Here is a 137,830-nt window from a genome sequence, read left to right on the forward strand (position 1 = left end):
ATAGTTCAACTTCTCACACATGCCGCAGAGATCTGTGCGCCTTTTCGCTTTAGAGAAGTTTGTTGTTAGCTTGTAGAAATGGGAAAGAGAAACTTTGATATTCGTTTCTTCTGAAAACTCTTTCCATAATTTTGTCTTGGGCTTGAAGATTAATCTTTTCTCATTGGGAGAAAAGATGCCCGTTTTCTTTTTTCTTTCATTTAGTGCTTCCAATCCATATGAAGATGTGATTGATGATGATAGTTGTGGAATGGAAGTTGTTGGATGAAGTGGAGTGATGAATGATGATGATGATGATGATGATGATGATGATGATGATGATGATGATGATGATGATGATGATGATGATGATGATGATGATGATGATGATGATGATGATGATGATGATGATGATGATGATGATGATGATGATGATGATGATGATGATGATGATGATATGTTATTTAAAGTGTTTAAATTTGATGTTTCTGAAGAAGAAGAAGAACCACCAAATTGAATAGTTGAAAACGTTGGTTTTGTTTTTTCTTTGGTATAGAATGAGAGTGATGGATTGTAACCTTGTGCGTAAAGATCCTTCCATGCCTTTGTCCAATTTTCTATGTTCAGTTCTGTCACATCAGCATCGTTGCAAATATTCCATGAGACATCGTTTCCTCTATTTCTTTTGATGACAGCGATATAATGACCATTTCTTTGATCCAACTGTTTGTGAAGAATTTGCCCAACAAAATGATAAAAATACACTTCTTTATAGTTCTTCAGGAGATGTTGAAAATTATCATTTGAAAATCCTTTGCAAAACGAACGCTGATTCACTCTATCGGTTTCCATGACGAAGGTTTTTGAAGGTACAGAGCAAGAAGTTTCAGTGCATTCGTGACAGATGGCTAGAACCTCTGGAAATGCAGCCATTTCCTCCCATCGAGCAGCACAGCATTTCTCTTTGCATTCATCGCAATAAACATTGTTCTTTCCATCCAAAATTTCTGTTGCAAAAAGTGAAGATAAACCTTTGTGAGGTGATGATGCATTGATGACAATATTGCAACAAGATTCATTAAAATGATTTGAAACTTTTTGACATTTTTGACATTTGAAATGTGTAATGAGCACTGGATTGAAGGTGTCCTTTTTAATTATCTTATCATTTTGAAGAAGTTGACGAAGATTTTCAAATGCCTCTATCACATTCTGTTGTTGCCTACTTCCGTATCTGCAGAATGATTCCCATTTGTTGATCAGTGATGGGGCCCACGAACGCACTAATGTTCCATCTTTTGCAAGTTGTTGACAAACACTCAAAACACGAGAAGATAAATTGTTTTTTGATGTTGTGTTTGTTATAATTGATTGTTTTTGTGAAGTTATTGAAGAGAAGCATTGAAGGAGAGAGGCAAGATAGCAAGTGTTTCCAAGATTTTCCAATCCTTTCTTTGTTTTTGATGAAGCAATTGAAGCGGTTTTGACACTTGAAGAAATTGATGGAGAAGGAGAACAAGTTGAAGAATAAATATCCATTGCGTTTCTGTTGTTCATGATACGCGAAGAATTTTCATGATTAGTAAAAATTCTATTGTCTTCGCGGGTTTTGTGTTGAGATGGAGAAGTGATGCTGTCTTTAACAAATGAAGACAGAAGATCTTGAAATGCATGTGGAGGAATTAGAGTGGGAGAAGAAACATATTCAAGAAATTGCTCGCTCACCCTCACATTTTCATTTCTATTGGATGAAGAAGAATTGCCAGTTATAATCGTATTTTTCGATATGTTTTGTTGCTTTTTGGATAAAGAGGAAGAAGATGAAAAAGAGGAAGAGGAAGAGGAAGAGGAAGAGGAAGAGGAAGAGGAAGATGAAGAGGAAGAGGATGAGGAAGAGGAAGAGGAAGAGGAAGAAGAAGAAGAAGAGGAGGAGGAGGAAGAAGAAGTTGATGATTTTTTTGTTTTGAAGAATTTGTGAATTGGGATGGGCGAAGGAGAAGAATAACGTTTATGACATGATTTGTTTGTTTTTCTTTTTGTTGACTCCCTTTCTCTCCTTATTGGAGTGCTGATTGGTGTATCAACAGGTTGAGAAGGTGAAGTATTTGTTGATGAAGAATTATTTTCTGAAACGACATTTGATTTTTTATTTTGTTTTGATGAAAAAGAAGAAGAAGAAGATTGTTTTTTGATTGAAGAAGAATTTTCCGTTATTATTTCATCTTCCCACGCTGCTTCATCAATAAATCTTGCGTAATCTGGCTCCGCTCGCTGCTTTTTCTTTGCTGATTGAAGCGAAGTTGAAGCTTCAGTTGAATGGGCCAACATCCAGTTGTTGCCCTTTTCCCAGTCCTGTTCATTCAAACCTAAACAAACAGAGAAAATTATTTGACAAAAAAATATAATAAAATTCAAACCACTTTTGCAAAACGGAAGATGAGGTTTTTCAGGAGGGATGATAAATCCTTGGTTTTTCTTTAATGTTTGTTTCGCATAAATAAATTTGCCTTCTGTCACATCATATCCATAGTTTTGTAAATCGGATAATGATGTGTTTCGAGACAACGCCTGCAGCATTGTTGTCTGAGTGTGCAACCGGGCGTTGTTATACACCACAGACAAGTCTTCAAGCAGCTTAATGTGATATTCTGTTAGAAAAAAAATAAATAATAAACAAAAAAATAAGAAAATGACAAGGATGACAGTTCAGAAAATTTTCCATATAAAACTTGAAAAAATTAAAATCAAACCGTTCAATGACTTCAGCAAATTGTTAATAACTGAAGATGATTGCCTGTAAGTGTAAAACAAATAGACAAGCAATGAATCAACGTCATCTCCACCGATGCGTTCAATTTCATTCCATAAAACTTTGCATTTTGAATTAAGAGTTGATTGAGGTTTCGAAAAAGACATAATTGGGATTTTTTTGAATTTTTAATGGGAAAAAGCACATGCAATTTCATTAATGACAAAGCGTCATTTTTGAGTGAAATTTTCAAATGCAAGTTTGTTGATTTCACAGATAAGAAAAAATGAAATGAAAAATCAATTATTCAGAAATTTATTCAATAATTTTTATAAATGAAAAATTATTCCGAAATTTCATCATCAGCAACAACTCCAAAGTGCCAAAGTCAATGTGTGAAAAAGTTATTAAACCATTGTCATTAAAAAATTAAAATAAAGAAAAACAATAAATTCAATTTTATTCATTTTCTTAATAATGATCACAAAAGTAATCACTAATTTTTCTTCGGATTTTGCAACAAACAGACATTAAAAGATGTGGGGAAGCTGTCTGCGTGGAAATCTGAGAAAAAATTAGTGACCACTTTTGTGATCGCCAGTCATTTAGAAAAACACTTTTATTAAGGTTCTCATCAGATTTGATCCGTTGAACGATCGGAACTATTATAAAACTGAAAATTGAAATGACTGGCGATCACAAAAGTGGTCACTAATTTTTTCTCAGATTTCCACGCAGACAGCTTCCCCACATCTTTTAATGTCTGTTTGTTGCAAAATCCGAAGAAAAATTAGTGACCACTTTTGTGATCGAGATTTTTAATTTCACATATTTTCAGGAAAATGGAACGTATTTATAATTTTTTGTATTTTATTGTGTCAAAAATAAATATGCATTAATTTTCATGTGGATATTTTTGTGAGCAAAGCGCAAAGCAATTAATGTGTTTGAACCATATTCTCATTTTATTTCTATTAAAAAAGCTGCAATAATAGCAACCAATACGATTTTTTTCATAAATAATTTGTCAGCCCGAGATGGAATATCAGTGAAAATGAAAGAATAATAATTCATCTTTCAGAAATGCATCTGAAACTGCATTTCTTTCATCGAATTTTTATATGGAGATTCATTGTGTTCAGTGACAGAACAACAATTTTGTTCACATTTCAATATATAGAACATTTGATGCTTATAACAGACGTCAAATATCAAATAGAATTTGAGTCTTCATGCTCTTATTCTTCTTAGTCATTTGAAATATAACTATTTCAATCATGCACCAGTTTGAAGCTTCAACATTTCATTCATCCACAACGCTGATGCGATATAATATTCTTCTTTTGCATCACGAGGATTTCACTTTTTCCTGTTTGCTGAGATTTTCAAATATGACTTATTCCGATTGCACCACAACAATGCATTCTACTCCTGCTGAAAATGTCTTCAAATCCATTTTTTGCTCGTATAATTCTTCTTCTTCCTCTTCTTTCATATTCGTTTCCTTCGTCTTTATCGTAGTCGTCTTCTCTTCCTTTCAGTCTTCTTTTTCTCCACAAAATTCAGAATGTGTTCATTTTGTTAATATGTTTCATCGTCTTCCTCATCCTCTTTGCCTTCCTATTCTTCGTCTCTCATCTTCATAAGCAATCACCTTATATGCTTGCTTTCTCAGCACAACGATTAAGCAACCTTTTCACATCATTCCGTTCGTCCGCTGTTTTCCGCAATCTTTATCTTCTCCTTCTCTTTCTTCTTCTTTTCGATATAATCAAAATTACCAACAAACTTCTTAAAGAAAATGATAAAAAGTCTTCTTTCACTTCTTCTTCTTCCTCTTCGTCTTCGTCTTCCTATTCTTCTTCTTCTTCTGTCTTCTTCTTCTTCTTCCTCTTCCAAATTTCTGGTTTTTTGATGAAAACAAACCTTCCTCCAATGCCTTCACGAAAAGAAAATGATGGAAAAGGTAATAACAGAAAGGAAGGAAGAAGAAGAAGAAAAGAAGAAGAAGAAGAGAATGCAAAGCATGTTGCAGCTCCGGAGAATTTCCACAACGAACTAACTCGAATGTTTGAGAAGACATCCACTAAGGAGAAAGACAAGCGGAAGATGAATGAAAAGATTCCCAGAGAATGAGCTGACTGTGGAGGCGAAGCGGGAGATTTAGGAAAAATGGATGATGGCTTTCTTTCAAGCAGAAGAGAGAGAGACGAAGGAGGTGAAGGAATATAAAATGCTTTGATTTCTGGTGGATTGTTATCTTCATAGGACAGCACGAGCAGAATGGGACCAAGCTTGTTAGCGATGGAAGTTGTAAAAAAAAAGCAGCAAATGCAGATGATACATATGGATCTTCCTCCTGGTCCAGTCACAAAACATATTTAGCTGAAGTTAGTTCAATTTTTGAGAACAAAAAATCCGAAATTGACAATATCTGCTAATTACAATTGCTGCTGAAGAAGAAGAAGAAAGAGAGGCAAAGGGTCGATAATTTGGGAAGAGAAGGAGAGGAAGGTGCGCTTGCAGTGCTTGTGGAGCAAAGGAGGTTTGATGGGAGCGATGTAGCAGATGCCGAAGAGAATAAAATAATCATCTTCCGATTCTCACAACATGTACAGAATACTTTGTGTGCTTTTCGCGACAGCTTTCTGTGCGCTCCATCACCGAGGCCTTCGTCTGACCCTCAGTTCGCGATAGATTTATTTCGGAGGAAGCAGTAGAAGGAGTGGGCTCCTGAGATTCCTCAGGTTAACATCGAATGCTCACTGTTTGTTTCGTGTGTGGTGTAGGATGTGAAAATGAATCTGTTCTATGAACAGAATGAGAACTCGATTTGGAATGGCCGGTCGTCGGTAACGGATGAGAAATTTGAGGCGAATGACCCGCTCATCTTATTCACAGGCACCATTGCGAAGATCTCTTGAAAGTGCCGCTTTCTGCGCTGCATGGACAGGCGCAATGGAAGAGAGTATGGAAGCTTCGTGTGGTTGGAATTTTGCGATAACACGGACCAGATAGAGAAGAATGTGGTGGAAGCAGCAGAGAAGAGGGGAAATGGAAGCTTCAGTGGAATCTACCAGTCTGAGTTGGATTTTTTGTTGTCTGATTCGAGCAGGGTAGAAACACAGGCGTAGAAGTTTATCATATAGCCAAAGAGGATTGCGAATGAAAAGCAGACTCAGTTCACGTCACAGAACAAGGAAACAGTCGAAGAGGCGAAGTTGGACGCGCCCAGTGCAGCAAGCTTTATGAGACTTGTAAATGAAAATGTCTATCTTTGGGGGAAATTAGCTATTAACATACAAGATTGACAAGATTTTCAAAGAAGAAAGATTTTAGGAAAAAGATGAGAGCCAAAGGCTGCGGATGTTCTGAGCTCGACGAGAGAAAAAACAGAATTTCAAACGGATCAATGTTGGTGATGGAGAAGATTGGAATAAATGTTTGTGTTTTTTTTTCTTTTTATTTAACAAAGAAATATTATCAATTTATAATAAATTGCTTATTTTTATTTTTATTTCATATTCTTTTGAAAATTTTGAACAATTTGCTTTTATTTTTCTCTTTTTCTTGTGAACAGACATTCTTGACAGGGATTTGTGTGCTGATTTCAACTGTCATTTTGTGAGTGTATGCATTGACAACCTGCATCGAAATGCCTGTCTGAACTGCCTCTGCATAATAATCATAGAGACGCCAAATCTTTCCACTCTGTTGTGACCTACACAAACAATCTCCATAAAACTCTATGCGAGAAACAATGAAGGCACAATTCCTCATTTTATAAGGTTTTCTGTATTATTCTATCATTTGTTATTTTTTGCTTTTATTCCATTTCTTGTTTGCAAATTAATTTTTTTCAATATTTTATTTCAATTAATTCAATCTAATAATATTCTTACATATGAATCATCTCTCATTTAATCACTTTTTTTATCAGTTTCGATCGCGAAGCATGGACTGCGGATCTCTTCCAGGATAGCTTCTCAGAGTTTCTGCTGCCATTGGAAACAGAACAGAAAAAAAAGACTGAACAATGTGCCATTTCCACCGCACCATTTGCTTCAACAGATATTTCGGTGACGCTGATGACTGCCTCCTTTCCACACACGCTGGCTTTCTCTTTTCAGAGTCCACTTTAGATATCTTCTCTTCATCATCAATACCTTCTTCTTCTTCTTCCTTTTCTTTTGCGTCGTTCATTTCCCAGTCCCCCTTAATTGTATCGTCCTCTGATGATGATGCTGTTAGCATCAGGTGGGTATTGGAAGTTGCATCATTCTCATCTCTTCCTCCTCATTCTCTTATTCTAATCCTTCTTCTTCTCTCTCCTCCTTCTCGACCTCCTTCCACTTTCAACGCTTTCTGCAAATTTCTTCTTTTGCTGGATAAGGATCTCTCCAAAAGAGAAGAAGAAGATGAAGGAGGAGAAATTGAGAGAGAAAGAAAGTGACAAAGATTAGAAATAGCATGTTTCAACTTTAATAATTTCTTATCGTATTATACACACAAAAACTATTCTGTTGCTTCAACTGCATCTTCCTCTTCACCTTCAGCTTCCTTGTCTTCTTTGTCTTTATCAAATCAACATTCTATTGCACCTTCTTCAGAAAACCCATCGCGTTGCGTGTGCTCTTGCAGGGCATCTTTGATGGCCAGCAATACATTTCTTTGATGCCAAGATGATCATTCGCATATTCATTGTTAGCTGCATGCCCGTTGAGAATTATAAACAAATCGACATTCCAATCACCAAGTGCTTCTGTTTTATCATGCACAACAATCGAGTTGTCATTCTGAGTGATGTTTCCCATGAAAGTTACCAAGGGCTTTTTCACGGAAGCGACAAGGGATTCGCACACAAAATACACATCTCTTCCGACGCTGGCCTTGTTGGCTGAAAACACGATATTGGTGATGGAAAAGGATGTGGATGACACTTCTGAATCATCCTTGAACTCGATCATGAGAGCACCGCCTCTTCCTCCAGAACTTGTATCCTCGCTCACAGAGCAGGTGGAGAAATTTGTGTCCCTCACAGAAAACGTATTGTCAGAGGCAGATGAGGCGAATGAGATGCATCCGCCATCTGTGGCTGTCTGTTGGCTCAACTGTTCTGAGTTGATGTTGGTGATGGTGCAGTTGGCGAGGGAGAGGGAGAGGGCAGGGGAGTTGGCAATTAATGAAGAAATGAAAGAAGAGAGAAGAAGAAACGAAGGATGAATGGAATGAATTCCATTGTATATAAAGGAGCGATAGAGGGCGTATGTTGAATGAGAAATACAAAGAAACAATAATGGAAAATTTTGGACGAAGAACAAAGAGGATGGAGAGAGAAGTCAATAAGTGATAAGATCAGGAGAAGAGAGAGAAATAGAAGAATTTGAATCAACTGTTGTTCTTAGTAATATTTACTTTTCCACAATTCCATCCAGTTTCTGAATCACTAGACTGGAACGGATAATTTGTTATGTTGAAACATAATAAATAATAGATAACGAACAGTTCTCTTTTTTTGAATATCAAAAAAAATAATAAAAAATAAAAAAGAAAAAATTTATACATATTTTTGACTTTTCCAATATCTTTTCATTTTTATTTTCCAATTATTAGTACTGTTTGGAAAGTTGAGAAACTTGACTTTTTCATTTTGAAGTTTTATTTATTCGTTTTTTGAAATTTTAAAAAAACTTGATCAAAAAATCCTTTTTCACGAAAAACATAAAAGAGGTGTGGTTTTTGCATATGAAAATAAAACAAATATTTATAACAGAAATAAAAGTTAAATACCTGCAAAAAATCAATTTTTCCCTATGATCAATAAATACCGTTATAAATTTAATTCTTTCGATTTTTGATCTTTTTTTATGATATCAAAAAAAATCACCCATATTTTGGGAAATAGTAATGAAGAAGATACTGAAGATGAACTTTTAAAATCAGAAAGCGAGGATTCAGATCCTTTTGGAGCTGGAACAGGAGAAGATTCCTCGGAATTTGAACCATAGATAATATTTTTTATTAAAATTTTGCGAAAATATTTTTTGATCTTTTTTCACGCACATCACTTTTCGCAAGATGTTACGAAGTGAATATTAACAGAATCATAAAACAGAACTTCCGTTGTTATTATATAGTGAAAAATTTTGGTACGCGTTTTGTATGTTTATGCCCTTTTGTTCTCTCACTCAATACTTAAATAATGATATTTGTTTGAAAATATTGAAAAATTAATAGACAATAATAGTTGTAAGCTTTTAAATAAACATGATTTTATGATTCACATCAAAAAATCAATAAAATATAAAAAATTAATAAAATCAAACATGTTATTGAATAATTCTTTCATTAAATCAGCTAAAAATAAAAGTTAAAATTATTCGAATACTTTGGGTAACACAGCAAATAAGAAAAACTAATAACAAAAATATCGGTTGAAATGAAAAAGAACTCAAAAAATCATCATGAAAACATATAAAAAATAAACGAATGATGAACGTATTAAAAATTTATAAAAAGCAAACTGTTATTTGATATGATACAGCTGAAACATTCAATTATCATGATCAAACTTATCACATAATTTTTGACTTTTTGAATTAAAAATAGATATTCTCAAATCAGTTTTGCTTAAGTCAAATCAAAAATATGTATTCAATTCGAAAAAGTTCAAATTTTGATATGCCCTAGTAGCTCAATTGGTAGAGTGTCAGACTGAAGATCTGCAGGTAGTTGGATCGAAACCGACCTGGGGCAAATATTTTGTTTTTTTTTCAACTCAAAATCTTTTGATTTAGTTCTAATTATTATTATTATTATTTTTTTTTTTGAAGCGTGTTTTTAATATTTGGTAAATGCAGAAGATTGCAGAACCTAAATCTTATATAATATTTTAAAAAATGTTTTATGTGACAAAAAAATTTTATTTCAAACATATCTCGTATTTAGTGCGTATAAGCAGATATTCTGTTTCATATTGAACAAGTGTTTCAAGAACAGCTGCTGTGAACACTGTTTCAAAAATGGATTTGACATTGGGAGGATAAGAATCCATTGTTGAAATAGATGAAGTCATTCTTCACAAACGAAAATTCCAAAAAGAAGGGCCAAACAACAAATATGGATCTTTGGCATGGTTGAACGAAAAACTGATAAAAATCAAGGAAAATGTCTTATTGTCCGTGTTGAAAACAGAAAGAAATAATCTTTGATACGAATTATTGAAAATTACATAAAAAAGCAGACGAAAATTTATTCTGACGAGTGGCACTCTTATTCCTGTTTAAATTCTTTAAGTTATAAGCATTCAACAGTTTGCCATAAGAATCGGTTTAAAGATATAACAACTTCCGCTTGCACGAACATTATCGAAGGGCTTTGGAGTCAACAATGATGGTTTTTGCCACGTCCAAGTTCAAGATAAAAATTAAAAGATAACTATTTGGCAAGTTTAATGACAGAAAAAAACAAACCTTTGCATTTTCATGAGTATGTTTGAATGATTCATGATTTTGAACATGCAAAGGAGTTCGAAAAACAAAAGGAGCAAATTGAAGATATTGTTGATGAAAACACAAAGAATGAAAGCGATATCACTCAAACAACAGAAAGATCATCAGAAGACGATTTTGAAGTTTGTGATGGCAACGATACTTCTGAATATGCTGAAAATTTGTTTTTTTGTTATTTTTTCACATTCGCAAAATATCTCATGAATTGTCTCTAGAAACTCATTCATTTTTTTTAAACAGCATAGAAAATGTTTTTGAATCTTTATAAGGACATTTTATATAACATTTCTGAAAAAAAAGAGGAACACCTATCTTCTGCTCATGCAGAATATTAATGAAGTGCTCTCGTTCAAGAAAAGTTAGATTATGGAATAGGCTGAGAAGATATGTGTGATTATTTTTAAAGCCATGTTTTTTCCGTCTTAAATGTATATTAAAAAATTTCACTATGAAAATTGATGAAAGTGCACTCTATGAAGTGTTCTATTTTTGTGTGATTTTGAAAAATTTGCAAAATTCAGAAATTTTTCTGAGATATGGCAAAAACTTTTTGAAAAGTTCCATTTGTTTAATTTTCAAATAAAACAAAAATTTTATATTTTCATCAAATTTCTGTTCCCACTCACGAAACTTCACAATAATGTAAATATTAGCATTGTCTTGATTTTGTTTTCATGAAAACATATTTTCATAAGTGGGAACAGAAATTTGATCAAAATCTGAAATTATTATTTTTGTTGAAAATTAAACAAAAGGAACTTTTCAAAAAAATTTTGCCATATTATCAAATTAAACCAGTGTCATAATAGTTTTAATCCCTCGTCACATAAGTCAAATTGGATTTCTCCCATCAGAGAAAAAAATATTTTGAATATTAATATTTTATCAAATGTGTTTTCAACTGTGTCAATAACTTTTTATTTAAAAAATAAGAATTTTTCAGAAATTAAAAATGGAAAAAATAAAAATTTTTTTTTGCAAAAAAATCTCATTTCTGTTTCTTTTTACGAGAAAAGCAAAGAAATGGACTTTTTCACATTTTTTTCATCAGAAAGTTATAATAAGATTATTGATTGTTTATTATTTTATATTTTTTATTATCATCACATTGTTTTTTCCTTATCAAAACTGTTTCTTATTAAAACTTAAAAATAGAGAACAACTCTATTTTTTTCATTGGTTAAGTGATATGAATTATTATTTTTTCACTAATTCAATTATATCTCCCAATATTTGGAAACATTTTGACATTCCATTTCAAAGATCATTTTAAATACATTTCATTTAACTATTTGCAAATTGTTTCTATCAGCTATGAAAATGAATATTTGTCATTAATATTTTGGCACAGGTGTGAATCTCACTCCTTTTTGTTTGCATTTTTTTCAAATATATAATATAACAGCGTTTGTCTGCATAATTAAACAAAGCAATTCAAGTGAGAAATTTTCGAAATTCGACCGAAAATTTTCTTTCAGTAAAATTTTTTATAGTCTGCCTGGAAATAAAGTTGACTTGCCCAAAAATAATTGTTTTTTCTTCTTTGTTAGCAGTTTTTGAAAATGTGGAAAAATACCTTGCTTTTGTTTTTGAGAATTGAAATAATGGAAAACATCCAGATAATTGATGCAAGAACGATGGAAAATATTGTCGAAGTTAAACAATCCACACCCTTCCTTGGGGAATATCTGGTTAATCCAATTTTTCTTCCAGTCATTCATCCAGTTGAATATCAACTTCACTAATCAATTAAATCAAAGGCGCATTTGATGGAAAAAGAAAAAGGAGAAAGACAAAGAAAAATTGAAGAGCTGAGAAATGGAAAAACAAAAAAAGAAAATGAGAAGAAAAATCCTCATTCTTCAGCAACATTTGCTTGAAGAAAAACAAAAGAAGAATTATGTAGAATTCATGGCCAACAGAAAACGGAAAATTGGTATGAAATCAATGCACATTAAATCCAATTACAACATCGAATAATTATGCAAAGCTTCGAATTGGCATCGACATATCTTTTCCACTTGACAAAAAAGACAGGACAAAACAGGTCAACAATGAGACCAATTAAATAAATATTTTAAGAGGAAATAAAAATAAAAAATATTTTTTTGCCAGTTGGACGAATTTCTAAAGAATTATCTGTCAATTCGCTTCAAAAAGGAAAAACATTCGTGAACCAAATACTGTCTGAATCCAATTTCAATCAATCAGAATTTCCTTTGTTTTTTATAGAAGAATAACAACAAGGCCTTCAGCATTCGATTCTGATGAAAATTAAAAATACGAATAGATTCTGTGAATCAGTTATTTCACTATCAAAAGGATGGAGCAAGAGTATTTGACATGAATTAAACTTCATGGAACATTGATAACATCAGATAATATGGTTGATACATAAAGGGAAAAAGACTCTTAACATCACATCCTTTTTGCACTCACTCTATAACAGCAATAACCTCAATATCACACGATAAGATGTGTTATTCTGAGCTTATTCAAGGGTCTGTCACTCATGAAATTTTCGAATCATATTTGAAAAAGTTTCTCATGACTGTAAAGGATAAAGATTCATCCATTGCTGTGATAAATAATTCATTGATTCACAATTTTCACCGAAGCTATTATTTAAGAAAAGTTGGGCATTTCGCTTTGAACAATGCAGCGTAATCACTTGAATAAAATCCGGTGGACAATATATTTTCTATTTGGAAGATAAATGCTGAAAAAATTTGCTCAGATGGGAAGGAGAAGATCGTTTTACAATTTCTTTATTGAAGGCAAAAAAGAAATATCGCCTCGCGTTGTGAGAAGATCAATTATGCACGTCGAAAACAAAGTCTGACGTTGAGTTCTTGGAAAAAAGGATTGATAAACATTTATGTTAATTAATTATTCTTTTCGAATTGATTTGCTATTTTTTCAATTCACTATTTTTTTGCAATAAGCCAAATGGCAGATATTTATAAGTTCTTTTTTATTTGAAAGAAAAATTATTTATAAAATGGGCACTTATTTTGGTAATCATATTATTTCATTCTTCATTTTCTGTTCAAAATTTTTCCTTAAGTACTAACAAAAAACACTGGAAAATGAAAAAGCTCATAGAAGTCATCTTCATCTTTATTTGGGTGAAAACATAAGCTTTTGAAACAGTTCTGATTATACCAACACATGAATAAGAATTTTCTTCACAAGGGAAAACAACCTATGAAAAAGCAACACCCCAAAAAAAAAGTTCTGATATCAAAAGGAATCACCCAAATGATAAATTTTTATAAATTGAAATATTACACAAAGATATTTTAATTCACAAATATGTAGGATGCCACTCTTCTATTGAAATACACCAATGTTTATGTTTCAACAATAAAATACAGTTTGTAATTTTTTGTTATTCATTATTATAAAAAAAAATTTCATTGAGATGTTTCACTTTCGAATTTGAATTGTGAAGATAACAAATAAAACTTAGTCAAAAAATTTAACAGTTTTTTATTGTTTCATTAAATTCGTTTTCCAAGAACAAACATGATATTAATTTAATCGAAAATAATTTGAACATTGTTAATGATTCCACAAAAAATGAAACTTAAATTACATCAAAAAAACACAGCTCTAAGGATTGACAAACTTCTGCAATAGTTTTGTTCGATGATGATACATCTTTACGTTAAATTAAATAAAAATTTCAAAAAATACATTCCAGAAAAGAATTCAAACAATATCAATCTTTTGAACATTTGCACATGATCGATTTCATTGTTAAAAATTATAAACACTGAAAAACTTAATGTTTCTTCCTTATGAAATTTCGTATGTTAAGAAATTGTTTGAAAAACATTGAAATAGAGTTTCTTTGATCGTTTCATTTCATTTGTTGATCAATTATTATTTTTGGGCAAGTCAACTTTATTTCCAGGCAGACTATAAAAAATTTTACTGAAAGAAAATTTTCGGTCGAATTTCGAAAATTTCTCACTTGAATTGCTTTGTTTAATTATGCAGACAAACGCTGTTATATTATATATTTGAAAAAAATGCAAACAAAAAGGAGTGAGATTCACACCTGTGCCAAAATATAAAGACAAAATATGAAACAAAATGATTTTTAATAACAAAACTGAAGCATAAAACATTTATATCCGTTTGATATTGAACGAAAAAATTTCAATATTTCATTCAAGAAAACAGTCTATTTTTTGATTGTTTGTTGTAAAAATACAGAAATTTAATAAGTTTTTTTACAGATATATCTTTTGAAAAAAAATAATGATGATTATATGTTTCAAAAGAAAAATATAAAAACTGAGAAATACAAAAGAATAAATTCTTTGAAGACTGAAAGAATTGTGACGTTATGAAACTTGTTTTCTGACAGATTGATTACACCAAATTGTTGTGGAAAAATTAGAAATAAATAGAAATAAGAAACGAAGAAAAAGAGAAATCAGCAAGGAGAGTAAACAAAAAAAGGCAATAAAGAAAAACACAGGAAAAATGATCAGCAAAAAGGAAAAAAGGCAAATAAGTGATATAAGAGCAAAAACATTACAATAAGACAAAAAAATGAAAGGAACAAGAAAAGTTTCTATAAATGGTTTCTTATATTGTCTATTCAACTCAAAAACCAAATATTCAGAACAATTTGAACATTGAATCACTTTCTTTTTCACAGTAATAATTAACCAACATCTGCAAAATGAAATTTTAATATATACGACCTTCATTTGCTTAACAATTTCAATTTTCTCTTCCACTGATTTATCCTCCTCCTTTTCTGTATTCTCTTCCTCATTTTCCTTTTCATTCATTTTGTCATCTCAGTCACAGCATTGTCACTCCAACACACATATAACAACCACTTCCGTCTTTGCTCTTCTCAACTTCTCTTCTTGCTCATTCCACAAGCGTGCGAAGATCATCGCGGAATTGTCAAATACTTTCATTTTCCTCTCTTTCTACAAACAACTATTGAAACTTTCAAAAAAATTGGAACTTCCACACATACCGAACGCTTTCTCTTCTTCTTCCTCTTCTCCTCCTTTTCTTCCGCTTCTTTTGCGTTCTTTGTCTTCAATGTTAATGCTGCATCGAAATGTGTGTTTCAAACAAAACAGCTACAAGAAGAAGCGAAACGAAAGAGAAGAGAAAGAAAGATTTGTGAAGAAACGGATGAAATATCCACAGAAGCTGATGATGCTCCACAGTGACAACTGCTTGAGAAAAAGCGATTGAGATCTTAGTGGCATCTCCAGAACGCTCCATTCCCCGTTTTTTCTGACACTTTCACTGACTCTCTTTCAAAAGAAGGAAGGCACAGTTCACTTTGAACCATTGCTGCAGGATGACCTTTCAGATGCACCGCCTACTGCATCTTCTCCAGAAATGAAAGATATTCTGCTGATCGCTGAAGATAAGATTATCAGACCAACAAAAACAGATTGCCTTTATCGATTTCCTGTTTCTTCAGCATAATCGATATCTTTTTCATCTTAAATATCTTTTTTTTCTAAAGAGTATTCTTCGTCTATTTCATCATCTTCTTATTCTTCTTAAAATTTTGATATGATCTCATCTGTAACTTTACAGCTCAATCTCGTCTCTGCCAGACAAAAACATTTGATCTTCATCACATTTCATATTTACGTTGAAACTATCAAAACAATCACTTTCACATCAATTTGCTTCATCTGCACATGGTTCTTCTTCAGCTCTTTCGAACTCTTCAGGTTTTTCTTTAACTATCCATCTGTTAAACTTATTCACAACCTTCGCTTTACAAAATTTCATCGCTTTTCACAAAGCTATTTCTTTGGAAAAAATACACACCAAATTATTAAGAAGATAAAAAAAATCGAATAGAAGCATTAACACAATTGTTAGAAACATTTGGAATATAAGTGAACCATCTGTCATCAACAGATAAAATGTTATCATTTTCAAAATGAACGAAATGCTTTATAGGATTGTCAATTTACTCAAAGAAGTGAAGAATTTGTGAGTGTCATCTTTCTGGAATTAATTTTCAACAAGTGCAAATGCCCAAAAATAACTTCTTTTTGGTACAAAAAAAATACAAACAAAAATATTTAGATAATTAAAATTTGAAGAATTTTTGCAAATAAAGGATAGAAACGTTTGAAAATCAAATATCAATAAATTAACTTCCAAACTGAAAGAAATGCATTTCCTTTGAAGTCGCGTTTTATTCCTGGATTGATATTAAAATTTCAAAAAAACAAAACTTATATATAAAATTGAAAATATGTTCTTGAAATAATATATTCAACAATTGAATGCTAAATGCATACTTATTATCTCCAAGAATATTCTTCATTTTCGAAATCACTCTTTCGCAACTCACCTCGCTGTATTGCGAAGAGAAAAGAGTCTGATTCAATCCAGCGAATATTATCTGAAGATCTTTATATGAGGCAAATGTATTGAAAAAAACTTCTGGGTCTTCTAAAATGATTAACGATGAGCTTCCTTTAAAAATCGTTGAAATAATACGCAGCAACCGAATTTTATTTTTGTGTCATAATGTTCAATTACTTCATTTGTATATTTCAAAAACGCAGACATTAATCAGGGGAACAAATCTGTCAATAATTGTTTTCCCATCATTTGAATGATTTCAACTTCTTTTTCGTATGATTGTTCAATTATTATAGGCATTTCACTTGTTGAAAATCGTATTTCTACCTCATATGTCTAAAAATCGTCAGTATTTCTATTTTTATCACTATCTGTACTATTGCAATTATTTCAATCACTGAGACTATCATTTTTTGATATTTTATCATCCATAAAAGTTGAACACACTTTATGATCTTCGATTTCAGAAGTGGAATTCGACAAAGATGAAAAGGAAGAAGAAGAAGAAGAAGAAGAAGAAGAAGGAAAATGAGAATAAATAGAAGTTGGAGAAGAAAAAGAAGACAAAGAAAAATAAGAGTAAGAGGAAGAGAGTGAGGATGAGGAACAAAAAAAATGAAATTTGTTAGTGTGAGAAGGTGGTTTCTTTTTTGTTTTACAAGTTGACAGTTTGTTGATCATGGAAAAAAAATATATATATATTTAAAATACGATTTCTTGAGTGCATTTGATCAAAAATGAAAATATCGAATATTGAATATTTTTCGAAGTGAAACAGTTTTATCTTTTCTTTTCATTTTTTTTTTTGAATTTTGTTGGTCAATCTCAACACTCATGATGTTTCTTTTCTTTTAATAAATTCTCTTTCCTTTTCATTTTTCATTATCTTCACTTGTCATTTTTTGAATTCACTGATCTTTTTTTTCTTATTTCATAGATTTTCAATTATAGAATATGTTTATTTCTTTTCTCTTTTTCCAATTCCAACAAAATAAAGTGTTCTTAACATATCACTTCAAATGCTTTTGTTTTCTTTTTTTTGTTATTCTTTGCTTGACAATCCTTGATTGCACTTCATCACAAACAATTCACTCCTCCAAACCCGTTTAAAAAGCAGATAAAAACTATCCCAATCTGCAGATGCAGCCTCCTCATTTTTCAACTTTATTAAATACCTTTTGAATACAGATTTTTTCCCATTAACATACGGAAAACTATGATTGAAGCTTTGCAATGAAATCATCTATCTCTTTTTAATTTTCATTGAATTTTGAATAGCACATAATTCTCCTTTCATGTTGCCACAAGTGCTTAACTCGTATCTATAATTAAAATTATTCGTTCATATTTAGAAATGTGTTCATTGTTCGTTTTTGCATTTGAGCTTTAAAAAAAAATTTGGAAACGTTCAAAAAGAATGAATGAAGTGTAAATGTTGAGAATTTATTAAAAGAAGGTTTAAAGTTTATTTTGATAAATACTTTCACTTCATCTTTTTTATGCATTGAATTAAAATTATCAAGTGGGTTCCTCATTCCATTTTCAAATCAATTATCACGTTTCGTTATTCCAAACTTTTCCAGAAAAGACAGAAAAATTTAAAAAAAAAGAAAAAAACGACTATCACAACGAAGAATAAACTTTTATCGAAATTCAATTTCTTTTTAACTAAAAGCCGGTGAAATTGCTCTTAGAACAAATTACTCCTTATTCGATATTTCTTCTCTCCTCGGAATCGCTTCCTTCCCTCTTATTGCGGTTTGTGATTTCAGAATTTTTCTTATCTTTTACTGTTTATTTTTCTTTGATCTTCATTTGAAATAGAGCATGTCAAAAGAATGTTGAATACTTCACGAGAATGCTTGGTTTTTCATGTTGAAGGAGTCGTAGAAGTTTTCGATTTTTCAATTTCTTTTTATTTGGATCGAAGAAATACAAGATGCTGAAAAGCATCTTCAAGTGGTATAATCAAATTTAAGTATTCCAATTCTTCAATAATTGCTGATGAATGAGATTTGTGATCAAAAGGCGAAGAAGAAGAACCCGATATGTTTTATGAAGTTAAATTCTCCAACGAAGAAATTTTTGTTGAACGAATTTCAAAAGTTTTCGATGAAACTTGGATTCTTTGCATTTATATTGGAGAATTGTTTCCGAAAAGTTCTTCAGTTAATCTTGAGATTAAAAATGAAGATTCTCTTTTTATGAAAAGGTTTCATTGGATGCTCCAGATACACGAGAGAGAACAGGAGCTGCTTCAATACACAAAACTCATTTCTTAATGAATGATGCTTTTATTGTTGGATGCACACAATTATACAGTGGTTCTTTATATTTTGTTGAAAAAATAATATATGGCGTAAAAATTAATGTGGAGAAAAATAATTATTCATAAATATAATCTCCATTAAATGTTTTAATGAACTGTAATCTCTATCCACAACTGTTAAAAACTAGAACATTCATTTCAGAAAATATCGATTGAAAATTTTTTCTTATTTCCATTACCAATTCAAATGAATAAGAAATGCTTTTTCCTTTCAAAGCCTGTTTTGTGATACCGAATAGAAAAAAATCACATCGGGCAAAATCAAAAGAATACTTCGTATGTGGAATAATATTCTGTTAATTCTCTTCTGCAAAATCCTTTGAGACTGAGGGTGTGAGAATGAGCGTTATCAAAATGAAAGTGAAAATCCATTAGTAAAACTGAAGTTTTTTCCTCATTGATTTGGCATATAGGTTTTACAATTGAATTCACATTATATTCTGCATTTATTTTTGTTTTTTCTGGTTGAATATTAAGAAAAAACAACACATGAATCGAAATAAAAATAATGAACAAGTATTTTTCATCAAAAAATGTAGTATTAGCAATAGTTGATGCTTCATATAATTCTTTTCTCCATTCGCATTCGAAATTATGTCTTCTGTTGAAAAAACCTCTTTTCCTGTTATTAGTCCTTCAAAATTTCTTTTCTGAAAATCTCGTTATTTCTCCAATAATTGCAAGCCTATTTGAACGTTAATTTTTTTCTGGTCCTCATTCATGTAGTATGGCACTTACATAATTTTGTGAGAATGAAAATGTTATTTATCATGAAGAACACTTAAAACTTTTGTTTTTGCAACACTAAATTGTTCTGACAACGCTCTGGAGCTAAAATGAGGATTTTCTTCCACTGCTTGTTGTATCTTCTTCATCAACACTTCATTAGTTGGCCTGCTGCGACTATAATGTCTCCTGTCAATTTCTTCTCGCCTTTGAATTCGAATGTTCCATGAACGAATAGTTCTGAAATCCGGAAGTTTTAAACCATATTCAATTTGTTATTTTTCATATATTTGTTCGGCATTCATTCCAATCAAAGTGCAGAAACTTGTAATTTCAAAAAGTTTTTGATAATTCATTTTTTATTTACGTATTTTTAATTCTTTGTGCAAAATAAAAAGGACCACCGTGTTGATGCCAATGCTTCAGGAAGAACATCTGAAAGTTGTGTTCTATTAGAAGGGAGTGAGAATGTGGATGGAATGACAAATTTGTTGTTCAATGAAAATTTTGGTTTAGAAAAAACACTAGAGTCACACGGTTAAAACAAGTTTGTCATATTCTGTGTAAATCGTTTCTTGATAATATTTTTTTTGCTGTTTATAAAAATAAATTCATTTTTTAGAGTTGAATGATTATCCATCGACAAAAGAGCGCGATGAAAGCCGATTTGTTTGAATTTTTCTTCGATTAACGAAATCCAACAATTGATCATGATGTATTTGTATATTACTTTCGTGATACACTCAGAAGAGGAATTAATATATCGGATATCAAATGATAAAAGAGAACGAAACTCTTTCGGGAGGGTTTTCTTAAGAAAAAAAAAAGATATCAAAGTTCCTTCAGTGCAGACACAGAGGCAAAGTGTGGAATTCAGCTCTTTTGGATGTGTTGAAACAGTTGCATGAGTTTGATATTTGAAGCAAATTACAAATTTTATTGAAGACTCCCCATATGTTATTGAAGATTTGTCGAAATTGGATATGTTTGATGAAGTGATGTCATAATTTGAAATTTCATTTGAATGTTTTGAAAGCCATCTGCTTATATTTTTTGACGACTGAGCTTATATTTTCGTGACGTCTCTTAGTCTTTGAGCAACTGCTTTTAATATTTCGCTGCATTGGATTAATTTTATTACAAATATCTTATTGATTATTGACAATTCATTTTTTCAATATTGACACGTTTTCAATTTTATTCATACACTGAAAAGTTCAAAAAAGTTAAAAAAAACATAAAAATAAATAAAACCAACAATGGTTTGCAAACCACGAATTCGAAAAATTGTCTGGTTTTGACAAAAGAACAAAAAAAATTGTCAATTTCTTCCAATTTATCATTCGAAATTGCCTGAGTGTGTCCATTCCCAACAGCTTTTCTGTTAGCTTTATCCAATTTGATCCATTGTTTCCGAACATTTCTTGTGACAACTTTTGCTTTCATTGAAGAATAATATAAAACTTTGTAAGTTCACAAAATAGCAAAAAGCTTTTTTGATGAGAATTTGAATTGGGATAATTACTTTGTCACTTGAACTCTGTGTCACTGAGATGATGAGAATTCAAGTTTTTCTATTATCAAAATTGGGAATAATCAAACTTGTAAATTTTTCTCTTGATATCTTTTTGATCCAATGAAAATGAAAATAAATTTCAGAGTCTGGGATTCTTATAAATAATACTTAGCAATAATATAAATGGGATAAAATAATTAACTTTATGAATTTTCATTGAGAAATTTTGCATCTGAGATGAACTTTTTGTGATCAAAAAAACTTAAAAAAATTGGTTCATTTTTTGAATTACATTTGAGGTCGCCATTCATTATTATATGATATCAGTGATTCTTGTTTGAAGATATGAAAATCACATTTTTTTGAAATCAGAGTCAGATTTATAATTTTGAGTAAAACAAAATTCTGTTGCAACGTGTGAAAAAGCTGAAAAGTTCGAATTTTCCACCATTTCATTTCTGTATTATATGAAAATTGTTGATTTATGAAACCCTGTGAATGTTTTTCTGTTTTTAATAATAAATAACAATTACAAGATATCTTGAGAAACTTGTTTTTTGAAAAAAAACCGTGCAATAAAGAAAAATGGTGAAATTAATATCTGTGATAATATTGAAAAAGAAAAAATAATAACATGTGAGTGAAAAATCATCATTTCATAACTTTTAAAAAATTGAATAAAATATTCACTGGATAGCCAGATAGTCTTTAATCTTGTTTCTTTAATTATTTTTATATTTGACTTTATAATTTTGTAAAATTTAATCAAAAAACATTTGTCACAATGCAGTGAACGATCAAGACAGAAATTGAAATATTTGTTTTTCAGAACGAACTTTTTTTAAAAGCTCAGAAATAGTTGCAGAAAATTCTGGAAAAAAAACTGTTATGAAAAAAAGAAAAGAAAAGAAAAGAAAAAGAAAAAGAAAACGGGTTGTTGAAAAAATCAGCACCATGTTTAAAAATTTTCATTCGAAAAGTCATAATTTTCTCTGTTAATAATTTTGATTGTTGTTATTTTTTCAAACGAGTTACAATGAACAAGTTTTCTATAACACTCACAAAATAAATGTTCAACTAATTTTTGCTGAAAATGGTGAATTTTCCAGAAATATGTTAGACTCAACGTTTGCGAAACGTGTGTGTGATTATTTTTGAAATTAATAGTTTTTTGAGGGTGTCTATTTTTCATATGGGTTTTGATACATATCTTCAAGCTTTTTTTGCACAATGTGCAAAAAAATTGTATCACAAATAACTTTACAAATCTTTCTCGGATTTAAGAATAAATTGGATTATCACATCTGTGGACAAACACCATTGATATTACAACATTGTGCATTGAAAACAAACACGTATATATATAAAATATTCCTTTTCATTCATATTTATTGATCACAAAAAGTCTATTAAATGTGCATATTATTTCAATGAAAAAGTTTGAAGTTTCATATTTTTTCTCTCTGTTTTAATCATTTGAAAATAACTATTTCAACAAATGATATGTGCATTCCAATAATAATAAAAATCAATAAAAGATACGAAAGAGAGACAAAAATGACATTTGAAGAATTTTCTTCTTAACATTGCTCAAAAAACATGATTTATAACAAAATTTCGAACTGAAATTTTTGGATGGAAAAAACATGGCTTTAAAAATAATCACACATATCTTCTCAGCCTATTCCATAATCTAACTTTTCTTGAACGAGAGCACTTCATTAATATTCTGCATGAGCAGAAGATAGGTGTTCCTCTTTTTTTTCAGAAATGTTATATAAAATGTCCTTATAAAGATTCAAAAACATTTTCTATGCTGTTTAAAAAAAATGAATGAGTTTCTAGAGACAATTCATGAGATATTTTGCGAATGTGAAAAAATAACAAAAAAACAAATTTTCAGCATATTCAGAAGTATCGTTGCCATCACAAACTTCAAAATCGTCTTCTGATGATCTTTCTGTTGTTTGAGTGATATCGCTTTCATTCTTTGTGTTTTCATCAACAATATCTTCAATTTGCTCCTTTTGTTTTTCGAACTCCTTTGCATGTTCAAAATCATGAATCATTCAAACATACTCATGAAAATGCAAAGGTTTGTTTTTTTCTGTCATTAAACTTGCCAAATAGTTATCTTTTAATTTTTATCTTGAACTTGGACGTGGCAAAAACCATCATTGTTGACTCCAAAGCCCTTCGATAATGTTCGTGCAAGCGGAAGTTGTTATATCTTTAAACCGATTCTTATGGCAAACTGTTGAATGCTTATAACTTAAAGAATTTAAACAGGAATAAGAGTGCCACTCGTCAGAATAAATTTTCGTCTGCTTTTTTATGTAATTTTCAATAATTCGTATCAAAGATTATTTCTTTCTGTTTTCAACACGGACAATAAGACATTTTCCTTGATTTTTATCAGTTTTTCGTTCAACCATGCCAAAGATCCATATTTGTTGTTTGGCCCTTCTTTTTTGGAATTTTCGTTTGTGAAGAATGACTTCATCTATTTCAACAATGGATTCTTATCCTCCCAATGTCAAATCCATTTTTGAAACAGTGTTCACAGCAGCTGTTCTTGAAACACTTGTTCAATATGAAACAGAATATCTGCTTATACGCACTAAATACGAGATATGTTTGAAATAAAATTTTTTTGTCACATAAAACATTTTTTAAAATATTATATAAGATTTAGGTTCTGCAATCTTCTGCATTTACCAAATATTAAAAACACGCTTCAAAAAAAAAATAATAATAATAATAATTAGAACTAAATCAAAAGATTTTGAGTTGAAAAAAAAAAACAAAATATTTGCCCCAGGTCGGTTTCGATCCAACTACCTGCAGATCTTCAGTCTGACACTCTACCAATTGAGCTACTAGGGCATATCAAAATTTGAACTTTTTCGAATTGAATACATATTTTTGATTTGACTTAAGCAAAACTGATTTGAGAATATCTATTTTTAATTCAAAAAGTCAAAAATTATGTGATAAGTTTGATCATGATAATTGAATGTTTCAGCTGTATCATATCAAATAACAGTTTGCTTTTTATAAATTTTTAATACGTTCATCATTCGTTTATTTTTTATATGTTTTCATGATGATTTTTTGAGTTCTTTTTCATTTCAACCGATATTTTTGTTATTAGTTTTTCTTATTTGCTGTGTTACCCAAAGTATTCGAATAATTTTAACTTTTATTTTTAGCTGATTTAATGAAAGAATTATTCAATAACATGTTTGATTTTATTAATTTTTTATATTTTATTGATTTTTTGATGTGAATCATAAAATCATGTTTATTTAAAAGCTTACAACTATTATTGTCTATTAATTTTTCAATATTTTCAAACAAATATCATTATTTAAGTATTGAGTGAGAGAACAAAAGGGCATAAACATACAAAACGCGTACCAAAATTTTTCACTATATAATAACAACGGAAGTTCTGTTTTATGATTCTGTTAATATTCACTTCGTAACATCTTGCGAAAAGTGATGTGCGTGAAAAAAGATCAAAAAATATTTTCGCAAAATTTTAATAAAAAATATTATCTATGGTTCAAATTCCGAGGAATCTTCTCCTGTTCCAGCTCCAAAAGGATCTGAATCCTCGCTTTCTGATTTTAAAAGTTCATCTTCAGTATCTTCTTCATTACTATTTCCCAAAATATCATTAATATCAGGAATTTCTTCATTTTCATCAACTTCATCATCATCAATTTCCAGTTCAAATTCATCTTCAGATTGAAAATTTATTACTTTTTCGATGAATTCTCCGTATGAAAGAAAACCTGATCTTTTCACAATGAACGTTGCAAGCACTCCAGGAATGAACCGCTCTCTCACTCCATATCTTGGAAAAAAAGATCGCAAATGTGCCCACATTCCTTCGATAGTGTTCGTATTGGCTTTTGTAACGGGATCAACGTAATGACGTTTGTGGCAGACGGTTTGGTGTGTGTAACCAATTTCTCCTAAGCAAGTGTATGCTTTCCACTCGTCGCTGATTATTGTTGTTCCTTCTTTGATTCTATTTTTTATTATAGGGATTAATGTCTCTTTTTTTCGATTAGGCACAATGACAACGAATTTTTTTCCTAATTCTTCTTCGCCTTTTCGTTCGACCGCTCCAAATATCCACATCAATTTTTTCTGCTTTCCTAATTCAAAAAATAGTTATATTCACAACAAATAAATTAATATTTATGAAAACAAAATATATATTCGATGTAAAAACCTTTTTTGTATTTCCGTCTCCTCCATGCTGCTTCATCAATTTCCACTATTTTGCCTTCCCCTCCAATTTTTTCATTTCTGTAATTTAAGTAATTTAACGCTGTCGACCTTGCAACACTTGTCCAGTATCCAATCGTCATTTGAGATACATTTAACATCATGCCAATTTGCCAATCTTTGATTTCAAGCCAAAACATCAAAAGAATCATCATCACAGTGGAAATAGGCAATTTTGAAGACTCCAGAGTTGTATTTTTAAAGCAGGAAACACTTTTCTTGCACTTTGGGCACTTCGGGAATCTTGAATGTCCCCTTCCTTTACAGATATATTTGACTTTTTTGCAGTGTTGACAAACTGCAAAAACCTTAGGTAAATATTGTTGTATCCATTTCCAAGATGATTCTTCAGATGAAAATGTTTCATACAGCGCATGACATTCCTTTTTGAAAGGTTTTTTCCAAGACATCTAATTTTTGATCCACAAAAATTTTGTGATCAAACCCATTTTTTATGTGATTTTGAGAAAAATTATATTTTTTATTTTGTCAAGTGGATGCAAAGCGCAGACAAAGTACAAAATATTATTAAACCTAATAAGCAATAGATTGTGAAAATGATTGAAAGAATCAAAAATATTTGGTATGCTTATTCTATGCTTATGCCAACAAAAGCTCTTTTGTTAATATAACTGTTTATTTTTTCACTTTTTTATTTTGATTATTTAAAACTTGTTTTATTATGATCAGCAAATTTTTTCTTATCATATCAATATATTTTTATGTGAAAAATAAAAAGAATTGAATAATTTTATGCTTTTGTGTTTTTTCCAAAAATAATTGATAAACAATAAAAATAAAAAAATTTGACAACATGAAATTCAACATGTTTCAATTAAAAACATTAATATTTTATTTCAATTTTTATATACGTCATTTGCAAATAATAAATTAATAAAAATAAGAGAAGAATGTACTTTTATTTAAATATGATCAATCACCAGGAATATTTGATATTTGCATTGACTCAGTCAAATCGATTTTTGTCTGGTTAATCGAATATTACTAATTTTTATCGAATTTCCCTCAATCTCACCGAGGGTGAAATTGTGATTTTTATGATCAAAAGTTGTGATCGTTCATTTTTTTGTATTGTTCGTATTTAACCTTATTAAAGTTATTATTGTTTAATTTTTTAATATGTTACTATTTAATTTGTGTTTTTATTCTCTATTTATGGTATTTTTTTTGTGTTTTTCAAGTTTGATTCAGGTTTTTGAAAACTTCACATTTTTGTAATTGTGACGTTGTTATCAGCTTTATCTCTTGAAATGATGAAAAAATAGAAAGTATTTTATATAATTAACGTTTGCGTATTATAATAATTATCACTTTTTCATTTTCATAAAATGCTTTCATTTTTCACTTTTTTTCTTGTGCAGATTGTTTTTTACTCTATTGTTTTTTGATGTTTTGATATTTTCGAACAACAAACAACAAATAAAAAGCTATTTATTCATATTATTCTCTTATTTGTTTTTTATAAGGAAATCTGAAAGATGTTTTCAAAAACATATGATTCTTTTTTTGGAATGTTCAATAGCGAAATGGGAATTATCAAAATCACATTTTGTATGTGACATTAATTATTTAATCTTAATTTAAAACGAATTGAATGAAAATAATTCACGAAAAAATCATTAAATTTGTTATTCTTAAAAATTGAAAAAACATCCAATTAAAACAATTATATATTATTTTAATAAAGCATTAAAAGAGAAATAACAAAGTTTTAACTTGAAATATTTTTTGTTCAATTAATGATCAGGAGACCCAGAATGGAAATGATCGGATGTGACTGAGTCACATCCAATTTGACTGCGTCTTAATGGCATTAGATCAATCTTATTGGATGTTGACCGATCTAATGCCACTTGACGCAGTCAAATCAATCAAGTTCTAATTTTTCGATCAAATAATCCATCCAATTCAAATTAGAACTGAAACGAAATGACTCAGTAATGCGGTATTCGATTTGACTAATACCAATAAGTGACATATAAAACCAAAAAGTGAGACTCAAAACCGTTTTGATTGAGTCAAGACCGATTGATTCAATTCTGGTTGTGAGATCACATGAAAATCAAATTATCAAAGTGTTATTTTTTTATCAAATTGTTTTTTGCATATGAAGATGATATAATTAAAATCGACATATTTTTGTTTTTTGATGGAAAAATTGAAAATTTCAATGTAAAAACCATCTCCAAATTTGACTACAAACATTTGGCTTAAATTGAAAAAACAAAAGACCAAACTATGAGTTATTTTTTATTTTTGTTACATGTTGATTGATTTGAAGTGAAAAAATGTAACGATAAAAAGAGAATTAGAAACATTCAACGAAATTTTTTAAATCACAAAAAATAAATAAAAGATATTCAAATTAAAAAATTCACATCGACCTTGCATTCAACCAATTCTTTTTTTGATAAAAAAATGCAAAGATAGCGTATTAAGTTGATTGTTCAGAAAAAGTTTCTCAAAAACAATTATTCAATTAAAAACATGTTTCAAAAACAAAACCGGAAATTTGCAAATAAAACAACAAACATTTTCTGCTACAATAACACAAAAAATGAGTGTTTTAACAATTGAAACACTTAACTGAATCCAAAACAACAAAGACAAATTAGAAACAAAGTTATCAACAAATTTTTCATAATTAACAAAAAACATCATCCAAGCATATTTAAAACATCATAATAAAATACCTATCAAAAATTTGCAGAAAACAAATTGTCTTTCAATGGATTATTGAAAAAACTTCTCATTATTTTGATCAAAATTGAAACATTATTTTTGAATTTTTGATCACAAAAAAGATTGAAGGAAAACCGAATTGATTGAGTCAAAACCAATGAAACAAATTTTAAACGTTTTGACTTAATCAATTCGAATTTACCCGCTCAATTCGTTTAAGTTTTATTATTAAAAAATGAATTATGATTGCGTGAAAAACACACACTTTATTATTAAACCGCACATCAAATATTTTTTTCTTCCTCGGCAATAATCCATTAATGAAAATAAATATTTAATGAAAACAATAAGTGGATTATAATGTGTTTACACTTCGAAATAATTTTCCTTGGAAAAATGGATAAATCGTTCTCGTTGAAAACATGAATTTTTTTTTATTGATTTTTCTCCATGATTATCTATTTATCTCATTCGAAAAGTTCAGTATCAATCTTGAGAACTCATCTCTATATAACAGAAAACCAGTTTCAAATACCAGCTAATAATATTAATGATTTTTAAATTTGCGTTCTTTTAAAGCTTGAAGAACAATAATCAATTATCGAAATACCGGTCACAAAAATTAATAAAATATAGAAATTCTCAAAATACTCACGAAATGAAAAGGTGTTGAATTATTAACAAAAAATATTTTATTTCCTTATGAACAGAAGCTAATAGAAAAGGTGAATGAATTCGACATTGTTTGTGAAATAAAAACCTGAAAAGAAACCAGAGAGAAGGATCTTATATCTCTAATTTTCATATTAAATGAAACATCTATCTATTATTCTTTATTAAAAAAAAAATATTATTATGGAAAACAATCAAAAATGAATGCCCAAATAAAGTGAACAATTTCTTTCTCAATTTCACCGGACAAGTTAAAGACAAACAAACTTAAATATAAATTAATGAGAAAGCATAACTTTGTAGAAAACTATTGATATGTCAACCAGAAAGAATCATAATTTTGAAACGAAATTTCAAATTATTTTTCATTTGATATTAAACGTTACAAACCACAGAGCATATTTGAAATAGTTGCAATAGAAGGTGTTTCTGCGATAAGTTCATAAGGTGCAGTGAATTAGGAAATTCAAGAAATTTATGTCAGATGAGTCAAAACGATCAATTTCTTTGTTCAATGAATTTGATATGCACATTAAGAAGGATCACTTTGTTATTCATAAACAAATAGAAAGTTAGTCCGATCGTTCTCAAATTTTAAACTTCTTTTTTTTTAGAAATTTATTTTGTTTCACCTCAACTTTTGGAAAATGATTATGTTTTAGTGAAATGGTTTTTGATATTTTGCCACTGCATTATTAATATTGATTTTAACAAAAAGTGTCTCACCGGGACGAGTGATGAAGTTCATTATTTCATTATATGCATTCAACACCTTCACGCGCTTGTTTTGTTTCACAACATTCAAAATGATCTTTTGGATATTGAAAATAGAAATCAATAAAATTGAAGATCTGTATCTGAAAGATCACTAGCTGTTGAAAGAAAAAGAAGAAAGTGAAGTTGAAAGAGAAAAACTTGGAAATGCGACAATCCAAAGAATAAATAGCATGAGAGGGGAAGGAGACAATGTTTCGAACAAAAAGGAAAAGAAGCGATTCTTCGAAGCAGGAGTTCATATTATTCAAAAGTTATGGAAATCAGGAAGGGGATGAGAAAATGAAAGAGAGTGAGACATCACATTAAGAGTTGATAAAGGCTGGATGTTCAAAATTAGAATGAGTGGAGTTTCAATCAAGTGAGGAAAATGCTGATCAGAGAAGTGGATAGGAAGATGGATGTATTTGGAGATTTCATCATTCTCAAGAGTTTTTGTGTCTGTGAAAGTGAAATTCGAAAACAACAAAAATATTAATTGTGTGGTTAATAACTATTTTCTAATATTTCGTTTTCGCTTCTGTAGTAGTTTGTTTTCAATTCGTTTAATTGGCATTTATCAATTTGCTTGTCTTTTGTAAAAAATTAACTCTTTGAAATGATGAATATTTCATTAATGAAATTTCATTAAATCAATTTAATCAATATTTCCTTTTGAAATGATAATTTTCCAGGAATATTTATTAAGCTATCTCCCGAATTCAATTTTTTGCACTCAGCTGAAAAAATGATCGTTGCAAAATTTACGAATTCTCAATGAACATGTTCCATTAATTTTCGGGAGGTCATCAAGTTCCTCCGAAGAAGCAGAGTCTGTTTTTTCTTTCTCATAATCAAAGTCACAATCATCACTTTTTCTTTTTATTTGAAACTTTTTCACTGTCAAAAGATCTGATTCATTTTCTGATTCAGAGTCATGGGATAAAAGTGATGCACAATTCTTCGTCAACACAGCTTCTTCACTGCTCTCTTCTTTTTCTTCTTTTTTTTTCTCAAAAAATTGGATTCTCAAATGATTCTTTTGATTCTCTGATCCCAAATATTGGGATTGAAATCACTGAATCTTCACAAGCTTGAGAATTTGATTCCTCAGAATAACATTCTGAAGAACCTGAATCGTATTTTTCCATTTTCTTTGCAACTTCAAAATTCTTAGAATCAATATCACTTTCTGGTGCATCAGAAATAACAGAGTCTTTCCTTCGTTTTTAATTCAAAAATTGTTTCTATTTTTTGTATTTCAGTTGCATAATACTCAGCTTTTGTTGTGTTTTTTCATCACTTTTTCTTGGTTTTTCATACTCTTCACATTTGTTAATCACAAAATCTGATGTTATGCATTTCCCTGATATGCTCCATCTGTTTCTTTGAGCAATCTTTTTCATTCCTGGAGGCAATTCTCGGATCGTTTTGTTTTGAACACATGGAATAGTTACAGAGGTTATTCCTGCTGCAAAGAATCGGTGTTTGATTGTCATGGGTACCAATGCCATGTTCCCACATTCTTTGATTGAGTGAACAAAAGGGAGGAATTGGACTTGCATTTTTCTAATGGTTGGCTAATTTTTCATATGTTTCAATTGTTTTTTCCATTCTGTGTTTGGGCCAAAATCCAATGGCTGAAGAATGTGTTATGTATGTGAAGGCAATCTGACAACATCAACTTTCGCTGTTGAAAATATTTTCAAAAGGTTGATATTATGCCTGGAAGCATGCCCATCCAATATTATTAGAGTAGGCGGATTATTTTCTTCTTCTTCTTCTTCTTTGCTGACAGTCATCTTTATTTGATTGAAACAAATTGAACAAAAACTGTTCTTCTTTGTTTGAGAAGAAAACGATTCTTCCGACCACCATTTTTCATCGTCAATAATTTCACTCTTCTGACGAATCACTTCAATGAAATAATCAGGAATGTCTTGAATTTTATTTGATTCTTCTTCCTCACAACCAACAAAACAGTCATGTTTTATTATTTAGAATGATGTGATCTCATTGTCTTCAATGATTTTTGATGTTTGCTTATAATTTGAAGATTTGTCTGCTTCATTGCATCGTTGCAGTTCATCTTTTGGTAATTCAGTTGATGCTTTTGTGACTCAAAGTGATTCGTCAGAACGATGATCTTAATGAAAATTAAATTCTTACGTTTTTAATGAATCCTGATGAGCATAACCTGACATTTAAAAGCATTCATTTCATTTTGTGAAAATTTCTTCTTCCTTGTTCATCACTGCATTCAGAGGTTTATTATCTTTTTGAGCGGTTTTAATTTTTTTCAAGTCGATTGTTTTTTGAATACGACTATCTCCTTCTTTTGTTTCAAACTTTTTATTGTTCAAATGTAATTAATTGATGAAAGATTATTGTTCAATTTAAATATTTCGAGCCTCTGTTTGAGAATTGAAGTTAAAACATAATTGATCATAATGGATTGAAAAATTTCTTTTGTCATCCATTTCTTTTGAAATGTGTGCAAAATATAATCTTCATCATTCCATTGTTTTCTAATTTCATTCTCATATTTTGGTGTAACTGAAAGATGCGAAGGAATGTGCTTTCCATTTGCAGCAACGAAAAAAAGCATTGTTTGATGTCTGAGAAGAGGTGATTCTAAGAGAGGGATATACGAACAATTGCTTGAAACTATATTCTTTCTTTTTTGTTTCTCATTCGATTGACAACTTGTCTCGTCAAGCTGCAAAATCAAAGAGTGATGATATTTTTTTGTCTTCATCAAGATTCTCAATTTTGATAAAAATGATTAAATATTCTCTGTAATGGATGCTCGGACTCTTGAAACAATTAATCGAACAGGATCAACTGGTTCAAGCTGTTTATGTCTTTGAACGAAATATTTAATGCGTTTCAAACTTGGTGCTCCAACGTTATCTTTTATTTTCAAATCTTTTTACAACCGGATATCAAGGAGTCAAAAACAAGAATAATAAAAAAATATATGGGTGATTATTTTTGAAATCATATTTTTTCATTCATAATTTTCGGTTTATAAATACCCCTTGAATATTAATAAATGAACATAAAAAAAGTCAAATGATATGTTTGAGACATCTTCATCTTTATTTCAGCAAAACATTTATTTTTGAAACAGTTATAATAGTTTTTATATTTAAATTCAAAATCTCTTCCCAATAACAAACAATCTTTGAAAAATCAACACACCGAAAAAAGATATGATATCAAAAATAATCACACAATTAACTATTGTTTTAACAAATTTCAATTGTTCATCATCTGTAAAATAATATGGTCAACCAACTTTCCTAGTATATTGTCCTTTGTCTTTCTTTTTTTTGCTCCAAAAGAACTGAAGTATGTATTTTGTGATCCTTTTTCGTAATCTTGGTTTCTTTTTTTTTTTTTTTTTTTTTTTTTTTTTTTTTTTTTTTTTTGGTGATTTTTTCTTCTGTGCTTTGAAATACAAATAGCTTTTGGTAATCATCAAATTTATAAAATAATGGTTATTGAATGAATCCCATATTCGTGAAAAAATAATTAATGAAAAATGAAAAAATAATCATTGTTAGTGATTGAAAATAGGTTTTTATTGTCATTTTTCATTTTTAAATTATTGTTTGAATCAAAAGATGCAGTTTGTGAAGATTTTATTATATGTGCGGATTTTTTCCCTCGACATTAGTTGTGATAAAATCTTTTTATTTTGTTAATTTTTGATTTTTTTTTTCTTTTTAACATTCTGATTTGTTGTAATTATTTTTTACAGAAAAAAAATTTGATTTTCTGTAATTGAATTATGTGATGATTGTTTTGGAATTATTTTGATTTTCAAAAAGACTCAGTGGTTATGGATTTGTGAGCATAAAGGATTATTTGCATTTATGTGCGTGCTTTAAAGAGAAAAGATATCACGAAATAATATTGAATTTATGTGTGTTGATTGGTTTGATTTTTTATTTTTTTAAAGAAAAAAAATATTGCAAAAAAAAAAATTATTTCATATAATGTGAAGATTTATAGTAAATCCAAAAATGACTGATCTGCAGTATCAAGAAGATCAGTGACGATATTCGTCAAGCTTTCAATGTTGCTCTCGTTTGCTGAGTCCTTTTCCAAATTCCTTGGAATGTTATTAGGTAATTGCTGCTGCTTGATAGAAGAGGAAGAAGAAAATGATGATGATGATGATGATGACGATGACGATGACGATGATGATGATGATGATGATGCATAATCATCTGAACTTTTTGAATAATTCTTTGAAGATCCAACATCATCAGTATTAATTGCTACCAAAGGCATTTCGGCTTTGCGAAGAAGAGAAGAGGAAGAAGAGGAAGAAGAAGAAGAGGAGGATAAGGAATAATAAGATGATGGCGGTGGTGGTGGAATCGCCTCTTTCATTCTTTCTTTATTCACTTCAGAGCGAAAATGTGTTGATGAAGAGTCATCTTTCAATGAAGAAGGAGTGTTACTTAGAGAAAACAATGAAGAATTGTGTTGCTTCTGCTTGTTTTCTGCTTCATTCATGTGATGGCCACGATGCAACTGAACAAATAATAAGAAACAAATACAGTGTTTAAAAAAAATTGAGAAATAATTAATTTGTACATATATGAGTGAACGCATGCACGAATGAATGAATGAATGAATGATCAAAAATTATTATTATTTAAATAGAAAATAATAATTATTCAAAATAGAATAAATGATTCAAAATAATAAACAAACAAATAAATAAATAAATAAAATTTAAAATTAAAAAGTCTGTAACAATAATTTCTGCAAACTTTCCCACTAACATGGCTTGCCCAATCGTTTTCATGCAACTTAATATTGCACAGCGAGCAAAAACGCATTTTCCCTCTTTCTCCTTCTGCACCAGCATGTTGATGAGAAGGAAGAGAATTTTTGTTTCTGTTGTTTTGTTGCATGCTGCGAATGTTATCTGAACTGCGTGAATGTCTTTCGCGGGGATAATCATTGTGTTTGGAGGAAGAGGAAGAGGAAGAAGGAGAAGAGGAAGAAGAAGAAGAAGAAGAAGAAGAAGAAGAAGAAGAAGAAGAAGAAGAACCTGGAGTATTTTTACTAATTGAAGACAGACCAGCAATGAAAGGCTCAGAAGCCAAATAAAGAGAAGATGAAGAGGAAGGCGAAGAAAACAACGAAGAGAGGGAAGGAAGATAATCATCCGTTGGAACTTTCTGTGATTCAAAGACAATTGTCGTTGTGGTTGAATTGCGATCATCACGTGAAGAGGAGGAAGAAGAAGAAGTAGACGATGATGATGATGATGAATAAGAAGAATAAGAAGAACTATGATGTTTCTTTGGAGAACGGCTTCTTGAATGATGCAAATGAAATGAAGAAGGAGAAGGGGAAGGAGATGGAGAATGAGAAGGAGAGGCAGAATACGAGCGAGATCTGTGTCTGTAATAGCTTCTGTGCTCTGAACGAGGTGGGGTGTTGTGGCGACGGTTGCGAAGAGGAGGAGAAGGAGGAGAATGAGAATGAGAAGAATGAGAAGAAGAAGAATAAGAAGGAGAATGAGAATAAGAATGAATAGGAGAACGATGAGAATAGGAAGAAGGAGAAAAAGAAGTAGATTTTTTGCGAAGAGCAGAAAAAGCTTTGCACAATCTGTTTGGCGAGTGGATGACTCGCAAATACTTTTTTGTTCTGGGAGGATGAGAAAGAAGATCAATTGTTGATTTCTCAGTCAGAAACAGAAGTGGCACATTGTCAATGAGAAAGTCTTCTTTTGTGTACAAAGCAAGTGACATGTCGATTTCTTCTTCCCATTTCGTTGATGATGATGATGATGATGATTCATTTATCCCTAAAATTTCGATTCCTTCTGTTTTTTCTGATCTTTCTGGTGAAGTTTGTTTTATTTCTGGTTTGTTCGTTAAATCTTCCATTGCAAGAGTAGTGGTTGTGGAAGAAAGCGAAGGAAGCAGAGATTCGTTAAATGAATTGCGAATAAATGAAATAAGAGAAAGTCTTTTGATTCTTTCAGCCAAGTTGTCAATATTCGAATGCGAAGAAGAGTGAAATGCTGATGATGCAATTGAATCTGAAGAACTATTCATTTTTGTGGCTTTTTGCAAAAAATCTGTGAAAGAAGCATCAAATTCATTTGCCTTTTCTTCTGCTAAACTTTCTGTGGAATGACTCATCAACTTCGTAACGTCGCCTTTTTGAAGAACTTCGTTCATTCCAATCAATTTTTCTTGCTCTTCCTTTTTTTCATCATTTTTCAGAGAAGAAAGCGATTGCAAACTTGAAATTCGATTTGGATTTTCAGTATCACAAATTGAATCATCAGAAGGAATTGCAAAAATGTTTGGTGAGTTAACAATTGCATAAATCAAAGTCATCACATGCCCACATATTTCTTCTCCTTCTCCTTTCTTCACTGCCCCAGAGCAAGTGCAATAGGACGAAATGAATGGCAAGAAGCTTCTAAGGAAAGAGGAAGAAGACAAGCGATCTTCAGAGGAAAGCGAGGACAAAGAGGAATAAGCAGAAGGTTGACTGTCTTTGCACAAAAGCCCAACATCTTCTGCTGTGCAAAGCGAATAAAACAAACGCGGACAAAGCTCCAAATGGAGAGTGCAAAATACATATGTGCTTTTTCTTTCTTTTCTTTTCATTTCGTTTAAATCCGATTTATTCAAAGATAACACACTTTGAGGGGCAAAAGAGCCTGAAAGAAAAGGAATGTGGAAAGCGCAGCTAATTCTGGCAGTGTTTTCAATGATGGAAGAGCGGAACTCGACAATGTGGTTTGACAGAGAGCGGAATTGGAAAAGCAAATTGACTGAGGAAAAAAGGCGGCGAAGCGGAGAAAGAGAAAAGGAGAGAGAAAGAGAAGGAGAAGGAGAAAGAGAGGAGGAAAGTGCTGTGTTCTGTTTGTTGTCCGTTTTATCTTGTCTTGACTGCAGATTCACAGAAATTGACTGTTTTTTGCTTGTTTTTTTGGGTTTTTTGGGTTCAACTTGAACAAGTTTTGAGTTGTGAATGAACTGAGGCAAAGGAATAAGAAGAGAAGGAGGAATAACTCCTTCCACAATAAAGCCAACAAATACCACACTCATCCACATTGGGACTTCTTCTGTCTTCTCTTCTGTCTTCTCTGTCTTCTCCTCCTTCTCTTCCACCTCCATCTTCTCCCCTTCTTCTTCTTCTTCAGCCACTTTTTCTTTTTCTTCTTTTTCTTTTTCTCTCATCATTTTTTCTACTTTCATCTGAGATGGACACTCAAGATGTGATGAATGAGCAATCACTAGTGGAATTTGGCTGTCAAAAAACATCGTTTCAACCGCATCTTCTTCCTCTCCATTTCTCTCTCTCTTTCTTTTCGCTTCATCATTCAATGAATCAAATGTGATTGTATTTGAGCAAGAATGTAAATTTTTATTGACATAATTATCAGTATTATTTTTTATATTTATATTAATATTATATTTATCCTTCTGAGTTAACCAACTTGGGGAATATTTGCGAACAACACGTTGTTCTTCCCAATTAGGGTTGTCAACTTCCAAAACAGGAAGTGCAGAACATAGAACTATGTATTGGTTTTTGAGCAAAGGAGAAAGAAGAATAAGTCCATTTTTTGCCGGAGGAAGGAGAGAAAGAAGAATTTGTGGAGAAGGAATGGAATTGAAAGAGGAATCAGAAGAAGAAGATGATGATAACGGTGAAAGAGAAGAAGAAGAATTTGATAAGTTAATAGAATTCATCCCATTTTCCATCGTCATCAACTTATTTGGCTGGAAAAGTGGGACAACAAAGCGAAGATGAGTGTGAATATTGCAATTTTGAATGATTTGCATCAAAAAGGATGAATGAATGGCGTAACAGAAGGACAAATGAGGGGGAAGAAGGAGAGAATAGAAGGAGCTGCATTGGGAAGAGAGGGAAGGAGAAAGAGAGAAGGAGGAAGAGAAAGGAGATGGGGAAGAAGAAGAGGAAGAGGAAGAAGAAGATGGATGTGAAGAAGAAGATGAAGATAGAGAAGAAGATGATGAAGATAAAGAGGAGGAGGAAGAAGAAGGAGGTGAAGAAGAAATTGATGATGATAATGACGGAGAAGAAGAAAATATTTTTTCAACTGAAGAAGACGAAGAAGAAGAAGAAGAAGAAAAAGGTAATGATGCTGATAAAGACAATGATAATGAAGAATCAGGAATTTTCTCTTTTAGTTCAATTTCCATTTCATTTTCTCCGATTTCTTCAGATTTTTCATCTTTTTTCTCTTTTTCTTTTTCTTTTTCCTTCTCTTTTTCCTTCTTTTCCTTCCTTTTTGAATGAAAAATTGATATTTTTTCCATCTTTTGAGGAAGAGGAGCGAGAAGAAGAAAAGCTTTTGCCGGCAAAAAAGACAAAAATGAAACCAAAATTTGTTTTTGGAGAAGAAGATGAGAAGAATTGGTGATTTCTATTTGAGAAGGGAAATGAAGATTATTGAAATTATAATTTGTATGATAATTATTACTATTTGAGGAAGAAGAAGAAGAAGAAGAAAGTGAAGAAGAAGAAGAAGAAGAAAGAGAAGAAGAAGAAGGAAGAGAAAGAGAAGAAGGAGAAGGAGAAGAAAGAGATTGAAGAAGACGATGTGAAAAATCAGTGACAAAAGAAGAATTTGAAAGAGAAGAGGAAATTTGGTTATTGTTTGAATTTGTTGGAGTGTGAAGTTGGTTGGTGAGAGAAGCAAGAGAAGAAGAAGAGGATGGGGATGATGATGATGAAATGGAAGAAAGAGAAGAAGCAATGGAAGGAGGAGGAGAAGAAGAAGAAGAAGAAGAAGAAGAAGAAGAACTTAATGATGATGATGATAAAGACAATGATGGATGACTCTTCAATAAAATTTCATCTTCTCCTCTGTTCTCCTCAAATTTCTCTTTCTCTTTCTCTTCCTTCTCTTCCCCTTCAAAACCACTCGAAATAACAGGATATAATTCTCTATAGAACAAATCATCTGAAATTGAATGAAGAAAAACTAAATTTTCTTCTTTTTCTGCAAATTTCGAATTCAAAAACGCTTCCGAAGAAGCCAAAGAAATCGCTAAATTTCTTTTTAAAAGCGAAAAATAATTTTTTTTATTTTTTTCATTTTTTTCATTTTTGACATGCCATGTCAAAATCGGATTTAACTGGAATTTCACACAAATTTGCAGTTTTTTTAATAAATTTGCTGAAAAATGCAGAAATTTTTGTCTTTTTAACCGAAATTTCCTTTTCCCCCGTTTTGGAGCTTGATTTGCGAAGGAAAAAAGACCCCAAACAAGATGAGGTTGATTCGGAGAGGGAGAAAAATGAGAAGGAAAATTTTGGGAAATTTGAGAAATTTGCGGAAGTTTTCGAAGATTTTGTTGATTTTGAGGAAGATTTTGTTGGAATTTTTCAGTTTTTTGTTGATTTTGTTGAGATTTTTGAAGATTTTGTTGAATTTTTGGAGTTTTTTCTGTTTGTTCTGTTTTTTGAGGGATTTTTTGAAGTTGAATGGAATCTTTTGATGAAACGTTTGAAAAAGGAAGAGAAGAAGAAGAAGAACTTGATGAAGAAGAAGAAGATGATGATGATGATGATGATGATGATGATGAAGCAGAAGAAAAAGAGGAGGAGGAGGAAGAAGAGGAAGAGGAAGAGGAAGAAGAAGAAGGTTGTTGAAGTGAAGAAATTGATGAAAGAGAAGATGAATTAGAAGAAGAAGAGGAAGAAGAGGAAAAGGAAGAGGAAGATGATGATGAAGCAGAAGCAGAAGAAGGAAAAGGAGAAAGAGAAGGAGAAGAAGAAGGAGAAGGAGAGAGAGAGGGAGAAGGAGAAGGAGAAGGAGAGAGAAAAGGTGAAGGAGAACGAGAATGAGAATAAATAGAAGTTGGAGAAGAAGAAGAAGATGATGATGATGATGATGATGAAAAAGAAGAAGAAGAAGAAGATAAAGAGCCAACAGAAGCTGTTGAAGAAGAAGAAGAAGACAAGAAAGAAGTGGAAGAATAAGAAGAGGAAGAGGAGGAGGAGGAAGAAGAAGAAGAAGAAGAAGAACTTTCTTCTGATTCATCTTCTGATTCTGAAAGTGAAGAGGAAGGAGAAAGAGAAGGAGAAGAAGAAAGGGAAGAGGATGATGAAGAAGCAGAAGAAGAAGTTATTTTAGAAGCATTATAATCGCTAAAAGAAGCAGCAGACTTCCTATTTAAGGCTGGTGAAACAAAAGACTTTGACTTTGGAGTCGTTTTCAAGCGAATTTTGAATGTTGTTGATTTTTTTGATTTTGACATGTCTGTCAAATTGACATTGGAAGAAGAAGAAAGAGAAAGAGAAGAAGAAATATTTGAAGGAGAAAGAGGAAGAGAGGAAGAAGGAGAAGAAGAGGAAGAAGAAGAAGAAAGAGAAGGAGAGGAAGAGGTAGAAGATGATGATGATGAAGATGGTTTAGTAATTGAAGACATAGCAATTTTGCTTGCTTCCAAAGAAAGCGGAACAAAAGAAGTGGAAGAAGAAGAAAGAGAAGGAGAAAGAGAAAGAGAAGAAGAAGAATTAAAAGAGGAAGAGGAAGAAGAAGAAGAAGCTAAATGAGAAGAAGAAGAAGAAGAAGAAGAAGAAGAAGAAGAAGAAGAACTTTTCAAGCTTTCAAATGTGATTAGAGGCAAAGCAGCTGAATAAAGAGAAGGTCTTTTAGCTTTAACAATATTTTCTTCTTTTTCTTCTTTTTCTTCTTTTTCTTCTTTTTCTCTGTTTTCTTCACTAATTCCATGGAATTTCTTTAAATTTTCTATTTTTTCGCTTTCTTCAACGTTTTCTTCGTTTATTTCATTGTTTTCTATGCTTTCTTCTTTATTTCTTTCTCTTTCTTCTTCTTTTTCTTCTTCTCTTTCTTCTTCTTCTCTTTCTTCTTCTTCTCTTTCTTCTTCTTCTCTTTCTTCTTCTTCTCTTTCTTCTTCTTCGTCTTTGTCATCTTCTGCAATTCGCATCTTTCTTCTCTTCTTCTTCTTCTTCTTCTTCTTTTTCATTGTCGCTTCCATCATCATCGTTTTCTTCTTTTTCTTTTTCTTTTTCTTATTTATTGTTAGATTTTCTTCTTCTTCTCTTTCTCTTTCTCTTTCTTCTTCTTCTTCTTCTTCTTCTTCTTTTTCTTCTTCTTCTTCTTCCATCATCATAACTGCATCTAACTTATGCATTAAATCCCGAATCATCTTCTTCTTCTCATTTTCCCTCATTTTCATTCGATTTTCTCGAATTTCACTGATTTTCTGCTGAATTTGCTGGATTTTCTTGTTTTTCTTTGTTTTTTTGCTTTCTTTTGTTGTTTTTGTGAGTTTTGTTGGTTTTTTCTTGTTTTCTATTACTTTTTCTTCTTCCCTTTCTCTTTCTTCTCTTTCTTCTCTTTCTTCTTCGTTTTCTTCGTTTTCTTCTTCTTCATTTTTCATTTCTTTCAACATTTTTCGGTTTTTCTTTTCTTTTTCTTTTTCTTTTTGAAGAAATTCCAACAGAAAATGATGTGAATGCGGAGGGAGAATAAGAATAAAACCAGAAAATGAAGAAGAAAAGGAAGAAAATGGAAAAAAGGGAGAAGAAGAAAAGGAAGAAGAAGAAAGAGAAGAAGAAGAAGAAGGATAAATAGAAGGAAAAGGAGAAGAGGAGAAAGAAGAAGAGAAGGGAGAAGAGGAAGAAGAAGAAGATGATGATGATGATGATGAAAACGCTAAATCGAACGCAGAAGAAAAAGAAGAAGAAGAAGAAGAAGAGGGAAAAGAAGAAGAAGCAATTGAAGAAGAAGAAAAAAATGTACCATTATTATTATTATTATTCCTCCACAATTCATCCCCAAAACTCGTTTTGTGCCCAAAATTCACCGAAATCCCTGTTTTGTGCTGAAACAAGTGCGAATCTTCTGAAGGCGCCTCTTCTTTGATCTGAAAATGCCTCAGAAAAATCATCCTTTCCTTCTCTTTTCTGCTAATTATGCGAAGAAGATGCTTTTGGAGCTCTTTATTTGGCGTGAGCTGGCTGACAATTTTCTGTTTGAGGAGGTGAATGGGGGAATTTGAGGGTTTGTTTGGGGTGGGGGAAGAGGAAGAGGAGGAAGAAGAGGAAGAGGAGGAGGCTGAGGATGGAAAGAAATAAATAAACAAAAATAAATAAATAAATAAACGAAAAAAAAAAAAAGAAGAAGAAGAAGAAGAAGAAGAAGAAGAAGAAGAATTAAAGAAGAAAAATGAAATAAAATAAAATAAATATCAAATTAAGAAAAAAAAATTCTCAAAAATTATCAAAAAATTTAAAAATTTAAAAATTTAAAAATTCCTTTTCAATTTCCATTTCTATTTCCCTTTCCCCTTTCCATACAATTCGCCTGCTCAGCCCCCGAATACCAGAACGCCCCGTCGCTCGCATCCCACGTGTCCTCGCTGCTTCTCACAGGGGCAGCCCATTCGCGCGGAATCTGCTTCAGAAAGGCGTTCTGCCCAAAGAGATGCTCTGGAAGCTGCCGCACGCTCACCAGCCTCATCATCTGCTCCACCCCTTTCGCCAGCCTCGCTTTCCAGTCCTTCTCTGACGGCAGCTGCTTGTATTGCCCTTTGCTCTCCCGTCTCAGCCGCTTCTGCATTCGGTTTATTTCCGCCATCTTCATCTTCTTTTCTTCTTCTGCACTCAAAGGGACACCAAATATTTTGTTTAACGTGATTTCTGCTTTCCCCTTTTTTTCAAGCAAACCAAAGTGATTCATTAAAGCGTCTTGAAGAGAAATTTCTTTTCCTTTTTCAGTCTTTCGATTTTCTTTTGCTTGAGAATAATTGGGTGGTTCCGAAAAAATAATATCTCCTTTATCCGCAGGTTCCATAGTGTTTGTACGTTCATTATTCAATATATTTGGTTCCTCCTCTTGATCATTAATAGCATTTTGAAATGGAATAGAATTAAATTGCTCCAGAAGTTGATGAAATGAAAGGATAGGAAAGAGAGACTCATTAGCAGATTGACAAATGAAATGGTCCTCTGCTGGGGTTCGATGCGTCTCGCTGAGATATTCTAATTCATCATCATTTTTCCCTTCAAAATAACTCTCAACAAAAAATGACTCAAAATCAAAGCCAGATGTATTTGAAAAAAATGTCTCGATGTCCAATGGTTCGTCTTTTCCATCAAAATTCATCCTTTGAACATTTTTCATAAAATGTGAAGCAATAAAAAAGAAAGTCTTTTGAACAAATAAATAAATTCACATCAATGAAATCTGCCGAGTTGAATGAAAAATAATCCATACAGTAATTCACCTTTTCAGTTTTAATTTGTGAAAATACCAGATTTGGCGCTTAATTGTTTATATTATTTTTTATCAAAATTTTATTATTTACTATGGGAGTATTTATTATCTTTGTGAATGAAATCTCTTCATTTTCATACTCATTCATTTTTCATTTATTCATGCAAATAACATATTAAACATTTCAACTGAAACTGAAGAAAAAAAAAAAAAAAAAAAGACAAAATAATAAAATTTATCGTATTTTCAAAAAATGCACTTAAACTGATAATACATGTTGTTCATGATGTTGTTATTGAAGAAACAAATTGTTTTCAAAAATCCCAGTGACTGGAAAATTTCGATCAAAATTCGAACGAAAGAATGATTTCAAAAGGATCAGATATATAAATGATTATTCTTGAATCCATTTTATTCATTCAAAAATTAAGGTTTGAGAATTCATATTGAAATATAACAAATTAGCACTGAAAAGTCTTTTTTTTTCAAAGATAATGTTTTGATGAAAATAATCTCAAACATCGTAATTTTCAACATTACCACACTTTTTTTCTTTTGAATGAATAATTCCTCTCCAAAGAATAAAAACTTTTGGAAAATTAACACACCAAACAAAGTTATGATTTCTTAAATAATCACCCATGCAAAATATTGATCATAAAATAGGGTGGTTTTTTTATCCGGACAATTTTTTTATCCGGACAATTTTTTTATCCGGACATTTTTTTTAATTGGCGTATCTCAATAAATGAAAACTGAAAATAGAAATAGCATATTGAACCATGTTTGAATATGTATTAAACGTTCATACAAAAAAATTTTTTGTCAATTTTTGTTTTTGATGAAGATCTTTGGAATTTTTTATTTATTTTTGATCATTTGTTTTGCTTGTTTAAAACCAGCACTCTTTCTTTGTTTATTTTTAATTACAATGTCATAAAACATGCATATGTGTCATTATCTTTGAAATCATATCTTTTTTCGGGGAATTGATATTAAAAAGATTGTTTGTCAATGGGAAGTGTTTTTGTATTCAGATGATAAAATTATAACAACTGTTTCAAAAACAAATGTATTATCTGAAATAAAGAAGAATATGTCTTGAAAATGTCTGTGCACTTTTCAGTGTTCATTTTCTTGTATTCAAGAAAAATTTTTGAACCTAAATTTTTGAATGAAAAAATATGCTTTCAAAAATAATGACCCATATTGACCTTTAATAATTCCAAATATTTTTTGTTTTTACTTATTTTTTCGATTGTTTTTAACATTTCACCATTTTTGTCAAAAAATTTGAAAAAGTGAAAAATATGAACTGTAAAATATTTTTTGCATATTAAAAATGATATGCATGAAAAGAAAAAGGTTTGCATAAAGCATTCACCGAGTTAAAATTTTATGAAATGTTGTTGTTTTCATTACACACATCAAATATTGAAAATGATAAAAATGTTCATTTTACGTTCATTTTTATTTAAAATGACTAATTAATAAGATCACAAATGCATTATTATTATTTTTACACGATATAGAAATATATAATCCTTTTAATAAAATAAAAGTTCGGTAATTTTCATTTTTTCATATTTTTTGTCAAAAATGATGAAATGGAAAAAACAATCGAAAAATAAGAAAAAGCAAAAAATATTTTGAATAATAAAACTTCATTATGTTTGTTTCATGGCCTTGTAGTTAAAAATAAACAAAAAAAGAAAGATAGTCCAAAATGGACAAAACAAATGGGGGAAAATACGGACTTTCAAGCTTTATTTGCACAAAGCATTGAAAAATTGCTTCTCTCATAACATTATATAACTTTATCAAATTTTGAAAAAAATTTGATTTTCAAATCAATTTTCAGGCTTCATTTATATCAAAACATAAAGTGTTGTGACATTTCTACATTGTTGAAAAATGGACTCATTTATATTGTGGGCATAATGATACAATATGGAATGAAAGGAAAATGAAAATAAACCACACACGATGAAAACACATTGTTAATAATTTGCATTTGTGCAAGAAATTCTGTGCGGAAACGTTTCATTGATGAAATAAATAATTTAAAAAAATCTATTGATTTCACATATTTATGTGTTTTGATCAAAAAATATTTTAATGCAAATACAAGCGGAAAATAAGGATCTTGGTATTTCAAAGTTGAATAAGCTCTTTTACGAATAGGATATGACGTGGAGCTGGTTTTTGGAGAAAGTGCTGCACAACGAAGTTCCGAAATGTAGATATCACACAACACAAAAAATATGTTACACTGTTTTCCCCAATTACAGATACTGGAAATGTCCCAAATGTATTGAAAGAAAATCAGTTTATCATGGAACAATATTTGCATACATGAATATTTCCTTGGGCTCAACTTTGTTAATTTGTTTGTATTATTGGGTGAAAATACCAATAAAAACAATTTCTTCTTTGCTTGGAATATCTCAAAAGACTGTGGGTTTTTGGTGCAGCGTTATTAGAGTCTGTTGTGCAAAAGAATGGAATGACAAACAGCAAACAATCGGAGGCGCAGGAAAAACTGTAGAAATCGACCAAGCTGTGTGGCGGAAGAGAAAATACGGAAGAGGAAGGAGAAAAGACCACGTTTGGATATTTGGAGGAGTGGAGCTTCTCGACGGAGGAGGAGCAAGCAAAAGATATATGACAATTGTCCCTAATAGAACCAAGAAAACATCACTTCCGTTGATTCAGCGTTTTATTTTTCTTGGAACGACCATTATCTTGGACGAATGGAAGGCATATGCTTCGTTGGAGGAACTGGGCTATCAACATTTAACCGTCTGCCACAAAAGAAATTTTGTTAATCCAGAAACTGGAGCATGAACGAACACAATTGAAGGATTGTGGTCACATTTGAGGTCATCTTTTCCGCGGTTTGGTACAAGAAAGAAATAAATTTTGGATCATATTGCCATGTTTCTAGCCAAAACCTCTCTCAAACTATCTTTTGAAGATCTAATAAATAAAATTGCAGAATATAAACCAGAAGAGGAAAAAGAAGAAGAAAATGAAATGAAAGAAGATGAAGAATCAGAAGAAATTGATGAAGAAGTGCCATTTTTTGAAGATATCATTCCCAACGAAGATAAATTGCTCGAAGACGATGATTTGGGAGTTGGAGACTGTGAAAGCGCTTCAGAATATACACCATAGAAGACGTTTTTTCACATTTGCATTTCAAAAATTTTTTGATCATGAAAAAAAAATAATAAAAAATTTGAAATTTTTTATTTTTTAATTTTTGCTCTAAACGCATTTCCGCACATTTTTTACAAGCCACACGTTCATTAAACATCATATGCAACGTTAACATTGTGTTATTTGTTAAGTTTGAGAAATGCTATATTATACTATTATGCCATATTGTGTTTTTTGATTAAAAAAAATTAAATGATAAGTGCATAATTGTTCTATGAAAATGTTTGAAGTCAAATATTTTGTCCCAAATGATCAAAAATAAATAAAAAATTCCAAAGATCTTCATCAAAAACAAAAATTGACAAAAAATTTTTTTGTATGAACGTTTAATACATATTCAAACATGGTTCAATATGCTATTTCTATTTTCAGTTTTCATTTATTGAGATACGCCAATTAAAAAAAATGTCCGGATAAAAAAATTGTCCGGATAAAAAAAATGTCCGGATAAAAAAAATGTCCGGATAAAAAAATTGTCCGGATAAAAAAATTGTCCGGATAAAAAAACCACCCTATGTTGGAAAAATTATAATCCATGTCTATTCCAGTGTGTCGATAGAGTCTCCTGTCACAGATTTTACTCCAAACATGACACTATTTTCGATAATTTCGAAATATGTCAAATTAATTTTTGATGGTTCAAATTATTTGTTGGTTCGATCAACAAGAAAAAAAAGATTGGATTAATTCTTTTTTGCAGCAAGCAAATTCATTTATTCTTCCTTTTTCATTTTTGCATCCGATTAATATAAAGTGCAGCATTTGTCGTTGAATCTATTAGCACTCTAGTCTGGAGATTAATAAAGATGTTTGTATTTGTCGATTATCTTATAAGAAAAATTGGTATTGTTTTTCAAATACCCAGAACACATAATGGACGAAGTGAGTGTAGTCAATAATGTTGGGGAAAAAGATTGTGATGGAGAAGAAGAAGAATTCAAGACAGAGCTTGCAGAAAAGTTCACAAGTTTGAGAATATTTTTCTTGATTGGACTTTCAAGTTTGATTATTTTTGTGATTTAAAAGAATTGCTTGATGAACTGGAAGATTGTGATGGGAATGAGCAAAAACAGATAATCGATGAAATGAACGGACTAATGGACAAGATGGACGAAGAGGAACTCAGATCTGTATTCACAATTGAAAATTTCGACAAAATCGATGAAATGATCGAAGAAAGTAAATTGACTTTTAAAAATGCTATTTTGCTGATGAAACGTATTGGATATTGGAATGAGTTGAAAGACATATTGCGTTATCCTTTTGAAAATTCTCTGTTGAGCAAAAGATTTGAGAATATGATTCTTGAAGAAGACGAGAAAAAAGAAGAAAAGGATGAAAAGCTTCTTATTGATCTTTGTGAATGCTATATTTTTATCAGCTATTTCATATCATGGAAATTGCTTTCAATTTGCATACACAATTTTCTGAAAGCAGCATCAAACAAGGAAGAAAACGAAGAAGCAAAAGAAGAAGTGGAAATGGCGTTATTTGTATTGAGAAGTGTTAATGTTTCTGTATGAGCACTTCTTTTTCATTTTAATTCCATTTATTCATATGAATATAATTTTTCGTTAGTACATTAAAAACGAATCTTATTTAAATGAGATCAAAGAAATCATCAAATATCATCAGGAACATCGTAACTTGACGCAACTTGCGTATCAATCAGTATGGAAGTTTTTGATACACGGATTATTTCTTAAAAGAAGCTTGGAAGAAGTTATTGTGAATGAACTGCATTTTTCAAGAGAAGCCAAAAGCGAAATGGAAGCTTTGATAAAATGTATTGATTGGAGGAAGAAAGAAGAGGAAATGAGCAGAGAAGAAGCAAAAGAAGCAAATATTGTCAAGGGATGGACCAGAACATTGACGTTTTTCTTTAATTTATGCCAATTGTTTAATGAAGAGATCTTCGATCTTATTGAGACTATTGTTCGAGTGATCAGAATTGCAAAGGATAATTTTGGAGATGTGATCAGCTGGTGCATTTGTTCCTTGAAGTATGCAGCGGGAAGAAAACATGTGATAATTGAAGACTTGTTGAAGAGCGGAGCGGTTGATATATTTTTGGAGGAAATTCAGCAAATAGCAATTGAAGACTCCAATGCATGTTATTGTTTGGAATTCTTTGTTGCACTTTCCAGAAGATTGAAAAGAAATACAAATGATGAGATCGACGAAGCGAAAAGAAAAGAATTGAAAAGGAAAATGTTTGAAAAGATGGAAGAAGAAGGATACGAAGATTACATTCTCAAATTTCAGCTGTCCAATGTTAATGAGATGTTAGGAGATGATAATTTGGTTACAACATATGAAGATTTTTTTGTGCGTGCATAAAAAGAATATTCTTTTCGATTCTGTTCGTTTTATTGAAGTCTCAGAAAAGCAGAAGAAGAATGGAGTGAAATGGAAACATGATTAGAATAGGAGGACCGCAGAAAATAAGCAAACGAAAGAAAATGAAGAAAAAAGAAGAGAAGAGATTTCATTCTGAAATAATATCTTCGTTTGAACAATAAGAATAATCAACACAATTTGTGAATTCTTCATTCATTTCAGTCGGTCTTCTCATTATCGTCTTCTTCATCTGCTTCCATCTCGCTCAAACAATCATTCACTTGCACAACATCAGTGGTCATTTAATCAATCAATCCATCTTCTTCTTCTTCTTCTGTTTCACTCTTATCTCCTCTTCCTTCTCAGAATTAACCATCCAATTCCATTTCACGCATCGATTCTGAGAATTCGTCTGAGAGTCTGCAAGATCAGCTTTCAACTCACCTTTCTAAGCCAAAAGGCAAAACCGATGAAAACACCGAAAAGGAAGCCTGGAAAGAAAACAGCACATCTGATGGTGAGACATCTGCATCTGCATTGCCTGCTGATCTGCCAACTGCAAGTCAAGAATTAGCAACCACTCCGGCCACGGAATTCAAGAAAGAAAATGCTCTGAATCTGATAAACGAACTGGCAGAGTTGAAGGGTCTTATTAATGGGTTCTCGCTGTGAAATTTTCCTCACATCAAAATTATAATTTTTACAAACATTGTGTATGTAGAGAAATCTTTCTAATTTGTGTGAAAAGTTCCATTGTCTTATTTTATGTGTGATTATGTTTTCATATCTTACAAAATTTGCACCTCACTCAATTATATCTTTGCAAAATATTTTTTCTTCGCAATTATTTCAATCGTTGTTTTTCATCTGTTATTGAAACACTTGTTTCTGTGAAATATTGACTTTTGTCCATTTTTTCCAACGTTTGTTTCCATTTTGAGCAAATTTGAAAACAAGCATTTGAAAATTGATAGCAGGTTTGATTCAAGAGTCAAATTAGCAATCCAAGTGAACAAAAGATGAATGAAAATTGAGATTTTTTTAATGCAAGAAAGTGCTCCACACAAATTGAAGATTGCATCTTCATACTCTTTCTTTTCATTATCATCCTCTTCATCTTCTAATTTCTCATTATGATTTGACTGAAAAGTTTCTTGTGAAAAAGGCAAGAAGAAGTTTATGAAGAAAGAAAAAAGCTTTCCGAATGAAAGAAAAAGAGGGAATGAAAAATGAAGTCAGACTGAAGAGGAAGAGGAAGTGGGATTGTTTTTTGTTTTTGAAGTTGAGAATCAAGAATTAGTCACAAATAATCAAAAGAAAGTTTTTCTTTTTCGTGTTCATCTCAAAAAATCTCTTATTCATTTTCTCTCTTTTCGTTTCTCTTCATCTGTTCAGAAAAAACATTTGTGTTTCAAAGAAATTAAAGAAGAGGCAAATGAACCCAACGAACAAGAAAGAAAATATCATCAATTCTTGAAACTTGTGAATAGATGGGATATTAAGAGATAATTATTTTTTCCAAAGAAAAGAAGGAATTGAATGTTGATATTTCATATTTTTTTCGCTTTACAGAATTTCAAAGAAATGAAAAAGAAAAAAATATAAAACAAACTTTACGTTTGTTGAATGTGATATGATACTGAATGAAAAATAAACAAAATTTTTGAGTTACAGAATAAATAACTTTTCATTTTCTCAGGCATTTACACCAGTTGCTGATAATTCATCAGGCAATCCAATAAAAAATTTCAATTGAAGAAGGCTGCAAACTGCTATTTGCAGATGAAGGAAATAATCAAAATACAAAAATTGAAAATCAGAGAAACAAAATGTGAAGCATCTCATTTTCTCAAATATTCACAAAATAATCAGAAATATTCAATGATAACATTAAATGAAAATTTGCGTTTTGAAAATCAATTGTTCCATAAAAGCTTGCGATTGTATCTTCGTGTCCTTCTTCTTCCATCTTTTCAAATACCTTTCTGTTCATCTCTTTTCTTTTCACTTCTTCCATTTCATCATCCGTCTTTCCTTCCAATCTTCCTGAAATTGCTAAAACAGTATCCAAGCAATAACGCACATTTTCATCTTCTAATGTTGGCTGATAAAGTTCTTCAAAAACAACATCAATTGCCCCTCCTTTCAACAAATCATCATTTTTCACAGGCTCGCTTCTTGCTGCAAATCTAAGGAAATCAATGCATTCGCCGCAAATTCCTCTATGAATATCCTTTGCTGCTCGATATAATTCAACAATGCTGCCTATGAACCTAATAAATTCTTCATTCCGCAATTTGCATTGGGATATGTTTTCCATAATTATATCAAACCATCTCAAGATTACAATCTCTTCTTTCGCTTCTTTTCCTCTTCTTTCCTCTTCTTTCTCTTTCTTCCAATTCACATTTCTTGTCAACTCTTCCAGTTCCTTTATTGCCTCTCTCACAAAATGCAGCTCATTCACAATTACAGCTTCCAAATTTTTATCTTTATCAAACCTGTTCATCAAAAACTGCCAAGCAGACTGATAAGCAAGTCGTGTCAGATTGTGATGTTCTTGGTGATGTTGGATAATATCTTTGATCTCATTCAGATACAATTCCTCTGATATTTCCTTGTAAAAAAAAATAAAAATAAAAACCAGAAAATTAAATAAAATTGGACAATAATCACATACACAATATCCATAGCCGTTCAATGCAAGTAAGGCCATTTCCACTTCTTCCTTTGCTTCTTCGTTTTCTTCCTTGTTTGATGCTGCTTTCATAATACATGGTAGGCAAATTGATATCAATTTCGATGATGTGGAAAAGCTGACTGAAAGACACCATTTGCAAAGATCAATTAGAAGCTTTTCATCCTTTTTTTCTTTTTTCCAATCTTCTTCAACAATCATCTCCCGGATTCTTTGGCTCAGTTCAGAAAATTCAAAAGAATAATACCAAGCGTTTTTCAACTCTATCCAATACGCAACACGTTTTATCAACATCCGAACATTTTCCATTCGGATTTTCTTCTCTTCAATCATTTCATCGATTTTGTTAAACAGTTCTTTTGTGAAAACGGATAGAAATTCTTCTCTGCGCATGTCTTCCATAATTTTATTCATTTCTAGGATTTTCTGTTTCTGTTCATTCTCATTGCAATTTTCCACTTTATGAAATATTTCTTTAATAAAAATTGAAAAAGAAATATAAAAAAAAATTTTTTTTTCCCCCAAAGTATTGAAAGTTCAATCAAGAAAAAAAAATGCTCGAACTTGTAAACTTTTCTGTAAGCTCTGTCTTCAATTCTCCTTCTTCTTTGTCATCACAATCTTCTTCTTCTTCCTTTTCTTCTTTAACGCTACAGACCGAACTTACTTCGTTCATTATGTGTTCTGGGAAAATGAAAGGAATGCTAAATATACAACAAGTTAATCAACAAATACAAACATCTTTATTTATCTCCAGGATAGAAAGTTAACAGTGCTGCAACAAATGCTATGCTTTATATCAATCGGAAGCAAAAATGAGAAAGGAAGAATAAATGAATTTGCTTGCTGCAAACAAGAATTTATCCAATTTTTTTCTTGTTGATCGAACCAACAGATAATTTATGGGAGATAATTTCTGACAAAAGTCATTTTCTTTTTGAAACAACATCTTTCCAATTTTGGAAATATTATTTCTATTTCATTGAAAAGGATAAATGTTCGGCCACTGACATTTTAAAGAAAAAAAGGTGTTTTTTTCTAATAGCGAAGCTGATTTTGATTGAAGGCAAATACAACAACGGTTTGTTTGCTTTAAGAATTTTGCAATTATTTTTATCCTTTCTTTTTCATTTCCAATTTTAAGATCATTCACAAGCTTACAGAAGAAGAAAGAATTGATTTGGCTAATATTAATACTGATTTTATTCAAAAGAATGCGATTCAACAGCAGGTGAAATACCAGAAGAGAAAGGAAAATCACTTTCAAAGCGAAACAAGCAATAAATGCAAACATGCGAAGGATGGCTCCAGCACCAAAGATTTGCAGATTCATAATTGATGAAGCAACAACAACAACTGCAAACCATTTTCTTTGGTGTTTGTCAAAAGCTTTTAATTGCAAAAGCCATTTGATTTCAATTGAATGAAGATTGGATGTGGAAGTTAAAATAACCAATCTTCCAAGATGGATTCATCTTTGATTCAAAAGAGCAAACCTTTTTTTTTTCCATTCAGTTGCCAACGGTGGTGATGATATGAAAAAGAAATAAAATCAAGCGGATAATTCGTGTTGTTTCCATCAGAACGAAGAGAGAGATTTTCTCATTTTTTATTGCTCAAAATGCCCTTCAGTGTCAAAGTAATCTTCTTTGAGCCAGTCAGAAATTCTTCTTTGGACTTCAATGTCCACATCTGAAATCGATTGCATTAAAAAAGCGAAAGGATACCCATTCAAATACGTTATCACTCCTTTATTTTTCTGAAAGCTTCATAATTATTGAAGCGTTGTAGGTTCATATGCCTCAACTGTTAAGACGAGAAAGAGATGCAGAAGCGCTTTTTGAAGAAATACCAGAAGCAGATTGATGTTTCATTTTTCTTCACATTTATCGCATTCATCCAATTCTCGCGGAGAAATCAAATACAAATATCCTCAAAAACCATTTCTTTTTATTTCGAACTCAACATTCTTCTAGTCAATCAACGGAAAGATTCCATTCTTTTTTCCTCAGCCATTTTTCACCAAACACTCATCAATAACATTGGAATCAACTTCATTCGTTTTCTCTCCTCTTTTTCTGTTTCGAAGAAAGGATGAGAGAAAATACAAATAGCAGAGAATAAAAGGCATAAGCCAATTTGCACAAGATCATTATAACTGCAGAAATGAGGACGCATTGTGAAAAGTTCATTTCTATCGGAATCTTTTGAACATGAATTATTTTCTGCTGTTATGGAAATGAACGAAGCATAGAGTTGGTTCCTTATCTTCAGCATTCTTTCAATTTCTTCTTCCTCTTCTTCTTCCACAAATTTCATAATTCCTCTCTCTTCCTCGAGTTCCTCATTCATCTCCAAACCATCTGTCGATATTTGCACCTGTTCCACATCTTTCCTCACTTCATCTGAACAACCATCTGAAGTTATCTCCAAAGACCCATCTGCTGCTTCTTCTTCTGCTCTTGATATCTCCTCTTGGATGCCATCGGATGGAGAAGAACTACACAATTCTGGTTCTTCTGAATGCTGCTTGTCTGCACCCGCCTCAGCCTCTGCCTTCACAAACCTCAGCCGACTCAGCCCAAGCGCCTCCACAGCCAGAGGTGCCATCGCTTCTTCCAGCTTCCCCTGTTTCTCTTTGATTCTCTCCACAAACTTTCTGTGCGCTGTCGGATACCAGCCTTTCTCCTCATTCCCATCACCTCCCTCTCTCCCTCCATCTTTGCCTCCATCTTCTTCTCCCTTTTCTTCTCCCTCTTCACCATTCCCATTTCCTTCCTCCACCTCTTCTCTCCCATCTAGCATCGCCAGAGCAATCGCTTCTGGAAATAGAACCACATCCTCCATCCTCAGCCCCGCAGCCAGCATTCCCTTCTCCACAATCTCCCCCGCTTCACACAATGCAACCATTCGCCCCATCACTTCGTCTTCCAGCTTTACCACCACACGCATCGAATGCGGTGATAGTCATATCTGCAGCGACGGGCCAAACAGGTTACAGATCGAGAGGAACGCATTCACATCTGCCGCTGCAAAGATCCGCTTGCTCCCCGACTTCGTGCCCACCGACGCTGCAAGCGAAGGAAGCGGCGCCACCAGCGGAACCGAAAGCATCGCCGAAAGCGCCACATCGTATGCACACACAACACCCCCATACAGCACCCCCCGCCGAGCCACAACATATCCCCGCAGCGTCTGCAGTGCCCGTGGCGACAGCAGCCTGTGCCGCCCATACACCCCAGCTGCCTCTGGCACCACAATCCGCAGCCGCCTCTCGATATCGTCCATCGCTCCTGCCGACGAGTATGATGCAGCCACTGCCGAGGCATCTGAATGGTCAATTGAAGTAGCTGATGAAGAAGATGATGGCTGATCATCTTCTGCTGCCTTCTTCTCTTCACTTCTCCGCCTCCGGAATGGCGAAGTTGATCGGAGGGCTGCTCCAGTTGAAGAAGACGATGAAGACGATGAAGACGAAGGCGCCGAGCGAAGAAAGAACTACTGTACTTCGAAGGAAACAAGAAGCTTTTTCAGACACCCCACCACGTCTGCAGGCAGCTCCATCGGTGACGCAAACGCAATATCCATATTCGGATCAGAAAGATCAACCAGTAGAGAAAGCTCGCTGTTTTCAAGTGGAGGGAAAAGGATGGAAAAAAGTTTCTTCAGGTGAGGAGTTGAAATGAGAAGAAAAAAGGGAAGAAGGAGCAAAATCAATGAAAACTAAATTAATCGATTCGTCAAGCATCAAGCGAATTTATTGAGAGAAAAATGAAAAGAAATATTTAGAAATGGAGTGTGCTGTAATTACTATTATTTGTTCATTCTGTTGGATTAAGGCAAAAAATCCACAGCTGCCTTGAGGCATCAGAAAATTTCACAAAATGTTTGCCATTCCAACCTCAAAATCAAAAGTCTGTGAAGCTCCAATTCCAGATGAAAGAAACATTCGCTGGATTTGGGTAAGTTTTATTTCCTATCTTTATTTTCCATTCGAAAAACAGACATTTTCATTTTCTGAATAAAACATCATTGTTCAACAAGTTTATTAGTTTCTTCTTCGTTTCCATTTTCATTTCTGGATCAGATGCAAAACGCGAAGAAAATTAATCAGATAACGTGAATGAAGAAGAGGATAATGAAGATAAAGAGGAAGAAGATGATGATTGATGGGATTAGAACTGAAATCGAAGGCACAGCTGCACGAAAACATAAAAGTCAATGAATTCCTTGGAGATGAAGATGAGAGTGGACGAGAATGAATGGAATGAGATGGATGTGTTGATGCGACAATTTAGAAGAGGTGCAAAATTGTCGATGTTCATTGGAAGATGCTGATGTCGCTGGTGATGGTGAAGCTGCAATGGAACCTTTTACAATTTAAATAAAAAAACCGATGTGAAATGCGAAAATAGAGAAGCGAAGCACTGCAATGAATTTGGAAGATGGCACATGAAGAATATTCGAATAAGTGAACAATTTTTAGTTAATTTGATTCCTAACTTGATCCTGAATTTGACAAACTTCGAATGATAATCATATTGTTTGCACATAATGGATAGAACTTCGAAGAATGAAACCTAGATGTAACAGACCTTAGTGTTGTTTAATTGCCAAAAAGCACTCGATAATTGGAGAAATCTTCGATGACGTTCCTCATTTGCTTTCATTCGAAAACGGAATTGGAAACAATTAAGTCGCTTTCCAGGTTTGTCTGGCTCGAATTGAGAATCAGGTGAGCTAAAGAAAAAAATGGTGTTTGTTGGTCCGTTTTTCATTTTCTCCTTCCTTTTTTTCAACAAATATCCAGATTTCCATATTTCCAACTTCTTTCCTTGCCAAAAATACTTCTCCACTGCATTTCCTTTTTGAATGCTATATAATTTTGATTGTTCCAACTTTTTCATTGAATTCCATCCATAAATCTTCATTCAATAAAATAACATTTGAATTTGTTTTCATCTCTTGTTCCAAATAAAAATCGTATATCTTGTGTAACTTCATTTGTCTCCAAATTGCTATATAATAACCTGCCCCATTCTCATCGTGTTGCACTCCAAAGCGGAGATTGGCCATTTCAACAATAATTCATATTCCTGGCCTTTGGACAAGTTGCAGAAGGAAACATCTTCGCAATCAATAGAACAATAAAAATAACATGCATTACGTCTTTTGCGTTTTTAATAAAATTGTTGTTTTCCCGTTGGCCATCCAATTACCAAATATCATCAGACAGAATTTCAAATCCAATGAAAATCTATCATTGCCAGCTGTCATCACAGGAAATTATATTTTCAATTAAACAGAAAATTTTAACTCAAAGATCTCTCATCCAGCCTGTTGTCATTCAGTTTCAAATATAATTAATCGATCAATTCATCCATAACAACAAAGAGAAAAAACAAAGCGTTCTTTATCTTTGAATTGCAAATCGAAAATGTCAACACAAGATTTTACAGTTTGAATGAATTTGTATTTTAAAGCTTTTTTGAGTTTTTATTTTTCATTTATTTCTTCCATCCAAACCTGTATTCGTTCAATGTGAATGTCAAAATTTTGTTGTACTCTGAATACAATGGATTTTCGTAAATGTAGGGACTAAACATATGTTGCAAATTCACTGGTTTGCAGTTATTGTATCGTTTGAATTCTTCTTAATTGCATTTCTTTTTTATTCTTTTTCAGAATTATTTTCTGATCTGGAAGATTTCAATGAGAATGAACAGAAACAGAAAATTGAAGAAATGAATGGATTATTGGAAGAAATGGATAAAGAAGAATTCAAATTAGTTTTCACGAAAGAACTGTTTGATAAAATAAACAAAATGATTGGAAAAAAGAAAATGTCTTTGAACAATGCCTTCCTTCTGTTAAAGCATGCTGGATTTTGTCGAGCACTTTTTAAAATTCAGAATTATGATTTTAATGATTCTTCATTATCGGAAAGATTTGAGAAGATGATTATCGATGAAAACAAGAAGAAAAAGGAAAAGAATGAAGTGCGCTATCTTGATCTTTGTGAATGCTATTTTTTGCTCAACAAATTGTTTTCTTCAGAATTATTATCAATTTGCATTCCCGGTCTTCTGAAGGTTGCACTAAACAAAGAGAAAAGCGAGGAGACTCAAAAAGAAGTGGAACTGGCTTTGTTGGCAATGGGCGTTATTGAAATAGATCAGGTTTGAACGACATTTTTATCAATTATTAACATTCATTGGCTTTAATGTGTATGTTCAACAGAAAATTGAAAAAGATCTGTATTTGAATGAGATGAAAGAAATCATCATATATCATCAGGAACATCACAATCTGACACGACTTGCTTATCAGTCTGCTTGGCAGTTTTTGATGAACAGATTTGATAATGATAATAGTTTGGAAGCTGTAATTGTGAATGAGCTGCATTTTGTGAGAGAGGCAATAAAGGAACTGGAAGAGCTGATGAAATGTGTGGATTGGAAAAAGAAAAAAGAAGAGGAAAAAGGAAAGGAAACGAAAGCACTCACTATTATTTGGAGATGGATAGATACCTTAGGTATTTTCTTCGACTTATGCTCATCGAGGAATGAAGAGTATTCTGTGCTTGTCGAAAGCATTGTGCAGGCATTTCGAGCAGCGAAGGATAAAAATAGAGAAATAGGCAAGGAATGCTTTTATATATTTGAATCCTTAGCAGAGAATGAAGCTATAAAAATTGAAGATTTGATAGAAAGCGGAGCTGTTAGCCTCGTTTTGGAGGAAATTCTTCGACCAACAATGGATGACGAAATGACATGCGATTGCTTGGTATTATTTGTCACATTATCAAGTCGATTGAAAGAAGAAAAGGATGATGAAAAGGAAGAAGAGAAAAGAAAAATAACAAAAAGGAAAATGTTTGAAAAGTTAGAAGAAGAAGGATACGAAGATATCATTGTAAGCTTTCATGAACCATTTGATTTTCTAGAACAAAAATTTTATTATGAATTATCGTTGGATATTTCTGATTATTTTGTGAATATTTGAGGAGATTGGATGCAGTTCATTTTGTAGCTCAAATAATATTGATCTTTTTTTCATCATTTCGTATTATTGTGGGGGAAAAAATATAATTTGTAACCTTTTTAATAAATCTTATTAATTGTTTCCACTTCATTTTGATGAAATGAATAAATAAAGAAATAATTAAAAAATAATACTTTTTCTTTCTTTATTCGTAAATTTACCAAAAATAATTTGTCTGCAAAGCTGTATCATGAGAAAAAAACAGATACAAACAGATTCACACAATGTTATAAACGGCGTCATTTCTGATCTTTGAAACAACTTAACTTTCAACCAGCATCTTTGCGTGTTTTTCTTTTGCACTGCATGTAATTTCAGTTCTCAGAAAAAGAGAAATCCTAATTCTGTGAACAAATTTGAAGATTTTAAAGATGAATGTGAATTGGACATAGATCTGTATCGAATTATTTTGTTTAAGTCAATAAAAAGTATTATATTTACAAATTATTAACTGTTGTAATTTGTAAAAGATGATATCTCGTGGAATGAAGCAAAAAAATAATGTTAAAAAAAATTAACAGAAAAGAAAATTATCAAATTCCCATAATATTTTCTTTTATTGAGTTAAGTTTAAAAGTCAATTTATTGATTTTGTGGAGTTTGAAGCGATTTTTCAATGCAATTATTGAAGAAAAGGTAAAAATCTTTTTGTTGAAATTGGAAAGTCAAAACAAATACAGATATCGCACAAAATACAGGACAAGATCGATTTCACAATAACCGCAAGAGGAATAATTCTGATAATTTTCCTCAAAATATATCTCATTTTTAGTAACTCATTTAATATTCAAAACCTTCAAAATAGCTTCATTTGTGCTCAGAGTTAATTATATATAAAATCTCAGAGAAACTCAAAATCCTATTTCTCCGAAATTTCAAAAATTGATATTTCTGAGCACAAATGAAGCTGTTTTGATAGTTTCGTGTATCAAATGAGTTTGTATTGATGAGATATATTTTGAGGAAAATTGTCAGAATTATCACTCTTGCAGTTATTGAGAAATCGATCTTGTCCGGTATTTTGTGCGATATCTGTATTCTTTAATCTATTTTTATTCATTCTGAATCAAGAAATGCGCGATATATCCGCTTTCACAAAATAACATAATTATCAAAATGGGCTTAAGAAAAAATTCAAGTTGACAAATACATATGCAATCGAAGGTTTACAAATATTTATTAATGTTAAAAATTATAATCGAATTCATTATTTTTCTGTCTGAAAATTTTTTGTGTTATTATACAGTCTAACCGGATATAATCACATCGAATATAATCACATTCGTTTATTATCACATTTTTCGATACACAAACATTTTTGGCATATTTTTCATTCTTTTCCCATCACATTTTGTCACAGGGCTGAATAAACACAATCACCTTTTTTTTCATTATGTGTGGATTTTTCATTGAAAAATCGATTTTTTGATCAAAAATTCCTATTTTTCAATTTTTCAAAAGAGTGTTCAAATTAAATTTAATAATGTGCATAAATGATAAAAATTGTTTTCGCAAGTGAAAAAAACCTGTTGTTGTGAATGATTTTCAAAAATGGAAAAATTGACCCAAAGTTCATTAATTTATAAATAAATATTTGTTTTTTTCGGTGAAATTTGACATAGGAAATAATCACAATCGGATATAGATACAATAAGTTATGCATAAACCGATATGATTATATCTGATTTGGACTGTATTGGATAGGCACGCTTCAAGGTATAATATCAACCTTTTGAAAATATTTTCAACAGCGAAAGTTGATGTTGTCAGATTGCCTTCACATACATAACACATTCTTCAGCCATTGGATTTTGGCCCAAACACAGAATTGAAAAAACAATTGAAACATATGAAAAATTAGCCAACCATTAGAAAAATGCAAGTCCAATTCCTCCCTTTTGTTGAGTCAATCACAAAATGTGCGAACATGGCATTGGTACCCATGACAATCAAACACCGATTCTTTGAAGTAGGAATAACCTCTGTAACTTTTCAATGTGTTCAAAACAAAACGATCCGAGAATTGCCTCCAGGAATGAAAAAGATTGCTCAAAGAAATAGATGGAGCATTTCAGGGAATTTCATGACAACAGATCTCGTAATTCAAGAATTGGAAGAATATGAGAAAGCAAGAAAAAATGATGAAAAAACACAACAAAAGCTGAGTATTTTGCAACTGAAATACAAAAAATTGAAACCATTTTTGAATTAGAAACGAAGGAAAGGCTTTGTTATTTCTGATGTATCAATAAGTGATATTGATTCTTAGAATTTTGAAGTTGTAAAGAAAATGGAAAAATACGATTCAGGTTTATCAGAATATAGATCTGATGAATCAGATTCTCAAGCTTGTGAAGATTCAGTGATTTCAATCCCAATATTTTTATCATTGAATCAAAAGAATCAATCTGAAATCCAATTTTTTGAGACAAAAAAAAGAAAAAAGAAGAAAAAGAAGAGAGCAGAAAAGAAGCTGTGTTGACGAAGGATTGTGCATCACTTTTATCCCATGGCTCTGAATCAGAAAATGAATCAGATCTTTTGACAGTGAAAAAGTTTCAAATAAAAAGAAAAAGTGATGATTGTGACTTTGATTATGAAAAAGAAAAAGCAGACTCTGCTTCTTCGGAGGAACTTGATGACCTTCCAAAAATTAATGGAACACGTTCATTGAGAGAAAGCAAATTTCGCAACGATCATTTTTTCAGCTGAGTGCAAAAATTGAAATCGGGGGATAATTTTTCAAATACTCCAAAATAATTATTATTTCGAAAAGAAATATTGATTAATTTGATTGAACGAAATATCATTAATGAAATATTCATCATTTCAAAGAGTTAATTTTTTACAAAAGACAAGCAAATTGATAAATGCCAATCAAACGAATTGAAAACAAATAACAACAGAGCGATAACGAAATATAAGAAAATAGTTATTTTCCACACTCTTTATATTTTTGATGTTTTCGAATTTCACTTTCACAGACACGAAAACTCTTGAAAATGATGAAATCTCCAAATGCATTCATCTTCCTATCCACCTCTCTGATCAACATTCTCCCATCTCTATTGAAACTCCACTCATTCTAATTTTGAACATCCAGCCTTTATCAACTCTTTATGTGATGTCTCTCTCTCTTTCATTTTCTCATCCCCTTCCTGATTTCCATAACTTTTGAATAATATGAACTCCTGCTTCAAAGAATCGCTTCTTTTCCTTTTTGTTCGAAATATTGTCTCCTTCCCTTCTCATGCTATTTATTCTTTGGATTGTCGCATTTCCAAGTGTTCCTCTCCAAGCTCCACATTCCTCATTTTCATTCACCAGGAAGTGATCTCTCAAATACAGATCTTCAATTTTATTGATTTCTATTTTCAATATCCAAAAGATCATTTTGAATGATGTGAAATAAAACAAGCGCGTGAATGTGTTGAATACATAAAACGAAATAATGAACTTTATCTCTCGTTCAAGTGTGACACTTTTTGTTGAAATTATTATTTATTATGCAGATGCAAAACATCAAAAACCATTTCACACAGACAATATCATTTTTTTAAAATTTGAGGTGAAACAAAAGAAATTTCAAAAAAAAAGAAGTTCAAAATTTGAGAACTATCGGACTATCTTTCTATTTGTTTTTGAATATCAAAGTGATCCTTCTTTATGTGCATATCAAATTCATTGAACAAAGAAATTGATTGTTTTAACTCATCTGACATAAATTTCTTGTATTTCCTAATTCACTGCACCTTATGAACTTATCGCAGAAACGCCTTCTGTTGCAACTATTTCAAATATGCTCTGTGGTTTGTAACGTTTAATATCAAATGAAAAATAATTTGAAATTTCGTTTCGAGATTTTGATTCTATTTAGTTAACACAACAATGGTTTTCTATAAATATATGGTGCAAAATATTTTTTTTCAGGCATTTTCATTGAAAAATTATGCACTTTTGATAAGCTTTTTCATGTTCAGAAAATTTTATAAAAATTGGTTCATTTTTTCACATTGATGGAATGTCACAATTCTTTTCGTAATTACATCAATGATGGCTATTTGCAGATAAGAAAAACCAATTTATTTTGAAATCTGAGGAAGCAAAATATAGTTATGAGTGAATAGATTTTTTTATTCTTTGTGCATAAAAAGCTTGAAAGTCTGTATTTTCCCCCATATGCTTTCTCATCAATGAATATTTGAGTTTGTTTGTCTTGTACTTGTCAGGTTGAATAGAAAAAGAAATTATTCCCTTTATTTGAGTTTTCATTTTTGATTGTTTCCCATAACAATATTCTTTTTTTTTTTTTAATATAGAATAAAAAATAGATGCTTCATTTAATATGAAAATAAGAGATTTAAGAAGTTTCTCTCAGGTTTCTTTTCAGTTTTTTTTTTCATAAATAATGTTGTTTTCATTCATCTTTTCAATTAGCTTCTGATCATAAGGAAACAAAACATTAGTTATAAATAACGCAAAACATTTACTTTTGATTAGTAATTTAAGAGTTTCTAAATTTAAGTAATTTTTGTGACTGGTTTTTGGATAATTAATAATTGTTCTTCAAGCTTTTAAAGAACGCAAATTGATAAATCGTTAATATTATTTACTGGTCTTAAAAACTGGTTTTCTGTTATGAAGAAATGAGTTCTCTAGATTGATTCTGAACTTTTCGAATGAGATAAATTGATAATCACGGAAAAAAATCAATAAAAAATAATTAATATTTACAACGAGAACGATTTATCCATTTTTCCAAGGAAAATTATTTTGAAGTGTAAAAACATCATAATCCACTTATTATTTTCATTAAATATTTATTTTCATCAATGGATTATTGTCGAGGAAGAAAAAAATATTTGATGTGCGGTTTGATAATAAGGTGCGTGTTTTTCACACAATCATTATACTAACAGAAAAAATCAGTTTTTGGTCATATTTTTTGAAATAGATCGGAAAATACTAATTTCAGCATCTTTCATTGTTATTCAAATGATTTAATCTTTTAAAGAAGAAGAAATATTTAGCTAATTTATAACCATTTTCGGTTCAGAATTATTTTTTTAATAAAAAAATAAGAGGATGATAATGCATTTCGCTGATGAATATTATTCTCTCACTTATTTAAATAATTGAAAAATATTTTTATTTAAAACAAAAAAAAAAAAAAACCATATTTTAACATTGCGAAGAAAAAAAATGTCATCGGCGGTATGTTATAACTTATTTTTGTATTATTGGTTGATAAAATCGTTTAGGATGAATATTTTGATATCCCAAGACTTCCAGATGAAGCATCATTTCCAACTTTTGTAGGAGCTGGTTTGATAAAATGATTTCTATTATATCTTTTTCCTTGAAAGTTCAAATTAATCTTTGAAAAATTTTCAGTTTCTCCTTTTGCACAGCAACAAGGTATAAAAAATCATATGGTTTAAAATTTTAGCGTTGTAAACCTATCATTTTTTTCATAGAAGATCCTGTTAATCAATCATCCAAATCACCTGCAGCGTCTTCTACTCCTTTAAGCAATGCAATTCCAGAAGGTCAACAGGAAGAAGCAAATTTGAGTTCTGCACTCGAAGAGGGCAGAGCAGATTCTCCGAGTTCATCAATATTTTCTGTGGATTATTGGCAATTTTATTTTAATGTTACGACTGCTCAAGTTGGTTCCAGAATTAAAGCTTCATTTATGCCACAAACATCTGAACTTGAAAGGCTGTTTTCAACTTCTCCAGTGGATTTGTTTGTTTTTTTTTGATTGCTTTCTTAAACAGTTTTACAAGTCTAATGTTAGATATGGACCTTTTTGGATAACAATTACAATTGTTTTCTTATACTCAATAATTGGGTATTTTTCTTCATCTGAGGCTTCATCTGGAGTTGTTGTTTGTTATTTTATACATATTTGCTGTTCTATTTCACCAATCAAACAATTTTTGTATAATTTTATCATGCAATTCTTTTTTAATCAGATTGCAAAAGCATCAACACTGTTTTTGACTATGCTCTATCTTGTCCCGCTGCTTCAAACAAGTTTTCTTTTTGTATTGCGAGTTATGAAAAGGACAAACGTGTGCAATTTCAATCTTCAAGATAGTATTTTGTTCATCTTTTCTTTTCTATACAAAAAAATTTTTTTTGAAGAATGATCCTGCAAACAGCCGCTACACGAAATTATCGTTTTTACAGTTGTTCTTAACACTCATATCTTATTTTGGATATACTCTTTCTCCTTACATCTTCTCTGCAATTCTGTCTTCATTTCCTCTCTCTGCATGGCACTGGATCGTTAATGTGGCTGCTGCTTTGCTATCGAGCATTGTTTATTTTGTAAACTCTCAAACATTCTTTGAAGCCTGGCTTGACGGATTGTTTTTGGGTTTTGCAAAATACAGTATATTTGCGTTTCATGCAATAATATCAATCTGCGCTGTACTGATAATCCTTCACTCTTGAAAAATTTCTTTTATTTTTTATTTTCATTTCAAAAGACATAAGCATTCATTTCGTTTGTAGAGTAACTGCGTATGAAAAGATCTTTGTGAATTTTTTTTCAGTCAATAATTTCTTTTATTATTATTATTTAATTGATCAAATGGGATCTATTTTTTCGACTATTTCTTGAATGAATTGAACATAATTGTAAACAACTAAAATTTCTTCTTCTTCTTCTTCTTCTTTTTGTAACATTATCCCCTTACAAATATCAGTATTTTGCAAAAAAGCTGAAAAGAAGAATATGTTTTTATTTTTGCGAATGCAACACTCCTGCACCAAAACGAAAGCTATCAGAAAAAAACTTAATTTTTCATATATATGAAAAACATGATAATAGGAACTTCACTTTTGGAAAGCAATCTCTTTTTGAGTTCAATAATAACTTTATTTTTTGCGCTGCTGATCTTCATTGGAAGCTTTATTTTCCATATTGATAAGCTGGTGGTTATTTATCCTTTATCTATTCTTTGCACATGTATTACTATTTTCTCTCTGTCCCAGCATGTTTCATTTCACACGGTATGAATATTTTTCCACATTAAGTATATCTAAGTTATCATTCGTTATTCAGATATTAGCATTAACTTTAACCATTATTTGTGCTATTAGATTATTTGTGCATTTGAGTTTAAGAATTTTTAAAGACAAAAAAGATCGTCGTTTTAATGAAGTCAGAGACAATGTTGTTTTGCGTGGAGTTTTTTCATTTATCGTGTGGTTGTACTCGATTTGCTCCTTGAGCTTTGTTTGCACTTGCTGTTCATTTGAAGAAAAGAAAACGTTATTCAACGGAATCGACATTACTGGACTCCTTCTCTGGCTCGGAGGATTTATGCTCGAAACAATTGGAGATTTGCATCTTTTTGTGTTTAAGCATAAAGTGATGAATTATGGTTTGATCTGCAATCGAGGGCTCTTCAAAGTGATGAGACATCCAAATTATGTTGGAAGCACTTTTTGGATGACTGGGCTTGCGCTTGCTTGCTGGAATGGTTGCAATGGGAAAGGCTGGATTCCGCTCATCTGCAGTTTCACATTTTGCATCGGAACAAATTTTCTGACAGGCATTCCGCCTGCTGAGCGGGCATTGCACAGCCATTACGGTAATGAAATCCAGTATCATCTTTATGTCTCCGCGACGTCTATCTTCATTCCTGTGGTCCCTGTGATAGAGCATACCATGCAATGGATCAGAAGACGTCCTCAGAATATTCCACCGCCTGCTGAAGCGGCGGCTCATCCAATCTCTCCATCGTTATCGTCAACATCACCAATTTTGACTCCAACTCATCTACAAGCTGAAAGAGATTTGCAAAATTCTCCTCCATCTCTATTTGATAGTTCTTCGTATTCTCCTGCTCCCCCTGCTGATGTTAGCACTCCACCCGAAATAAACATTTCACCTTCTTATTTCAGACCACATGATTCAATGCACAGACCCAATGAGATGAAATATCCTCCATCCAATAACGAAGATCAAAAACAGGATCCATTTGAAAACAAATTTCAAAAACAAGATGGAGCAGGGTTATCTCTTCTCAATCCTTAAGTATTATTTTTTATTTCAAAAAATGATAACAAATATTTTTCTTATGGTTTTTGATCTGTCATTTGTATTCCCAGATTGACTTTTCTGATCTTGAACAATAACTGTTGAAAATGTTCTTTTTTTTGATTGCATCAGTTTTTGCTGAATCGATTGTTGAAACAGTAAACAATCATCCAGGTGCCACATGGGTTGCTGTTGAATACCCACCAGAGGTTATCACAACTGCAAAACTTAGAGCTCGTTTGGGTGCAATTGATCTGAATGAAGGACCATCTAACTATGTCCCAGATACTTCTTTGCCAGACAACTTCGATGCCCGTGAACAATGGCCAGGAAAGATTCTTCCAGTTCGTAACCAAGAGCAGTGCGGATCATGCTGGGCATTTGCTGTTGCAGAGACAACAGGAAACCGTCTTAACATCCTCGGATGTGGACGTGGAGACATGTCACCTCAGGATCTTGTTTCGTGCGATAAAGTTGATCACGGATGCAATGGAGGAAGCCCCTTATTCTCGTGGGAATGGGTGAAACACAGTGGTATCACAACTGAAGAATGCATCCCATATGTTTCTGGAGGTGGAAGAGTTCCTTCATGCCCCAAAAAGTGCACCAATGGATCTGCCATTGTTCGCACAAAAGCCAAATCTGTTGGACTCGTGAAAGGTGACAAGATGCAAAATGAATTGTACTCTCGTGGACCATTCGAGGCAGCATTCAGCGTGTATGAGGATTTCAAGTCATACAAGAGTGGTGTCTATCATCACATTACTGGAAAAATGCTCGGTGGACATGCAGTTATGGTTGTTGGATGGGGTGTTGAAGATGGAACTCCATACTGGCTCATTCAGAACTCATGGGGAACCACATGGGGAGAACAAGGTTTCTTCAAGATTCTTAGAGGCAAAAACGAATGTGGAATTGAAACCACTTGCTTCCAGGGAACATTCGCTTGCTAAATTGATTATTGATTGTGACTCCTTGATGTAATTTTTTTATATCTTCTTATTATTTCTGGTTGTTTCTTGTTCATCTTACTTGTTTGAATTTTTTTATTTTCTTCCCTTTTTTTAATTTGAAACAACTGGGAGATTTGAAATAACATAATTGTATTTTTTCCATAAAACAAAGATTAACAAATGAAAAATTGAAAGAAGAAATGAGAAGAAGAAAACATAATTTAATAAAGAAGTCTTCCTTTTAAACCGTATTGCCATCTCACACTGTTATCCATGAGTCGAAATCTTTGCTCTTCGTCTGGCGAAATTGCGAGGCAGAGGATGATATCCTGCAGTGCTCTTTTGGCTTGCTCGACTTTCAGCTTGAAATCTTCCATGTTGTCAGCCGCATCGACTTCTGGCTGGAAGAGCAGAGGAGCAAATGTGTGTGCCATTTGAGTGACATTCGTAATGAATATGACATCAACCTGGTCACTTGCCATCTGTATAGTCAAGAGATTCAGATAAAAAATATTAAAAATTAAATAAAATTAAAAATTAAAAATAAAAAATGAAAAAATAAAAAAGCCACGTTTCATATAAATATAATAACAAGATTTCAAAATAAACAAAGTCATGAAAATTCATAAATTAATTAATTAATTATAATAATTATCATAAAATAATCATCCGCACAAACCTTTCTAAAGAACCTCACCAGATACTTAATCGTGTAGAAATTCATGTTCGCTGTGTATTTTTCCAGCGCATTGCACGCTTCCACAGCAGACGCCGCATTCAACAGCTGCCCGTGGATCGCCCTGGGTATCAGCGGCTCTGTCAGGCCCTTCAGCCAGCTTTTCACCAGCGCCGCCACACAAACAGGCGGAAATCCCCTCAAATCCGCAGAAAGCTCTGCGTTGCTGTATTCGTAGCACTCCCCCGCTGCCACCGCTGCTGCTGTCCAGTCAGACACGAAATAGTTCCCTTCGTTCGCCGTCTGCTTCACCTGCGCAATAAGCGCCGTGTTCGCTGGCGCACTGAAGAGCGCTACGACTTCCTTCGAAAGCGTCTTTGCCGGCAGCTCAAACGCATTGCACAAGACACACACGATCTGCGGCACGAGGAACGAACAGAGAGGGACGTGCGGAGGCTCCGGCGGGAGGGGAATTTGCCGTGCGCCGGCAAGCGAAGGCGCAGAGGCGAGCAAATAGGACGAGTGCGACGGATCCGTCGGGTCTGGGAACGGGCTGTCGGATGCTTGCGACGCAAGATCTGCCACTCCAATGGCTCCTGACTTGAGATCAATGTCCTGCTCGGGCTCGGGCTCAGGCCCTGGTTCTTGTTCATTCTCTGTGCTTTGCTCGTGCTCATGCGCTTTCTTTTGCATTTGCGCTACTTCTGACCCCGTTCCTTGCTGAAGGGTTGTTTCGTGTTCAGCGTCTGCTCCATTCGTCGCGTTTGCTGCTGTTCCCTGTGAATTCTGCGAATTCTGTGAGTTCTGTGTATTTTGTGTCTGATGCCCCTGCTGCAGTCTCGCTGAGCTCCTGTTCTCGCCACACGCACTGCACTCGCTCCTCTCCCGCGCCATCTGCTCTGCCCTCTCCTTGTCATACACCTCGTCCGTGTTGATTTGCCAGCAGTAGATGTCGTCGAGCCACGTGTCAAACACCCGCGGCAGCAGCCCGTCAGCCGGCACCACATCCAAATGGCTCTCCACATTTGCACTCAGGTTTCCCTGGCTCGTTTTCGCAAGCACTGCTGCTTCTTTGTCCTTCTTCGCCTTTGCAGCAGCGTCCGCATGCTGCAAATCAGCGCTCTCGCCAGAGGCCACTCGCGGATTAGTGGAAACACTCCATCCTCCTATTGAAAGAGCAGTGAATAGTTTTGAAAGGCTCAGAGTGATTAAGTAATATTTAAGAGAATATTTTGGCTTTTTCATTGGTGGCTTGCTCGTAGAAGACGAGCTTCCAGAAGATGATTGTGAAGTGGATGAAGATGAAGTCTCTGACATGAGAAGTCGTTTTTCAATTTGCTGTTGGGTCTTTAGAGCATTTATAAGGCATGGCTCAAGAGCAGAAGATGGTGAAATGCAAGATAAGAGTAAAGACATTAACCTCCACCCAATTAATACAGATTCTTGAACTGGGTTGTCGGAAACTTGTTTTAAAATTTGGCAAATTGATTCATCTCGAAGCTCTGGAATAGTAACCGCTCTCGTTAAAAATGTTTTTGTATATTGTTTTATTGGAAATTTTGCAGGAGAATCTTTCATTATACATAATAAATCTAAAAATTGAGCTTTCCCCTCATTCTTTAAAAATTCATGGTTCGAATCAGGCATTTTTAGCAGAGCTTTTTTCAAAGGTTCAGAAGTATGTGACAAAAGTTTGTCAAGAGGTATTGTTTTGTTGAAACCTCTTGTATGTGTTGTAAAATATTGTTTTGCGTAAATTGCCAGTGAATGCTCACTGACCTTTTCATCAAATGATTCATCAACTTCACTTAAAAATATTATGTCTGGTCTGTCTGCAAAGATACTTTGTTCGAGACATCTCCTTCCTGGCTGGTCGGAAAACGAAAGAGTCGGCGCAACATATGAAATGTCTTTATAAATTATTTGCGCATTTGGGGAGAGACAATACGCTTCATCATCCATGTTTTTATTATAAGTCGTTTTGATCATTTGATCAACATTTTTTGTTGAACAGTCAGATATAAAAAATGTCACGGCAAGTGTTTCAATCTCCATCAAAATACGTACAAGGAAGAAATGAAATAGAGAAACTTCCTGAACATGCTTCAAACCTGGGCAAAGCTGGAGCCTTTCTCATTGTTGGTCCGAGAGTAATTACAAAATATGAAGAGAGACTCACCGGTTGCTTTAAGAAATCTCAACTCCCAATGAAATTGTGGGAATTTAAAGGTGAATGCTCGAAAGTTGAAATCGACAGAATTGTGAACTCTGTGCAAGAGAGTAAATTCGATGTTATTGTTGGAGTTGGAGGAGGAAAAGTTTTAGACACAGCAAAAGCTGTTGCATACTTCACTTCTTTGCCTGTGATTATTGTCCCAACAGCAGCATCTTCTGATGCTCCATGCAGTGCACTGTCCGTCCTTTATACTGAAGATCATATATTTGACAGATATTTGATTTTAAAACAGAATCCCGATGTTGTTGTGATGGACTTGGACCTCATAGCAACAGCGCCTGTTCGCCTTCTTGTAGCAGGGATTGGAGATGCATTGGCTACGTATTTTGAAGCGAGACAATGCTTTATCTCAAAGAAAAAGTCAATGGCAGGTGGAGAATGTTCAGTAACGGCGCTTGCACTTGCTAAAGCATGCTTTGATACGTTGCTTGCAGATGGCCATCAAGCTGTTCTTTCAGCAACGTCTGGAGTTGTGACTCCTGCATTTGTGAATGTGGTGGAAGCAAATACTTTGCTAAGCGGATTAGGCTTTGAAAGTGGAGGACTTGCAGCTGCCCATGCTGTGCACAACGGAATGACAGCTATTAAGGAAACACACGAATTTCTCCACGGAGAAAAAGTTGCATTTGGTACTATTGTCCAGCTTGTTCTTGAGCATGCACCGGAGCAGGAGCTTAAGCAAGTGATTGAATTCTGCAAATTGGTTGGGCTTCCAACCACTTTGACACAGCTGGGCGTAAAAGAAGTGACAAAGGAATTGCTTATGCCTGCAGCGCAACTCGCTTGTGCAGAAACAGAAAGCATTCACAACATGACCCGCAAAGTGACACCTGAAGATGTTGTTGCTGCAATGATTGTTGCCAACGAGTTGGGGAAATAAGCGTGTAATATTTTGATGGAATGGAAAAGAATTGACTAATTCCATTTTATTTATAAGTTAAATTGTAATAATAAAAAATGCATTATAATTTAATTTAATTTAATTTTCCTATTCTTTTGTTTCGAATTTTTCTATATTCATTTTATTTATGTTATAATAAGCTTTAAAACAATGGAATCAGCCATTGATTTTTTTTTAAAAAAAAGAAAATAAAAAATAAAAAATTGTAAATTAACTTGCAAATTCTGTTGTTTTCACAACGATAAAACTGCTTATATAAGGTGCGTTAAAATGAATTATACGATGCGATTCATCTTCTTATTAATTGAAAAAAATCCTCTTTCCAGAGAACATTCGCAATGCAGCACATACACATCGATGAAGAACATTATCTTGCTGCATTAGGAACGCGTGATATGATTCATTTTTCCGTCCAAGTTACAATAAATATATTGTAAAAGCTTATTATCAACTAATCCAGTTATATTAATTTTTGTTTATTTTTTTTTCCCCCAATGCTCGAACACATAAAAATTTACACTTTACAATTGTCAAATTTTCCTTTCATTGTAATTGCTTCCTTCACATCTTCTCTTGCACTGCCCACGTGTATTGGCGAATAGAGCGAATTACGGTATTGTCACTCAGCATGGTCAATGCCCAGAACGCCACTAACAGAAACCAGCTTATGTTCAAATTCCCCATTTCCATGTGATTGATCAGAGCGCGAAACGCAAAGGACAACAATGCACAGACACACTGAAGAGGGAAAAATACAACAACGGAGCTCATGCTATCTAAGAGAGAGAGAGAAAAAAAACATTCATAAAATATTTGATTCAATAACATTAATAAATTCAAATAATAATGGAGTTTGCACACAATTCATAAGATGAGGGCATGCGAGGTACATTGTCAACGGAATGACAACATCAGAAAAAGTTGATTGAGAAGAAAAAAATACAACTAACATCTCCAAAAGAAGAGTAAGTTCTTTCGGAAATTTCCTGAAAAAAAAATAATTTCCAATTAAAAAAAAATATGATTATTTATCAAATAATTTCCAAAATTGACCTGAAAACAACCACACCAATATCTGATGCACAAAGGCAGAGCAAGGACAAATGGAATAAACTGCATGCAAAATATTAGAAACGGTTCGTCTACAGACACAAGAGCACGCGGATACCACAGCAAAGAAGAAGAAGGTCGATAATCATCAACTCCACAAATAGGTGAAACAAATGAAGATTTGAGCACTGAATACAAAAATGGAAAGAAGGTCTCTAACGAACATTCAAAACGTGTTCTTAGAAGAAGAAAAATGGTTGATGCAACAGTAATAGCAGATGTAAAAAGAAGTATTGCAGAGAAATTTATTAGCATCTTCAGAATGAGCTTCATATTATATTTTGAGCTTATGTGAAATGAAGAGCAGTTGGAAGCGCTAATAACAACAGGAAGAAGAAGTAATATACAATGGGGATCAATGCATAAGAGAACAGATGCGCATATCAAAGGTGCAATTTGCCCCACTTTCAGAAAGAATATAACAATTGAATTTACATTTTCAAATCTAAAATTTACGCAAACCTTTGTTAACCTCAAACAGAAAAATTAATATGAGACAATATTTAACTTGGAACGAAGCATTTGAACCACATGAAATAATCGAAAATGGGTTAAGATAGAAGAAAAGCGAGGATAATTCTGCCTTATTTTCATCTATAAATGCTATCATGTCATTAACTTTATCAGGTTTGTATTCTTGCCCATTTGCATCTTTATTATTTTCTTTTTGAATTTTCCAAAACATTAAAAATGTCAATGCATCAAATATTGCTCCACATATAAAACAATTATGAGGATTCTTTGGTAGAAACGAACTCAACAACAGCATGAGTGGATGTATCTTAATATCTGCACGCATATACGGTATTATGCCACACTTTAAGAGATAAAGAGCTTCGCGATGACGTATATCTGAAGTTGAAGGAGCTGAAATTTCTATAACATCACTTTCCGCCCTTTTATATAAAAAATGTGATGCTAACCTCAGTAGCGTTCCTATTATAATTGTACAAAACATTTTAACACAGAAAACATGCAATATCCCATTGACCATCCCTTTATAAAAGAATTTTGGATTCTAAAAATGTAACTTTTTTTCATAACCTATTGAGTGGTTTTGAATAAAAAATCTTTTTGTTGTTGATGAATATTAATTGTTATTAATATTATTATTTTGATGTTTTGATAAATAACTGTTTTATGGAGTGTTAATAAACGCTCAAACTTTGCTTTTTGTGAGAAAATGGAAATCCTATTTTTTTTAATTTTTTTCTTCAAAACATATTTATTAACTGTTATATGTCTATATTTGCTCATTTCGATTCAAAAAAATTATTCATCATGATTAATAATGTTGAATTTGGAGAAAGAAAGAAAGAAAGAAAAGACGAACTGACTTCTTTGAAGATTCCTTTGCTTTTCATGGAACGAAGACTGAAGAAAGCGGAAGGAAAGAAGAAGACAGAAAAGATATCAGGTTTGGGAAAAGAAGAAGAAAATGTCTGGATGGATTGTTGTTTTCCGGCTGCCAAAAAAGATCTGCTGAAACGGGGAATTTGAATGGAGAGAAATGAAAAAAGTTGAAAAGAAGAAAAAGAAAGAGAAATATTAAACAAAAGCGGGGGAAATCAAACGAAAGAGAAATATTTCTCCGTCTCAGATAAATCTCGGACGGTAGTTCTTTGATATTTACACTTGGGATTTTGAGGGAATCAACAGAAGAATAAAAGAAGCGAAGAAGCGAAGGAAACAAGGAGAAAGAGGAAAAATGAGAAGAAAGTTATATCTTGCACCAGATGATATGAGCGAATAGGGAAGAAATTCATAGGAAAAAAGAGATGGAGAAAAAAATGGATTGTGAAAGAGGAAGAAAGAAGGGGAAATTGAATTGAAAAAGATAAAGATAAAGAAAAGGTGTTTGGACAGATAAATCAGCGAAACAGCAACAATACGCTCAGATAAATGTATTTATTTTCTTTTTTCAAATTATTATTATAATTATCATCATCATTGCATTTTTCTTTTTCACCTTCTCCTTCTCATTCTTCTTCTTCTCAATCATTAACATTACCATCATCAACATCATCTGCACAATCTTCTTCATCATCTTTATCTTCCTCCTTCTCTTCTCATTAAAATTCTTCTTCCTCTTCTTCCTCTTCCTCTTCCTCTTCCTCTTCCTCTTCCTCTTCTTTATCTTCTTCTTCTTCCTCCTCCTCCTCCTCCTCCTCCTCCTCCTCCTCCTCTTCTTCTTCTTCTTCTTCTTCTTCTTCTTCTTCTTCTTCTTCTTCTTCTTCTTCTTCTTCTTCTTCTTCTTCTTCTTCTTCTTCTTCTTCTTCTTCTTCTTCTTCTTCTTCTTCTTCGTCTTTCTCTTCTCCTTCTCCAACATTATAGGCTGCGCTCACTTCGTTCATTATGTGTTCTGGATATATGAAAGGAATGCAAACATTACAAACAAGATAATCAACAAATACAAACATTTTTGTTTATCAAACAAGTGCTGCGAAAGCAATTATAAATCAAACAAATTCACTTGACAAGTATTTACCATTGCAAGAAAATAACTTAGAAAAAACTTGTCAAAATGTGTAACCTGGGAGATCAAGAAAATTCTTTTTTCTTCAAAGAGATCAATCCTATAAAAAATTCAAAAAAATAGGTTGTTATTTGGTTCTGAATAATTTGCTTTCAATATTTTTTTCCCATTCGGCATTTTTGAATCTTTTTCGAAATACAACAATCCACAATAATTTTTTTTCACCATTATGTTTGACTTATTGTTCCATGGCATCTTTAAAAGTTTGGTATAAATCGTTGGTTTCTTCTGAAAGAGAAAAATTATTTCCATGTTTAAACATTTCATGTGCATATTATGGTTTGTTCGATCATAAAACGATTGTTTTTCAAAATACTTGTATGTAACAAACAATTACAGCTATTCCTAACTTTCATTTTTGCTTCTAATTTAAACAAAGCATTAAATTTGAAATTGAAGTTGTAAAATTTCAATTTTGTGAGATAAATAAAGATGTTTGTATTTTTCGATTAACTTTTTTTAAATTTGCTTTCGTTTCGTTGTTCAGAATATACAATGAGAAGAATTAGTAGATTTGATCATATTGGGGAAGAAGAAGAAGAAGAAGAAGAAGAAGAAGAAGTAGAAGAAGAAGAATATTATGACAGTGATTATTATTTTTATTGTGATGATGAAGGGGAAGAAGATTGCGATGAAGAAAAAGAAGAATTCAAGACAGAGCTTACAGAAAAGTTCACAAGTTCGAGTATTTTTTTCTTGATTGGGCTTTCAATACTTTGATTATTTTTGTGATTTAAAAGAATTGCTTGATGAACTGGAAGATTGTGATGGGAATGAGCAAAAACAGAATATTGAGGAAATGAACGGACTAATGGACGAGTTGTGCGAAGAGGAATTCAGATCTGTATTCACAATTAATAATTTCGACAAAATCGAAAAAATGATTGAAGAAAAGAAATTGACTTTGGAAAATACAATGATGCTGATGAAACATATTGCATATTGTAACGCGCTTGCAGAAGTGTGGTGTAGCAATTTTCACAGTTCTGAACTGAGCAAAAGATTTGAGAAAATGATTGTTGAAGAAGATGAGAAAAAAGAAGAAAAGAATGAAAAGCTTCTTGTTGATCTTTGCGAATGCTATATTTTTATCGGCTATTACATATCATGGAAATTGCTTTCAATTTGCATACCCAATTTTCTGAAAGCAGCATCAAACAAGGAAGAAAACGAAGAAACACGAAAAGATGTGGAAATGGCTTTGCTGGCTTTGACTTCAGCGAAAATGTGCGAGTTGTTTTGTTTCTTATTTATGCTGTTGTTTCTTTATTATTTTTTTCAGGGACTCAAAAAAAAACTGTATTTAAAAGAGATTGAAGAGATTGTCAAATATCACCAGGAACACCATAATCTGACACAGATTGCGTATCAGATTGTTTGGCGCTTTATTATCACCCAATTTAAAATTGATTACAGTTTGGAAAATGTCATTGTGAATGAGCTGCATTTTGCGAGAGAGGCGACTCGAGAATTGAATGAGCTGTCAAAATGTGTAGATTGGAAGAGAAAAGAAGAAGAGGAAGGAGAAAAAAAAACTGAAGAAGAGAACCGTATGAAAAGATGGATCAGAACGTTGGGGTTTTTCAATCAATCGTGCGCATTGTGGAATAACGAATTTATTGGGCTCATCGGGAGCATTGTTCAAGTGTTTCAAGCAGCAAAGAAAAATCATAGAGAAAGTTGCAAGGAATGCATTTTTCTATTTAGAAATGCAGCGAAAAGCAGAGCTGTGAAAGTTGAAGCTTTTTTGAAAAGTGGTGCCATTGATGTTGTTTTGGAGGAAATGAAGCGATCAACTTTGGAAGATGAAGTGGCAAATGAAATCTTCCATTTCTTTTTGAATGTTTCAAGGAAATTAAAAGAAAAGAATAAAGATGAAAAGGAAGAAGAGGAAAGAAAATCAATTAAAAAAGAGGTTTTTGAAAAGATGGAAGAAGAAGGATACGAAGATACCATTGTAAGCTTTCGCAAAAAATTGAGTTTTCTTTACCAAGATTATAATTATGAATTATCGTTGGATATTTCTGATTATTTTGTGAATGCTTAATAAAACATAACTTGATGTTATGTTTCTCAAAAGTTCTGATTTTATTTTTTTATCATTTCACAAAATCAAAAACAGAATTCCCCATGAAAGTGTTTTTGAAATAATCGTATTTTTATTTTTATTTTTATTTTTATTTTATTTTATTTTATTTTATTTTATTTTATTTTATTTTATTTTATTTTATTTTATTTTATTTTATTTAATTTTATTTTATTTTATTTTATTTTATTTAATTTTATTTTATTTTATTTTATTTTATTTTATTTTATTTTATTTAATTTTATTTTATTTTATTTTATTTTATTTTATTTTATTTAATTTTATTTTATTTTATTTTATTTTATTTTATTTTATTTTATTTTATTTTATTTAATTTTATTTTATTTAATTTTATTTTATTTTATTTTATTTTATTTTATTTTATTTAATTTTATTTTATTTTATTTTATTTTATTTTATTTTATTTTATTTTATTTAATTTTATTTTATTTTATTTTATTTTATTTTATTTAATTTTATTTTATTTTATTTTATTTTATTTTATTTTATTTTATTTTATTTTATTTTATTTTATTTTATTTTATTTTATTTTATTTAATTTTATTTTATTTTATTTTATTTTATTTTATTTAATTTTATTTTATTTTATTTTATTTTATTTTTATTTATTTATTTATTTATTTTTTTTTTTTTTTGGAATGGAACAAACTACAAAATTGACAGTTATGAAAATGCTTGGCCTCTCACTTATTCCTTTCATTTATCTCGCTTTCTCGTCTTTTCGTCTTCTCGTCTTCCCTCTTTTGAAATTCAGCATTCTCATAAATGTTTTTTTCATCCGCAAAGCACGGAAATGCATAAGAATAATGAAACTTTCAGAAATTATAAAGAAATTTTCGAAATACAAAAATCAAATATAATCTTCCATTTTGTATATAGGGCCATTCCGAGTGTCGCATTCACTCAACGCGTTTCATCAAAGCAATTATGGATAATACCATTGGTGCTTAACCCGCACCCTGGTGCCAAACACGCCCCTTCTCAATGATGCATTCTCTTGTTTTTCATTACAATGAACAATTGAAACAAAAACATATCAAAAACAATCGAAATTGTGTTAAATAATGAAAGAATATTCATTATTCTTCTTCGTCATGTCTTCTTCCAGCTGAACGTTGCTATTTTTTATTTTATTCACATGTTTGATTTACTGCAGAATTTTGGAAAGTTGATAATTTCAATGTTTCAATAAAGATATATATTAACATAATATCAAACCATGCATCTGAAAAGGATTGCCTATGACAGAAACATTAATTTTGATAATTCTGAAGAAATTGATCATTCCCTATTTTGATGACTGAAAAACCTGAATTATCATCAACTCAGTTACACAGAGTTCTTACAACGAAGGAATATCGCGTATTCAAATCCCCCTCGAAAAAGCTTTTCGCGATTCGACAAAGTTTTAAAGTGAAATATTCAACTGCCATCAAAGCAAAAGTTGTGTCAAAAGATGCATGGAAAAGAGGGATAAGAGCGGAAAGAGCTGGCAGAGAGGCTGGAAGGAATGTGCACCCTCAGGCAATTACGAACGACCAATTGGAAACAATAGAAAACCAAGTTTTGGTTCTTTTGTCTAACCAAACAATTGTTCGAATTCGTGATGTGCAAAACATGGTTTGCAATATTTTTTTCATGTTTTTTCTAACTTTTTTGAATGTTTCAGTGTGTGGATCTGATTGAAAATGAGCCAAAATCAAAGAATGAATTGAAAATGATCAATAAAAAATATGCATCCAAATTAATTAAACGAAGCGAAATATTGAAAGCCGCTATCGCTAGACCAACAGATGTTGCAAAAATCAAAGCACAGTCACCAGATAATATTAGCAGATGGTTTACTGAACTTTCAAACATAATATCAGACTATAACATTACATCATCCGACATTTTCAATTTCGACGAATCTTCGATCACTTGCGGGGAATCTTCATCAAAATTGGTTGTTTGCTTCAAAGATCAAACTCCTCCAGCTGTTCCAGCACCTCCAAAAGTACCGAATGCCACAATTTGCTTCTGTGTCTGCGCCGACGGATCTTCGTTGCCTCGTTTTCTTCTTTATCCTAAGAAAACACTCCCAAAAGAGTTTCGTTTTCTGTCATCATTTGATATCAGATATATTAATTCCTCTTCTGGGTGGATTACGAAGGAAATATACAAACACATCATGATCAATTGTTGGATTCCATTAATCACAGAGAAAGAAAAACCAACCAGCTCCGATCGCGCCCTTCTGTTGATGGATAATCATTCAACACATAACGATGAATTTGTAATTGAAGCCGCAGAAAAAAACAACATCATTTTGAAACGATTCCCACCCAACATGACATACTTACTTCAACCATGTGATTCCTGTATCTTTTCTCGACTAAAATCTACATTGAACAACAAGTTTATCATTCCATCTCCATTCTCCCTCCCTTCTTATAGAACGCAACTCGCAGAAGTTCTTCCTGAAGCCTTGGCAGCTGCTTGTACACCTTCAACAATAAAAGCAGCATTCATAAAGACAGGGGTTTGGCCTGTTGCAGCAGCTCCTGTGCTCTCTAGAGTAGCAGGAGCACCAATAGAAACATCTGCATTGAAAGAAGATCTTCATTATTCGTCTCAAGATTGGCGTGAAGAACTATTTGGTGATTATTCTTCACCAAAAAGACAAAGCGTTTCTGTTTCATCAAAATCATTAGATATTCATTCTGCAGATAAAGCAAACTCAACAAAATCAACTTCGCCGAACGAATCGATCTGTTCTTCTCCGTCGAATGATCACAAATTAAATCCTACAACAGTTATTGAAAATTTGGACATCTTTGAATTGAAAAAGCAACTTGAAGATGCTGAAAAGCATCTTGCATTTCTTCGATCGAAATATAAAGAAATTGAAAAATCAAATGTTTCTTCGACTTCTTCAACTTTGAAAACAAAGCATTCTCGAAAAGAATTTAACATTCTTTTGTCAAGCTCTTCTTCAAATGAAGATGAAAGAGAAAGAAAACAGAGAAAGAAAAAGAAAAATTATGAAATTATAGACGATGATGTTAGTGGAGGGAGCGACTCAGAGAAAGGAAGAAATATGGAAAACGAAAAGCTTATTCAAAGAGCAGTTTCACCTGCTTTTAGTGAAAAAGAAATTGAATTTCGCAAGAAATATTATTCTTCGTTGTCGTTGTAGTTTCTTTCTATCTATCTTTCTTTCAATAATGAATAAGTTTGGAATCGCGAATCGTTGAGATCAATAAAGAAATACAAGTGAATATTGTTTTTGCTTTTCTCACTTCTTTCAACAATGGAAAATACTTTGTTCCAAGTTTATTTGAAGATGGATATTTAACTGTTTATTAACTTTTGCACAGCGTTTGTATACAGTCATTTCATTAAAATCACATATTCAATTTTTTTTTGAAGCTATCATGAAGGAATCTGAAAAAATAATAACAAAAATATATGTGTTTAACAAAAATCTGAGCGGGCGGGTATGGCACCAGGGTGCGGGTTAAGCACCAATGGTAACAGTTTTTTTTTACTGTGTATTGACAAATAATAACACAAATCAGTAATTTCAAAAATGAAATATTGCCGAGAAAGAACAATATTGATATATAAAACAGAATTCATTCTCATCCTTTATTCAGGTTTGTTTCACTCAAATAGAAAGTAAGCTTCAGAAAAATGATTTTTAAAAAAATTTAGAACAAACAGCAATGAATTTTAAAGCGATAGGTATTTCTTGTTGAGGACCATCTTTTAAAACTAATATGAAAGGATTCTACAAAGAATAATTAGTTGACAACAAATTCATTTTTCACATTTTTTGTTAATTATGCCCATATTTTATAAATATCACAGAATAGAAAAAAATATTTTCTTGAGGAGCAATGCTGACTATTTTGATTTATTGCCTGTTATGTCGTCATGCAATGGAACTTGATAATCCAAGTTTTCAATTGTCGAAAAACATTAACGAATGCAGTGAAAAAGACAATCAATTTATTGTTTCTGACAAAGAATTAAAATCTCCATTGCATCCAAGTGCAGATCAGAGTGAACAAATGAATGCAACGAAGAAAGGAAAAGAAAATATCGAAAGTATTGCAATGACTGAAACGTTGAAGTCCGCAATTGAAAAATCATCAGACTATTCAGAAAAAAATGCTCATGACTCGGAAATAATAACCAAATGCAGTGAAGATGTTCTGCATGAAGATGATCCAATAAGTGGCAGTACTCAAATGAATGATGATTTGTTGAATAATGATGAAAAAGAGGAAGTTTTCTTAAATGGAGAAGATGGGAATGATGATGCAGAATGCGGAAAATCAGAATCGAAACCCTGCAAAACAATAAAAAGAGCGGTCGAGAAATGCATTCAAAAAAAATCAATAATTTTATGTACGACCGAGGAAAGTAACAAATATGATGCTGAGCCAATCACATTTGAAGATCGGAACGTTGAGATCAAAAGCAATGACAACTTCTTCATTACAATCATCACTGCTTTAGATGAATCAAAGGTTCAACAGGGTGATGCACTGCTAAATATAAAGCAAAACGGACGTCTTACTCTGGAAAAAGCATATGTTCACGTGAATTCTTCACGAGAAAGTGGTCGAAATCAGGGTTTGACTCTTGTAGAAGGAGATAATGCGACTTTTAAGGCTAGTCACACGCATGTAACGATTACTGATTACGAGAAAGGGTTGAATTGCGTTTTATTTGAATGCAAATTAGGATCATTGCATTTTTTTGAAACAGAAATTTCGCACTTTAGATCTTCTTTCGCCTTTATACTTGCAGAAGTTTCAAATGCAGTTATTTTCTATTCTTCAATGTTGAATGGACTCACAACAACAAGTGCAACACAATCAGTAATTACGATAATGAGCGGTTGCAAGTGCCTGACTGTGTATCGATCTAATTTTTCGGATTGTAGCTCGACAGAACATAAACTAGGAGGGGTATTATATTGGGAAATTGGAAGCTGCAATGATTCACACGATATATCAATTTCAAACTTTTGCAATTGCTCTTGCAAGGGCAAAGAAGCAAACGGGTATCAAAACGAAGAATCAAAAGGTGGAGCAATGTACATTCGTGGAAATGATGGAGTAGTTGATGCATTGAATCTTTCTTTGGAAAGTGTTGCATTCTCCGATTGTTCAGCTGACAAAGGTGAATATATATTTTTGTCTTTGGCATCTGGCCGAGAACAAATACCGGAAGACAAATTATCATTTGACATGGAAGAGATTTATGGAAAGCCAAATTTCATTTTATTGGAAGAAAGGAAAGATGGAATTGGCAACATTATTGACCTTATGAACGATGGGACAAAAAGGCTTCCATATTCTGCACAAAATATCTATGTTGGAGGAGAGACATCCAGCCAGGAAAAAACTTGCGGAAGAAAAGAAGAACCTTGAGATTTGTTGAAAACAGGTAAAAGCCACATTGTCAAAGACGGTCATGCTATGATATTTGTGATTGGAAGAGTTGCTGTTGATGAACCATTTATATATGATGAAGCTGTAACATTAACATCTGCCATAAATGATTGCTCAATGCCATTTTCTGAAAATGAACAAAAACGAGGAATTCTACGTGTTGGAGCGAAGATTGAAGCTAAAGAATCAAAAGCTGTTTTTGAGATTCAATATCGTGATACAAAAATTGAGCATATCGATTTTGAATATCCTGATGCCATTGAAGGAGATGTGCTGGATATAATTTATGATAAAAACAGCTTACAAATATTTGACGTGGTGTTCAGACCTTGGAAGACTGAGCTAAAGGGAGAAAATGTTCTTGGCGGAGAAGGAAGACCTTTGCCATACAAGCTGATTGTTAAAGAAAAATCAACGGGCGACATTACCAGGTTGGTTGTCCATGGAAGAAATAGCAATGATAATGGGGAAAATCATCGAAACAACAATCAAATGGAAAATTTTAAAAGACTAAGTGAAATGGAAGAAATCAAACACAATTCCGGAATCGTTGAAGAAGTCATAGAAGATGGAAATCCGTTGTGTTCTTGGGATTCTGGACTTATATTCATAAATCAGGGTTATTATTCATACATCAACGACAGTTCATTTATCGATATCAGCGAGGGTGCCATTTTTGTGGAATCATCTAGTTTGAATATGAACAATTGCAGCTTTGAAAATAACCATCCGATTAATGAAGGTTGGATGAAATTTCCTTCTCTGCATCACAACTTCCGTGTTAAGGGGAGAAGTACCGATAAATACATTAGTATTAATTCTTTGAAAAAAGGAAGTGATGGGACAGAGGGAAAGCCATTGGGAATGATTTCTTCTGCTAATGTTGGCGGATCTGCTGTGGATAACGCAAGCTCACTTTTTTTCATACCTGTTTTGTTGAATGTATCTCTGGAAAAAGGGGATCAGAGGAATGTAAATGGAATGGTTTATCAAACAAATGACGAATCTGTCATTGCGGTTGTGAGCGGAGAATATTTATTTCCTTGCGGTTTGACGTTTGAAGCATCAAAGAAAAGAAAAGACCAAGAACTGAAATGGATTGATTGCCCCGTTTCAGAATATGTTAACGAAACAAGAATGAATGTTAAGATCCCGAAATCGGTTCTTGATGTTGATGACTACACATCTGTTGTTTGCCGCTTATCTTATCCAAATGGCATGATGGATGAAAAAAAGAGCAAATCAAAAGAGTTTGTTTTCGTAAAGCAAAAGAAAGAAGAAACTGCAAATGACGAACCTAAAGACAAGAAATCTTCTCAAATAATAATAATTGCTGTTTCCGTGAGCGTTTTTGTTGTTGTGGTGGCAGTGGTTACAGCTATAGTCGCAATTTACATTATGAAAAAAAAGAAACCCAATCGGTACAAGTCGATTTACAGCGTATCGAAACAATAAAGAAAGCAAGGAATTAACAAAAATGAAATGTAAAAAAGAGCTTGCTTCTTATTGTCATCATTTTAAAAAAAAATAATGAGTGTTTATTTATTTTTTTTTTTAAATAAGCAAATTAATTTTAATGAAATTGTTTTTATAGGAGATCTGTTATGTACTTCCAAACTGTTTTCTTTTAAGATTTTCATTTCCATTAAACAGTGTCAGCTTTTTGATGGAACATTTTTGTTTATTGGATCTTTTTTTTAACTGCCCAATTGCTGAAAAGTGCAAAACATCCTTCAGCATTAATATAGACAATTTTTATTAGTTTTATACAACTTGTCTATGGTTTATTTTTTTCGTTTTGTTTGTTTTATTTTGTTGTTGTTTATTGTTCACTTTGATATTACGATTTTTGTCTATTTCTAAAATGCTTTGTACAGTCAACTAAGCTTTTCTTGAAATTTTATTTAGATATTTCAAATACTGCTGGTTTGTATATATTCACATTTAAATTGCTGATTTTTGCAAGTACTTTTTTCATTATAGTTTTTCAACAAAATCTTAAACGAAATGAAAACCAAAATTTGAAAATTTTCCTTCAAAATAAAATGAAGCATTTTTTTATTATAAGAAATAAAAACAGATCTTAATTATTATTAAAATTTCTCCTTTCTTTATAAAATTGTTCTTCGGTTGACTTGTTGCTTCTGTCTTCTTTGCAATTTTTCAATCTGAATTGTTCTTTCTTTTTTTCATCATATCCACCAGCCACTTCTTTGCTTTTTCTGAAATATCAATGTGTTTGTTGAGCCGCAATCACAAAGGAAATGATTGCATAAATAAAGAGGATTGATAGAAGTGAATGAATAAAAAGAAAGTTAAGCTTTCACTTGATGATTGCAAAGTGAAGTTCAACTTTAACTATCTCATTTATTTCTTCAATCATTTCTTCAATTTTCTGTTTCTGTTAATTCTCATCAGTATATTTCAGTTCATCCAGCAATTCTTGAAAAATCAGAATAAGATGTTCAAAGGATTGAATGCTTGATCAAAATATGAAATTCACATACTTGAAAATTCTTTTGGAAGCTCTTCCTTTCATCATTGCCGTAATAATAGTTATTTTCTTCCTCTTCAAAAAATTTCAATAACTCCGTCAAAATCTTCTTCTTCTCCTCCTCCTCATCTTCTTCTTCTTCTTTATCTTCTTCTTCTTTTTTCTTGCATTTGCTTGAGTTCCTATCCTTCTTCAGCAATTCCACATGAGAATGAAAGCAGTCATTCTACAGAATGGTGGATTCTGCGAACATGTTTTTCCATCCTTTTTATTGAAGAGCAAAACAGAAATGCTGACTCAAACTATAACCGTTCTTTTTCACTCAAATAGCGTCTGCATTCATTCTCTGGCTGTTCTGTCGCAAGAAAGTGCATAAAGTTTAAATAGAATTGAAAATTCCTTCTGGAATTTGTGTGCAAATGCCAACAATGAGCATTCTCATGAGTGAAACAGCAGATAAATCCAAACCAAACACGATAAAATCGTTTCTCTTCTACAAATCTCTTCAATTCAAAATCCGACTCTCTATAATTGCTTCTTCTGCTCGGTTCAATCAAAAATATCAGAAGAATTATCAAATTCAAAAACCATCTTTTATGCTTCTGTTGATTCCTTTTCATTCTTACTGTGACAAGCCCTGGCTAATATCTTTCCCTTTTTGGACTCTCTTTCACTTTTGCACATAAGCCCCAAGAACAATCATATTTCTTCTTTAACTTTTGATCGGAGAATTCTTTCCTCTTCTTGTATCACAGCTGCTTGCTCCTTCTAAGATGCAACTGAACGCACAATTCCATCGTATCGACAATTGTTGAACGTGAAAGCAGGTCAATAAAGTACAAATACAAGAAATATAACTGCAAAACGGAGGAAAGATTTTTGTACTGATAACATATCAGTAGATTTGAATATAGCTGAACAGTAGAATGAATACGATCAAAGAATAGTAATGTTGCTGATCGAAATAAGAAACAACGGAATTGATTGAAAATAATATTTCTTCAAAGCAGCATTTCGTGGCATTCAATGGTTTGTGACGTAACAATCGGAAATAAACAAAATAACTGCTTGAATCGATAAACTTTGACGTTCATTTGAGAAAACATTGCCGTCTTGCCAAACATTAATCAAAATCTCGGAGAATCCAAATTGAAGCAAGTAAATCCTCCTTCTATCAAATCTGTGCAAGAGTGATTCATATGGGACATAATAACAAATTCTATGGATGGTTGCACTTGAAGAGGCAGATCACAAATATTCTTCATTTCCTGATAATGTCTGGCGCATTAAATAAAACAAACTTCAAATAACAATCACCTTTTTACAAAATAAATGGCGCTTCGTAGAATAAAATTCTGATTCGATTGATCTGAATGCTTTTCGATTGCTAAAAAGCAATCGACAATAGGAGAAATCTTCGATGACGTTCCTCATTTGCTTTCATTCGAAAACGGAATTGGAAACAATTAAGTCGCTTTCCAGGTTTGTCTGGCTCGAATTGAGAATCAGGTGAGCTGAAGAAAAAAATGGTGTTTGTTGGTCCGTTTTTCATTTTCTCCATCCTTTTTTTCAACAAATATCTAGATTTCCAAGTTGCCAACTTCTTTCCTTGCCAAAAATACTTCTCCACTGCATTTCCTTCTTGAATGCTATATATGTTTGATTGATCCTACTTTTTCATTGAATTCCATCCATTTATCTTCATTCAAAATATTATTAGCTGAATATGTTTTCACTCTTGCAACAAAAAAAAATTATGAAAATCATGTGTCTTGCGTAACTTCATTTATTTCCAAATGGTTATATAATAATCAGCTCCATTCTCATCTTTATGCTCTTCAAAAGGAGATTGGCCATTTCAACAATAATTCATATTCCTGGGCTTTGAAAAGGATATAGATGATAATATCTTCACAATCAATAAAACAATAAAAATTACATACATTATATCTTTTTGCGTTTGAAATAAAATTGTTGTTTTCCCGTTGGCCATCCAATTACCAAAAATCATCAGACAGAATTTCAAATCCAATGAAAATCTATCATTGCCAGCTGTCATCACAGGAAATTATATTTTCAATTAAACAGAAAATTTTAACTCAAAGATCTCTCATTCAGCCTGTTGTCATTCAGTTTCAAATGTGATTAATCGATCAATTCATCCATAACAACAAAGAGAAAAAGCAAAACGTTCTTTATCTTTGGAATTGCAAACCGAAAATGTCAACACAAGATTTAACAGTTTGAATGAACTTATTTTTTAAAGCTTTTTTGAGTTTTTATTTTTCATCTATTTCTTCCATCCAAACCTGTATTCGTTCAATATGAATGTCAAAATTTTGTTGTTCTCCGAATGCAATGGGTTTTCGTAAATGTAGGGATTAAACATATGTTGCAAATTCACTGGTTTGCAGTTATTGTATCGTTTGAATTCTTCTTAATTGCATTTCTTTTTTATCTTTTTTCAGAATTGTTTGATGAGCTTGTGTATAGCGACAAGGATGCGAAGAAACAGAAAATAGGAAAAATGAATATACTGATGAGCGAGATGGATGAAGAAGAATTCAAATTAGTTTTCACGAAAGAACTGTTTGATAAAATAAACAAAATGATTGAAGAAAAGAAAATATCAATGGATAATACACTGGTGCTGTTGAAACGCATTGGATATTGGATAAAATTGAAAAGCATATGGTGTTATACTTTTAAAGATTCTCTGTTGAGCAAAAGATTTGAGAAGATGATGATTGAAGAAGAAAAGAAAAAAGAAGGAAAGAATGAAAAGCTTCTTGTTGGCCTTTTTGAATGCTATACAATGATACTCGATGACATGATTCCTGGAAATTTGCTTGTAATTTGTTTGCCTTATCTTCTGAAAGCTGCTTCAAACAAAGAGGAAAACGAAGAAGCAAAGGAAGAAGTGGAAATGGCCTTGCTTGCATTGACCGGTTTTGGGTATTGTGTATGTGATTATTGTCCAATTTTATTTAATTTTCTGGTTTTTATTTTTTATTTTTTTTTATTAGGAAATATCAGAGGAATTGTATCTGAATGAGATCAAAGAGATCATCCTGTACCATCAGGAGCATCGCAACCTGACACGACTTGCCTATCAGTCTGCTTGGGTGTTTTTATTAAACATATTCCCTGATGATAAAAGTTTTGAAGATACTATAATGAATGAACTGCATTTTGTGAGAGAGGCAATAAAGGAACTGGAAGAGTTGACAAGAAATGTGAATTGGAAGAAAGAGAAAGAAGAGGAAAGAAGAGGAAAAGAAGTGAAAGAAGAGATTGTAATCTTGAGATGGTTTGATATAATAATGGATAACATATCCCAATGCAAATTGCGGAATGAAGAATTTGTTGGGCTCATCAACAGTATTGTTGGGTTATATCGAGCAGCAAAGGATAGTCTTGGAAGAATTTGCGGTGTTTGCATTTTTTCCATAGCACTTGCAGCAAAAAGTGAGCCTGTGAAAAATGTTGACTTATTGGAAGGTGGGGCAATTGATGTTGTTTTTGAAGAACTTTATCAGCCAACATTAGAAGATGAAAATGTGTGTAATTGTTTGGATGCTGTTTTTTCAATTTCCAGAAGATTGGAAGGAAAGACAAATGATGAAATGGAAGAAGTGAAAAGAAAAGAGATGAACAGAAAGGTATTTGAAAAGATGGAAGAAGAAGGATACGAAGATACCATCACTAGCTTTTATGAAACAATTGATTTTCTTAACAACAAATATTATTATGAATTATCATTGGATATTTCCGATTATTTTGTGAATATTTGAGGAAATGAGATATTTCACATTTTGTTTCTCTGAATTTCAATTTTTGTATTTTGATTATTTCCTTCATCTGCAAATGGCTGTTTGCAGCCTTTATCAATAGAAATTTCTTATTGGATTGTCTGTGAATCTTCAGACGATGATGGAATTGTTTGAGGAAATAAAAAGTTTTGTATTTTGTAACTCTAAATTTTTATTTATTTTTCATTCAGTATCAGATCACATTCGACAAACGTAAAGTTTGTTTCACATCTTTATTTTCATCATTTCTTTGAAATTCTGAAAAGCAAAAAAATATGAAATATCAGCATTCAATTACTTCTTTTCTTTGGAAAAAAAACTATCTCTTAATATCACATCCATTCACAAGTTTCAAGAATTAATGATATTTTCTTTCATGTTCGTTGTGGTCAGTCGCCTCTTCTTTGATTTTTTTGAAACGCAAATGTTTTAACTGAACGGATGAATAGAAATGAAATGAGAAAAAACTGAAAGAGGAACGAGAAGAAATGAATGAACACGAGGAAAAATAGATATCTTTAGATTATTTGTGAACCAATTCTTGATCCTCAACAACAAAAACAAAAAATTCTACCATTACCTCTTCCTCTTCAGTCTGACTTCATTTTTCTTTCCCTCTTTTTCTTCCATTCGGTAAGCTTTTCTCTTTCATCATAAAATTCTTATTGCCTTTTCATCAAGAAACTTTTCAGCCAAATCATATTGAGAAATTAGAAGATGAAGAGGAGGAGGATGATGAAAAGAAAGAATATGAAGATGCAATCTTCAATTCTTGTGTAGCACGTTCTTGCATTGAAAAACCTCATTTTTCATTCATCTTTTGCTCACTTGGATTGTTAATTCGACTCTTGAATCAAACCTGCTATCAATTTTCAAATGTTTGTTTTCAAATTTGCTCAAAATAGAAGCAAACATTGGGGAAAAATAGATAAAAGTTAATATTTCACAGAAATAAGTGTTTCAATAACATTTGAAAAACAACGATTGAAATAATTGTGAAGAAAAAAGATATTTTAAAGACATAATCGAGTGAGGTGCAAATTTTGTAAGATATGAAAACATAATCACACATAAAATAAGACAATGGAACTTTTCACACAAATTAGAAAGATTTCTCTACATACACAATGTTTGTAAAAATAATAATTTTGATGTGAGGAAAATTTCACAGCGAAAACCCATTTATAAGACCCTTCAACTCTGCCAGTTCGTTTATCAGATTCAGAGCATTTTCTTTCTTGAATTCCGTGGTTGGAGTGGTTGCTAATTCTTGACATGCAGTTGGCAGAACTTCAGGCAATGCAGATGCAGATGTTTCACTATCAGATGTGCTGTTTTCTTTCCAGGCTTCCTTTTCGGTGCTTTCATCGGTTTTGCCTTTTGGCTTAGAAAGGTGAGTTGAAAGCTGATCTTTCAGACTCTCAGACGAATTCTCAGAATAGATGCGTGAAATGGAATAGAATGGTTCATTCTGAGAAGGAAGAGGCGATGTTTGAGAAACTGTGGAAGAAGAAGAAGAAGAAGAAGAAGATGATGATGATGATGAATACGAAGAAGGAAGAAAAGAAGGAGAAGACAATGCAGCTCTTGTGGAGGACTGCTTTTCTGGAGCTGGAAAAGCAACAGAACTTGTTGGAGGTGCAGAAGAAGTTAAGTTGCATGAATCTCCAACACGCGCTGCAGGCGCCTGCTCTTCAATTGTCGATAGTCTGCCACTTCCAAAGACGTCCTTTGACAAATTTGGGTGAATTGCAATTTGTGGAGGAGAGAAAAAAGAAGGATGAGGAGATTCATCCTGCGGCAAAGGCAGCACAACCTTTGGCTCCGAAGTCATTTTTGGAGAAATCTGAGGCGATGTTGTGATGTTGCTTGAAGCAACTACGTTGCCAGCTGCCATTTTATTCTGCGGCGTCATCGAAGACGAAAGCGCAGGCAGAGCAGAAGACAGCGTGGCAGACAAATTTGCGGAGTCGAATTCATGCAGCGTCGACAGAATAAACGCTGTGGGAGAAAGAGGAGGAGCAGACGAACGGGGCGAGGCAACAGACCGATATGATGTTGGTGTTGTGCTCCAAGCAGCTGAGTTCTGAGAGGAAGGCGATGGAGTGAATATTCTGTCTGAAGCATCGGCCTTCTGCTTTGATGCTGCGCGTGTTGTTTCAATTGGAGCAGGGCGAGAAGGATACAATGATGCGTTATTGTTCTGATTATTTGGAGAAGAAGAAGAGGAAGATGATGATGATGATGTTGGTGCACCCCATTCGTGTCTAACTCTTGAGCTTGACGAATGGGCTGTTGGTTGATGGCTGGTTGATTGCGTTGCTTTCAGCTTTGCATTTGCTGCTAATGCTGCTCGATATTTCGCATTCAGCTCATCATACAACAGCTCCAATTCATTCAGCAGCTTAATTTTCGATGCCAAAAGTTCGTTCGACTCTCGCAATTTGCTTTCCAGTTGTATCATTTCTTGTCTCAACTCTGCATTTTCTGCCTCTCTCTCGCTGCGCACTTCATTCAGCTGCTGCTTCAAGCACTCCTTCTCCGCTTCGCACAGGGAGAGCCCGTATTTTGTGGCTTCCAGCTCATCCACAGCAGTTATCAGGTCTCTTTCGAGCCCGTCTCTCTCTTCTTTTGCCTGCGCCAGCTCCAAACGCACCGCCCGGGCATCCGCTTCAGCCAGCGAATATTTCTCTCTTTTGTCTGCCAGCTGTTTGTTTAGTGCCTCCCTTTGAGCTTTCACTTGCTCCATCTCCTGCTTCAACGAAAGAATCTGCGCAGAATCGGCAGTTTTGTCTGATTTGTGCTGCTTCGTGGCCTTTTGGAGCGCTTCTGTCAAACTTTCGAGCTCTTTCTCTTTTTCCTTCATTTCTTTCTCAAATCGCTGCTTTTCTGCCTCAAAGCCAGCTGAATCCTTTCTCATTTTCGAAATAAACACTTCCACATCCTTTTTCAGATCCTTTATTTGAGCCACATCTCCCTTCGATTTCTCCATTTCCTTCACTTTTCTGTCAATTTCCTTGCGAAGCTCTTCGTTTTCTCTCTCGGCACACTCAAGTCTGCTTCTCAAATCACAAATAATCTCTTCTTTATCTTTCTCTTCTTCTTCTGCTTCTTCTTCTTCTACTTCTTCTGTTGCTGCTTTTGTTTTTGTCTCAGAAAATTCATTTGCCGGATCCGCATAAGAAAGCACGCCTGTAGTCATCAAATGCCTCTCTTCCTCTCTTTCTTCTCTTTCTCTTTCCAGCTCATTTTGCAGAAAATCCACTTTTGCTTCCTCCTTTTGAAGCTGATTGCGAATAACAATGACTTCTCTTTTAGCTTCGTTCAACTCGCCTTCTTTCTCCAGAATGGCTTTGTGATGCTCCTTCATCAAATTCTCGATTCGGCTCATGTTTTCGCTTGAATCGCAGCTTTTCTCGGCTTCTCTTGCCAAACTTGCCATTTTCTGTGTATTTCTCTTTTCCATCTCATTTATTTGCTCTTTTAGCAGACCAATTTTTGCATTCAAAGTTGAAATTTCTACTTTTTGCTCGTCGATTGTGTGTTTGAGCTGTGTCGAATGCTCCTCTGCTTCATCCACCTTCGCTTTCCATTCTTTGGCCAAGCTGTCTTTATCCTTCTTGTTTTCAATGAGTTTATCTTCGATTCCGTGTATTCTGTTGATAAATGACTGAATCGCTATGTTCGCTTCTTCTTTCTCCTTCTCGTTCGTCTTTTGCTGCATTTCATACTTTTCAGTCAAATTTTCTATTTCCTTTGCCATTTTCTCCTTTTCATATTCCAAATCTCTCATCTTCATCAAGCTTTTCTCCTTCTCTTCTTCCAAACTCGCCACAATTTCCTCTTTTCTTCTTCTTTCTTCTGCTGTCGCCGCTTCCTTTTCCTGAAGCAGTTCAATCATTTCTCTGTTTTTCCTCTCAAGTTCCCCTTTTAATCTGTCGTTTTCTGCTTTGAAATACGAAATTTGCTTGCTCAAAGTCGATTTTTCTGCCTCAAAATCCTTCTGAATTCTGGCTTTATCCATCTCCATCAGATCTTTTTCGTTCGTCATTTCATTCGCTTCAGTCTTCGCCCCTTTTATTTCCATTTTCAGCGCATGAATTTGCTCATTCAGCAGTTTTCGCTCAATTTTGTGGCGATCTTTCAAACACCTCACTTCTTCGTTTGCCTCGTCCCGCTCTTTGATTGCTCTTAATTTCGCTTGCTCTTCTTCCTCTTTTGCTTCCTCAAATTTCATCAATTTGCTTTTAAGCGTATTGTTTTCCTTTTCAATGGCACTAAATTTTTCCCTTTGAATCATCAGCTCTTCTTCTAAATCAATGACATGCTTTTCTTTCGCCTTTATTTCTTTGTCTCTTCTCTCATTTATCTCTGACATTTCTTGCTCATATCGTTTTTTCTGTTCCAAAGTAATCCTTTCTTGCTCTTCCTGTCTAATTCTTCTTTTTTCTTCCTCTTCGCGCTCCTTGTTCTCTCTAAGCTCTAATTCAAGCTGCTTTTTCTCTTCTTTTGCCTTTTTCATCAGTTTTTTCTCTTTCAACAGCTCTTCCCTCGCTTCCTCCAGTGCATTCTCTGCACGCCCAGCCTTTCTTTTCTCGCTTTCAAGCTGCTCTTTTGCGGCTGAAAGTTCCGTTTCTGCCTTTTCGCGACTGTTTTTCGCATCGAAATGCGCGCTGAGAATGTTTGACTGGATCGTCAGCGCCTCTTCCGCGACTTTATCTGCCTGCTCAAACTTTTCTTTCACCTCCACCAGCTCTCCTCGCAAAAGGCTGTTTGAGGCTTTTAACTCTTCAATCGTTTCTTCTCTTTGAGACAGGCTGCGAGATAAATCCTTGATTTGTTTTTCCAATTCGTCTTTCTTTTCAAGAGCTTCATCTAAACTCTGCTTCAATTGACATTGCTCTTCTTTCAAATGTTTCTCTGATTCTAAAAGAAGATCAATTTTTTTGTTCGACAAAATAATTTCGTTTACTCGCGATTCCGCCTGTTCTTTGAAAAAAATCTTTTCTTTTTCAATTTCTTTTAATGTTTGTTGATTCTGTTGATGCGTCTTCTGCAGTTCGTTCAACAACTGAAAAGTATTTTGGAAATCCTGAGTTTGTCTATCTCTTTGATCCTTCGCATCCATTAGATCGAATTCCATTTTCTTCATTTTAAGTTCCAAAGATTCCAAATCCATTCTCAATTTGGAGTTTTCATTTTTAGATTCCAAAAATAGTTTTGCTGTCTTCTCACACTCTTCCAGATAATTTCCCTTGCGTGCAATAATACGGAGAATCATTAAAAATCGTAAAATGATTAATTTAAAAGTATATGGATTTTTTTAAAAATAAAAAACCTTTTTTTCGCCAAGTCCAATATTAAAAGCTTTTGAATCAAGAGCTGCTTTGAGAACGGATATGTACGCGCGAAGTTCTTCGTTTTCTCGTGTTATTCTCTGAACAATAAATGATGTTGACGTTTTTAAATCAATCCATGATTGATCAAACGTTTGTGATGTTGTATTTTTCTTTCTCGAAGTAAACACAATAATAAAAAGAAATTTCAGTGACAAATTGCTGGATTTGTAAAAAGATAATATACTTTAAAAGAACTTTGGCTCATTTAGAAAGAATGAATTTAATTTTGAAAAAAATTCCCATTATTAAATTAAAATTCGTTTTTCATGATGGAACTTTTCCTAGGTTCAAATAACAACAAAAAATTTTAATTACAAAGAAAATAAAAATAATTGTGAATAAATAATTTATTGGTGAACTTCCAAATGTGTTGAAACAACTTTGTGAAACAACTGTGTTATGAATTTTTTTATATTTTTTTATTAAGCAATTTTAAAAAATGAAAATTTTTAAATGTTTGAATGAAAAAAGTGCAGCTGAAGTATCAGAATATTTATTCATGTTAAAAAAAAGATGTTTCATAGGTTGATTTTGGTTTTTGAGGGTTTTAATTAAGAAATATCTTCCCGTCAAAATAACTTTTTCGGGTTTTGTCCACCTGTTGGGATTGTAGCTTCATGAGAAGAACAACTGATCTTCTTCACATTTTGATTACAGGAATTAGCAGTATTATGGGAATATGATAACTTATCGTTGAAGTCGAAATGTTCACAGAATTAAAAAATGAAAAAAAAAGTGAATTATAAGAATTAATAAAACACATCTTGTATTGAATTTTTGGTTTTCAAATATTCACAAATTATTTGAAGAACAATGATAAAATTGAAAGAGAAAATGGTTATTTCACTTCCTTCTCTTATATTTATGAGAGCGCCACGTTATGGGTTAGTCACCCAGCTGATCAAAATGGCACTTAATGAAATGGTGAACAAAGGAGCAAATGAGAATTTTAAAAAGAGAACTGACACTTGGCAAATTGAAAATTATTACAAATGCAGTGAAAACACATGTTTGAAACAAGAAAGATACAATTTAATTGAATTGAAAGTTTGAAAATGCAAACAATAAAGAGAAGGAATTATAAGTGTTGAATCTTTTCCCTCATTGTTATTCAGCAATGACGAATTCATAAGGGGATGGGATGTCAAAGTTGTGGAGGGAGTAAGAGAAGGAAGTGAAATAACCATTTTCTCTTTCAATCAAAACACAAGCGTTTTGATTACAGAGAAAACATTTATTTCACTTCCTTCTCTTATATTTATGAGAGCATCAATAATTGGGAAGGTTTGATATTGTTAATTAGTTCGGAATAATATTCTTTTCTTCATATTGTTTCTTTTCCAATTCTTTTCTTCTTTGAGATCTTGTGCGGATTATGAATTCAATCTTAGCCTCGCTTATTACTGTCTGTGAAGCATTGTATTCTTCATTGTCCTCTGGTTCTTCAACTTTATCTGGGTATGCAAATTCTGTTTGTTGTTTTTGATCTCCGTTTTCACATATTTCCCTTGTTGGTATTTGCTCTTCTGATCTTGAACTGGAATTTGTTTCGGAATCGGATTCCGCCTCAGAATCTGAATCGGACTCTGACGCAGACCCACTTTCTTCAGGTTGGAGAACAGTTGAATTGCATCTTGCTATCACGTGGGCCAGCTTGCTTGATACATCTGATTGGACGTAATGCTTTGTGATGGTGTTGCTTCTAGGAGAGAGTCTGGCAAACTTAGCAATTTGGGCTAATGGAATTCCTGCCATCGTTAGCGCAGTGATTGACGCATGCTTCAATGAGTAAGGCCCGAAACACTTTGGAATCCCAGCATCCTGTAACATTTCAGCTGCATAATTACGAATTTTTCTTGCAGAGAGGGCAAGATGGGTAGTTTCATCTATAAATAGTGAAGTTGCATTTGGCTGAGATTCTTTGATTCTGTTCCAAAGTTCCTTTACGGAAGCTGCTGGGCACACAAGTGGCTGTTCTTTTAGAAACGGGATGATAATATCTGTACGTTCTGTTGATGTTTTTAATGATGAATCAAGTTTTATTGCATCGTCTCCAATTGTTGAATTATGTAGGTTTATCCTTTCCAACTCCGTAAAGCGACAGGCGGAGAACAACATACATGTGCAAATGGCCTTTTTTGTCAATTCGTGAAAATCAAGGTTCCTGTTCTCACCTAATGATGTTATTTTCTGCAGCAGGAGTTGCGGGTTCCAGATGTCTGGTTTGTCTCTTTTCTTCCTGTTTTCTGATCTTCTGAATGATTTTAATAGCCTTTGCATGAGAGCAGATTCTCCAAGGCCTCTATTGTACAGTAATTCTGAAATAAGAGATAGTGCGGCACATGTTTGTTTGAGCGTCGAAGCTTTCGTCCCTTTGTCCTTCAGGCTTATGAAGATGTGAGCACATTTTTCAACCCAGTTACTCCAAGCTTCCTGTGGGTCTCCATTTCGATTATCCTCCCATATTTCACTGAAACGCGCATAACTATATGAATATCCTTTCCATGTGTTTTCAGCAACACTATTTTTGCATTCATCGATTACCCTTTCGGAATATCCCTTTGAAAGAAGCATTCTCCGAAACCATTCTTCTCCTTGTGATTCTAAGGATTGATAAGGACTATTCTCATTCTGCCTGGTGGTAGACTTGCTTCCATCCGTTTCATCCATCTTCCTTCCTTCAAAACCTGGTTCTGTTCTTTCCATCTCCATTCGCAGTGTCTCGACATTCTTATCAGTGGTTCCCATATCTGCCCTCTCCAATCTGGCATCAGAAGAAGAACATGTGCATTTTCCTCTATTGATTTCACAATCGTTGGGACTATTAACGGAATCGGAGGATGGGCTAAAATAACGCCTCTTTGCCATGATTGATGGAGTCCGTCTTCGTTGAGTGTGCTTCCTGGGCCGCACCATCTGTCCGCTTTCGTGTTCTCGTTCGTTGCGAACGCATCCAACGTTATTTTGAGATTGAGGTTTTCCGTGATCTCGTTTAGCTCTTCTTGTTTTATGGAGTAATCTCCCCCTCTTTTTAGCCTGGATAGAGCATCTGCTCTGACATTCTTCGTCCCTGGCAAGTGTTGGGCTTTTATCTGAATGTGATTGTTCTGAACAAATGTCCATATTTTCATCAGCAACATCCTGAGGTTTGTTCCTGCATTCCATCGATTGATATTGAAAACCGCTGTTGTATTGTCTGATCTGATTAGCAAGCTGCAGACTTTGTTCGCTTGAAGAATGTATCTGAAATGGTTGAGTGCTCGATTGATTGCATATAATTCCCTGTAATTCGAGCTCTGGCATCTCAATTTCCCTGGCAGTGATTGATGGAAATCGTATTTCTTGTTGTTCATTTGAAGAACAGCTCCCATAGCTCTCTCTGATGCATCTGTCGTCAAGGTTGCTTGCGGCAGGAATAATGGGCAAAGCTGTCTCGGTTTGTTCGCATTCAGCCTCGATATCCATTTTTGAATGTTCGGAAGGATTGATGGGTTGATTCTCATCCTTCCTTTCCAACCCACCTTTCTAACCATTCTGTTCAGCAGCATGAACATCGATGGAAGAAGGAGTGAAGCTTCCTTGAAAACGAAGCGAGTTGCGCTTAGCTTGCCAATGTACGACGCGAAATCTCTCACTCTTGTTTGCTTGCATTTCAGTGCTCGGCGCCTCCATCTGTAGCATTCCGTGAGCAATTCTTTCTTTCTGTCTTTCTCCAAAGTTACGGTGAAGTTGGAAGTGTCCCATGAATATCCGAGGAATGAAAAACGATTTGATGGTTCTGTGTGGCTCTTTTCCAAATTGACAATAAGTCCAAGATTCTGAAATAGACTTATAACTTCTTGTGCGATTCTCGTTAGTTTCGACCTGTCTTGATGGAGCAAGACAATGTCGTCCAAATATGCGACAGCTTTCACATTCCATCTTTCCCGAATGAAAACCATGACCTTTCTCATAATTTTTGTAAATATTCTTGGAGAGTCCTTGTAACCGAAAGGCATGCTGGTGAAGCAATAAAAGTCTTTGTTGAACTCGAAGCTTAGAAAAGGAGTGAAATCCTCTGAGACCTTGATGAGATAGTACGCTTGGCTTAAGTCCAGTGTGACTGCAAAATCCACATTCTTTATAATTCTTTCCACAGATCGATGATCCTCCTGTTTGAAGTGAATTGTTTTTATCGCATTGTTTAACCTCCTGCAATCCACAATCTGTCTCCAGCTCCCGTTCCTTTTCCTGACTACAAATATTGGATTGAGAAATTTCACTTCGTTTTTGGTTATTTTCCTGATAATTCCAGTTTTCACTTGAACTTTGATTAACTCCGACAAAGCTTCCCTTGCTTCTTGTGATTGCTCTGGTCTCCTGCAGTTTTCCTGAGAGTTGATAAGGGTCTTGCGAGCTTTGGCACTCCTCCAAACCGGAACGACTCCTCTTTTGATTATCTTTTCTCCTCCCACCATTTTCCAAGCCTTGGCAAATAATGCCGTTCTTCCACCAATTGTAAAGTTGTGTTCTATTGAGACTTTGCTTTGTCCCCGGAACTCCCTCTTGAGTAACCTCTTGGAGCGCTGCTTGTGATGAATGATCGTTTTGCGCTGGTCGTCCGGGGCCAATCTCGAAAAAACCGATAATTCTTTGATCCGCTTTGAAATCCCCTGGTTTGTTTCTTCCTTGCATATGTATTTGCAATGCTTGCCGACCCCCATCTCAATTTTGAGGATGTTTTCTTTGATTCTTCCAGAATATCTTTTTGCCTTTGAGTTAGCAGCGATGATGAAAATTCGTCTTTCATTTTTTCTGCTTCAGAAAATCCATATCTTGCTTGTATTCTAACGTGTCTAGCTTCTTTCAGTGCCTGTCCAAATATTTCCATGAAAGCTTGCTGCAAAGAAGAATCTCCTTCAACTTCTTCAGTTTGTGGTAGATCTGTCCTGCTATCCAGCGACGACTGAACGCTTGATTGGGAAGCGGAATAACTCCCTGTTATTGAAGGAATTGCACTCGGAGGGCCACCAGTCAGCGGAGCTGAGCAAGGTTCGGTCGCGAGTCCGGTTCCCATGAAAATAGTCGACATTCTTCTTTTTGATCAGCGATCGTGACTAACCCATAACGTGGCGCTCTCATAAATATAAGAGAAGGAAGTGAAATAAATGTTTTCTCTGTAATCAAAACGCTTGTGTTTTGATTAATAACCAAGCGAGTGATCATAATTCAGAAATGTCTAAATGCAGTTTTACGCCATTTATTATTCCAAGTTGTTAAACTTTTTATTCTTAATTTTTAAAAGTTGAGTATTTTTTTTTAATATTTTTTGTGAAAAATAACTTTTTGGCTGAATATTGGAAAGTGATAAAAATATTATGTTTTTTCAATATGGGACAAAATATTTGACTTCAAGCATTTTTTAAGAAAAAATAAGCATCTTCGATGAACTTTTTGTGAACAAAAAATTCTATTTAAATGGGTTTCTATTTTTTTATTCTTATAAGGTTTCAGAGCATTTTGTTATTTCATCAATGATGTTTGTTTATTGTTTTGAAAATCGAATTTATTTTGAAATCTGATAAAGTCAAATTATGTTATAAGTGAAACAATTTTTTCATGCTTTGTGCATAAAAAGCTTGAAAGTTCATATTTTCCCCAATATTAACAAAAAGAATGAGATATTGAACCCCTATTAATATCACTTGTTAATAAACAGTGAAACCCGTGAAAAAATCAATTTGGGTTTTGTACGACTTTTTGTGACAATATCCGATTGTGATAATATACGATGCTGTTAAACACAGAAAAAAATAAAAATCGATCAATTAATTAATTAATTTTTGGTCAAATTATTGGTATTTGAAAATTCTTCATTAAAACGCATTTTTCACTTGCGAAATCAATTTTTTCATTAATACACTTTATTTAGACTTTTTTAAACATAATTTTGAAAAATTAAAAAATCGAAAATTTTGATCAAAAAATCGATATTTCATTGAAAAAATCACACACAATGAAACAAAATGTGATTGTATATTTTCAGCCCTGTGATTATATGTGATGGAAGACGAATGAAAAACAAGCAAAAAATGTTGTTGCATCGAAAAATGTGGCAATAACTGATATTTTCAATATTCAATGTGATAATATCCGGTTTAGACTGTTTTCAAAAATGTACTCTTTTTCAGAAAAATCTCATTATCCTTGAAATCGGATAATTATTAAATTATTTCACCTCACATTATTGGATTCCAAGAAACACAATCATAATATGGGTGATAATTTTTGAAATCATATTTATTCATTAAAAATTTCAGGTTTGAAAATTTCCCCTGAATGAAAATTTAGAACATGGAAAGGTGAAAAGGCTTAATAATAACATCTTCTTGTTCATTTTAACTGGACCAGTCATTTTTGAAAACAATTGCAATTAATGCAGCACTCGAATTTAAAACTTCTTTTCAATGACAAACAATGTTTGAAAAAATCAACACTACGAAAAAGGTTTTAAATACAAAATTTATCACACACATATTATTTATATCAAAACAAGATGTTAAAAATAAAAACTTTTTTTGATTGAAAAATTAATTAATTTTCCTTCAGAATTCTTCATTTGTGTTTCATCGATCTTCTGAATATGTTTAAATATAAATAACATATGGGGGAAAATACGGACTTTCGAGCTTTTTATGCACAAAGGATGAAAAAATTGTTTCACTTATAACATTTGATCGCTTTCTCAGATTTCAAAATAAAATAGATTTTCATTACTGTAAACAGGCATCGTTTTAATCAAAACATAAACTTTTTCAACATTACACGAATTTCAAGAAATGGACACATTTTTATTGAGTTTTTTGATACAAAAAGTTAATGAAAAGTGCATAATTCTTCAATGAAAATGCCTGAAGTCAAATATTTTGTCCCATATAATAATTGTGTCACTTGGAATCCAATAATGTGAGGTGAAATAATTTAATAATTATCCGATTTCAAGGATAATGAGATTTTTCTGAAAAAGAGTACATTTTTGAAAACAGTCTAAACCGGATATTATCACATTGAATATTGAAAATATCAGTTATTGCCACATTTTTCGATGCAACAACATTTTTTGCTTGTTTTTCATTCGTCTTCCATCACATATAATCACAGGGCTGAAAATATACAATCACATTTTGTTTCATTGTGTGTGATTTTTTCAATGAAATATCGATTTTTTGATCAAAATTTTCGATTTTTTAATTTTTCAAAATTATGTTTAAAAAAGTCTAAATAAAGTGTATTAATGAAAAAATTGATTTCGCAAGTGAAAAATGCGTTTTAATGAAGAATTTTCAAATACCAATAATTTGACCAAAAATTAATTAATTAATTGATCGATTTTTATTTTTTTCTGTGTTTAACAGCATCGTATATTATCACAATCGGATATTGTCACAAAAAGTCGTACAAAAACCGATGTGGTTTTTTTTCGGTTTGGTATGTCATATAAGAGAATTTGAAAAACAAATCACATGCTATTCCTTCAATAAATACCGGTTTTGCTTATTTTCGAGAAATAATTTTTTTTCTAATTAAAATAATTATTTGTGTTAAAAATGAAACATGTTTCGATTTTTTTTTTTTTTTGAAATCATTTTTATAATAGCTAAGTGCACAACATGGGACAGTTATGCACTTTTCAAAGCAGATGATTTTCATTATATTTCAAATAGTTTATATGGTTTGTTCAGATAACTCTTTTGCAGAAACTTTTCAATCGGATCCATAAAATCGAAAATTATTTACTAAAAATATAATATTGATCGAAATTTTTGACTTAAATGGTGCAAAATATTTTGACACAAGCATTTTCATTGAAAAATTATGCACTTTTCGTGACTTTTAGAGATCAAAAAGCACAATAAAAATAAGTCCGTTTTTTGACTTTAGTGAGTTGTCACAAAACAATTTATTAATATATCAATGATGCCTGTTAAAGGATAATAAATTCAAATAAATTTTGATATCTGAGAAAGCGAAATAAAGTTATGAGTGAAACGATTTTTTCAATGCTTTGTGCAAAAAAAGCTTGAAAGATCGTATTTTCCCCCAAATGTTTTTTGAAATTTTTTCTGAATGATAATTGAAAATCACAAATTCAAAATAAGCTACTTGAACGAATTATTTCCAAACACAAATGATACTTGCGAATGATTGAGAAATGAAGTGTAAAATCAAAAATACAAAGAGTGCAGAATATTTATTCAGGAAATTGTTCTTAATAATCGAAATTCCAATAACAAAAAATGGAGCGTGCGAAAAATGCGATAATACAATAAGCCTTCTATCATTTGAATTATGAGATAGTCCAAAAACAAAATTTCCTAAATTTTCAAAGGTAGGCTATGATTTCATCTTGACCTTTTTTCTTTGTCACGACCCTTTTCTTTTTTGCCTTGTCTGCAGCTATGCACAAGCCTGTTAGGAAAAAAAAATGTTTGTTATATATTTCTTTTCTTTTCCTAAATTTTTTTTCCAATATTTCATGTTTTTCAAAAAGATCGAGGATTGTAATAATTTTTTGTTTTGATCATTGACTAGCTGCTTTTCCAGTGAATATTTTTTATAAAAAGTTTTAAGCTTTTATATCATAATACATCGTTTCTTTTTTGAATGATTTGTTGCTTCAAACTTTCTCAACTTGTTTTTTTAACATTTTTTCTCATTTATATATTTTTTTAAAAAAACACGATTTCAGAGACATGCATCCATTTGTTTTAAAATTTAATGAAATGAAATAAAAACAAATTTGAAATGAAATGATATCTCAAAGAAAAGACAACAAAACATTTGCATATGACGAACAATTTTCAGATCAAAATTTACAAATGTTCTACCATTTCGCTTCAAATTCTTGTTCAATTCTTTTTCATTTGTGGGAAAATATGGACTTTCAAGCTTTTTATGCACGACTCGTCATAAAAATATATATTGCATATTTGAAAGGATTTCACAAAGTTGAACAAAACAATCCATATTTTTCGTGTGGTTCATTCTTTGTTCAAATGTTATTGAACATTTATAAATTTTGATCATTTCCCACAAAAGATCAAAAATTTGATTCTTTAAAACACGATGAAAAATAAAAAATCCACTCTAATAAACTTATTTTCGATTTTATTCGTTACAAAAAATTCAAAAAGTTTGAAAATTGTTTTTGAAAAGTTTTGTGAAGAATAGTTTGTGGGATATGATCTATCAACGAAAATATTGTCCAATTTCCTATGTGTCAATAGTGAAAACAAAGAAATGTGAAATGAGATAAAATGAAAGTTTATTTTTCCAGTATCACCAGAATGGGAAGAAAGCAACAATCACAACATTCTCTGTTTCAGTGATTGATCTTTTCATTTCACTGTCATTTGATTCATATGGTATTGGCGCCAAGCGGTAATTCCTTCATTACCTACATAACCTCTTCACATTTCAACTTTTCACATGAAAAACCCCTGTTCCTTTTGCGCTTTCTCCGATTTAGGAGGGAATTTTTGGTTGGTCGACTTTTCTGATCCAAATATGGATGTCGTGTTTATGCTTCCGATGGAGCTTCTGTCCTTTATGAAGATTTATCTCAAAAAAGAGTCTTGCAGAAAAATCATCTCATGAATCGCCTCTTCTTTTGGAATTTTCAAATTCTTCATCTTCTTCATAATCTTTCTCTTCCTCTTCCCCTTCTTCTTCGCTAAACGCAACAAACCTCTTCTTTTCGCTGTTTCAGATGCAAAGAAAAGGGGTAGGTCAGATGCATCGATATCGGAGGATAAATATTCTACACTTCATCTCACACTTCATACCCAAAGATTGTCAATAATGACTGCTTCATTCTCATGGGAAGGAATGATGAACATTATCAAATTCCTTAGAAGATTTCTCAGCCGGATGCATGTGGAATTTTCACAAGTCAAAAGAAGCCATCACAATGAGCTCGAGAAGCAATGTTAAGGTAACACTGTGATAAATCGCACTCTTTTAATCAAAAGTGTTATGTTACAGAACAATTAGAAGTTCTCAAAGATGCTTTTTCGCTCAACTTGTGATTGCACTTTTGTGAAAATGTCAGTTTTGATGGATATTGAATCAAAAAGAAGCAGAGCTTAGGGCTGTGGAAGTGAATTATTATTTTCTACGAAACAAAAATGTGCCTGGTCTGCTGCGGATTTCGTTCGTAATTGCACATCTGGTGTCTGAATCTCCGTAGTAGATGCGTGCTGAGAGACGAAACAAAGCGAAAAGGTGATGGAGCAAGGTGTTGCAGTGTGCGAAGTGGAGGAGATTGAGGTGATGTGGTTGAAGGATGCGGGGCTGAGGACGGAGGATGTGGTTCTGTCTCCAGCAGCGATCGCGCTGGCTGTGTTTGAGGAGTGGGAAGAGGCAGAGGAAGGAGAAAGGAGAGGTTAAGAGGGAGAAGAAAAGGGAGAAGATGGAAGTGAGAGGGAGATGATGGGAATGAGGAGAAAGGCGGGTATCCTGCAGAAACAAGGGAGTTCGTCAAAATCAAACCTAAAAGAATCTGAAGAAGCTGGAAGAAGCGATGGCGCCTCTGGTTGTGGAGGCGCTTGGCCTGGCTTGGCTGAGGTTTGTGAAGACAGAGGCTGAGGTGGACAAGTTGCATTCAGTGAAATCTGAAGTGTGCAGTTCTTCTTCATCCAATGGCATTCAACAGGAGATTTCAGGAGCAGAGGAGAGAAAGGCTGCGGTTAAAGCAGCAGATGTGCTATTTGAATGAAACTTCAAATTGATGTTCAGATGGAGTGGGAAAAGATGAGGACCAGGTGTAAATTTCGATGAATGGTTTTGCCACAAATGAGGAGTCAGTGGGAAAAGGCAGCACGATTGATTTGGAGAAGGAAGAGGAAAAGGAAGAGGAAGAGGAAGAAGGGTAGATTCTGGATGTGGAATCGCTTCTGATTGTTCCTGCGCACCTGGAGTGTTTGACGCTGGTTAACGAGAGTATGTTTTAGAGCTGGCAGGACTATCTGGTGACGATGACGGTGACGGTGGAGCTGGTGGAGCTGTGTGCCGAGCGGGAGCGGATTGTGGGGAAGCCGGTTGTGGAAGGGATGATACAGCAAGATGGGACGATGAGCGTCACGTTTATTGAGGAGGGGCTGTTTGTTAGGAGAAAGAAGAGAAGAGAAAAGGGTGTGGGTATAGGTGGGGGCGGATGTTTGGTATCGGATGGAGTATCGTTGCATTTGAGCTCGGACAGGCAGAGAGAGAGGATGGACGAGTTTGTTGCGATAGGGGCGGTTGTGCCGCAGGAAAGTGTGCCGTCGATCGCTCTGCGGGATGCGACGTATGCAATTGGGCAAGTGTGCCACGGGAAAGGGATGATAGGGGTGTTTAGTGTTTAATATTGTGTCCTTGTGGACGAATGGGAGTCGCTGGTATCTTCATTAGCGTTCCTGTGAGTGCTGAATTTTCTGTGTCAAGGCATGGAGAAAGCGTCTGGAAACTACCTCCTTCCGCGCCGCGCCGGCACCACCGCTTTGCATGTACGTGCTCCTTCCTCTGATTCTGCGCATTCTGCCTGTGCTCGGCCTCAGGGATGTTCGAGCGGAGCACACAGGTCGGCCTCGCAGCACCAGGCAGCAGGTGCGCATGGAACGTCTCCTCAACAGGCGTATGGTTCTAATGAAACCTTTGCACAAGCGTGTGCCTGGTTCTCTCCGGAGGCGACACGCAGCTTTGTGATTGTGCAGCCGTTCAATCAACTGGAGCTGTCGAGTGAGCCGCACGGACAGTTCTTTTCGAACTGCCAGGAGCACAACATCACGTTTGACTTTGAGGGGAAGTGCGGTGTTCTGTTCCAGCTGGCCGGGCATCTCGTTGCGGGGGTTGTGGGATTTGCTGCGTACGAGTCATCGGTGGAGCTTGCCGTGCGGACAGCTACGCGAGCACTGGAAACGGGAGCTGTGCAGATGTTGCGCTGTGCGTTAATTTCAGTGCTGGGCTGGGAAGACAAGAAAAGGATGGAATAGCGGGTGTATGTAGAGAATGGGGCTGCGGCAAGAGGGACGGAGCTGGGGAAGCTGGCTGGGCTTGGAAGTGGACTTGTGAAAATTGCACTAGAGAAAGAAGACTTTACAAAGGCTGGTCTTTAAGGCTTGTTACGCATTAGAGCTTAAATAAATCTGATTGTTAATTATGGTCAGCTTTAAGTTTGTTCCATTTTCATTAAAACTTTCTTGGTTGTTTTTATGTTTACCATCGTTATGCAGGAGATTTTGTTCTAAAGTGTATTGTTTTATTTATTGCATCAATTGAATTGTTTTCATTTAAATTGAATGAACGATGTTTTTTGTGATCCATACTCCAATTCAAGCACATGGAATATAAAAAAATATATTTTTTGATGTGTGGATATTTTTTGTTCAACATGTAGATGTCTTTTCTATAATCATTATCCTTTGAAAAGTTTCGTTAGTGATTGGATTTGTCATATTTCAAAGGTTAATACTGACAAAAAATCACTGATGATAACACCAAAACAAATAATACCATGAAAATTATTTGAAATGAAGTTGCTTTGAGTGAAGTGGATGATTATGCTGAAGTGAACTTTGCATTCCAAAGAATAAAATATTTGCTCTCTCTTCTTTAGTGCATTCATGAACATTGCTTGTCCTCAAGCGCTTCTCCGTTTCTTTGAAGGTGTTCATCAGCTTGTGAGCTATTTCAATTATAAATCAATCAGCAAATGAGAAAATAATATATGATAAGAGTTTGAATGAATTTGTTGAAGATATTAATGTCCAAAAAAATTAAAAATATTTGAATTTTTTATGCATTTACACACAAATAAAAACTTTCTGTCATTTTCGCCTGTTTTAACAATTGTTCTCTCTAAGATCCGCAAATAAATCGTCCTCGTTCATTGCAATCATCTTCAGCATCATCGATGCCTTCAAAGTTCTTGTACTCAGTTTCCATTCGCTTCCATCTCCTTTTTTCAGTTTCTCCGGAATATATCGATTTGAAAATTTTTTCCGAAGCCTTTTCAGTTCCCTGAATTTATCTTTCATCAACTTCCAGTACAGCGGATTCACTGCTTCCACAATGAATGAAATGTCGGCTGCTTTGACATAACAAGCCTTATCATCGCATCTCAGCACACATAATTTGGATGCGCTGCGTTTGAAAACAAAATGCGTGCTGCTGTTGCTGCTTCTAAATGCTGGTTGGTTAATAGTACTGTCGTATTTCACTTGTTCGAAGCAGCTATCGGAGCAATATACGAAATGAAATTTGTCGAAATAAAATAATAATAATGAATGAAAGCAGATTTTTTTGAGTGGAAAAAAAACCAGAAAAATGTGTTGTATTGCAATAAAATACAGACAACAACGTTGAAATACTTCAAAACAAAAGTTGCAAACCAATTGAATCAAGCATTTTTGAGCAGTCGTTTGTTAATATATTCAGCTTTCCAGTTTTCTCATCCAAGTTACCCTCCCTCACGATTATTCAAATTCCCTCTCCAACACACATGCTTCTCAAACCACCTGGATTTGGTATAACATGTGCAGATCAAGGCTCAAAAGTGGATGTTGATGAAGCAGCCGAAGGCACTTCAGATGGAGTTGAAGAGGAGGATGAGAAGAAGATGAAGAAGAAGAGAACAAAAAAGAGGAGTAAGTGGAAAACTCATCATTTCCATAGTCAAACAGTTGGACGCTTTGAAAGTTGAAAAAACAATTACAAAAAAACCGAAAAAATTGAACAAAAGAAAGTTGGCTTTCTTGCCTAAAGGCGAATCAAGGACAGTAGAGTTGCATTGGTGTGTGATAAAAAATAAAAGGCACTTCTCTCTGGTTTAATTTTCATTAGCCAACGAATACAATAGAAAAAAAGGAAATAGTGGAAAACAGTTGAACACAGATGTTTGCTATTTGAATCACAAAAATGGAAAACTCATTCTAAGTTGCAACATGAGAATTTGATGGTCATTTAAACAACAAATTCTCAAATAAGAAGAAGGCCTTCTTTCCATCAGCCAAGTTGAAAATATATCATCAATGAAGAGATGGAAGAAAAATGAGAAGAAAACTCATCACCCACAAAAATGCAACTTAAAATGAATTGTCACTGAAAATAGCGCTCAATTTAAAAGTGCTGCTGTCTGTGAGAAATATGATTTGCTAAAAAAAATAAAAAATAATTATGCATCGATTATAAAAATTCTTTAAAAGAACACATACACCCCTCCTATTGAAAATACAGAAGATTGTCCAACCTCCAATGCTTCCATTCTCCTTTTCCATTGTTTCCCAGTGCTCATTTTTCCATAATCCTTTAGTCTCCATAAATATCCAACTTTCCACGTTGTCGTTTTCTTTCCTCATCAAAAATATATTTCCTCATTTTTTCTTTCCATAAGCTGTCCAATTAAAGACATTCTTCGTTTCATTTTTGTCCAAATGCTTTAAAATCGAAATTGTTTTTATCAACTGTTCCAATTGAATACAAAATATTTGCACTTCCCATCTGCCAATTTCACCTTCGCATCCAGCTCTCTTTTGATGTTTTTTTCTGAAAAACAAAAGAATAGCCTTTTTGAGAATTTCCTATTCACAAATTCCAAAATGAGATGCTTTGAACAATCGTTATTAAAAACTGAAAAATATTAATCATAAGCAAACATATATTCGCATACAAAAATGAAATTATTAAAATTGCAACAATTTCTTTTCTCTTTTCAAAAAACAAGAGGTTTTCAAATTAATTCACGTAAAAAAGAAATGGCAAACACACTGAAACTTTAAATTTGATTTTCAATTTTTTTTGCTGATAAATTATCCTCTGTGACTGTTTTTCATTGATGATTTTGAAATTGCCTGAGACTGTTTTTTAACATTTCACTATTTCAGTATCTTTCTTTATTCTTCGAGAATCTTAATTGATTCAGTGAATATACCATAATTTCATAGGTGCTCTCTAATTGTAATCTAATGGGGCAAAATTCTTGCATTTATGAAAAAAACAACGATTTGTTCCATTCTTTTTCCACAACCTTATCATAATATATCTTTCATTCCCGCGTTAAAAAAAGAAGAAAATTTTGAAAAATGAAAAAAATATTTGAAGTGAAGAATGGAACAAAATTCAAAAAACAAAAAAGTTCGTCCCTAATGTTTTTCAATAACCCTTTATAACAATTGTAATTCAATATCTTCCTCAAATTTGTTTGACTATCGATTTTTGATGCAATCTTCTTTGCAACATTTCGTTAATGATATAAACATGTATTATTTTGTGAAAAGTTTTAACAGAATCTTGGTTTTTAAAAATATTTCACTTCATTTTTCAAAAAAATCATAAAAAAACTTCAATAATGAGTATTTTATATTATAAACTCAATACCGTTAAATAAAAAATTCTCAAAACTCATTTCTCATGCATTGAAGTCATTCGTTTTCAGTTGCAAATTTTTTCACTGAAAACGCTTGAAGTGCCATATTTTCCCCCATTTCAGAATAAAACAAAAATATGCAATAAATAACACAAAGTTTTTTATTTTAATGTGCTTAAAAATAAACACAAATTCATATTTATTCAGAAAACCGTGTTTTATGCAAAAATCGTAAAATGAGGAAAAAAGGTCAAAAATTAAATTGAAAATGTTAAAAACAAGCAAAAATAATAATATTGGAATGTGGAATTATGATATTGTGGCTTCAAAACGTTCGGAATGAAATATTAGCTTCAAGGCCAGCAAGTCTTTGATCTGGGTACTTAAATAAAAAAATAATAACAATTTTTATGAACATAAAATTTTCAAAAAATAAAATAACAGAAAGTTGTAAATAATTGTGATAAATAAGTTTATTTATTAATCTTTTGTTTCAAACCTATGCTGAGCTAAAAAAAGGCATCAGAAAGTTTCAAAAAAAAAAGGTTGAGAAAAAATTTTGAGGTCAAGATTAAATATGCATTTCATTTTCCTTTTCAAATGGATAAGGAGCTTCATTATTTAAAATTCTTCACTTCTTGGTGAACGAAGAAGCACAGTGGGTTTTTACGATTCCATTGAAACAGAAGCATTGGCACAGAGCTCAGCATCATCGTTAAAGCCAATTGGAGGTAAAAATACAATTGTCGAGATTGACGAAGCAATCTTGAACAGAAAAAAATATCATTAAGGCAGATGAAAGAAGCAGATCTGGCTATTTGCAGCTGTGCAAAAAACTGAGTATGTAAATAATGGAAGCTTTTTAATCATCAGAGTCCATTATTTAAAAAAAAGACACATTGCTATCAATCATTCAAGCAAATATCTTTCAAGGAACAATGATTCACAGAAATGAATGGAGAGCCTTCTCACCTCTCAGTGATTTCGGTAATGGTCACAAAACAGTTTGTAGTAAATATCACATCAAAGGCCCTGTTAGCGAAACATGTATTTATAAGATTGATGATTTTTGGAGACAATTTCAAAGAGATTTACCATTCACTGGCCTGAAAGAGTTACTCGTTGATAATTATTTTTCACTTTTATGTTTCAAAAAAGAAAACGATTAATATTCAGTTTCACAGAAAAGGAAATGTGACAACCAAAAGTGGGTTAATATGTTAAAGAAGAGAAGAAAGACCACAAAGAAGAAGATGATGAAGGTGATGCGCTTTTTTGAGCTGAAGAAAACAAAGAAATTTCTGAGGATACTATGGAAGTTAGCAATGGAGCAGAGCATTCTGAATATGGACCAGAATAAAATATAGTTGTCCACCTTTTATCGTCTTTTAAAAATTTGTTTGTTTGTATTTCTATTCTTAAATTGCACAATAAATAAAAAATACTTAAGAAAAAATAATAAAGAAAATAAACCTATATATCATTCTTATGTTTCCGAAAACAGTTCGATGAAAAAAAACATATGAAAACAACATGTGATAATCAAAGCTTCAACATAAATTTGTTTGGTTCAATGTATTATGTCGTGCATTCACCCTTCTTTTTTTTTCATTATTGTCACAGGTTCTTCAAATAACTCTATGGAACAAATACATTCTTATTTGTATTTAAAACCCAGCTTTGTTATTTTATTTGATCAAAACGTGATTGCATTTAAAAAAACTTCGAAAAAACATATTTGTGAAAAAAAACTCTTTCGATTCACAATGAAGAAGTGTCAATGAGTGAATTATCTAATGATTCATTCATTTCTTCAATATACTTTTTTTGAACAGATTTTCTCTCTTTTTTCTTCAGAGAATCCTGGAAAACATAGTCAAGCTTTTTCTTTACTTTCCTTCCGCATGGCCAGTTGATGTTTAAAAATGTTTCAACAATTGGCAAAATATTTCCTACAAAACCCAAATAAACAAACGTTCCTCCAAGAGATGAAAAGAGCATCATCAAACTCACTTTGGTAGTGTGGTGTGTTATCAAAGAAGTTTTGTCTAGTTTGAAGATAATGTTCATTCCGAATCCAAAACAATCATCAAGATTTGTTTCATCGGCTGTTGAACCGACGTCAAAGGACATTTTATTAACAAGATGACCATTTCCTGAATTAAATGATTGAATAACATTTCTTTTATAAAAAACAGAATGGAAGAGTTCAATCGTAACATTCGTTGAGATTGGTCCACCAAGTGCACTGCCGTAGTCATTCACATAAACTTGTTCAAGACTCGAAGTTTGATTTTGCTTATTTCTTGATTTCTTCAGTTCTGGAATTGCGGAATCGACACGAGCTAACACTTTAATTGCACGACAAGATGCACCTTTCTCTATTGAATGAAATGATACATAATTCAGAGAACCTTGCGTGAGTTGTTTGCTCATTTTTTGCTCTTGAAATGTTATTGTGCATAAATGTGTTTCTGGATAATATTTCCTATCTGAAGGCTTTTGAGAACAATAATGGTTGACTATTTCTTCGTTTGAACTGCTCGAAATAGAATTGTCGTAATAATCTAAACAATAAAATAAATTGAAAAAAAAGAATAAAAACGTTCATACGAAATGGATTATTTTGTCCTTTTCCAATTCCAAGTTTTTCTGAACAAGGTCCACTTATTTCAGTAGAAAAACCAGCGCCCTCAACACAACTTCCAGCATAATCAATTAATGTTACCTCCACTAAAACTTTTTTGTTTTCAAACATAGAATTTTCTCTAGTTGCATCATCCATTGAAGAGTCCATGAAAGTTTTTGTCTCTTCAATATTGAAAAAGAAGAAATCGATGAAAATTTGGAGGGCAAACCCAAAAACAAGTGAAATGCCAATTATTGATAATAAACCACCCAACGTGGTTTTTCTGATGTACTTGACAGAGGAATGAGTTACAGGATCAATTGTGTCAACATATTTATCTGAGAATCTGTCCAATTTGAATAAATGGGCTTTTGTTGGGAAGAATAAAAGCAATATTGCAATCAAGACACCAACACCTACCGGAATGGCTATCATACATCCTTTTATCAATGATTCAAACTTGTTATGCTCCAACGAAGATGGCTGAGAAAGAATGGTTTTATTTTCATAACCTTTATTCTCGGCCGCTGAACCTATTGGACACGAATAATCATCTGAGCAATTCTCATAATCATCTAATCCTGATTCATTCGTAAAATAACCTTTTGGAACTGCCTTGCATCCAAATGCATATGCATCTTCTTCATGGTCATGTGTTCCAGGAGGACATTTTAAGCATCCTGCTTTATTGAGAAAATCTGAATATTCGCCAACTTTGCATTTCACACATTTTCCATCACTTTCTTTTGTTCCTTGGGAACATGGAAAAACATTTGTTAGATTGAAAAAACGAAATTTGTCAACTGCCCCAGGAATAATTGTCCCATCTTTATTCACTTCTCTTCCACCAAAGCAAAAAATACTTCTTTCAAAAACTGTGCATCCCGCTTCCACAATATCAAGATGAAATTTTCCTCCCAGAGCGGCACCGTCATCTTCTGTTACGTTAGCTTTTCCGAACTCATCAAATTCAATTATCTTGAATGAATCCATTGCATGTTTTCCTTTTTCGCCACCAAACATGAGAACTCTATTTCTCATTGGCAATGCCATCCCATCAACATGATGGAAAATAAACTCTTTGTCATTTTCTTCGCATTCAGATTTAATCCATGATTTGTTAGTCATGTTCATTATCATTAAATTTGAATGATTAATTTGACTGACGTAATCAATTTTCTCAAAATTGTTGTAAATATCAAAAAGATAATATGAGATAAAAGGCTGTGTTCCATCTTGACCACCTGTTGACACAAGAACAGGCCTTATTTCTGAATTGTCTCCATGATTATCTTGACAGAATTTTGAGTTTTGAGATTTTGAATGATGTGATGAATTTTGAATAATTTTGGTCCCAAGCTTTGAAGTCGCAATTTCATAATCCAGTAAATTTTGATTTATGATATTTTCTTTTGAAAAACGAGATAAATTCATATTCATAATCAAAAGGGTTGGCCTTAATGCTTTCACACCAAGTTCATATAAAATTTCCCACGTTTCTGTGCTAAATGTGAATACAAAAATATTTTTGTTCAACGTTCCATCAGATAACTCTCCACCCAAAACAATTAAATAGTCCATGAAAATTGAAGCAGAGGCTCCAAAAACAGGATATGGTTGTGTCTGTGAATCTTTCCCCAATTGTTTCCACGTTGAATCGATAAAAGAAAATTCCCATAATTCGTTTGATGGTTGAACTTTTCCTGTTTTCACGTCTGGACCTAAACCTCCAAAGAGCAGAAAGCGCTTATTATTCATACAAAATGCTGACAATTCTCTTGCTGGAGGAGTTTCTGAAGAAGTATCTGAAGATTTTTCACTCCATTTATCTTTCTCTATATCGTACACATAAACATCATCAAATATTTCACCTGAAATTGGATCTCGTCCTCCATACACAAAAAATCCTTCCTTCTTATGTACGATAATAGGATTCAAACGAGGAGAAGGTGCAAAGCCTTTTATTGGCTGCACAGAAACAAACGGGGAATCACTTTCATTTGAATTAATAAATGTTTTTGGTACTGTAGAAATCTTTTCCATTTCACTATTTCTGAATTTTGAATCCTGATGTTCTCCATAAAGAATCTTCTTTCGGAATTCTTTTCTGCGTTTGATTGCTTCTGAAGAATTCATTTCCTCTTCTGTTTGACCAAACTTCAAGTCTTCTTTCAAAACAACAATAAGATCTGAATTAATCCCTGGTTGTGTTCTTCCTCCAAAAATAAACAGATTTCCATCTTTGTCTGTTGCACATCCACTATCAACCCGAAACAAATCTTTTTCTCCAGTCTTGTTTGTTTCATTGGGTTTTATTGTTTTGAATCTTGCTGTTAATGTTCCACTCCCACTTTTTATCACTTGGCTACAGTCAAGAATTAGCAATGAATTGAATTCATTTCTTATTTTGTTGATAGGACAACCACCAAAAATATATGAATATGCTCCATCATAAGAAATGAATGTTGAATGTCCATAATTGGATCTGGATTCTGGAACATTACTGTCATTCCCATATCTATCAGTTATTTTCACCTCTTCCCAAACAGGATCAATATCATCGATTTTTGTTCTGAACATTCTGAGCTTTGTGTCTGTGCTGTTTCCTGTGTCTCCTCCATAAACAACTGCATATCCATTGGAAACAAGCATTCCTGCCCAACTACAGGGTTTTGGACCTTCTCCACTTGAGGCTATTTTCAATTCTCTCCATTTGTTCGTTTGAGCATTGAATTCCCAGACATCATTAAGAAATCCAGAAGCACTGATACCTCCAAAAATGTAAAGTTTGTCACAGTTTGAAGCATATGCCATTGAATGTCTCGCTTCAGGAATTGCCTCGCCCTCTTCCATTTCCTTCCAAGTGCATGAACTCATTTCAAATGACCATAGAGTATTTGATAAGCCAGATTCTTCCCATCCACCCCAGATAAAAAATGAATTGTTTATTCTAAATTGAGCAAAATTCTTCACCAACGGCTTTTTGCTCTTTATGTGTATTTGTTGACGCTTTATGTTCAAAGGATTAAAATTAATAACATACGCATCTGAAAGAGAAACATCTTTCCTTGTTGTTCCTCCATAAATGAATAAACTTGATTTGTTTTCTTTTGAAAAATACTGAGTAAATGGGGAGAATCTTGGGTTGATGTGTGAACCAAAACGAGGCAATTCTGTCATTGCTTCCACAATTTTCTTATTTGCAACACAATGAACACTGCAATACAAAGAACATAGAATAAATAGTAAAACCATCAATATTTGATCGGAAAAATTATATGTAATAATAATTTTCAACTGAACCATAATTAATTTTTTTGCTCTGAATGCTATTTATAATTCGAATTGTGAATTCAAGGATTAATAAAATAATTTCAGATGATAAATATTTCAATATATTCATTATTCAATATTAAAAAATCATTACAATTCTTGGAACGGAAATATTTCTTGAAACAAACTCAAAAAAAAAAAGAAGAAGAAGAAGAAAGAAAAAAAAGAAAAGAAAAGAAAAAAAGAAAAGAAAAATAGAAAAGAAAAGAAAAGAAAACATCAAACTTTATGATTTTGAAAAGTCGTGAATAAAGATGATGGATGATTCAAATCAGTTCTTTTTGATAATTTTAATAAAACACAAGGTGAACCATTTTCTGAAATGCACGCAAAAGCCATATGAAATGACAAACGCAGAACAAAAATTTGACTAAATAGATACGTAGCAGATTGGGAAAGATGCAACCTTAAGGGTACCCAATTTTTTCGTTAAATCCATGAATAAAAAGCAAAAAAATGCAATGATAAGATAATACATATACATTAGGTGAATAATAACCTATTGATCAAAACTTAAAATGATCGAATGGTTTTTTATTCACATAATAACTTTCATGAGGCTTTTTTCTATTCTCATTTCAATGCTTGAATTGAGTTTTTAGCAACCCTAACAATTGCAAATAGCACTAAAATTCAAATTTAAAAACCTAAAAATGTCTTTTTGTTGTTGTTTAATTTATTTTTCAAAAAACTAATTAAATAATTTCAATTAGGGGACAGTTGTTTTTGAGAACGAAAGCTTTAAAAAAGAAAAAAGATATATAAAACATATAGTCAACACCAAAGAGTGTTGATGAAAGTTCACTCGAAAACATTTAGCCTTTTCATTAAGCTTATTTCTAATATTTTTGGTACCCTTAAAGTGGCATCATACCGCAGATTGGATCAAATTATTCATATCGAAAAAAATAATTCAAAAATTTGGGGGTAATTTAAAATAACCCCTGTTTATTTGAATTGACTTGCTTATTTTAAAAATCTTCATCTAATTTTGAATAAAATGTTCTAAACATAAAAATGATTGTGTTAGATTATTCGCGTGAAAGATTGATATAAAATACGAAAGTTTTTTTTCGATTCTTTTTTGAAAAAAAATCGATCTTTCAATAATCTTCTTCGAAAAAAAGAACAATTCGATAATTCGTTTCAAATGCTTTACCAACTTATGTTATCGAAAACGTGAGTTATATAATGCAAGTATATATTGTTTTAACAATTAAAAATTCATTTTTCCCAATATACAAATCATAAAAGCTTCTGAAAACTTATTGTTTATTTCTTCGCAATTGAAGGTTGTTTCTGTAAAACCGTAGCACCAACAACTTCTGTTCCATTTTGATCAGTCCTCACTTGGTATTTACTGCTTTTTTCGATTTAAGCAACAGAAATTTACAAACAATATTGTTTTTCATTTTTCGCCTAGTTGATAAACAATACCTTCAATAATTTACGTGAAATATATAAAAAACTGAATGAAAAAGGTATATGTGGTTATTTTTCAAGATTTCGTTTTGAGTATTAAACATTTCAATTTTTAACAAATTTAACTTTTTCGATATTCATCTAATTATTTATCCGATTTCACATTTTTCTTACAGTTCCAAATTCTATAAACATTTTTCCTTTGGATATCCCACATTTATAACACTCTCTATCCTCAGGATTACTCCTAAGTGCAAAAAGAATTTCGACGATCTCATCTATTTATTTACTCTCGTCTAAATTAACAGATTTCTATTCCTGCACGCTCAAACCATCATCAACAGTTCTGTCTTCCTTCAATTTACAGCTCCGACACTTTTTTCACTGCCTTCAGCATCTCTTTCTTCCGCCAAACACAATCTTCAGCAAATAATCCTGTGGAAAACGAAGGATCAGAAAATAAAAGAGAAACGCCAGGAAGATTCACTTCATTCGGACTGGACAGCAACAAATTTGAATGGTGCACGTGGTTAAATACAAATGACGGAAATGATTGATGTGGAGCACTTAAAGTTATTTGCGCAAATGCGAATCTCACAATCACTTCCTGCTCATTTTTCAATTGCTCAACCAGTGATCATGGAGGAGCGTTGTATTGCAATGTTATGTTAAAAATTGATATTTCAAAATCCAATTTCACAATTTGTCAAGCGAAGCATGGAGGAGCAGTGTTCGTTTACAATCCACAATCAAATTCTGTTTATTCATTTTTGGATAATAGAGTGGAAAGTTGCTCAATAACAGATTGGTGTGGAACTGGTTGGTATTTTGCTCTAGGAAATGATCCTTCAAATTTTCAATTTCTGTTTTCCAAATGCAAGTGCATTTCAAATTCTGGTGGTAATTCTGCTGGTTCTCTAACATTTTCAAATCCCCCAGGAAACAATCCAACTCAGTTTTTGATTGATGATTGCCAATTTGTCAATAACAAATTGACTGCCTCTTCGACATATGGAGGTTCCGCAATGTGTTTTTATCCTCCTTTTTCCTGGATGAATGGAGTCAAATTCATTTCTTTCTGCTTCTTTGATAGCAACACAGCAACAAATGGAAGGGGAAACGATGTGTTCTTTTACGAAAGTGTTATTACTCAATCCCCATTCCGGCAATGTGGTTCAACAACTCCAACACAAAGAGTGTGGAATGCAGGAACAGCTGATAACACTGTGTACAATGGTTAGCTTCCAATCATCAACCAGAACAAAATCGTTGCCAGCAATGGAACTGATGCTGATGCCTGTGGCAAAACACAGCAAAGCACATGTGCCGCCATCGAGTATTCCCTCTATGGGTTTGATTTTTTCAAAGATGCTTCCCTCACTCTCCTTAGCTCAACATTTGTTCCTCTTCAAACACTAACCTTCAGCGCGGTTGACACGAAAATCACTGGAAACGGAACAGATGCCACCACCATCGCCTCCAGTGGCATTCCCCAACCACAAAACTCGCATTCACAATCATCACAATCAACATCATCATTTTCTTCATTTTCATCCTTGTCATCATCATCAACATCTTCTTCTCCAGATCCATCTGCCTCGTCTGCCCTCTTCCAACAGACTCAGGGCTCCCTCACAGTCTCTGCCCTCGCCATCGCCCACAACTCCACAAACCCCATCACCCCCATCCTCTCCCACCTCTCCGGTAACTCCCCTTCCCTCAACCTCAACACAACCACCATCACCGGAACAACCTCCAATTCAATCACAGCACCCCTCTTCTTCCTCACTGCTGGCTCCCTCGCCCTCAACCACACAGCAATCACCAGTCTCATTCTCAACAGCCCCAGCATCTTCCACCTCACCTCCCTCACAACACCCCTCATCCTCAACTCTTCCAACATCACCCACATCACCTCCACTTCCACCCCCGCCAGCTGTGTCCTCTCTTCCCTCGTTCACCTGTCTCCTCTCCCTCTTACTCACAAACTGCACCATCACAAGCATCAACTCAGAACAGTAAAGCCAACAGACTGCCTCCAACGACGGGTGCATCTCATTCACCCAATCTGCCTCTGCCAACACATTTTTGGTGAGCAGCATCATCTTCGCTGGGTGTTGAATTAGCATAGAAGAAAAGGCGTGTTAGAAACAGAAGAGTTTAAAAATTCAAAGAATAAGGAAAAAATTACTGAGAATGCAGATGCTTATGGATATAGAAGCAAAGGCGAAAGGAAGAAAAAGTTTTTCTTTGAAAAGAAGTTGGCATAAGAGATTTTACGGGGATGTGGTATGAAAAGAAAGAAAGAAATGATAACGAAAATAAAGAAGATGCGTGAAATGATAAGAAAGAGAGAGGCTTTATTTAAGAAAAAGAGAAAGAACATTATGAAATTACGACAAAAGAGAGAATGAATGAAAAAATGAAAGGAAATAAGGAAAAAAAGACAAAGAAAAAATAAATGGACATACGATTCTGCGACTGCAACATCGAAGTTAAATGTTTGTTGTGATTATGGATTCTGGATTATGAAACACGCGCACGATTCAAATTTATTCATCTGAATTTTCTGAATATTGTCGTTTTTTTTTTAATAATTTTATCTAAAACGATAAAAATTATCTTCAATGTAAATCTTTCTTCACATAAAACTCAAAATAAATAACAATTTCACTTTATTAACAAATTATTTATTTAACATTTATTTAATTTAAGCGTGTAAACAAGCTTCCGTAGAATTTTCAAGTTTTTATTAATGAAATCGACAAAAAAGGTTTGATTTTTCTTTTATTTCCACTTTGTTTAAATTAGTGTTTTTTGTTTGTTTTATTTTCCTTTCCCACATTAATTATTAATTTGAATGATCTTTTCTAATTCAAAATCTCATATTGATTTTTAATTTTTGGCCTTTTATTTGAATTAAGTGGTCTTTATTCAAATTAACATAGGTTTATTAAAAAAACCTCCATTAATTTAAATTAACCTACTTAATTTGCTTTATATCAATAAATAAATCAATACAAAGACTAACGGGAATATTTAATCTCCTTTAAAAACTAACTTTATGGAAAGTGAAGTTTGTTCATGGAACTACTCACATTTCTTTGCAGCAATTATCATCACGTTTAAAAAACGCTTTTATTGTCTCTGCAACATCTGATCCGACAGATTTGTCCACTTTTTTTGCTTTTTCTCTTTTCTTTTCTTTTCCCGTTTCCTTCTTTTTGTTCAACGACTCTATCAAACTCAGTCGAGATGACGAACATCTGCTTCTTTCTCCTGTAATTAGTTCCTGTTGAATAAGATCAAAGACTTTGAAGGGAGTTACTAATTTATTTGAAACCATCTCAGATTTGAATGACGATACGCCACGCAGATGGCACAATTGGCGTTTCCACACAGCTCCAACTGTGCAATGCTTATTCTTCAGATTTCGTTCTTGGAAGTCTGAAAACGTGAGTAAAGGAGATCCATCAACTGTCTGCCGGCAAGAAAGTGAATCCTCATTCACTCGAGAAGCATTTGAGTCAGTAAGCAACCGCGACACTGATACAAGAAATGATATGCTGTCGTCAAGATGCAGACTGTTGTGCACTGTAAACCCATTTTCCGTCTGCAAGTTGCAAACAGCTGTTTTCAGCGATTGAGCAGACATGCATGGAGCATTACGATACCTGGAAGCGAAGGGAAAGGAAGTTTTCAGTTGTTGCAGTGGATGTGTTTCTGAAGATGCAGAAGACAAAGCGGATGAAGGATTTGAACAGCATTTGTTTGATGATGCACCGAATAATGATGAGCTCAGCTTGCCTTCAATAAGATAAATAATCGAAGAGCACCCGCACGTCGAAAGCCGATGCCGCTGCTCGTCGAATCGCATGTCTCTGATCGAATGATGAAGATCCGCTACAGTTTTCCGCTCAACCACACAATCAAGAACTAGTTCTTCGCTGTATGCTTCGCAAAACTCTTCTGCTTCATTCTCGCTGTCCAAAAAGTTTTTTCCTCTTGACTTTCGCGCAATCCAAAGAAAATCCCCCACTGACAATGACCTTCTCAGCGTCTTGATTCCTCTCAATCGTAATTCCTCCACAAATGCCTAAAAATAGAATAAAAATAATCATTAAACATTGTGTTCAATAATTATTATCAATCGAAAACATTAAGTAAAATGAAAATAAAACGATCCAAATAACCGTTGATTCTTCATCGTAGCGCTTCTCTCGACTATCTGCAACAAGATATATCTCATATTCGCCTATTAAAAGGGGTTTAATTGATGCATTTCTTCTCTGATCCTCTGCAAGTTTCTCTCTAACATTTTTTGAGAGTTTTAATTCTTTGAATTTTGGCTTCAAAGGAAGTGAAAGAGATTTCATCAATTTGCAATTCGTTTTTGACTGATCGTCATTCATCTTACTTGCTTGAATAGGCTTGTCTTCATCTATTTGGAAATCTTCTGTTTCAGTATCAATTTCCTTTTCTGTATATTCTTCCTCTTCGTCGTCTTCTATTAGCACTGGATCTGCTTGCATGTTATTGTAAGAAACTGATGGAAGCATCCGCTTTGGTGTTGTTAATGGATTTAGACTTGATGAGTTAGAAAAGTGTGCTGCAGAACTGCTTTCACCGAAATATTTCCGTTTCAAAGCAGTTAATGTTAGATCATCAGAGCGTGTGGAAGGAGATTCATCAAAAGAACAGGGAAGTGTTTTCGATTTTTTGATTTTCGGAATTTCCATTACTTCAGGTTGTGAAAGAGTTTCATGAAGTGGACTCCATAAAGAGTCTCTGACTGGTGATTCCAAACAATTTAATGTCTTTAACTTTTTCCTATTAGCTGACATAGCGAAATGTCCATCATCTCCAGACAAATATAAATCAGTATCATCCTCGCCTGGAGTATCAAAAAATTGTAATGGAGAAGATATCGGAGTTTCACAAGAAAAACAACTGTTAAAATCATTGTTACTAAAAATTGAAGAATGAATTGGGGTCACAAGATCAATAAAATTATTTTGCCATTTTGGTTTAAAAGCTTCATTCTTGTCTTTTCCATAATATTCACTTGATTGTTCATGTGAAAAGTACGGAGATAATTTATGATCAGCTTGGTGCAATGTTTCGATTTCTGTATGTTGTTTACAGTTTTGTAGTATAGTTGTGGATCTGTATCCGCAATATGCATTTTGATGTGAATTATCAAAATGGAAATCTGTTGCAAAATCTTGAAATAATAGATCGATTTTTTCGTTCGATAGTTCAATATTTTCATGTTTATGGTTGTCTATATTGCTTTCTTTTACATTGCTCATAACGTTGTCCGATAATCCAAAAAAATAAAAATTTGAAAAAGAAATATAAAATATTTATGGGTCAATGTTAAGTTCATTTCAAATTAAAATTCATCTATTATAATGTATTTCGAACAAATTATACAAGAACTCTTAATTTTGTTTGTCAGCTCCCAATACAATTTTCATCATTCAATTTTTTTGATCTGAATTTGTTAAACATTTCGTTCAGGAAAGTCAACCTTAACTGATTCTCTTATCGAAAAAGCTGGAATTATTGGACAACAACAAGCTGGCGATGCTAGAACGTTAGATACCCGAAAAGACGAACAGCAAAGGAGCATAGAAATCAAATCGACTGGAATTTCTTTGTATTACGAATTCCAAATTCATAACCCAAAAAAGAGAGAGACGGTTATCCTGTAAATGTTATTAACTCATCAGGGAACGTTGACTTTACAGGTGAAGCATCAGCCAATAATCATATGACAGATGGAGCAATTGTTGTCGTCAATTCAGTTGAAAGCATTTGCGTTCAGACTGAAACAGTATTGCGATAGGAGCTTGCAGAGCGTGTGATGCCTGTTCTTATGATGAACAAAATTGACAGAATGATCCTTGAATTAAAATTGGATCCAGAAGAGGCTCATCAAAGATTCCTACGGAAGATTGAGCATATCAATTAACTTTATACCATGCATCACAACGAAAAGCTGAGTGATGTTGAAGTAAATCTTGTTACATGAACGATTGCATTTGGAATGAGTCTTAATTTACTCTGTTTCATTCGTCAACAATTTGCAGAATTTTATTCAAGAAAATAACACTCACCAAAAACAGATATATTGAAGAAACTCTAGGAAGATTAGTTTTTTTCAACCCTGACTCGGAGAAGTAGCAAAAAAATACCTGATGCGAAAGCAGACGAGGGAAAAAAGGTGAAAATTGGATTTGTGCAGTTTATCTTGGATCCTTTGCATCAAGTGATCAATTCTGTCCTGGCAAAGAACACGGAAAGATTGACAAAAGTTATAACTCAAATGAAAAACCATCTGACAACTGAACAGGAAGCTATCACAGAAAGAAAGACACAGAAAGCCAAGGAACTAAGCTTGATGCTGTCGGCCAATATGCTTCTAGAAATAATCGTGTTAGTCAAGTCATTTCAAATCCAGCTTCAGAAAATCAAAAATTAAAAAGTTAGCGCAAAGGAACAATGGTTGCTGCTTCCACTGCTGCTGCTGCTGCTTTTTCCTTTCATAATTGCAATCCAGATGGATCATTGATGTTCTATTGTTTTAAAGATGGAATCTCCTGAAAAGATTGATTTCTATGCTTTTTAACGAATCTTCTCAGGAACTGTTAGAATTGGAATGAAGGTAAGAATGTTTTTTTAAAGGATAAAACTTTTGTCCACAGAAAGAAAGACGATTTGATTTATAAAGAACATACAAAGAAGTGTTCTGCTTGTTTACAGGCAGAAAGTTTGAGTCTGTAGAAGATATTCCTTTCTGGAAGCATATCAATGCTTTAATGGAGTTGGTTAATATCTAACAAAAAAATAATAATACAGGAGCAATTGAAGATAATGAAAATGCTAGCAGTAATGCCTCAATGAAGCTATCTATGTCTCTCGTTGTGTGTGCGATTATTCCAATCGAGATGAAAGAAAATGAGAATTCTGCTGTTGTTTACAAAAGACCCAAAGCACCTGACAAAAATATATCCTGTTTGCGCATTTTCTTCAGCAGCAGATTCAGATAAGAACATAACATAGGAGCTGGTGATCCGAAATTTGATGGATCCTTTGAAGGGTTCACACGATGATTTCGTATATTTCTATAAAAAACAAGCCTGTGAAATGAAGCAATATATTGGGGATGGCCTTCAATCCGTTGTTGTTATGCTTCAATTCAATTTTCTGTTAAACAGAGGAGCATCTGAATTTATCTAGATTTAATTGATGTCATGATTTGTATGCTTGTATAATTCGAAAGTTTTTATGTTCAGCTAATTTTTCTAATTGCATGTTTGCTGCTGCTGATATTACTACCCCAAAAAAAATATGATATTATTTGAATCGACTTGCGCTTGAACAAGAGAAGATAATGAATTTAATGTAAAGAACCAAAAATTAGCTCATCTCTTGTTAAAGTTAAAGCTTTTCTGCTTATCTTTGAATTGCTTGAATTTACAAATGATCTCTGTTCACACATTTCTGGGTCAGTTTTTTCTGTGGAGTGTGTGTTTAGTCATTGGTAACTTGTGCAAAAGAACAGCGAATGAGATTGGTTCACAATGGTATTCTACTGTTAGTGCAATCAGAAAACGCAAGGATTAACCAGATGATGCCTTAGGACCTGGGCTTTTTTACAAAGAACACTATGTTATAATTATATTTTTTTGTGTCATTTTTAGTGAATTGCATATCGAGTTAAAGATTCGGTCAATTAAATGATTTTAAAAATTTTTTACAAGTGCAAAGTATAATTTGTCATATCGTTTTTATCTTGGTAGATTTTCCTTGGTTGTTTCGTGTTATTTCTTTTCGTAATTATTTAAAGATTATTTAAACATTTTCACATTTTAAGGAGATATTTAAGGTATTTCCGCAAAATAAAAATTATAATTTTAAAAAGAACGTTCAATTCCGTTTTTTATGTGCTTGAATAATTGCATTAAACACTATTTGTGCTTCAAACAATGACCAGATAATTATTTGATCCAAAAATCTGTTTTCAATCATTATTAAGGGTAGAAGATCATTATTAATTGATGATCAGCGCAATTATCTTTTTAAACGAAAAGGGAGACAGCGTTCTCGTTAGAAATTATCGAGGAGATGTTAGGTTTGCTTTTGACTTTTTGCGACTTTGAAATAATATTTCTTATTGAACACATTTCATCACAGACGTTCTTCTTCAGAAGCTTTCCGAAATGCAATTATTGTAAAGAAAAATACAAAGTTTCCCATTGTCCAAATTGGAACTGCAACATTCTTTTGGATTCGTGAATCTAATGTCTACATTGTCGCTTGCGCTAATAAGGAAGTTAATGCGGCTGTTGTTTTTGAATCCCTTCACCGCCTTGTTAACGTTTTCAAAGCTTATTTCTTGGGAACATTCAATGAAGACACAATTAACAGACAAAGTGGTCTTATTTATGAACTTTTGGATGGTTTGAATGATTATTTTTTCAACCTCATGTCACATTACATTTTAATTTTGATGTGAAACGATTTGTTTAGAGGCTTTTGATTACGGATATCCTCAAGTTATTGATCCAGAAATTTTGAAGAATTACATTCTCCAAGGAAAGCCAATGAGCACACAAAAAGTTTGGAATATATAAAGTTATAATTTGAATATTCTTGATTGTTTTCATTTATCAAAAGGCAAAAGAAGTTTCAATTCATGCCACTGGTGCATCTACAAGACCTCCAAATATCACCTACAAAACAAACGAGCTTTATATTGATGTTATTGAAGAAGTCAATCTGCTGGTTTCGTCCAAAAGAACAATTCTTAATGCAGAGGTCAATGGAAAAATCCAGCTGAATGTTAGACTGTCTGGTAACCCTGAGTGCATTTTCGGGTTTAACGATAAATTGTTCCTTGATCAGCATGCAGGTGAAGGAAGAGGGCCTCATCGTGCTCGAAGCGATACACTTGAACTGGATGACATGAAGTTCCATCAATGTGTCAAGTTGGGAAGATTTAATGAAGATAGGACCATTGCCTTTATTCCTCCAGATGGTGAATTCACTTTGATGAAGTGTGATCAAATAATTTTTAAATAATTCTCAATGTTTCAAAATTATTATTATGAAAAAAATTTTTTAATATGTCTTTTTCTTTTAATCTTTTTCTTTCTTTTTCTTTCTTTTTTAATTCGAATTTTTTTAATATTTATTTATTTTCCATTCAGATATCGTGTGTCTGAGCGTGTTATCAAGCCCCCCTTCAACATTGTTCCTGTTATTATCGAATATTCACGGACACGCTTTATTGTGCAGGTGACTGTGACATCCACATTCTCTGCTCAATTTGTTGCATCACAAGTTGTTGTCAATGTATGTGTATTTTGTTGTTGTTGAGTGTTTTTTATTTAAAAAAAAATGGATAATTTTGTTATTTATTTATTTATTTATTTATTTATTTATTTATTTATTTATTTATTTATTTATTTATTTATTTATTTATTTATTTATTTATTTATTTATTTATTTATTTATTTATTTATTTTGAAATGTCTGTATATTATGTTGATTTTATTCTATTTACTCTGATTATTTTATTTTATTTATTTATTTATTTATTTATCATTCCAATTAATATTATCACAGATCCCTCTCCCCACAAACGCCGCGCGTGTCAACACCGAGATCAACGTCGGCAGCGCCAAATACGAACCCACACAGCACCAAGTGGTCTGGCGTATTAAGAACTTTCCGGGAGCATCTTCCACCCAGTTCACAGCGAATGTGCAGCTGTTAGCGTCTGTGGTGGCTACGAAGCCCTGGTCTAAGCCCCCCATTGCGATGGACTTTGTGGTGCCGATGGCGACGTCTTCTGGATTGGAGGTGCTGTTTATGAATGTGAGTGAGCCGAAGCTGCATTATCATGCGGACAGGTATATTAGATACATCACAAAGGGAGGGAATTATTTGGTGCGGTATCCGGATAATGTTGGGGGGGATAGAGGACATCCTGTGCAGAGATAGAGAGAGAGGAAGAGGAAGAGAAAGAGAAAGAGAAAGAAGAAAGGAAGGAAGGAGAAAAAAAGAAAAGAAATTCTCAAAGGCAAATGAATAAATAAAATAAATGAAAAATAAAAATGAAAATGAAAATTAGATTAAATAGATGTTAATGTGATGCAGAGCGATGAAGAGTTGGGGAAAATATTAATTTTCATTTTATTTTATTTTATTTTATTTTTTTGTTTGAGAATTTTTCTTTTTTTTGAATGAGAATGGTTTGAGAGAAAATAAAATGAGATTTAGTTTGTGTTTCACAACTGTCTCTAGTTTATGACTCCTTTTTGAATTGCCAATTTCCTTTGTCGAGTGGAGCTGTCTCTTATTCTGATGCACATTATATTTTTTTATTTTCTTTTTTTTCTAACACTGTAAAACAAATAAATAAAATAGACCTTAATTTTTCATTGTTTTTTTCATCTTTGACATCACGTCGTTTCTCATCTTATTTTTGTTTTTGATTAAACATTGCTGCACTTCGTATTGATTTTTGAATTTTTGATTTTTTCTATTAGAAATGTTTTTTAATATTCCTTTGTTATTAAAAATCTTAAATGATTGATAAAATCAAAACTTTCATCTTCTATTCAAAACTATAAATAAGGTTCAAAGATCAATTATTGATCAACGTTTTCTTAATTATCAATGCCAGAAGAAAATGCAAATCAATCTCAAGAGCCAGTCTTAGAAAAGTCAAAAGATTCACAACCTCAACCTCTTTCAGAGAGTGAAATTGAAAAGATGATTTCTGTGTGATGATTTTTCCTAACATCATAATTTCTCCATAAATATTATTTTCTTTTAACGTCTTTCGAACTGTATTTTTCAACTAAAATTATAAAGGATCCTGTATATCAAACTTGCAAAAAATTAGAAACCGAAACTCAGGAACTGTTTGAGAGTATCAAAAAACATGTTGGAGTGAAAGAAACAGAAACAGGACTTGCTCCCCCTTCTCAATGGGATTTACAGTCCGACAAACTTAGGATGCAACGCGAACAATCTCTTATAGTTGCTAGATGCTTAAAAATTTATCAAGGAAACCCAGACCCGTACGAGCAATTGATAGGAAGACAAACTCAACCGAGAGGAATGCGAATGGGGCAACCTGGTGCAGCCGACGGAGCTGCAGCAAATGGTGCTCAGGGTCAAGGCGCTGGTGCTCCAGCAGAAGAAATTGTTCAAACAACAAAATATATTGTTAACCTTAGGTTTTTTCATTGATTTGAATTTGTGTTTTAAATATATGACGACATTTTTCATTACAATAAAGACATTATTCAAAATACGTGGTTGGATTAGGAGAAGATGTTTCACCAACTGATGTTGAAGAAGGGATGAGAGTTGGATGCGACAGAGTTAAACATTCAATTCAATTACCACTTCCACCAAGAATTGATCCAACAGTATCAATGATGGAAGTTGAAGAGAAGCCAGATGCGACTTACGCAGATGTTGGAGGCTGCAAAGAGCAAATTGAAAAACTTCGAGAAGTTGTTGAGATACCTTTATTAAAGGTGTGATATTAGAAAATATATTCAAAATGTTAATAATTCATTTTAAACTATGAAACAATATAACATTCTTTTATTGTTATAATTATATCTTTTCAGCCCGATCGTTTCACAAAACTGGGAATTGACCCACCAAAGGGTGTGTTGCTGTTTGGTCCGCCAGGAACAGGGAAGACTTTGGCTGCGCGTGCTGTTGCAAACAGAACTGAAGCAACATTCATTCGAGTTATTGGGAGTGAGCTTGTTCAACGGTATGTGGATTGTGTGATGTTGATATGCATATATTTATATATTTATTTATTGAAAAACGGGGGGAATATAATGTTATTTACTGTTTTTGTGAAATGTATTTATGATTTTTTTAATTTTTTTTTTTGAAATATTTGGATAAAAACATAATTTTAATATTATATATATATATTTAATATTTCCTTGCGCAATGTGTTTATTCTTGTTATTATTATTATTATTATTAGATACATCGGAGAAGGAGCGAGAATGGTTAGAGAGATTTTCGCATTGGCCAAGCAAAAGAAAGCTTGCATATTGTTTTTCGATGAAATTGATGCAATTGGAGGTTTGTGATTCTTTCTTATAGATTTCTTGTGATTCATCAATTTTTCTTTTTATTTATTTATTTTCTCCTTCTTCTTCTTATTATTATTATTATTATTTAAATAATGTTTCTAACATTCTTTCTTTTTTTTCTTGTTATATACTCTTCCTATTTATTTGAATTGTCAAAATTAAAATAATCATAATAATAATACAAATCTTTATATTTTCTCTTATTCTTATTTATTTTTTGATATTTATTTATTAATTTATTAATTATTCACTAACTTATCTTTTTCATTTCCCCAGGTGTCCGTTTCGAAGACGACACGGGAGAAACCGAAGTACAGCGCACGATGCTTGAGCTTCTGAACCAGCTTGATGGGTTTGAGTCACGTGGGGCAGTGAAAGTGATCATGGCGACAAACAGACCAGATATTTTAGACCCAGCGCTGATGAGGCCAGGGAGATTAGACAGGAAAGTGGAGTTTGGACTGCCGGATTTGGAGGTGTGCGGGAGAGAGGGAGAGAGAGAGAAAGAAAGAGAGGAGAGAGAAAAGGAGGAGAGAGAGAGAGAAAGAGAAAGAGAAAGAGAGAAAGAGAGAGAGAGAGAGAGAGATGCGTTTTGTAATAAAAATGATGATAATGATAAATATTATTGAAAAAATTGAATGGAAATATCTCATATAAATAAATTTGTTATCATTATGAGAAAAATACATAACTTTCAATGTTGTATTGCATCACTTCGTATTTCTTTTGTTCTTTATCGCATTTTTTTTTCCTTCTTTGTCAATGTTAATTATATTTTATTTTATTATTTAAATTAATTTATTTGCTTGTTTTCTCTTTGTTTCTTTCACATCTTTATCAAAAGGGCCGAACACAAATATTTAGAATCCACTGTCGCTCAATGAACTGTGAGAAGGGAATCCGTTTTGATTTGCTTGCGCGTCTATGTCCAAACTCAACAGGAGCAGATATTCGGTCTGTTTGCACTGAGGCTGGAATGTTTGCAATCAGAGCTAGAAGAAAGGCATGCTCTTTTCCTTGAATATAAAAAATTATTTTATTTTAAAAAATTAATTTATTTTATTTTATTTTCCGGAAATTTATAATTTCAATTTTTATTGATTTGTTCACTTTGTTTCTTTAAATAGTATGTTACTGAAAAGGATATGCTTGATTCTATTAACAAAGTTATCAAAGGATATGCAAAATTCTCTGCGACTCCAAAGGTTTGTTTTTGTCCTTTATTAATTCGATTCGTTTTTTCATACATTTCGTAATTTTCAGTATATGGTATACAATTAACGCGTTGAATTTTCGTTTTTTTACATCACGCATTCAAATACCAATTCATAAATTACTTTTATTTTCTTTTAACAAATATAAAAATAAAATTTCTTAAACGAAGCGATTTGTTTGTGAAATGAATACAGTTATAATCTGTCGAGGCATTCCAAATGTATTATGGCTGATCCTCGAATGACCTAAGAAGTTAAATAAAAATTATCAAATTGAAATATAGACACAAAAAATAAGAATTATCACCATTGTTCCAATGAATTTTGGCTTTTCTTTTTCGAAAACTTCGCTCGCATTATGTAAAACTATGTTTAACATGTGATCATTGCTGAATAAAACGCCTTCAACAGTTCTTCCAGCATTTAATTTAACTTTAAACAAATATAATATAAGATGATTGGAATATAATTGTTGCAAATAAATACCTCTTATGTTTTTTTCCAAAAACCTATTAAAAATATAAAAATCCAATAAACTTAAGAATGAAATATAACTCTAAAATCTAACCTTTTCAAATCTGGAGCTGATTGTCCTGGAAAATATATAGTTGTTGAATTAATTAAAATATTAATAAATAACAAAAAGACATTTTTCCATACTGAATGATGGAGCTGAAGCCATTTATGCAAAAAACAGATTTCTGTTGATCAAAAAATATAAAAGTATGGTGAACTAACCATTACAGATATTGTGAGGAGCAAATGTCGAGCTCAACTCTTCTTAAAATTAAGGAGATCGAAGATGAAATGAAAAAGACCCAGAAAAACAAAGCAACCAACTTTCATCTTGGGTTGCTTAAAGCTAAATTGGCAAAATTGCGTCAAGAAGTCTTAGATCCAAGAAAAAGTGGTGGCGGTGCTCCTGGAGAAGGATTTGATGTCTCGAAAACTGGAGATGCACGTGTCGGATTAATTGGATTTCCTTCTGTTGGGAAATCGACATTGCTTAATGTCCTGACAAAGTTTGATCAATGAATATGACTCATTTTTAGAAATTTAAATTTTCAATAAACTTAGCACTTATTCAGCTGTTGCCGCATATGAATTTACTACATTAACATGCGTTCCTGGTGTTATTCGATATAAGGGAGCAAAGATCCAAGTTTGTCATTTTTGTCATCAATGATATGTACATAAATTGTTAATTTAGCTTCTTGATTTGCCAGGTATTATCGAAGGAGCTCGTCTGGGAAAGGGTCGTGGTAGACAAGTCATTGCTGTCGGAAGAACTTGCAGCTTGATCTTGATTGTTCTTGATGCATTGCAACCTCTTACACATAAGAGAATTATCGAAGTATTTTTTATTCTGTGAATTTTTTGAAAGAAACGTTTATTTTGTTATTTATTAGGGAGAATTGGAAGGATTTGGAATTAGATTGAACAAAAAGCCTCCTCAAATTGTTATGAAGAGAAAAGAAAAAGGAGGTATTTCTATTACAACCACTGTAAAGCTCACAAACTTGGATGAAGAAACAATCAGAGCGATTTGCGCTGAGTATAGAGTATGTGTTTTTCTCTTTTATCTTTTTTCTGCATTTTGATGATGTCATATTTTTTTTCACTTTTATAAAATAAAAAATTTTATTTGGAAATTACAACAAATTCTTAAAACTTCTTTTCAAAGATCCGAAATGCTGACTTCAACTTCCATTGTGATGCAACTGCAGATGATCTGATTGATGTCATTGAAGGCAACAGAATTTACATTCCATGCATTTATGTGCTGAACAAGATTGACCAGCTTACCATTGAAGCCTTGGACATTCTTAGCAAAACACCTCATGTTTGCCCTATTTCTGCACATCTTCAGTGGAATCTGGATGAACTTCTTGAGATGATGTGGAAATATTTGAACCTTCTTAGAATGTTTGCGTGATTTCTTTATTTAAACTTCAATTTATTTATTTATTTATTTATTTTTTTTTTATCACCCTTCAAATTTTTAATTAAAATGTAATATTTGTTCGAATTTGTTAATCATTACAGTTACACAAAGCCTCCGGGACAAGTTCCTGATTATACTGCTCCTGTTATTATGTCTGCTGAAAATCCCACAGTCGAACACTTCTGTAACAAAATTCATAAAGCAATTATGCCAGCTTTCAAATAGTGCGTCAATTTTTATTTTTTTTTACTTGAATTTTTCATAATTAAATTATGTTTTATATTTCATTTTTTAATATTTATGTAATGTACAAAATCGTTTCTTATTTGAATAACAGTGCTATTGTGTGGGGCAAATCTGTGAAGCATAATCCTCAAAGAGTGGGAAAAGACCATGAACTTGCTGATGAAGATATCGTTCAAATTGTCAAGAATGGGTAAGTAGCAAACACTGCACATGGAATTCACTTCGCATTTATTATTCTTTCCCCCATTTAGACTTTTTTTCGCACAAACAAATTTATGAAAACAACAATTTTATTATCTTCATCAACACATTTTGAAAAATAAAGCAATCTCTTTTTTTTTAAAAGAATGTCTGATTCATATCATTGGGAAAAAAGGAGAGAAAGAAACAAATGCACGCTTCAAACGCAAGTGTGTATTTTAAGACCGCTCTATCATAACAATAATTGTTGATCTATTTCTATCGCAGAAATCTGAAGAAAGAGAAAATTTGTATATTTTTTCAATTTCATTTCAATCATCTGCTGGAGGGAAGGGGAGATTTTTTATATTAATTTTTGTTGAGAATGTGTACAACAAGAGCAATTGAGCGAGAATGAATAACGCTTTAATATGAAAAAGGTATATGACGAACTGTTGCCAAACATCCAAACATAAAAGAGAGAGGTTTCCCAACGATTGTCAGAAGATGAAATGTTTGGATGTATTACAATGTTCTTTGAAATACGTTTATAGACAGCATTTCACGTGTCAGTGATGTTTTTGTATTTAAAATGAAACATGAAAAAAACACAAAAATAATTGCTCCTACCTGGATTCGAACCAGGATTACAGGATTCAGAGTCCTAGGTGCTAACCATTACACTATAAGAGCTTCGCTTAGTCGGGGAGGAAACCCGATCCAGGGAGGAAACCCGATCCATTTTTGATCAAAAACTTTGATTAATGTTTTTGATCAAAACAATGGAAAAGAAACCTTCTCTTGTCAGAATTAAAGCATCGAGTGATATGCGTTCTATTGGAGATGAGTTTATCAAGGCCTTGTATGCCTATGATATTTTGCAATATTCCGGTCGTGAAATCGAGGAAAGCGGATTGATTTCGAGAGGATGTTTGGTGAGAGCCTTGAAAGCAAGAAAAGAAGGGAGAGATTTAAGAAAAAATGGAAGACCAACATTGTTTGCAAAAGCAGAAGAAGATGAGTTTGAAGAGAGGATTTTGGAGGACATTAGGATCGGAATTTATCACACGAAACGAAATATTATGCAAATGGTGTGAAAACAAGTCTTTTCATCATTTTTTTTAACTTTTTTTGTTTTTCAGGCAAATGAATTATTGTGCAAAAAAAGAAGCGAAGGAGAAGAAATCAAAACTGTGGACAAGCATTGGGTTGATCGTTTTTTGTTAAGACATAAAAAAATCAGCTTGCAAAAGCCGAAACCGCTGCCCATTGGAAGGGCTGCACATTCATGCAAAGCTGTATTAATTCCGTTTTTCGACGCCTACGAAAAATATTTCTTCAAAGTGAAACCTATTCCTCAATTGATGTTCAATATTGATGAAACATCAACAGTTTTTTCAGCTTTGTTAGAAGAACAGGTAGCTTCATCATCTTCTGTACCATCATCAATCACTCCAGAATCGTCTCTGCCAACCTCCACATCCATCATTGTAATGACTAGCGCCGATGGGTGCAGATACCTTGCACCAGTTCTCATTCCCTTCAAAACAATTCCAGCTGAATATCTTCTTGACACAACCTCAACTGAAGTTTTTATTCCAACCACGTCAGGCCATTTAACATCGTCATTATTTGCTGAATTGTTCAAAAAAATATTTTTGCCAGAAATAAACAAAAAACGGTGCGCCATAGGAAAGCAATATGATCATGCTATGCTGGTCATGGATGGAGGTGTGGGTCATTTCAGCGATGAAATGAAAAAAGTTTGCAGAGACAATTTAATAGATTTGATAAAACTTCCTTCTCACACCTCTCATATTCTACAGCCCAACGACCAATTTGTGTTTGCGAGTTTAAAGAGGAATTTCAGCAAGGCAACGGAAAGCGGGAAGGCTACGACGGCTGCGGAGAGAAGAGAAGCATTTATTCGAACATTGAAAAATGGACTATCAGCTGCTAGTTACCCCTCAACGATAATTGCTTCGTGGAGGGTTTGCGGCTTATTTCCAATGGACAAAAATGCAGTTTTGAATCGTTTGCCTGATGCCCCTCCTCAATGGGCTGCCTCACAAATAAATCCTGAAAGAGCACCAGAAGGTGCTTCATTTGGAGCAGTCTATTATTCATCTGACGATGATCATCAACTTTTTGCTTAAATTAAGACTTTTTCTCAATTTCAGTTAATAATACGTTTATTTGAATTTCTGTTTTTGAAAATCGTGCTTATTATTTTATTCAGTTTTTTTTTCTGTTAACAGTGCATTTTTCATATATTGAACATATTTTTTTCGTCAAAAAAACATAAAATTTCATCAATTTATCTTAAATGTTTTTTTAGATCATTGGGTCGGGTTTCCTCCCTGGATCGGGTTTCCTCCCCGACTACTTAGTAGACGGTATTCGAATCTTGAGCAAAAAATAAATTTGATTTTATAACATAGATGTCAACCTCTTTTTTTGGAATTGATTCAATCAAATTGGTACTTTCTCAATCTCACTTGGTCCAAAATAGGAATTACGAAATGTTTGAAAAACTGATCTTATTATTTTTTTGTTTCTTATTTTATGTGATTCCTTCGTTTCGATTATTCACAAAACTTTGATATTTTATGCATCGATATAAAATCCATGGTGTTTTGATCTGTTTTCAGCAAATTTTGAGTTTTTTTATAGTTCAAAAGGTTTGCATTTATTTTTAATTCTTTCACATGATATCCTTGCGATTGAGCATTTATATTAATTCTTATGATTATTTTCATATGTTTTAAGCTATTAACAGCTGTGACGTTTTATTTTAAATCAGGATCATTAATAATACTTTTTCAACGTTTATTTCATATAAAACTCAAGGGGAAACAACGATTTTTGTTTCATTTCAATATTTTTCATAAATATTTTATGACATGCATACAATAAGTTATATTTTTTATTCTCTTTTATTTTTTTTTTTAAAAAAAGGTGAATGATTGAAAAATAGAAATAATAAAAGAAAAAACTAATTTCTTTGTTCCAAAAGAAGCCTTAAAGGACTTGGCGTAATTCTTTTCGCCTTTTCTGCTTCTGATGAACGTGGAGTTGAAGGAAAAGGAGATGAAGAAGATGCAGAAGAATGTTGGATTGATTTCCACTGACCTGGTAAACACCAGGCCATAGAATTATCATCTTCGTCACTATCATTTTCTTCCAAATCAATCCTTTTCGTTTCATTTCTATCTTTTTCTTCTTTTTCTTCTTTTTCTTCTTTTTCTTCTTTTTCTTCTTTTTCTTCGATTTTTCGCTTTTCTTTCTTTTCTTCTTCACATTTCTTTTTCAGTGCGCCTTCCTTTTCATTCTGTGAAATATCTGAATAAAAAAAAGAGAAAATATAATGGTTGAAAGAGTTATCAAAAAAAATCAAATAAAAGATAATGAATATAAATATGGGTAAAGTAATGAATTATAAACTGTCTATTTGTGCCTTTAAAGTAGTTATTGTGGGTGTAATTGACAAGCTCGGATTCAATCTATTTTTCAATTTTATTCGATATCTCTCATTCGCTATTTGTCTTGCTTTTTGTTTTTGTAAATGCTCCGTCCACAAGTTGTCCAAAATACGCTGATTTGCTTCCCCATCTGCTCTTGTCAATGGATTTCGTAATATATGAAAATTGGTCAAACAACAAGCCACACAGAAATAATCAGCAACCCTTTCAACCTCAAATGGCCACTGTCTTCTAAAAACTGAAAAGAGGGTCTTCAGACGACCGAAAAACCGTTCCACGATAACTCGATGAGTTGCTAGCTCTGGTGTTCCCACTGGTTTGGTGATAATTGCAGCCAAATCAGGTCTCGCTCCTATGTAAGCCGAATCAGCCAATATTTTTGCCCCTCCCAAACGATCCAAAAATTGAGGATAATGATCTTTAAAGACTGTAAAGTCATGAGTAGAGCCAGAATGAATTGCACTGATAGTACTTGCTGTCCCAACTTTGGGATTGACTCCAACCTCAGCTTTCACACAATATGTGTGATGTTTCCCGCTAAAAAACTTTTTCCCAAAGTCTAATCGACCTCCAGGTCTGTTGATGGGAATGATTGTACAGTCCAAAACAATTCCAACCTCCTTCATCACTTCAATCCTGTCAGGGCGAAATGTCAAAAACAAATCTGCTAATGGAGCTCTGATATGAGAAACAATACTGTGAAGAAGTCTGACAAGAGCGTTTTGAGTTTCATAGAAAGGTGTGGATAATAAAAGTGTGAGTGTCGTTGAACCGTGATGAAGAAAAGTGAGTAACAAGAATAACTGTTCATCAAAATTGTTGATTGCTTTCAGTTTCCCTCGACGATGAGGAACTTCCATTTGAAGAATGTGAATGAGAAAATCAAATTCTTCTTTTGTGAATCCAGTAAGTCGAAAAAAAGAAGAAACAGGATCATCAAAATAGTCACAAGCTTTTTTGATGATGGAAATTTTTTCTTCCTTTTGAAGTGATTCATTCCGTTGTGGAATAATATTTCTCCTCTCCACACTCTTCAAAACGTCCAAAAAATTTGAATGTGACATCAGAAAAAAATAAGAACAACTTTTGTTTGATCAAAACCAAATATTGAAATTTTGTTATTAATGATCACGAAACCAACATTTGTGAATATGAATGTTATTGAATCAAATCAAATAAGTTTGATTCTATTCGGTTTTCAATCGATATAATTAAGTGTTTATATATCTTTTGCGGATGCATCAAATAAAATACAAAAGGTTCTAGTCGGGGAGGAAACCCGGGCCAGTGAGGAAACTCGGGCCTCACCCATAGTTTGATTTTTATGATCTCTTATGAAGAAAACAATTAATACTGCATCAAGACTTTGCGCAACTGCTGAAATTCGTGAGTTGGAAGATGCGCACTTGAAAGCAATTTACCTGCACAACATTTTGAACATTCCTACAAGAGAAATCGCCCGAAGCCAGGTACTTTCTCGCTCTTCAGTGCAAAGAGCTCTCGCAGCGGAGAAAAAAAGGAATACGCCTGGAAAATGTGGAAGATCAACTCTAAAAGAGAATTCAGACAAACAGTATTTAACTACTGTGACAATTCACAATGCAGAGCATGGAACGTTTCATTCTAAAATGGAAATAACCCAAATGGTCTGGATTTCGCTAATTATTATTTGTTTTATTTTTTTTTTATTATTCAGGCAAATGATTTGTTAAAAACAAAGAGAAAAGAAGGAGATGAAGTAAAAACTGTGGACAAACATTGGGTGAAACGATTTTTGAAAAGGCACATTGAAATTAGTCTTGCAAAACCAATTTCTTTGCCTTTAGGGAGAGCAGCCCACACATCGAAATATACAATCGGTCCCTTCTTTGACGAAGTGAAGAAATTGTTTGAAAGCATCAACCCAATTCCACAGCTATTATTTAA

General features: G+C 32.9%; 36 protein-coding genes across 36 annotated transcripts in view; 18 read left to right on the forward strand and 18 right to left on the reverse strand.

Moving 5' to 3' along the window:
• Positions 1-2,895, reverse strand: part of MONOS_16386 (uncharacterized protein) — a gene marked incomplete at both ends in the record, with an annotated part of 3,453 nt that extends 558 nt beyond the window's left edge. The window contains 3 exons of the mRNA XM_067869293.1: positions 1-2,345; positions 2,397-2,627; positions 2,730-2,895. The exon at positions 1-2,345 is cut by the window's left edge and continues 558 nt beyond it. Coding sequence (XP_067719821.1) covers positions 1-2,345; positions 2,397-2,627; positions 2,730-2,895 — 2,742 coding nt within the window. The remainder of the gene's footprint in view (positions 2,346-2,396; positions 2,628-2,729) is intronic.
• A 3,769-nt stretch (positions 2,896-6,664) lies between these two features.
• Positions 6,665-6,982, reverse strand: MONOS_14898 (uncharacterized protein; the record flags this gene model as incomplete). The annotated part of the gene is made up of 1 exon (XM_067867736.1): positions 6,665-6,982. The coding sequence occupies one exon, from the start codon at positions 6,980-6,982 to the stop codon at positions 6,665-6,667; it is 318 nt and encodes a 105-aa protein (XP_067719822.1).
• Positions 6,983-7,531: 549 nt separating this feature from the next.
• MONOS_14897 (uncharacterized protein) lies at positions 7,532-7,951 on the forward strand (the record flags this gene model as incomplete). The annotated part of the gene is made up of 1 exon (XM_067867735.1): positions 7,532-7,951. One exon carries the CDS (start codon positions 7,532-7,534, stop codon positions 7,949-7,951), a length of 420 nt encoding a protein of 139 aa, XP_067719823.1.
• Positions 7,952-33,543: 25,592 nt separating this feature from the next.
• On the reverse strand, positions 33,544-41,085 carry MONOS_15718 (uncharacterized protein). The gene is made up of 3 exons (XM_067868610.1): positions 39,181-41,085; positions 34,409-38,604; positions 33,544-34,166 (listed from the first exon to the last, which is right to left on the reverse strand). Exons 1-3 carry the CDS (start codon positions 41,063-41,065, stop codon positions 33,633-33,635), a joined length of 6,615 nt encoding a protein of 2,204 aa, XP_067719824.1. The 5' UTR covers positions 41,066-41,085; the 3' UTR covers positions 33,544-33,632.
• Positions 41,086-41,934: 849 nt separating this feature from the next.
• On the reverse strand, positions 41,935-42,468 carry MONOS_15719 (uncharacterized protein; the record flags this gene model as incomplete). The annotated part of the gene is made up of 1 exon (XM_067868611.1): positions 41,935-42,468. One exon carries the CDS (start codon positions 42,466-42,468, stop codon positions 41,935-41,937), a length of 534 nt encoding a protein of 177 aa, XP_067719825.1.
• Positions 42,469-46,986: 4,518 nt separating this feature from the next.
• MONOS_13059 (uncharacterized protein) lies at positions 46,987-48,576 on the forward strand (the record flags this gene model as incomplete). The annotated part of the gene is made up of 3 exons (XM_067865737.1): positions 46,987-47,080; positions 47,140-47,630; positions 47,692-48,576. The coding sequence occupies 3 exons, from the start codon at positions 46,987-46,989 to the stop codon at positions 48,451-48,453; spliced, it is 1,347 nt and encodes a 448-aa protein (XP_067719826.1). The 3' UTR covers positions 48,454-48,576.
• Positions 48,577-50,302: 1,726 nt separating this feature from the next.
• Positions 50,303-51,565, reverse strand: MONOS_13058 (uncharacterized protein; the record flags this gene model as incomplete). The annotated part of the gene is made up of 2 exons (XM_067865736.1): positions 50,303-51,070; positions 51,134-51,565. 2 exons carry the CDS (start codon positions 51,563-51,565, stop codon positions 50,303-50,305), a joined length of 1,200 nt encoding a protein of 399 aa, XP_067719827.1.
• A 1,605-nt stretch (positions 51,566-53,170) lies between these two features.
• Positions 53,171-54,070, reverse strand: MONOS_13057 (uncharacterized protein; the record flags this gene model as incomplete). Its single annotated transcript, XM_067865735.1, has 1 exon — positions 53,171-54,070. One exon carries the CDS (start codon positions 54,068-54,070, stop codon positions 53,171-53,173), a length of 900 nt encoding a protein of 299 aa, XP_067719828.1.
• A 48-nt stretch (positions 54,071-54,118) lies between these two features.
• Positions 54,119-54,739, reverse strand: MONOS_13056 (uncharacterized protein; the record flags this gene model as incomplete). Its single annotated transcript, XM_067865734.1, has 2 exons — positions 54,119-54,649; positions 54,695-54,739. 2 exons carry the CDS (start codon positions 54,737-54,739, stop codon positions 54,119-54,121), a joined length of 576 nt encoding a protein of 191 aa, XP_067719829.1.
• Positions 54,740-56,535: 1,796 nt separating this feature from the next.
• On the forward strand, positions 56,536-58,308 carry MONOS_13055 (uncharacterized protein). Its single transcript, XM_067865733.1, has 4 exons — positions 56,536-56,609; positions 56,747-56,774; positions 56,837-57,330; positions 57,392-58,308. The coding sequence occupies exons 1-4, from the start codon at positions 56,589-56,591 to the stop codon at positions 58,154-58,156; spliced, it is 1,308 nt and encodes a 435-aa protein (XP_067719830.1). The 5' UTR covers positions 56,536-56,588; the 3' UTR covers positions 58,157-58,308.
• Positions 58,309-63,397: 5,089 nt separating this feature from the next.
• Positions 63,398-64,741, forward strand: MONOS_13054 (putative protein YIPF1/2; the record flags this gene model as incomplete). The annotated part of the gene is made up of 7 exons (XM_067865732.1): positions 63,398-63,409; positions 63,457-63,520; positions 63,590-63,613; positions 63,673-63,943; positions 63,996-64,086; positions 64,174-64,272; positions 64,346-64,741. The coding sequence occupies 7 exons, from the start codon at positions 63,398-63,400 to the stop codon at positions 64,655-64,657; spliced, it is 873 nt and encodes a 290-aa protein (XP_067719831.1). The 3' UTR covers positions 64,658-64,741.
• Positions 64,742-65,531: 790 nt separating this feature from the next.
• MONOS_13053 (putative Protein of unknown function (DUF1295)) lies at positions 65,532-66,248 on the forward strand (the record flags this gene model as incomplete). The annotated part of the gene is made up of 1 exon (XM_067865731.1): positions 65,532-66,248. One exon carries the CDS (start codon positions 65,532-65,534, stop codon positions 66,246-66,248), a length of 717 nt encoding a protein of 238 aa, XP_067719832.1.
• An 83-nt stretch (positions 66,249-66,331) lies between these two features.
• On the forward strand, positions 66,332-67,352 carry MONOS_13052 (putative cathepsin B5 cysteine protease). Its single transcript, XM_067865730.1, has one exon. It carries the CDS (start codon positions 66,359-66,361, stop codon positions 67,202-67,204), a length of 846 nt encoding a protein of 281 aa, XP_067719833.1. The 5' UTR covers positions 66,332-66,358; the 3' UTR covers positions 67,205-67,352.
• MONOS_13051 (putative myosin VIIa) lies at positions 67,339-69,832 on the reverse strand. The gene is made up of 2 exons (XM_067865729.1): positions 67,884-69,832; positions 67,339-67,686 (listed from the first exon to the last, which is right to left on the reverse strand). The coding sequence occupies exons 1-2, from the start codon at positions 69,525-69,527 to the stop codon at positions 67,426-67,428; spliced, it is 1,905 nt and encodes a 634-aa protein (XP_067719834.1). The 5' UTR covers positions 69,528-69,832; the 3' UTR covers positions 67,339-67,425.
• A 75-nt stretch (positions 69,833-69,907) lies between these two features.
• Positions 69,908-70,996, forward strand: MONOS_13050 (putative glycerol dehydrogenase; the record flags this gene model as incomplete). The annotated part of the gene is made up of 1 exon (XM_067865728.1): positions 69,908-70,996. One exon carries the CDS (start codon positions 69,908-69,910, stop codon positions 70,994-70,996), a length of 1,089 nt encoding a protein of 362 aa, XP_067719835.1.
• Positions 70,997-71,229: 233 nt separating this feature from the next.
• Positions 71,230-72,926, reverse strand: MONOS_13049 (putative GPI transamidase subunit PIG-U; the record flags this gene model as incomplete). Its single annotated transcript, XM_067865726.1, has 4 exons — positions 71,230-71,793; positions 71,879-72,003; positions 72,087-72,531; positions 72,590-72,926. 4 exons carry the CDS (start codon positions 72,924-72,926, stop codon positions 71,579-71,581), a joined length of 1,122 nt encoding a protein of 373 aa, XP_067719836.1. The 3' UTR covers positions 71,230-71,578.
• Positions 72,927-74,199: 1,273 nt separating this feature from the next.
• MONOS_18265 (uncharacterized protein) lies at positions 74,200-74,481 on the reverse strand (the record flags this gene model as incomplete). Its single annotated transcript, XM_067871268.1, has 1 exon — positions 74,200-74,481. One exon carries the CDS (start codon positions 74,479-74,481, stop codon positions 74,200-74,202), a length of 282 nt encoding a protein of 93 aa, XP_067719837.1.
• Positions 74,482-75,158: 677 nt separating this feature from the next.
• Positions 75,159-76,710, forward strand: MONOS_13777 (uncharacterized protein; the record flags this gene model as incomplete). Its single annotated transcript, XM_067866511.1, has 3 exons — positions 75,159-75,342; positions 75,404-75,624; positions 75,946-76,710. 3 exons carry the CDS (start codon positions 75,159-75,161, stop codon positions 76,708-76,710), a joined length of 1,170 nt encoding a protein of 389 aa, XP_067719838.1.
• A 1,356-nt stretch (positions 76,711-78,066) lies between these two features.
• MONOS_13778 (putative transposase Tan1) lies at positions 78,067-79,948 on the forward strand (the record flags this gene model as incomplete). Its single annotated transcript, XM_067866512.1, has 2 exons — positions 78,067-78,390; positions 78,440-79,948. 2 exons carry the CDS (start codon positions 78,067-78,069, stop codon positions 79,946-79,948), a joined length of 1,833 nt encoding a protein of 610 aa, XP_067719839.1.
• Positions 79,949-80,693: 745 nt separating this feature from the next.
• Positions 80,694-82,196, forward strand: MONOS_13779 (uncharacterized protein; the record flags this gene model as incomplete). The annotated part of the gene is made up of 1 exon (XM_067866513.1): positions 80,694-82,196. The coding sequence occupies one exon, from the start codon at positions 80,694-80,696 to the stop codon at positions 82,194-82,196; it is 1,503 nt and encodes a 500-aa protein (XP_067719840.1).
• Positions 82,197-82,244: 48 nt separating this feature from the next.
• Positions 82,245-83,672, forward strand: MONOS_13780 (uncharacterized protein; the record flags this gene model as incomplete). The annotated part of the gene is made up of 1 exon (XM_067866515.1): positions 82,245-83,672. One exon carries the CDS (start codon positions 82,245-82,247, stop codon positions 83,670-83,672), a length of 1,428 nt encoding a protein of 475 aa, XP_067719841.1.
• Positions 83,673-86,883: 3,211 nt separating this feature from the next.
• On the forward strand, positions 86,884-88,797 carry MONOS_13781 (uncharacterized protein). Its single transcript, XM_067866516.1, has 4 exons — positions 86,884-86,952; positions 87,090-87,117; positions 87,180-87,673; positions 87,738-88,797. Exons 1-4 carry the CDS (start codon positions 86,932-86,934, stop codon positions 88,503-88,505), a joined length of 1,311 nt encoding a protein of 436 aa, XP_067719842.1. The 5' UTR covers positions 86,884-86,931; the 3' UTR covers positions 88,506-88,797.
• An 891-nt stretch (positions 88,798-89,688) lies between these two features.
• MONOS_13782 (uncharacterized protein) lies at positions 89,689-94,158 on the reverse strand (the record flags this gene model as incomplete). The annotated part of the gene is made up of 3 exons (XM_067866517.1): positions 94,107-94,158; positions 93,862-94,032; positions 89,689-93,777 (listed from the first exon to the last, which is right to left on the reverse strand). Exons 1-3 carry the CDS (start codon positions 94,125-94,127, stop codon positions 89,689-89,691), a joined length of 4,281 nt encoding a protein of 1,426 aa, XP_067719843.1. The 5' UTR covers positions 94,128-94,158.
• Positions 94,159-95,221: 1,063 nt separating this feature from the next.
• On the reverse strand, positions 95,222-97,387 carry MONOS_13783 (uncharacterized protein; the record flags this gene model as incomplete). The annotated part of the gene is made up of 1 exon (XM_067866518.1): positions 95,222-97,387. The coding sequence occupies one exon, from the start codon at positions 97,385-97,387 to the stop codon at positions 95,222-95,224; it is 2,166 nt and encodes a 721-aa protein (XP_067719844.1).
• A 1,045-nt stretch (positions 97,388-98,432) lies between these two features.
• On the reverse strand, positions 98,433-98,978 carry MONOS_13784 (uncharacterized protein; the record flags this gene model as incomplete). The annotated part of the gene is made up of 1 exon (XM_067866519.1): positions 98,433-98,978. The coding sequence occupies one exon, from the start codon at positions 98,976-98,978 to the stop codon at positions 98,433-98,435; it is 546 nt and encodes a 181-aa protein (XP_067719845.1).
• Positions 98,979-104,188: 5,210 nt separating this feature from the next.
• Positions 104,189-105,306, forward strand: MONOS_6002 (uncharacterized protein; the record flags this gene model as incomplete). The annotated part of the gene is made up of 3 exons (XM_067876201.1): positions 104,189-104,345; positions 104,460-104,527; positions 104,914-105,306. 3 exons carry the CDS (start codon positions 104,189-104,191, stop codon positions 105,304-105,306), a joined length of 618 nt encoding a protein of 205 aa, XP_067719846.1.
• An 81-nt stretch (positions 105,307-105,387) lies between these two features.
• MONOS_6003 (uncharacterized protein) lies at positions 105,388-105,933 on the forward strand (the record flags this gene model as incomplete). Its single annotated transcript, XM_067876202.1, has 1 exon — positions 105,388-105,933. One exon carries the CDS (start codon positions 105,388-105,390, stop codon positions 105,931-105,933), a length of 546 nt encoding a protein of 181 aa, XP_067719847.1.
• Positions 105,934-111,065: 5,132 nt separating this feature from the next.
• Positions 111,066-114,810, reverse strand: MONOS_6004 (uncharacterized protein; the record flags this gene model as incomplete). Its single annotated transcript, XM_067876203.1, has 4 exons — positions 111,066-111,256; positions 111,314-111,685; positions 111,918-112,115; positions 112,200-114,810. The coding sequence occupies 4 exons, from the start codon at positions 114,808-114,810 to the stop codon at positions 111,066-111,068; spliced, it is 3,372 nt and encodes a 1,123-aa protein (XP_067719848.1).
• A 3,638-nt stretch (positions 114,811-118,448) lies between these two features.
• On the reverse strand, positions 118,449-118,817 carry MONOS_6005 (uncharacterized protein; the record flags this gene model as incomplete). The annotated part of the gene is made up of 1 exon (XM_067876204.1): positions 118,449-118,817. The coding sequence occupies one exon, from the start codon at positions 118,815-118,817 to the stop codon at positions 118,449-118,451; it is 369 nt and encodes a 122-aa protein (XP_067719849.1).
• A 965-nt stretch (positions 118,818-119,782) lies between these two features.
• On the reverse strand, positions 119,783-121,532 carry MONOS_6006 (Crossover junction endonuclease MUS81; the record flags this gene model as incomplete). Its single annotated transcript, XM_067876205.1, has 2 exons — positions 119,783-120,784; positions 120,882-121,532. 2 exons carry the CDS (start codon positions 121,530-121,532, stop codon positions 119,783-119,785), a joined length of 1,653 nt encoding a protein of 550 aa, XP_067719850.1.
• Positions 121,533-124,731: 3,199 nt separating this feature from the next.
• On the forward strand, positions 124,732-127,302 carry MONOS_6007 (Adaptor protein complex 2 (AP-2), mu subunit). The gene is made up of 6 exons (XM_067876206.1): positions 124,732-124,828; positions 124,891-125,156; positions 125,227-125,315; positions 125,374-125,753; positions 125,907-126,051; positions 126,325-127,302. The coding sequence occupies exons 1-6, from the start codon at positions 124,755-124,757 to the stop codon at positions 126,700-126,702; spliced, it is 1,332 nt and encodes a 443-aa protein (XP_067719851.1). The 5' UTR covers positions 124,732-124,754; the 3' UTR covers positions 126,703-127,302.
• A 52-nt stretch (positions 127,303-127,354) lies between these two features.
• On the forward strand, positions 127,355-130,216 carry MONOS_6008 (putative 26S protease regulatory subunit 7). Its single transcript, XM_067876207.1, has 9 exons — positions 127,355-127,485; positions 127,579-127,946; positions 128,009-128,252; positions 128,349-128,500; positions 128,726-128,826; positions 129,114-129,313; positions 129,682-129,840; positions 129,965-130,042; positions 130,101-130,216. Exons 1-9 carry the CDS (start codon positions 127,381-127,383, stop codon positions 130,116-130,118), a joined length of 1,425 nt encoding a protein of 474 aa, XP_067719852.1. The 5' UTR covers positions 127,355-127,380; the 3' UTR covers positions 130,119-130,216.
• Positions 130,163-130,776, reverse strand: MONOS_18266 (putative small nuclear ribonucleoprotein G). Its single transcript, XM_067871269.1, has 5 exons — positions 130,712-130,776; positions 130,620-130,644; positions 130,538-130,560; positions 130,359-130,483; positions 130,163-130,297 (listed from the first exon to the last, which is right to left on the reverse strand). The coding sequence occupies exons 1-5, from the start codon at positions 130,731-130,733 to the stop codon at positions 130,247-130,249; spliced, it is 246 nt and encodes an 81-aa protein (XP_067719853.1). The 5' UTR covers positions 130,734-130,776; the 3' UTR covers positions 130,163-130,246.
• A 14-nt stretch (positions 130,777-130,790) lies between these two features.
• On the forward strand, positions 130,791-132,582 carry MONOS_6009 (putative GTP-binding protein). The gene is made up of 7 exons (XM_067876208.1): positions 130,791-131,073; positions 131,129-131,213; positions 131,262-131,405; positions 131,461-131,613; positions 131,736-131,977; positions 132,098-132,220; positions 132,334-132,582. The coding sequence occupies exons 1-7, from the start codon at positions 130,814-130,816 to the stop codon at positions 132,434-132,436; spliced, it is 1,110 nt and encodes a 369-aa protein (XP_067719854.1). The 5' UTR covers positions 130,791-130,813; the 3' UTR covers positions 132,437-132,582.
• A 1,197-nt stretch (positions 132,583-133,779) lies between these two features.
• Positions 133,780-134,239, reverse strand: MONOS_6010 (uncharacterized protein; the record flags this gene model as incomplete). Its single annotated transcript, XM_067876210.1, has 2 exons — positions 133,780-134,057; positions 134,233-134,239. 2 exons carry the CDS (start codon positions 134,237-134,239, stop codon positions 133,780-133,782), a joined length of 285 nt encoding a protein of 94 aa, XP_067719855.1.
• Positions 134,240-137,238: 2,999 nt separating this feature from the next.
• The window catches only part of MONOS_16733 (putative transposase tan1), a gene marked incomplete at both ends in the record, with an annotated part of 1,373 nt that continues 781 nt past the window's right edge, over positions 137,239-137,830 (forward strand). The window contains 2 exons of the mRNA XM_067869612.1: positions 137,239-137,550; positions 137,601-137,830. The exon at positions 137,601-137,830 is cut by the window's right edge and continues 781 nt beyond it. Of these exons, the coding sequence (XP_067719856.1) occupies positions 137,239-137,550; positions 137,601-137,830 (542 nt within the window). The remainder of the gene's footprint in view (positions 137,551-137,600) is intronic.

The sequence above is a fragment of the Monocercomonoides exilis genome (genome assembly GCF_001643675.1).
Source record: "Monocercomonoides exilis strain PA203 chromosome Unknown scaffold58-502437, whole genome shotgun sequence".
Classification (NCBI taxonomy): domain Eukaryota; phylum Preaxostyla; order Oxymonadida; family Polymastigidae; genus Monocercomonoides; species Monocercomonoides exilis.

What these genes read in the sequence shown, in the direction of transcription:
- MONOS_15718 (XM_067868610.1), bottom strand. Translation starts at nt 41,065, where the DNA reads ATGTTGAAAGAAATGAAAAATGAAGAAGAAGAAAACGAAGAAAACGAA. An exon ending in ATCTTCTTCTTCTTCATCAA is followed by an intron (nt 38,605 to 39,180) that starts GTTCTTCTTCTT and finishes ATTCAATTTCAG; the next exon opens with ATGATTTGTTCTATAGAGAA. An exon ending in CAAGCCATGTTAGTGGGAAA is followed by an intron (nt 34,167 to 34,408) that starts GTTTGCAGAAAT and finishes TTATTTGTTCAG; the next exon opens with TTGCATCGTGGCCATCACAT.
- MONOS_13055 (XM_067865733.1), top strand. Translation starts at nt 56,589, where the DNA reads ATGTCAACACAAGATTTTACA. An exon ending in CATATGTTGCAAATTCACTG is followed by an intron (nt 56,775 to 56,836) that starts GTTTGCAGTTAT and finishes ATTCTTTTTCAG; the next exon opens with AATTATTTTCTGATCTGGAA. An exon ending in GCGTTATTGAAATAGATCAG is followed by an intron (nt 57,331 to 57,391) that starts GTTTGAACGACA and finishes TATGTTCAACAG; the next exon opens with AAAATTGAAAAAGATCTGTA.
- MONOS_13052 (XM_067865730.1), top strand. Translation starts at nt 66,359, where the DNA reads ATGTTCTTTTTTTTGATTGCATCAGTTTTTGCTGAATCGATTGTTGAA.
- MONOS_13051 (XM_067865729.1), bottom strand. Translation starts at nt 69,527, where the DNA reads ATGCCTGATTCGAACCATGAATTTTTAAAGAATGAGGGGAAAGCTCAA. An exon ending in TGGTGAGGTTCTTTAGAAAG is followed by an intron (nt 67,687 to 67,883) that starts GTTTGTGCGGAT and finishes TTGACTATACAG; the next exon opens with ATGGCAAGTGACCAGGTTGA.
- MONOS_13781 (XM_067866516.1), top strand. Translation starts at nt 86,932, where the DNA reads ATGTCAACACAAGATTTAACA. An exon ending in TGTCAACACAAGATTTAACA is followed by an intron (nt 86,953 to 87,089) that starts GTTTGAATGAAC and finishes TCGTAAATGTAG; the next exon opens with GGATTAAACATATGTTGCAA. An exon ending in CATATGTTGCAAATTCACTG is followed by an intron (nt 87,118 to 87,179) that starts GTTTGCAGTTAT and finishes ATCTTTTTTCAG; the next exon opens with AATTGTTTGATGAGCTTGTG.
- MONOS_6007 (XM_067876206.1), top strand. Translation starts at nt 124,755, where the DNA reads ATGATCAGCGCAATTATCTTTTTAAACGAAAAGGGAGACAGCGTTCTC. An exon ending in TATTTATGAACTTTTGGATG is followed by an intron (nt 125,157 to 125,226) that starts GTTTGAATGATT and finishes CGATTTGTTTAG; the next exon opens with AGGCTTTTGATTACGGATAT. An exon ending in GGTGAATTCACTTTGATGAA is followed by an intron (nt 125,754 to 125,906) that starts GTGTGATCAAAT and finishes TTTTCCATTCAG; the next exon opens with ATATCGTGTGTCTGAGCGTG.
- MONOS_6008 (XM_067876207.1), top strand. Translation starts at nt 127,381, where the DNA reads ATGCCAGAAGAAAATGCAAATCAATCTCAAGAGCCAGTCTTAGAAAAG. An exon ending in GGGAGTGAGCTTGTTCAACG is followed by an intron (nt 128,501 to 128,725) that starts GTATGTGGATTG and finishes TATTATTATTAG; the next exon opens with ATACATCGGAGAAGGAGCGA. An exon ending in TGAAATTGATGCAATTGGAG is followed by an intron (nt 128,827 to 129,113) that starts GTTTGTGATTCT and finishes TCATTTCCCCAG; the next exon opens with GTGTCCGTTTCGAAGACGAC.
- MONOS_18266 (XM_067871269.1), bottom strand. Translation starts at nt 130,733, where the DNA reads ATGGCTTCAGCTCCATCATTCA. An exon ending in GGCTTCAGCTCCATCATTCA is followed by an intron (nt 130,645 to 130,711) that starts GTATGGAAAAAT and finishes TATATTTTCCAG; the next exon opens with GACAATCAGCTCCAGATTTG. An exon ending in CAAAATTCATTGGAACAATG is followed by an intron (nt 130,298 to 130,358) that starts GTGATAATTCTT and finishes TTAACTTCTTAG; the next exon opens with GTCATTCGAGGATCAGCCAT.
- MONOS_6009 (XM_067876208.1), top strand. Translation starts at nt 130,814, where the DNA reads ATGTCGAGCTCAACTCTTCTTAAAATTAAGGAGATCGAAGATGAAATG. An exon ending in ATAAGGGAGCAAAGATCCAA is followed by an intron (nt 131,214 to 131,261) that starts GTTTGTCATTTT and finishes TTGTTAATTTAG; the next exon opens with CTTCTTGATTTGCCAGGTAT. An exon ending in ATTATGCCAGCTTTCAAATA is followed by an intron (nt 132,221 to 132,333) that starts GTGCGTCAATTT and finishes TTTGAATAACAG; the next exon opens with TGCTATTGTGTGGGGCAAAT.